This window comes from Grus americana, chromosome 5 (genome assembly GCF_028858705.1).
Source record: "Grus americana isolate bGruAme1 chromosome 5, bGruAme1.mat, whole genome shotgun sequence".
Lineage (NCBI taxonomy): Eukaryota > Metazoa > Chordata > Aves > Gruiformes > Gruidae > Grus > Grus americana.
The window spans coordinates 18986204-19130382 of NC_072856.1; the positions used below are offsets into that span (position 1 = coordinate 18986204).

General features: G+C 40.9%; 3 protein-coding genes across 5 annotated transcripts in view; 1 reads left to right on the plus strand and 2 right to left on the minus strand.

Moving 5' to 3' along the window:
- The first annotated feature begins 5394 nt into the window (after nt 1-5394).
- Nucleotides 5395-36182, plus strand: TOLLIP (toll interacting protein). Of its 3 annotated transcripts, none has more exons than XM_054825947.1 (7): nt 5395-5563; nt 16242-16391; nt 20251-20433; nt 21370-21522; nt 22845-22935; nt 26866-26886; nt 32717-36182. In XM_054825947.1, exons 1-7 carry the CDS (start codon nt 5531-5533, stop codon nt 32929-32931), a joined length of 846 nt encoding a protein of 281 aa, XP_054681922.1. In that variant the 5' UTR covers nt 5395-5530; the 3' UTR covers nt 32932-36182. The 3 variants fall into 3 exon arrangements, with proteins under 3 accessions (XP_054681922.1, XP_054681923.1, XP_054681924.1); XM_054825949.1 differs by having other exon boundaries at nt 5429-5576; XM_054825948.1 differs by lacking the exon at nt 26866-26886 and having other exon boundaries at nt 5399-5563.
- An 11069-nt stretch (nt 36183-47251) lies between these two features.
- Nucleotides 47252-94783, minus strand: LOC129206728 (mucin-5B-like). The gene is made up of 41 exons (XM_054826474.1): nt 94711-94783; nt 90785-90853; nt 89794-89859; nt 89133-89394; nt 88599-88713; nt 87919-88009; nt 86977-87086; nt 86547-86763; nt 85451-85576; nt 84875-84992; nt 83925-84063; nt 82614-82724; nt 81968-82037; nt 81041-81178; nt 80792-80956; nt 80214-80308; nt 79293-79419; nt 78311-78566; nt 75428-75480; nt 74936-75036; nt 73946-74097; nt 73376-73514; nt 73175-73288; nt 72463-72642; nt 70925-71164; nt 70074-70230; nt 69661-69789; nt 69186-69312; nt 68446-68489; nt 68160-68354; nt 64023-66861; nt 55451-63966; nt 54821-54985; nt 54346-54614; nt 53729-53945; nt 52530-52573; nt 51586-51708; nt 50849-50971; nt 50464-50509; nt 49931-50042; nt 47252-48136 (listed from the first exon to the last, which is right to left on the minus strand). Exons 1-41 carry the CDS (start codon nt 94781-94783, stop codon nt 47893-47895), a joined length of 16677 nt encoding a protein of 5558 aa, XP_054682449.1. The 3' UTR covers nt 47252-47892.
- Nucleotides 94784-124538: 29755 nt separating this feature from the next.
- The window catches only part of LOC129206729 (mucin-5AC-like), a 53040-nt gene continuing 33399 nt past the window's right edge, over nt 124539-144179 (minus strand). The window contains exons 31-49 of the mRNA XM_054826475.1: nt 137836-144179; nt 137409-137632; nt 136408-136582; nt 135978-136228; nt 134397-134580; nt 133831-134029; nt 132685-132863; nt 132394-132463; nt 131987-132087; nt 131581-131612; nt 130552-130729; nt 129778-129882; nt 129545-129579; nt 129047-129169; nt 128837-128935; nt 127958-128086; nt 127109-127166; nt 126423-126528; nt 124539-125862 (exon numbers count right to left, since the gene is read on the minus strand). The exon at nt 137836-144179 is cut by the window's right edge and continues 7942 nt beyond it. Coding sequence (XP_054682450.1) covers nt 125637-125862; nt 126423-126528; nt 127109-127166; nt 127958-128086; nt 128837-128935; nt 129047-129169; nt 129545-129579; nt 129778-129882; nt 130552-130729; nt 131581-131612; nt 131987-132087; nt 132394-132463; nt 132685-132863; nt 133831-134029; nt 134397-134580; nt 135978-136228; nt 136408-136582; nt 137409-137632; nt 137836-144179 — 8818 coding nt within the window. The 3' untranslated portion in view covers nt 124539-125636. The remainder of the gene's footprint in view (nt 125863-126422; nt 126529-127108; nt 127167-127957; nt 128087-128836; nt 128936-129046; nt 129170-129544; nt 129580-129777; nt 129883-130551; nt 130730-131580; nt 131613-131986; nt 132088-132393; nt 132464-132684; nt 132864-133830; nt 134030-134396; nt 134581-135977; nt 136229-136407; nt 136583-137408; nt 137633-137835) is intronic.

Sequence of the window (144179 nt, forward strand, 5' to 3'; positions counted from 1 at the left end):
TAAGTTTAGACTCTCTGAACTTCAGAGAAAAGAAAACTAAGAGGTAAAACAATAGCCGTTTTCAAATACATCAAATGTAATTTCAGTGAGAGAAACAAGATGTTTTCTGTGTCTATTATGGACAGGACAGAGACATTTTGCTCTCATAACTGCTCATCTATTTTGAAGTGCGGTCTGAAAATCGACATGTTACCCAAATAACACTAAATACAGTCTTTGCACTGCTACAATTTTCCTGATGCATTAAAAATACACTTAAGAAATACAATTTGGGAAAAGCATGGTGGAACTGGAGAAAAGGGAAAAAATCTTCCTATGATTGTAGATTGCTCTCCTCCTTTGAAGCAGCTGCTGTCTGAAATTGTTTTCAAAGAATGTTCTCCTCACCTCGGTGCTGAATGAGCTTACAGAAAAACCTGGCACAAGCTTGATTTGAAATGAAATAACTCCCATTTTGGAGTGGACTGTGTTATGAAGATGTAGTTAGAAAATAAATAATGATTCAGCTCTAACTTTCAATTTTGTCCTTATTAAGTTGCTCAACCAGGTGTTGAAGCCAATACAATTTGCTTTTCCTCTGTTGGAAAGCTATTTTGAGTGCAGCGTGACTGAAGACCAGCCACTTATTAGCTGCTCGGCAGTGCTCTCGGCTTTTCTGCTAGAATCCCCTGCAATTGCTCAAACAACACTTTTGCCAATAGTCATCTAGCTCAATCAGTAGCTGTAACGCTGAGGTACGGAATTATGTGGTGGTTGCAATGGTGGTAAGTTGCCTGCTGTTTAACATCTCTGTTTCATGGCCTGTGTCAGGAGGGATGCAATGCTGATTTTGAGCTTCCGTTTGTATTGTATTCTTTCTCTCTTCAGTGTATCCAAATGAATTCCCTTGTAGTTTCAGTGCAGTATGTACCCTGGCTGACATTCCTGGGTAATGCTGTTGTGTGCTGTTACAGAGCTGCCATGTTTCATGCTGGAGCTGTCTTTCCTTTGTGATGAGGGATGTAATCCTTCTGCATCCCAACTGGACTGCAAGGATTAATTAAAGCTTGCAGTGCACTGCGAGTACCTTGCATCCTATTGAAGTGGAAATTACTGTGTTACAGCCAGTCTGAATGCCATCTGGGATTTCCATGTTATCGTTCAGCTCTGTTGTACATCACGCAGCTTGAGCTGGTACCATGAACAAAAGATTAGCATTGCACCATGTTGTTGTGTGTCTGGTGCTGTGTCCAGCACCTATACAAGGCCACATACATCCTGAGGAGCTGTGCTCGGCACACTGGGATTCCAAGGGCTTTTCTGTAGCTTGAAGCCTGCAATGTCCATTTCCTTTTTCTGCACTTCCACTCTGGCATGGGCTGGATCCACAGAGCAGTGGACCCCTTTGGTCTTCTCCGCTGTCACCCTTGCCTGCTATGAACTTCAAGTCAGCTTTGGGAGACTGCACAAGAAATGACGGTGAACTGGGTTCTGCATTTTGCAAAAGATGGTTTTCCCCATGGAACAGAATTTACCTTTGTGTGGCATCTGAAGTCCTATGGGGACATGGCGAAAAGGGCTGATCTTGCCTGAGACCCAAGCCAGTGATGTAAGTGATTCACAGCCATTCCACAATATTCTTGTATGCTTGTAACACCTACAAAACTTAACCCAAAACCTGTTTTGCTAGTTCACTGTGAGATCCTTCTTCAATCTCTGCAGGGCCAGCTGAGTATCTCTGAACTAAACAGATCAAATTTATACACCAGCTTTAGCTCAGCTAAGAGGGCGTTTTAAAACACATTCCTGTGACTTCACTGTATGAGTAAGCCACAATAAACAAACAGGGTTTAAATGACTGTGGTAACTCTCCCAATATCATGACAGATAATCATTATTGACAGAAAAAAATGGCATAAAATGTAACCACCCAATTCACTTGTGAGCTTTCCCTGGGAAACAGATCAGCTAACAAACAGTTTGAAGTTCACTTCCTAACTGAAGGATTCTATTATTTGTCTTACCTAAATAAACTGGGAGGCCTGACCTTCCTAAAAGGACACTATTAAAGAGGTACAAATGTAGTCCTCTTACCACACTAATTACTGCTGTTTACATTTTTACAGATCTGACAGGTTTCAGTTTTAGAGTTGGACCCCAATGCTGAGTGCTAAATAAATATCTACCAAAAGTTAGACACTATCCCACTGAGCTTTGTGTTCCCTCACTCCCCTTATAGCATCAGACTCTCTTCAACCTTTGAGGTGTCCCTTCTGCTTTTGTGAACAAGCACAAAATTAATTTGGGCAGGACTTGTGCTGTAACTGTTCTTAAGTGAGGACAGCATCATGTGCATTACTCTCCTTCTCCCCATGAGACATTAGTTTCTGTTTTTATGAAGAAAAGCATAGGTGGTATCTGTACTTTCAGATTCTGGAGCCAGCAAAGGGAGCAATGCCTGTTTGATAATCTTCAATCAATCAACCACATTATGTGGACGTATATTTGTTTGTCTCCACACATCTCCAACCTCCTGTCCAATTTTAATCAATTTTTACTTATGTCTTCAGAGATGTCAAGCTTTTAGAAATTTCATAAAAATAGGCAACTGGTTACAGAAAATACACCGAATTAGTGACCCCATCAGGCAAAGGTTTCAGCAAAGGTAATGGTTACCATTGGCATTTGGCCTGGTATTGGGGAAGCAGCACAGAGAGCTCAGAAACATGTGTTGCCTCTTACCCAGCCAGTAGCTGGGAGCAAGGAGATAAGGTTATAAAAAAAGTGAGCAGAAAGGTCCAGGTGAAATTTCAAAGAATAGGGGGCTTATGACAAATCCGTAGGAAGCAGAGTTAAATAGAAAAATGTAAGAGATAAAACAGAGTGTCAAAGCAAAAGAAAGGCTGGAGAGGAGATGCAAAAGGGGTAGAAGTGTTTAGGAAAGAACAGATGGGGCAATGGAAAAAAGGGGCAGATTTGGGTAGGGGAAATTCTGGGAGGGACAGATGAAGAACTGGGAGGAACAGAGAAGAGACTGGGAATCAGAATGAAAGAATGATACAGGAGAAACTGACATCTAAATTTTTATTACAAGATAAATGCAATTTATTGTCATTATAGCTTCTTTAATTGCCTTTCAGCCTTTTTTTAATGATGCCCATATGTTGCTAATAACAGGGGTTTATGACTTTTGTTCTCTCACCTTTCCCATGGCTTACATTCCCACTTTAATTACCACATTGACATCAGATGCCTCGCCTAATGTTTTTGCACCAGTGCTCCCTATTTGTGGTGATATTGCACTTGGGGAAACAAAACCACCTGTCTCTCCTGGTCGAAGGCTACTTGCTGTTCTTGTGGATGTCCACCAGATGGCAAAGCCGGTATTTTTGTGGAGTTTCCAGGCGACCTTCAGATACTGATTTATCCTAAGGAGAGTGGGGGCTTGCTTAACAACAGATCCTTTACTGCATAGATTAAAAATAAGTGATTAGATTCTGTGTGGATTTCCTAGGAATAATAATAAAACACAAAAATAAAAGATGCGGTTAGAAAATGGTGGTGCTGTCAGGAAGGCACAATGTTCACACTGCATGCGTATCTCCGTATGAGGAAAACAAATCTCAAGAATCTGAGTTAATATTACTACTTTGTTCTGTTGATATAAACTTTATAGAAACAGTAATGTTTTCTCATCTCTGTTGTCTTTGGAGTTGTTGTGACTAGACCACATCTTAGAATGACATCTACGGTGAGTAAAACTGTAATTGCCCATGACTTACCTGAAACTAATTTCCTAGCTTGTGTGGCTATACACATAAGAATAGCAATGAGGCTTGTTAATACTCTTTTCCCTCCAACCTCCCCTCATGATGTCAAGATTGTAATTATGGAGATAGCACTGATCTTCTTCCGTTACTGTTAGGGGTTTACTTACTGTTTTAACCATGGTGGCTCAAGAAACTTCTATGATTTAATCATTGAAATTCCATTGTACAAATATACAGTACAAAGAAATGGAGTTTCCTAAAAGAGGCTACATCTTTTTAGCATTTATTATAATGTAACTGTATCAGTACACAAGCTTTGTACAGACAGGGCGCATATCTGACGTTGTAAGAGCTGAATGTTCTTAATCACTGAGCTTAATTTTACATTGCATTGCCCCTTCATATAGTGCACCATCTCTGCTGCAAGGCCTATACAAGAGGCAATGAAAAAAATCTAGTCCCTTTAGCTTCCTCCAAGAAATTTAACCCTTTCTCCCTGCAAACTCCCCCCCCCGACGTCAAGAGACTGTTTTAGATACTTTAAGGAAAAGAGAAGCGGGTGAATTTACCCTCCCTTTCAAAGAAAAATCCATGCCTTTTGGGGTTTAGTTTCTTTTCTAATGGTAGGAACAAGGGAAGGATGATTTGCTTCTTTAATGGTTTTGTAGGTTGACCTGAATTCTGCTTCCAGCAGAGGAACCATATTCAGGGGTAAGAGAGAACGTTACAGCCTTTCTCTTCAGCTGGCTGGTTGACTTTCAGCTGGCATCAACTGTATTCATTCAATGGCTCCCAATCAGTTACATCCTGTAGTACTCATTTTTCAGAGTATCAAGACACAAGTAAAAAGATGAGGCCATTCCCACTCCATGATGCTAGGGTAGCGTGGAAAAAAAAGCTGGTGCTATATCTGGAGCATTCCTAATTGCACTGTTCTATTTCCAGCTGCCAAAATCTGCACTAGAATTTTAATTAAGGGCTAAATTCATGCAGCACATCCTAACAACAGGAAGGAGTTATGTTATTTAAATAGGCTTTGAAATGATCAGATTTTATCTCCCAAAGCAGCACTCAGATGAATATTAAAGCTGCTTTTGTTCTTTTGGAAAGGGCTGCTATTCCTCAGCAAGCTGAAGGAGGTCACAATCTCTGCTTTGGAAAACCACTAACACCGGGCCAGTTGTCCAGAGAACAAGTCGGGCAAGGCAAAAAGTCGTTTCCTTACACACCTCGCACCTACTGGCAGAAAGCCCACGCAAAACCCCTGCCCGCTTCGTCTCCGGGTGGGAGGGGGCAGTTTACCTCAGGCCGGCGGAGGAAACCGCCTCCCGCCCCAAGATGTCGGCCCCGAGCTCTCGTACCCGCCCCGGCTCCTCCCTAGCGCCGCGGCGCCCCCTAGCGACTGCGGCACTCCCCGCAGCGCTCCGCTCCGTTGCGGCGGCCGCAAAGCAGAAGAGCGCATGCTCCAGAGTGGCTCCGGTCTTCCATCTCCCTCCCCTCCCGGTAGGTCGATAGGCGCATGCGCAAGGAGGGGTCGCTGCGTTTCCTTCCTCCTTCCTTTGGCGCATGCGCACGGCGCGGCTTTGGAAACCGCCAGAAGGGGCGGGGGAGGAATGCGTTGCTGCAGGCACGTCTGACGCTAGGGGGCGGGGCCGGGGTCAGCTGACTCGGGAGCTTCTTGCTGAGTGACGGTTAGCGGTGGCCGTTGGAGCAGTAACGGTAGCGACGGCGGCGGTGGTCTGGAGGGGCGGAAGGAAGGGTCTCGGCCCCGGGGAGGTGCTATGGCGACCACCGTCACTACTCAGCGGGGTCCGGTGAGTGCTGCCGGTGAGGATCAGCCGCAGGGGCCTCTGAAGGTTGTCTCCTGTTAATTCTTGCGACTGCCCCGCGTTGGGCTGGTGAGGCCTAGCTTGGACCCTTCTGGGCTTCGGCTTCTGTCTCTCTTTCCCTCGGCTCGGCTCGGCTCTTAAGTGGGCCTCCGTGGAAGGGTGACTCACCGTTCTTGTCTCCCTCCCTTCCCCCGCTCGCGGCCCGTGGCAGAGAGGAGAGAAAAGACCTCTCTTCTTCTCCAGACTACCGTGATACGGGGAGAGGGGGCGGGGGGAAGGAAAGTCTGCCTTTTCTCATGATTCTCCGCCTTGTGAAGAGGCTTTGGGAAACGGGAGGGGAAACTCCCCCCTATCTGCGTGTAGGGCTTGAAGAGGCTATTCTGCCCGTTCTTTGTCTAAGGGCCTTCCAAAGGAGGGAAAGGTTTTAACTAAACCAAAGTTAAACCTCTTTCGCTTTGAAGCAGAGTAGAGCTTTCTGTTTTCATGGTTGGGCAGGGCACATTCAGGTAGCTGTCTCTGAAATTGCCACCTGAAAGCTGGAACGTGAGACATGCTGAAAGATGCATTCAGTAGTAGTATGTACGCATTTGTGTTGGGGAGGAGGAACTGAGCAGTCCTAAAACCAATTTAACGGTCTTCTGGGAGTTAGTGTTGATAGCTTATTGGGAACGTGTTACTGTCTAGTTTTGCCCTGGAATATCTTGTCCCACACTGGGGTGTTCTACTGTGTCATGTATAACTCTGTGGTATAACATCAGGTCTTGATTGATGCGCTGTTACTGTCTGTTCCTCCTGTCTGGAAAGATCTGGTAGTAATTGACAGTATGATGTTCCTCTGCAGTTGAAGTAAGATTTTCTTAAACAATCAATTTAAACAGCTGTATTTTATTTCCTTGAAACAGGTACTTTTTTGTGTGTCTGTGCAGCCTTGATGAAAGACCAGAGGAGTGAATTATTAAACTGCTAATCTTGAAAAACTGCATCGCTGTCTGTTGTTATCTCATGACAGTAATAATATATGATCATCAATTTAATTCCTTAAAATTACTTATTTGTCTGGTCTTCCAGAATAGATTCCTTCTACAACAGATTGTGATGATGGTTCTGTTGTTGGAATAAAAGTTTTAAGTGGAGAATTAAGGTAAAAAAGTTAATTACATTTTTTGTTGTCTCTTGGTGGTATCATGAGATGACGACTGCTGTTGTGTTTGATCTCTGGTGAATTAGGTAGTTGTTATCCCCAAAGGCTTGGTGTTTGAGAGTTGATGGTGTGATTGCACCCAGATAGAATTCTGTCAATATGTAACAGATTTTACTGAAAATAATGTAAATAACTGAAAAATATAGTCACAGTTTGTTTAAAAGTAACTTCACTTCTAGTTATCCTTTAGTTTATGTTTGGAGAAGGTGGGGAAGGTTGAGGGGATTGATGTGGGAGTAGGAATAGAAGGAAATGGTAACGAACTAAGTGGTTTGGCTGAAGCTGAACAGTAGGCCTGATTGTAGTCCTGATTTGTGGAGAGAAGAAATTGTGTAGATATTTCTATCTCTGAAATGGAGTGGCATTTCTTTTTGAGAGAAGTTTTACTTGTCTGTGGTGCTAAACACCTTGTTGGTATTGAGTGCAGTACTTTCAATATCTGCTTGTTTTAGTTTGGTGAAATCCTCTTCCTGGGTTGAGATAATACTTTAGAGAGAACTTTCTTGGACATGTCTATAATCCTGCGGATGTTTGAATAACATAACTGCCTGGTCTTTCTTAAATGTTTTAAAGGAACTGCATCTCAACGCTTAGAATGTTATTCTTCTAGATTCTTATTCTTCTAGATACCTTATTTTAGAATTACCTAGATACTCCTGTATAATCTCTTGGCAATCTTTTGTTACTTAAAATTGATTTAAGCCTGACAAATGGAAAGGTGTATGATGATTTATCTTGTACAACTTTGATTTTCTGTTTTTTTTTTTTCTTGAATGTTCCTAACTTTGTTGTGCATGCTTTTCTTCCTTCTCTTAACCACTTCAGAGATTTGAATGTTTTCATATGAATGAATAAATTATGGAATATTAAGCTGCTGTTAACAGGTGAGGATGTTGATACAGTACATGCCAGCCTTTCTTAATTCTCTCTAGAGCGGAAGATAGAATTCTACTTGTTTCTATATATACAACTGCATTACAAATGAATAGCCACTAAATGGTGCTAAAGGATTGGGAAATATTTTCTCTTTAGTGCTGCAGAGAACAGTTCTGTCTCTCTCTGAACAGGCAAGAAACTTTTCAAGGTTGTTTCATACAGGTAAGAGAATAAAATATGCTACTGTACTCTTGCCAGTCTTATTCTTACACCTGTGCTTTCTAGTTTGTGATGTTGCTTATTTTGTAATTAAAATTTCTGATTGCTGTTTAGTTTTTCAGGTGAAACAGAACTGGAATTCATCCTGTCTGTTACTGGCAAATATTCTGCTAGCATATAGATTTCTCTGGCTGTTTTCAGCATGTTATGGAATTAGTGTGTTTTTGTATTTTGTGATCTTTTGAGACCAAACCGCTTTTGAAATCTAAATTATAGCTGAATATATAAGGACTGCTAAATGATACTTTTTCCAAGTGAGAGATATTAATAAACAGTTTGATCAGGCTTCAGGTTTAGTCTGAGACACCAAAACCTTACATTTGTGATTCCTTAGCTAGCCAAGCATACCCAAAATTAATCTCCGTGTTTATTCACCATGCTGGCAAATATGTCAGGTCCTCCAAAACTAGTTCAACTACCAAGCTAGGACTACTTAGATTTCTGCTCATAATTTCCCTAGTAATTGCTACTCTGATGACTGAAAATCTTCTAATGGGCAGGCTATATTTATGATTACTTCTCTTTTCTTGTCCTAATACTGTCATTTAACTACGTAAGTCTTGTCTCTGATTTTACTTGGAAGTTTTTTCTTGAGATTCTTCAAAGCTTTGATATCTTTTTCTGAACAAATGTGACAAAGAAGCAATGTCCACTATCGATATATGTTATGTTGTCACACAAGCAATTTTGAATACAAAGTCCCATCACCAAAATAATTGCATTGATAATTCTGGGCATAATTGAATGTTTTATTAGCTATTTTGTTTCTTATTACAATGTGGATATATGTAGTATTAAAATCCTGGTCTGCAAGTGGACATTTCATAAAGACACATTGTTGCAATCAATTTGGGTTTCAGAAGTTGTTTAAAAAGTTGTGGGTGTAAGATGTCATTGTTTCTAAGCAAAATGTGAATTAATTTTTAAGTGCTGTGATCTGATGTCTGGAGCATGTTTCTTTGACAGAAAATGTTGAGGGCAGCATTAGTAATACTTTGAAGTTCTTGCTCTCTAACAGGTAAGAGAAGTGCCTTAAGGCACTAAGTAACTTATTTTCTGTTGCGTCCAATGGCATTTTCTTTTAACCAAGACTTGAAGGAAAAAAAGATCTGTATTGGTATGTCTAGTGGTAGAGTAGAAAAACAATCAGAAGTCTGTTCCTGAAATTGATGGCAATTATCCTTCTCCTTAATGCTAATCCCAATGTGAATTCATGGGTTTCCTTATTTTGAGCTGTTTATATGGCTTTTCCCAATGTTATTTCTCTGTTACGTTGAGTGCAGACCAAATCCCTGTAGCTCAGATATGCTATAAATGCTTCTTGAATTTGACATGCCTATGGACATTCATTCTATCCTTAATTTTTAACTCATGTTTGTATACAATAGTTCTTGCCATAATTAGCAGGAGTTCAAATTATTGTTTTAGTGAAGAAGGGAATCTTTTTTGATTGTAATCAAATGGTTCATATTAAGGTGGTGACTAGAATCATAAAGCCTTTACAGGTAGACATATGGAGGCAATAGAATTGACAAAGTAGATGGGAAATTTCTGGTAACAGGAAAAAGTCATAAGAATGAGTGAAGAAATGTCTGGTACCTTGCAGTCCATGACACTTTTTTTGGTGACATTTTAAAAAAACAATACAAAAAACCCCCCAAAACAGAAAACCAAACAGCAAAAATATGTAAATGTAATAAACTTAATAATTGTTATACTTTTCTTTGTCCATTTCTAAATTGAAATTCTGAAGTAGAGCCTTTGACTACAATTCTACAGGAGTTTAGCTGGGGATGTGTCATGCTATAATGTGAGTTCTATAGAATCATAGAACAGGTCAGGTTAGAAGGGATGTCAGGAAGCCATGTAGTCCAATCTTTTGCTGAAAACATGGCCAATTTTTAATTCAGACCAGGTTGCTCAGTACTTTGTCCAGCAGGATCTTCAAAACCTCTAAGGTGAGAGGTTTTGCAATCTTCCTGGGCAACTTATTCCTATCTGTGGTTGTCCCTATGGTGATATTCCCCCTCCCCCCCCCGCCCATCTCATGTCAAACCTCCCCTGTTTCAGTTCCACAATTGACGTCTCCTTTCTTCTTGCCTTGGCTCTCAGAAGAGAACCTGTCTCTCTTTTCGTAATGATCTCCTCATAGATACTGGAAAGCTGCTACAAGGTGCATCATAACTTCAGCTCTAAACAAATCTTCAGCCTGTCCTCACGAGTCTTGTCTTACAGCCTTTTTCATGGGCCATCTTGATGGATTTTTGCTGGGCTCACTGAAGTTTATCATTTTTCATGTACTGTTGGGCCCCAAACTGGGTGCAATATTCCAGATGTCTAGTAAGTGCCGAGTAAAGGGAAACAATTGCTTTCCTCAGCCTTCTGGCTAGGCTTTTGTTGATACAGTGTAGTATGCTGTTAGGCTTCATTGTTTCAAGAGTGCTCTGCTCATTCAGGTTTAGTTTGCTCTCCACCAGGACCTGCATGTTTTTCTTTGTAGAGCTGCAGCCCTGCCAGTTGTTCTCTGGTCTGTACTAGTGCCAGGGATTTTTCTGTCCAAAGTACAGGACTTTGCACTTGTTGAATTTCGTTAGATTCCTGCCAGTGAATTCTTCTGTGTCTCTGGTTGTTGGTCTCGTCATTCCCCCCTCCCTCCCCCAAATTTGGTCTCATTCTCAAAACTGATAAGGATACATTCTCTCTTCACCTCTGGTTATTGATAAGGAAAAATATTAGACACATAAGTTAGTCTCAGCTCAGACCTCTGAGGAACTTTGCTTTTAACCAATCTCCAGTGTCATTAGCCACTGAACTTCAACTTCTGAGCTCAGTGACCCAGTTTTTCATCCATCTGGTGGTCCATTTGGATTGTAATGACCCAGTTTTAATACTTAACTGCTCTCTCCTTATTCACAGATTTTAAGAAATTTATTGTAGAAGGCAGTTGGTCTCATTAGCCCTTTTTTTTTCTTTTAAAGCCTTGGTAAAGATTGGCTAACCCTATTCCCATTTTTTTTTCTCCTTCATATGCCTAGAAATGGCTTCCAGAAGGACTTGGTCTATTAATTTCTTAGCAACCAAAGTGAAGGTGACCTGCCTGTGGTTCCTCAGATCATCCTTCTTGCCCTTTTGAAAGCTGGGTGTGAGATTTGCCTTTCTCCACTTATAGGGAACTTCCTCTAATTTACATGACCTTTCAAAGGTGATAGAGTGTAGCCTTGGAAAAACATCAACTAGCTCTTTCAGGACCTCTGGATGCATCCTATCTGGTCCCGATTTTTTCTTTAGCATGCAAAACATAGAATGATAGTTCAAAATTCTCTCTCACTCACTTTTTCTTTCTTAAAAACAGTAAAACCATTTAAAGGAGAATGGTTAGAACTTTTTTCAGTAGCTAGCTGTTTAAAGCTCTTTATCATGAAACCTAGTATCAGAGTTTCTTGGTAACTGCTAGCGTGGAAACCTTAGTTAGGGTTCTGTGTTGGGTTTGCGTGGCAGGGTTTTGGTGGCGGGGGGGCTACAGGGGTGGCTTCTGTGAGAAGCTGCTAGAAGCTCCCCCTGTGTCTGATAGAGCCAATGCCAGCCGGCTCTAAGACGGGCCCGCCGCTGGCCAAGGCCAAGCCAATCAGCGCCTCTGTGATAACATATTTAAGAAGAAGAAAAACACTTAGAGAGAGCGAGCTTTTGCAGCCGGAGAGAGGAGTGAGAAGATGTAAGGAACTCTGCAGACACCAAGGTCAGTGCAGATGGAGGGGGAGGAGGAGCTCCAGGCGCCGGAGCAGAGATCCCCCTGCAGCCCGTGGTGAAGACCATGGTGAGGCAGGCTGTCCCCCTGCAGCCCATGGAGGAAGGATGAGGGGGTGTAGAGATTCCACCTGCAGCCCGTCGAGGACCCCACGTTCGGAGCAGGTGGAGGCACCTGAAGGAGGCTGTGGCCCATGGGAAGCCCATGCTGGAGCAAGTTCCTGGCCGGACCGGTGGACCCGTGAAGAGGGGAGCCCACGCCAGGGCAGGTTTGCTGGCAGGACTTGTGACCCCGTGGGGGACCCCACGCTGGAGCAGTTTGCTCCTGAAGGTCTGCACCCCGTGAGAGGGACTCCATGCTGGAGCAGGGGAACGATGAGAGGAGTCCTCCCCCTGAGGATGAAGAAGCGGCAGAAATACCGTGAGATGAACTGACCGTAACCCCCGTTCCCCGTCCCCCTGTGCCGCTGAGGGGGGGAAGGTTGAAGCCGGGAGTGAAGTTGAGCCCGGGGAAGATGGGAGGGGTGGGGGGAAGTGTTTTAAGAGTGGATTTTATTTTCTCATTCCTCTACTCTGTTTTGCCTAGTAATAAATTAGATGAATTCCCTCTCTAAGTTCAGTCTGTTTTGCTCGTGATGATAATTAGTGAGTGATCTCTCCCTGTCCTTATCTCGACCCACAAGCATTTCGTTATGCCTTTTCTCCCCTGTTTAGTGAATGAGGGGAGTGAGAGAGCGGCTCTGGTGGGCACCTGGCCCCCAGCCAGGGTCAACCCACCACAGGTTCCCTGAATGTCTCAGCATATGGTTCTGTAAGCCAGGGCATTTGTGGTTGTCCTTGGCTCTGCGTTCCCTTTCCCTCCCTTATGTAGGTACCAGTATTCACGTGATCAGGTAGTGAGGTAAAGGTCCTGACGACTTCCCTTCCTTTTCCCTTTACCTCCAACTGTTGTTTCATTTTCTTCTCGTGAGCCCTCTGCACTAGCATACTTTACAATTGCCTTGGCACCATTTAATGTTGCACAAGAAGTGAGGGTGAAAAGAAACAGGAAGGGTGAGACTGAGACAGCCTGGTCCTAAATTAGCTTGAATAGCTGTAGAACATCACACCTCCTTGAATTTGAAGAAATTGAGATGTAATTTTTATACCTGCAGCATTTCATTTTGAAGTTCCTCAAAACTAGCTCTGAAGTGGTTTTAGCAGATAGGAAGGGCAGTATTATTCTGTTTCTAGACAAGCTGCATGTTTGCTATGCAATGATGTCAAAGTTTATTAGGAAGTAATTACAAGGCAGGCTTATTTTTTATGAATGCTTGCTCAACATTTGTCTTCTGAATTGTAGTTCTATCATTACACTGTCATATTGCTATCTTGCTTGAAAAGAGAGTTCTAGTAAAATTCAAATGTTAAATGGAATTAATTTTTTGCTCTACAGTTAATAGCAGAGGAGGTTTGAATTTCACATTCTTCCTTAAATGTTGTTCCAGTAGAGGGAAGTGCATTCATTTTAAAGTGGGTGTTGAGTAGGATCATTGATACAAGCTTGTCACTTACATTCTCCTTGCTTTAAAAACAAATTGTGGTTGAACCCTGGTTATGTAAGTTTATATTTTTGATTCAGGTTTGGAGGTGGCAGTTATGTGCCTGCTTTTAGGTGCTTTGAGGAAGACATAAATTAGCCTGTTTTCTTTACAGATAAAAAGACTGCACACTACTGATTTGTCTCCATCAATATGGAATTGAGTGATAATTAGCATAAGAACTTACTGAGTAGTGTATTTTCCTCAATAAGCATCTCTCCTAGATATTTTACTGAATATATCACCAGGACTTGTGTACCAGATCTCAGTCAGAGCTGAACATTTCAGATGAGAGCACATGCATCTCCTGTTCTCCACCCCTCCTTTTGGAGGGGTTTGGCACTTGGATCTTTTGAGAATTCAGTTACGCTAGCTGTTTTCATTTTCTGTATATGTCTGTTCTGCAACTCCAGGATAAGAATGTGGCTTTGTGTAAGATAACTGAATGACCTAAAATCAGCTTAGATGTTGTAAGAAAACTTTGGTCTCCCTTACAGATTTTGTTTGTCCCTTTTGGACCTCAATACAAAGACTATTTTATATATTTTATTTTGGAGCAGTATTTGGGTGACTTAAAATTTAGAAAGTGAAAGATAGCATTAGACTTCTTGTTGTGAATGAATTAACCTTTCCAATGTCCGTATTAAGATGGTGGAGACAAAATATGCTATCCTGTTTTCTAAGAAGTTGACAGAGGGAGCTTGCACGTATAGGAATGTAATTTCAGGGCTGCACCCACCACTTCTGATGATGGGAAATCTTTATGATATCTATTCTTAGAGATGCTAATAATACCAGATTTGACACTTCCCAGAGGTCAAGGGTTGGAGGGGACCTGCTGTGTGGTAAATGCCACTGCCTTGCTAATTCTGGTGCCATTTCAAATCTTTGCTAAATGGATTATGTTTTAAAATAAAACTAACTCCTTTTTTTATAACACGTATTCTAATGAGAGGGCTGTTACAAGACCCTGTCTAATTTCCAGCCTAACTGAAATAAATAAGCTTTCTTTTAATATTAACACTATCTTTTAGCTTAGTCTTCTCCCTCTTTGCCCCCATTTTCCCCCCACTTTTTAAAATTTAAGCTACTTAGGATCTTAATTGTAAAATTTTAAGATGCTTGTAAGCAAAACTGATTCCTTCTCCCTCTCTCCTAATAGCCTAGCGACGGGCATTCAGTACTTTCTCCTTAGCTTTTTTGATAAACTTCCTTTCTGATATGTAACACCTACTGTTGCCAGGATCCTGAGGCTTTCAGATAGCAATAGTCATACAAAATGTGATTTGGCAAGAGCTGCAATTTCTAGCTCCAAGATGCAATCTTGACATGCTGTCTACTCTTCCAAAGCTATGTCCTAGAGGCCTGTTCACTTCTTAAATTATGTTCTGTAGGCATGCATCTGCCAGATATACAATTGAGTAATCTTGCCTGGGATTGCAACATAAGAAATTGCACTGTCTTTTGTCTTGATTATATATTGTTCTGTATTAAACATGTAAGCAGTTCTATAGACAACAAAAATGAGTATAGCTTAATTATGAATATTCTGTGCCTCTTTATTTGCCTTTTTATTATAGTATACTTGTTATTTTAATGTGATGATCTCTCTAAATGTGTTATTGATAATTTTCACTGAGCATTTAAAACCTAGAAACAACCTGAGCTGTTGAATTGACAGTAATAGAATTAACAATTAATAGGTAGAAACTTTCCCTTCTTTTACCGTCAAGCTAACAGAAAATACATGGTGACTGCTGATTCATATTGGCACATGTGATGGAGTTCCTCTAGTATTTTTCTACTTTGAATTTTTCTTTATGGTTCTTTCTTGTCATAGACCACACTTTGAATTCTTCCATTTTTGTTTTGAGTATGATGGGATTTTGTCTCCAAATTGTCCCCAAGGTTAGTTGCAGGCTGGAACTGGTTTCAGCAGGGATAGAGTTAATTTTCTTCCTAGTAGCTGGTATAGTGCTGTGTTTTTGATTTAGGATGAGAGTAATGTTGATAACACATTGATGTTTTTAGTTGTTGCCAAACAGTCAAGGACTTCTCAGCTTCTCATACTGACCTGCCAAAGAGAAGGTGGGGGGTCCCCAAGAAGCTGGGAGGGGACACAGACAGAACAGATGACCCAAACTGGCCAAACGGACATGCCATATGACATCACGCTCAGTATATAACTGAGAGGTGGGCTGGGAGGCAGCTTGGCTCAAAATAGCTGAGCATTGGCTTTGGTTGGTGAGCAATTGTGCTGTGTATCACTTGTTTTGTATATGCTACTATTATTATTATTTATTGTCTTCTGTCCTATTAAATTGTCTTTATCTCAACCCACAAGTTTTTTCCCTTTTTTTCCTCTTCAATTCTCTCCCTTGTTCCACTGGGGGAGCAGGGAGGGAATGAACGAATGGCTGTGTGGTTGTTTTAGCTGCCTCCTGGGATATACTATGATGATTATGTGTAAGGATTCTTAGTTATGTTGAAGGATTTGGTTGTTAGGAAGCATTGTGTTTATGATCTGTCTTGATGGTGACTGTGAAAGTGACCCTTTCAAATGAAAGCAGTGTGCTATGTCTTGTCACAGGAATGATTGGATGTAACATGAGTGATGAATAAGTGAAAGAGCTGGGTGCCATCAGATGTCATATGTGAATGGGATGTAAAACTTGGTAGCTCTGACTTTTGTATGGACTACTTAAATGTTTAGGTGCAGAGCTGCCTTAGTTCTCTACATCCTAATTTTTTTCCAGAGGCTTAAGTTGGAAATCAGTGTTTTTGAAAGTAAATATGAGAACATTGTCTACATGACTTTGCGGTTTTGTCATTTAATTAGTTCTTTGTTCACGCTGTCAAAACTAAACTAAATTCTGCTAAATGTTTTTGCTAAGCTTTTGTTTGATTTATAGTCTTCTCTCTCTTTTTCATTATGAAGGTGGAAGACTTAAGTTTGAAGGGTTTTTTTCTTTTCTTTTTTAAGGTATTTGTTGGTGAGCTTCCTCAAGATTTTCTTCGCATTACCCCAACCCAGCAGCAACAGCAAATCCAGCTGGATGCCCAGGCAGCTCAGCAGCTACAGTATGGAGGACCAATGGGTACAGTAGGCAGACTCAGCATTACTGTAGTACAGGTATACATTGCACCATCTTTGTACAATTAAGTAATTGTAATTAATACAATTAATCTGTTTTGATCGGTGGCCACAAGAAGATCGTGTTGGAATCTGAGTTAGTAAAGTACTTGTATGTAAGGAGCGAGTAGTTTTTAATGTTTTTTTAGCTTCATGTTTCTGTCCAGTTTCATAGCTGCATGGTGCAGCAATTTCCTGTAAACCTTGCTATTATAGCACATAATCAAATAAACTTATGGGGTTTTTTTACAGTGAGCAGATTTCTCTGAAAACTTCTCTTAAGGCTTCCTGTAGAAACAGTTAATATTGGAATACATTAGTAATTTTGAGAATATTGTAGGGAACTGTAGTTGCCTTGTGTATTTTTCCATAAGTGACTGGTCTGTTTCATCCTCATTTCCTCCAATGCATTTGCTGTTTTTCCTAGTGCTGTCTGCTGCTTTTTTTATTAATCACAGGGGCATAGTCCTAGCTTTTTATTTTCTACTTCCTCTTTTCCCTTATTATCCTTTATCTCTTGGTGTTACTGTATTACTGCATTCATTATGCATAAGATTTCAGGTTTTAAAACTTGTCTGTCTTAACACAGTTCTCTTTATCCACATCAGCATACCAGGTGTCCTTCATATTCACTTAACACACCTCATCTATTTACAAGTGCTGTTTCCAAGTCATTCTCTAAAAACATACCAAAGAATTTGCCTCAAATTTAGCACCAGGCCTGGAATAGTACCCATATGGTTACAGCTCCCATGGTGAGGTCTTTATTGGGAAGTAAACCTATATGGGGTCTCTCAGGAAAAGAGGCACTGATCCTTCCTGTCTATGTCTTTCACTGGTCAGTTTGCTCCTTCACAGCCAATATTCTTCCTTCGAAAACTGGGGGTGATGCTTTTTCAAAGCTTATTACTTCTAAGGTCTAGACATTTGAACTAGTTCATTGCATTCAGTTGCAGCCCTCTTTCTAGTTCCGATGAGTTTCCTGATCTGTGTTCAGAGAGTGTAAGATCGGAAGCTTCTTCTGCAACTTTGAATGGCAGAAAAATGTTACCACCTTTAGAACATAATGGAAGAAGCTTTAGTATAATTTTTTTTTCCAGAGCTAGGAATAGATGATTCAGGTTAAGCCTCAGGCCTATAAGGAAACAAAACATTTATCAAACATGCCATATGTCTTTTAACTCTCTAGCAGTTTCTAGCAACTTGTATGCTACTCCATAGTTATTCATCTTTGGCTGTTTGCTTGGACAGCTTAGAGTGCTTTTTGTCACAGGATGTTGATCCAATCAGTATTGATGGTAGAAGTTCCTGGAGCAGATAAGGGGGCAGACAGTACAGTATTCAAGAAAGCGTTTTGCATCTTGCTTTGAGTGGCTATCTACAGAAGCATCCAGGTTCCTGTTTGAATGGGTGAACTGATGGAGTGGATACTGGTCCTTTATTAGGTTCAATCCTCATTTATTTTTAGGTGCTTGTGCAGACAAGAAAAATACATTTATCTTGCTTGAAGAATAAAACCTAATGGCTGTTCTTGAATGCCATGTCTGTAAGTAACCTCTTGTTATAGAATCACAGGATAGTTGAGGTTAGAGGGGACCTCTGGAGTTTTAGTCCAAACCTCATGTCATAGGTTTGTCCCTTAAAGATTAGAGAGGATGTTACATACAAGGAAAGGCTGATAGAGCTGGGGAACGGTCTTCGGGGGAATCTTATCAATGAGTGATCTCTGCTGTCAGATATTTATGAAGGTGACAACTAGGCTGTCTTCAGTGCTACCTAGAGGAAAGACAGGAGGCTCGATGAGCACAAATTGAAATACAGCAAACTATTTAAATATATGAAAACCTTTTTTACTATGAGAGCTGACAAACTTCAGGTTGCCCAAAGCGATTGTGGAGCTTCCATCCATGGAGACACTCAGAACGTGCCTGAGCATTTGACCCTGCTTTGAGTGGGGAGCTTGGATTATGCAATCTCTAGAGGTCCCATCCAACCTCAGCCATCCTATGGTACTGTGAAACCCTTAATTGTGTGTAGTGGCCTTTTGCTGGACTCGTATGACCATGTCTTCTATTGGGTAGTCCAGAACTAAAGAAGAAAGTATTCCAGATATGGCCTCCCCAATGCTGAGTAGAAGGGATCCTCTTCCTTGACCAGCTAGCTGTGCTTTTCCTAATGCAGCCCTGGATGCTGTCTGTCATCTTTGCCGCAAGGGTGCATTGCTGGCTTATCTCCAACTTCGTGTCCACCAAGACCCCCAGGGGCCCATGGCCTATAGTTGTGCATGTGGTTATTCCTCCTCAGGGGCAGAACGTTGCATTTTCATGTGTTGAATTTTGAGATTTCTGTCTGTGTACTTCTCTAGCCTGTCAAGGTCCTTCTGAATGGCAGTACAACCTTGTGGTGTCCCAAGAGATAGCGTTCTGTACCTGTCTGGGAGTTTATGCAAGAATGCTGTGGGAATCTTGGCTGCTGATTGAGGCATGTGACGTTTTGGATAGCAGACTTACCACAGCATAGTTAACCTGTGGAACGTGAAAAGCTTGTTGAAGTCTTCTGTGTTTAAATATGTGTTGATGAAGTATATAGAGCAGCATGCCTTAATTCTGTTACTAATAAACTGGTGGAAGATCAGAAACTGGTTTTGGGAAGGTAATTTACTACTGTTTGTTTTTCTTGCAGATATATAGGAAAGGTGGCGAGTTTGTCTAAGCACCATTGATTGTGTTTTCTTAAAGTATTAGACAGACAATTTACATGCTCTTTTTTCTTTTGGTGAAGTTTTATGATAAACTACTTTGTCTCAGGACTTCAGAGTCTAGAGAGTGCCTAATTTAGGTGCCAGCTTACCTGCTTTAATTGTTGAGCCCACATTTACAAGAAACCATTCAAGACCTTTCTCACCAGCTCTAATATATGAATTACTGAACCAGCATGTGCCTTGGAGAAAAGGGCTTTCCAGGCCAGAGCTGCAGCAGCCATTGTGGCTAAATCTTATGCAAGTCTCAACTGTTCCAGTTCTTTAAATGTCCTGTAGATGGGAGGTGTCCTAGGCACCATATTTTGTCACTTGTCTTACTATTAAAAGAACTATAGGCTGCTTAGTACACATCAGAGAAACAGCATGTCCAAAAAGTCTGATTTCTACTTTGGCATAGCTATGCAACAGTACTCAGTGTTGTGTTTGGGACTGTCATCAACTTGTTTTGTTCTATTCCTCAGCAAAAAGTATGTTGGATATCTTCTGATTCTATAGAGCATCTGTTTTTATAATAATGTAGAACTTAAGATGACCACTGAATTAAATAATATCAAATGCACACACTGAATTAAGTTTTTTTAATCACTTTGAAAAGTATGATCTACTAGTTTTTACCTCAATTGAACTGCTTTTGCAGTTTGTGTTTTTGTATTGCACGATGCTTTTGAAGCTACTGGATTTCTGTATTTCATCCCTTAAAAGTGCTTTGGTGAAAAAGGATGGGCTACCTATCACATTAAGTTTATGATTGCATATTGGAGAGCAGATACCAAGGCAAAAATTGAACTCGTTACTATTTTCTTGTAATCATGTCTCTTTGGGTTTGGTATGAAGTAAATTTAGTGATAATGAAGATGTTTTTCTACAACAGATGGGATAAAAAGAGATTCCAAGGTCTCCCAGACATTTAATGGTGTCATGGGCTTATGTTCTCATCTGCTGTTTTTGATTGTTTGTTTTTTTTTTTTCCCTTCCTATGTGCCTTATAATTGAATCTAGTCCTTTGTTCAGTATTTGATTCTCTTTGGGAACTAATAGTAATTCACTTCTCAAGTTAATGTAAATATTATACACTTACAGACTTTCTTTTCTTTCCAGGCAAAATTGGCGAAGAACTATGGAATGACCCGCATGGATCCATATTGTCGAATACGTCTGGGATATGCTGTGTATGAAACTCCAACAGCACATAATGGAGCCAAGAACCCCCGCTGGAACAAAGTTATTCAGTGCACTGTTCCCCCGGGTGTGGACTCTTTTTATCTAGAGATATTTGATGAGGTCAGAACTGCTATATGATTCCCCCCACCTTCTGTTTGAACTGAAGTTTGGATGAAATCTTGCAAAAAAGGATTGACTTACCAAAGGCTGTTTCTTAGCTGCACAATCTGGGAGATGATGAAACTTTTCAGAATCCCAAGAGCAGCAATGCATAAGGCTTCACTCTTTCCCAAGAATGTCAGAGTTGTTACTTTTCCTTTGGTAGCTGATAAGGGGCATTAGCAGGGTTCCCTGCAAAGGAAGAGAAGCAAAAATGTCTGAGTGGTGTTTAAGCTCCTCTTTGCTATCAGAATACCCTGCAGCCTTATGTCCTGTATTGTCCCTGTTTGTATAACACTGTTTTACTCAGAAATTCTTCTGAGTGTTATTCTAACCCAGGAGGAGCTTGGAAGCTTTCCCAAGCTCAGAAATGCTGAGAATAAAACAGTCAGATATAGACTGTGTGTAGTCACTAGGATTTATTAGCAGAAACTAAGAGGCTACAACTGAGGTTAAAGTCCCTTGTTTGCCCCCCCCCCCCCCCTTTTTTTTTTTCTTTCTGCCTCTCTTACTGTGTGTGGTAAAACTTCATGCTGCAGCAGCTGTGTGGTCATCGTATAAGTGAGGCTTTTGGATGCTATTTTGTGGGCTTAGTTGATTGGTTGAAGTGTCTGTTTCTAGAAGTGTTCTGCTTCAGGTTTTTGATTTCTTATTATTAAATATCTGCAATCAGTCTATATTCCCACTTAAAGCATCATTCATCCTTGTTGGAAAGGAGATGGCTAAAATATTTACCAACAATTTAGTAGTTTCAAAAGGAATAACTTAAAAATAAAATTGGCAAAATGAAATAGTATAAAACTGAAGGAAGTGTTAGTCAAGAATAATTTTAAGTTTGGGTTTTTTTTGTTTTAGCGGACAATTAACTTGATAAAATATTTTTAAATTATATTCCAGCGGGCCTTTTCAATGGATGACCGCATCGCTTGGACACACATTACAATTCCTGAGTCTCTGAAACAAGGAAATGTGGAGGATGAATGGTATAGCCTGAGTGGAAGGCAGGGTGATGACAAGGAAGGAATGATTAATCTGGTTATGTCGTACACGGTAAGCCAAGTTTGGGGTGGGAAAAGGAAGGGAGAAAAGCTTCTTGGGTAGTGGGAGGGAGACGTTTTAGATTAAAGTAGAAGTATTTCCATTGCACCTTACTGGGAGTTTGTATGTGTCAGTATTTAAAATAATTATACTTAACTTCAGGAATAGCAGTCAAAAATGTTAGGTAAGGCAGTAAATACTTTTTGGTGAGGTGGTAAATGTGTATTTATCTGGTTTTGCAATTAAAAAATTCAACTTATTCTTGTGCTAATAAAAGTATAAAAAAGAAATCTTCAGTCAAATGGTCCATTGTTATTTCTAATTTAAAAATTTGAAAAAGCTTCATGGGATCTTACAATTATTTTTTCCCCTAAATCTTTAGAATTTCATGTCAATTTAAAAGCAAAAATAATGGAAACTCTGCCTTAGGTCTTGCTTGGATAGTTTGAATGCTCTTTGTGATAACTTTGTTTTTTAACTTCCATTCTTGTTCATTTGGTGCTCCTGGTTGTGAACTGCTGACTTACACTGGTCCATTTAGCAACTCATGGAATATTTACTCATCTGTCACCTTTGTCTTAAGTAGCTGTTGGATAGCAATATTCAGCCTTGAATGCTTCCTGTTGCGCTTGTACATCATCAAAAGTTCCAAGTTTTTGTTGAGTGCGCAACTGGGAAAAGATGTTCCCTGCTGTTTGAAATTCACATTCTGATCCACATCTGAACCCCTAGGAGAAATGAGTTTGTAATTAACCTTTAAAACTGTCTCCCCGTGAATGTACTGTACATAGAATCTGACCTTTTAATATTTTCCAGGATCCACAGGAATTGCGGTAGTAAAAGGGAATGAAGTTAAATCGCTATTTTGTTTAAAGTGCTGGTTTACCTCAAAAATAATTGATTTGAACTAAAATTTGCTTCTAGGAGCAGTATATTGCTTTTAATAAAATTCAAGTTTGCTCTAAGATTTAATTTACGATGAATATCTTGCATATTAATTTCAGAATAATAAGGCATGAAAGCTGATTCAATCCATATTTTAAAATAATTTGCTTCAGTGACAAAATTAATCAAACTGTTCCAAAAGGCTAGTTGACATGATGTGTTTATATTGATTTTCAGGCACATTAATTGCCTTTTAAAAGGATGGTAGTTCAGTTAATTTGCCAGAGGTTTTGTTTAATATACATTAGCACTTATATAGTCATATTGAACATGGATTTGCAATGTGAAAATTTATTTGCAAATACTGTTTTAATTGTTACTTGTTTAGGGATTTTCTTCTGTTTCTTGAGTAGTTCTAATCTGTTCTAATCCATGCTTTTTGTGTCAAGTCTTTGCCGGCTGCCATGATGATGCAGCCCCAGCCAGTGGTCCTGATGCCCACTGTATATCAGCAAGGAGTTGGATATGTGCCTATAGCAGGTATGTTTTCTGTCCTTGAAGACTCTTAAAACTTTCAGATGAAGGGTTTTGCAGAAATAATTACCAAATTTCTCCTGTTTTTTGGATGGAAGCTGTAAATGACTTTGTCCTTAACCACTTTTCCCATGATAGATTTTTGGGAGGAGAAGAGTGAGCGAATTAAGTGTAGGTCTGCTTTCAGACCCCCTGTGTGGGTTTGATTAAATGGATTAAAATGACTATCAAGTTGGAACAAGTAGCTTGAAGGCTTCTCTTTTTGAATTTTAGACTTACACTTAGTTATTCAGTAACCTGATGTAACTAGCAGACTGCAGTCTAATGTGTACTTATTTAAATGGTGGCAATCCACGTGTGAAACTGTTCAGACTGTTCAGTGCACCAAATGACTTGTGCTGTCAGAACTGCAACCTAAGTAGACCGTAAAGAGGTTGACTCTTCTGTGGTCTTTGAAGATGCTTTGTTGGAAACTTGCTATGCAGCACGTGAACTGTGTAGCACAGTGAATGAAAAATGTGAGGGAGCTCCGAGACAGTTATGTAAATACATCAAGAAGAGCTAAAGCATGTATTGTCAGTTCTCTTGGCCTGTGTAACGCAAGTTTTGGACTGGTATAGAAAGATGTGTTAACTTAGGTATTATAATTTTTCTGTCAAAGATGAAAAAATTAAAGTATGTAAATGAGCTTGAGTTTGCCCTACTTAGATAACTGATAAGTAAAGTTCAGTTGGGTTTTTTCGTGTGTTTCACTTACAGCTCTTAAAAGCTCCAGTTTGTTGTATGAACACATTCAGTAATATGTGTACTTTCTAGGGAAAGTAAGGTATAAATTTACGTATTTTGAATTTCTTTGCATACAAGTGTATGAATGAGTGATAGAGTGCGTGAGACATAATTGCAGTACTAAGGACTGACAAAACAGATTTATTTATTTTTTTTAAAGACTCAATTCCTGATTGAATTTAAAATTTCATTCTCTGTAAAAACAAACCTCCTCAACAGAAGACAGGATATGTAACTTAAAGAATCATACCTCCTGTTTCATTTTTATAGAGTTCAGTTAGAGCGAAACATGGAAAAGTTTGGTTACATACTTGATTCCCAGACAAAAACATGCCATTTGCTTCATTTAAAGTGCTTTTATCTCTATAGCTTAATTCTCAGGATTTAAGTCTTGCTTGCTTTGCCAATGAACTAGTTTCAACTTGTGTGTGCATCCTGAAGTGTGATTCCATTGTGGTAAGCCAGACTTCTGTGTAGCTTTTCTGTATTTGAATTAGATGCCATATCTTTTTCGCTTGTAGGTTTATCATATCCCTATGTACTGAAGCAGTTAGTGAACCTCATACATAGTTACCTTGTGTATGGTTAAAAGAAAAACAATACCTGGGGTAGTACATAGCAATGTAGTAGAAGGTGCTATAGAATTTCTCGAACAGATCAAAATGAGAATATTCATATTGCAAAATTACTGCGCTAGCCAGAGTACAAATGTAGAAATGAGAAGAGGCTAGTTTCAGGTATAATTGAAACTAGATATAGAACTGAACAGATAAAACTGATACTAGACCTTCAAAGTTGAAAAACAAGTACAGTGGTGTTTATCTTTTGTGTTCTGTAGATTTTGTATTTATCTTGAGAATATTTTTCAGTAGTACTTATTAAATCTACTAGGGCAAGTGAAGAAATAACTAATATTTAGCAAATGATAGTAATGCCTTCTGTTTTAGCATATAAGAATTTGCCTTTATGTAACAATTTTATTGATCTGTATGTTGGAGCATTGCCCTTCTGCAAAGATCCAGTGTGTTTGTTTTAATTGTTGCTATGATAATGTTCTGTATTAAAAATTCTTCCTGATTCTATGACTCGTATTTTTAAAACATTGCAAAGTCCCACCCCTCAATTCAAACTTTTGTTCTGGGAAAGCTTGAATGTATTTCCTTGACTTTATTAATGTCAAACTTCTTACAAGACACCTTTAACTTATTTTTTATATTTTTGATATTTTTTTAACATTACTGTGCTTTGTGTTTGCTGTTCTAGAATTTCTGTGGGCACCATCAAAATTTCTCAAAACACTGAGTTTTATAGCTTTTGCCTATTCACTAATCAATGACCCACTCACAATAATTAGATGGATGGTTAGGTTTTGACTTTGAAACTGACTTGACTTCAGAATACTTTTACTGTTTCATACATTTAATTGCGTGGCTTAATAAAAGTAATTTCAAATTATAAAAGGAAACAATAGTGCATCTTGGAAGACATGGAGTATTGTCAGAATGTTTCCTCTATATTGAACTAGATGCACCTCCTGGATTCTGTAAACTCATTCAGAAACGTGCATGCAAACTACTGTCCTTCCCTGCCTAGCTGAATTGATTGTATCTTCTGGGGAAACTCTGGTACACTTTCTTTGGAATACAGTACAGGGTTTCCTCTCTTCTTGAGGCTGCTTCATGAAGGGCAATGATAGGACATCAGTATGCTCCACAGGAATATGTCTACCTTCTTCCTGTCTTCTTAGATCAATTTTTTTACTTATCCAGTTAAATGAGCATAGTCAACAAGCAAATTTTGTTTCCTTCAGAAGGGTGGAAGAGCAGCATTGAATAGTTTATTACATCTGAAATAGAAGAGATTCTGCTGCTGAGTAAAACTGTTAGAAAACTGTAAAACTGTCTTATCTGTGATGGAAATACAGTGGGTGAACTAAAATGCTTATCCATACAGTTTAACAGTTATTCGTTAACTGTCCAAAATAGTTGTGCTTTAAAGAGAGATTCTGTTAAGTCAAATTTAGCTGTGTCACAAAGGCCAAACTGTTTTTTCTGTAACAGAAAATTTCTGTTCAAAACTTCGTATACATAACTAACCTTCTAATTAAGGTTGAAGCAACTAATTCCTCTCACACTTACTCTGTTGTACAAGCTGAGGTAAATAGCAGTAGCAAGCAGTTAGTCACTGTGGTAGGCAAACGAAGCTTGAAATCCTAACACAAGTAAGCCCTTTTCCCCACATTTGATGGTGATGTTACAGAGCAGAAATGGCCTTAGAATATTCTTACACCATGTTAATTAATTTCAGAAGTTTTTAAAACTTCTGACAATAGTGCTAGTTGCTACAAACTGTAGTTGCCATAGATGATATATCTATGGATTGAGTTTGGGAAAATTTGAACTTGTCAATCCTATTGCTCTTCTAAAAGTTGAGTTTAACATATCTCTCTTCCTGTTTCTTTTTCAAAAGATTACTTAATTTAGGCTGTAGAATATTGTGGTATACTAGTTGCTTACAGTCCAAGCTGATGATCTTGATAGTGTGTCAAAGCCAGTAAGCTAAAGAAGTTAGTTCTGTAAGCAAGCTATATTTCTTATCAGGTAACTGTTTGTGGGATAAATAGGAAATCTATTTGTACTTATAAACACCTGTGTAAAAACTAGGTTAAAACCCCATGTGTTTGAGCCCTGTCAGAATCCAGAATATAATTTTTCACTGAGGCAAAGTTGTGTGTATATGTACATTACTCCTTTAGGTGTATGTGTTGACTTTCATGGGTTAGCTTGTGATGTTATTGGCATTTGTTCAGAAAACCATGTATGTATGTTGTCCTTTGTGGGCTATAAAATATAATTCTTGCTGCAAACACCTGGTGACTTATTTTGAAAATATTTCCTCTAACTGTTACTTCTGTAAAAACAGCACATTTAGGAAACTTGTTCAGAGTGCTGAAGCAAATTAGTTGGGAGACTGAATCCTTATCAGCATTTGTTTTTTTATATAGGCAGTTAAGGTTTTACCCAATTGCCTCAGTTTATCCAACTTTCACCTGTGGAAGCTAAATGATCTGTTTCCTTTTAAAATAGATTAATATTTCTTTCCCATGTCTTATTCCTTTCCCCTTGCCCCTTCATTTTCACCTGTCTTTAGGGCTTGAGTACTTTGCTCTGGGTAAGTTTCCAAGCTCTTTTCTCACTCCCATCCTCAAGACTCAAGAGTCTTTGCATGAACTCATGTAAACAGCTTTATTTGTTACAGCAGACTGTATCACAAGGTATTGCCACTTGGATGTCACAATAGAACAATTTAATGCATCTCCTGGAAATTGTTGAACCCCCTCTAACTTCTTGGAAAGTCTTTAAAGGCATCTGCTCAGCTTCAAGCTATAGTGATTAAACTAATTGGTGATAATGGTGTTGATGGATAAAACGTGATGTTAATATTCTTCTGAAACTGTTGTGTGTCAGTGAGCTATTCTAGGTGATAGTACTGGTTTCCTAGAAGAGAAACTTTAATCTTGGAGTTGTTCTGCTACTGCAGGGTTTGGGGAAAAGCAGGTAATGTCATGACATTTTGTAAACTTGAAAGTGAAGAACTCAGTTCTGCAATGACGACAGCCTGCCAATTGCTTTCTGTAAAGATGGTAAGATGACATAGAAATGTCATCTTCAAATAACCCTTTTTTCCATCAGTGTATATCTTTCATGCATATCTGCTTTAGATCCATGTCAAGTTAAGCATCTGACTAGAACTCTAAAGGCAAATTATGTTACAGGAAATAAATTTTCCTTCAATTTAGACTTACTTTAGTATGACACCTTTGATTTTTGAACTGTGCAAAGATATTGTGACTTCCTTAATTTTGGTAAAAGTATTGGTCTTCAATCAAGGATGTTCAGAAAATTCTAGAACTACTCCTTGTGAGAAAATGTCACTCCTTGATGCTCTCAGTTTCAGAAAGATGCTGTAAATAAAACTGATGTGGTTGTCACAATGCATTTGGTTTATTCAGAGCAGTGGAATTGTAGAATTTTTCTGTGGGTCCATACCCACAACTTTTCTAGTAGTTTGCAAAGAAGCAACATTTAAAAAAAAAAATGAAATGATGGCATGCATATTTTAGCACTGATTTTTCTTCTGAAGCAAATATCATTAAGACCCATTTGTGTTTTTTTTTTTTTTAAAATTGATACTGATTTCTTCCTTTAAATGAAAGCATTTGTGCTGAGAAGGTTCCTAAGTTTACTCCGAAAGGGTCAATGGGACAATAATAATGAGTTAAGAAATTAAACATAAGGGCACTTGACTGAACAAGAAAATAAAAAGTGTGTAATGCCTTGTGTGCAGTTAAAAAAGTTTACCCTGTTAATTCTGCTTTGATGCTTCCATTGCTGCTTGTAACAATTGACTTGTTATTGTACATACTTGTTTCATGTATTGGAATGTCACTGCTTATGCCAGCATGTTTGCCACTGCAATTTCACTGAACTGGAAAACAGTGCTCCATTCTTCTGATTTATAACACTTACCTAATATCTGAGAGCAACACAGGAGTGTGCAATTCCATTGATAGTGGATTCTTAAGTGGTTTAGTTTCAATTTTCACCTGTTAGTGAAATGAGTTGCTTAACATGTAAAGCAGCTTTTTGCTGAACATTGATAATTTTGAAGTTTATTATAACTCTCTCTAATGACTGCATATATATATGTATATTTGCCAAGTTTTAGTGCATAGTTCTTTAAGTTTATGCTTAAGTCTTCCTTACTCTTTCATAAATCAGAAATTATGAATGCTTTTAGCCTGAGTGCAGAGCAAAGCAAAAAAACAAGGAACTATTTAAATTGGTATTCGTATAGCTCGAATGTTGAGTTTTGTGAAAAGCAAGCATTTATCATGGAGGTATTTATTAAAAATCACTGTGATGCTAACTTCCACTTGTATACAGTGTAGTTGTAGACAGCATAAGCTAATTCTAGAACTGTAAGAGCTGAGAAAATGGATTTTGAAAATTACTAGTGAAAAACAATACTATAAAGAAATTTCTTGTCTCTAAAATTGAATATATAGATTGAAATGGCTTCTTGAATATTGCCTGTGCAGATGTCTGGCTTCATAATTATCTTGTTTTTATGAAAACAGTAAGAAAAACTGTGCGCTAGTCTTGATTTATTTATTTATTTATACACTGACAAGGCACTGAAACTCTTTTGGTAAGCTGTAGGATGCTGTGGTACTTGAAGTGAGCCTTGTGTTTGATTTGGTTTAATGTTTTAAACTGACCTCTTGTATGGATAGTTCCTACACAACTTAGTTGGATAATCTTAGAATGTTGATGACATACTTCTAACACAAGCTTCCTAATATTTTTCAGTAAAACGTAATTTCTATTGCTCTGTTCTTTCAAGTACTTTGCAACTTTTATTTTTTGAGGCCATACATCTTTGTTCACCTCTTGTAAATGCCTAGAATGTTTGTAGGAAGCATGAGGAATGAGTTGAGGCTTGTTGAAGCTATGGAAGAGGCAGTCTGAAATGCTGCTGGATATGATTATTGGGTAAAGTGTATTTGTAGTGTTGGTGAGGACTTCACAGTGGTCTGCCTCTAGGGTGCACATATGGTCTGATTTGTCATATATTCAAACACATAGTGTCAGACAGGATTCCAGGGACTATGGTCCAAATGGCATAGGAAGCTCTAGAGCTAAAATTTAAGTCATTGAGGAAGAGGTGATATCCGTGGTAGTGGTGTGATGCAGATGGCTGTGCAGAGACATGGTTCCAGTGTGTAGGTAATAAATTTATGGTGAGAGGGACATTTCTTTAGTTGCCAGCATGAACCATTTCAAATAGATGCAACCTGTACATTAGACTTAGAGCATCTAGGTTCCTTTTTCCTTCTAATAAAACTTCAGATGATTACAAGGGGAATTGTAAAATCAAAATTGGAGAACATTGATCAATATGGAAGTGCTTACCATTCAGTAATGTATACCTTCCGATAGGACAGAAGTCCAACTTGAGGAAAGAAATAGCAAAGAGTACACTACGTAAAATCACAGTTGTAATGCACACAGTCAAACTATATTCAATTATGGTACCTTGTCAGCCACAGTTGATGTAAGTTAAGATGGGTTTAGCTGATCCAACCTTGAATGTGAATTTTAGTATAGCATTTTTAATGCTGATAGAAGAAAGATAATCACAGAGATGCTAAAATATCAAGTACAAGTTAGCGAGCATAGACATTTCTGATTAAATAGTTACAGGTTAAAGAAAATTTTGAAGAGACAAGGTAAGTATTGAAATTGCTCCTTGCTATTTTTTTTTTAGATGTTAAGTCTGAATAGAAGTAGTATGATATAGTTGCAATATATTTGATCACTTATGTACTTTAGTTATTATGCTAAGACAGATGAGGTTGCAGAGAGGCACACTTGAAAACTGTGTTGGTTGTAGATCTTGATGTTGTTACACTTTTGAGCAGTTAGAATTCAGTAGGAGACAAGCAGCTTTTGATCTGCTCCTGAGTAATACATGAAACCTGGTTCAAAAAGTTTCTTATTTTGAAGATGCCTAATAGTGCTGATGCAAATAGTTCATCCTTTGTTTAACTTAAGGTAAAAAAAAAAAAAGCTGTTAGCTGCTCAAAGTAAATGTATGCCCAAAAAACCTCACCACCCCTGTAAAAAAACCCCACAAAAACCACCACCACCAAAAACAACCTCCCAAAGAAACTCCCACTCTTGGAGAATCCTAAAAAAAATCTCTGCTGTAGAGTAGGTTTCTGCCAAAAAATAATTGGTAATAAGGTTGGGTAACAAATCAAATGTGTAAGGAGTTGAGAAATATTTATTTTAAAGAAGCAGAGAACCTAGAATCATTTAGGAGATTAACTGACTATAATGATATCAGTATGTAAGGGAGTGCAAAAAACCCAGTTGGAACGTGAAACCATAACAGGGGGAAGAAGAAAGTGTTTGATTTTGTCCTTAGGAAGGAGTGCTTTTTTATGGAGAAGGAGCCTCGGATTATAATTTTAGAGTTTAACACTAGTTGTTAAGATGATTGGTAAGAAAATGCAGGTAAGATAACATTTATTCCCAGTTTTGTATTTTGGATTTTTTTTACCAAATGCAGTTTGTAACCTATTGCCTAATTAGCTCTGCTTTCAGAGGACTGGAGGATAGCGAACTGATTTTTTTTTTTTTTTGAAAAAAACAGTTCTGAAATAACTTTTCCCTATTGCATAAACTGATTAAAACCTATGGAGATTAGAATGAGCTGATTTAAAACAACTAACTAGGTAAACTTTAGGAGGAGGTGACATGTTTATGTAGGGAAAGCTTATACTTTAGAAATTCTAGGTGTATAAGTATGTGGGTAAGAATGATGTGGTCTATGTGTATCACCTTGCCAGCTGCATTTTGAAAATGTTATTTGCTAACTACTCTTCCTGTCATATGATATTCTGATACAATAAAAGTCCTCTTGTGATTAAATAGCTATTTTGAAAAGCTGATGAACACATAGAAGTGGGAATGGTGGGAAGCCTTTGGTGGGGTGCATCATATTTTTAAAAAACTAATGAAGGGAAGGGGACTAATAGACAATTTGTCAAAACAAAACCTCTTAGCAATTTTTTAAGTGTCTCTGCTACAGGTTGCAGAAGGATCCCATTATAGTAAATGGGAAATAAAATTACATATTAAGGCTGGTGTTAAAGTATTATCTGTAAAGAAAAATCTTAACTAATACATATTTGGTCTCTACAACACGTAGAGATATTGGAATTACTGTAGACTGTTCTATGAAGATACCAGGTGAATAGTGTTTGAAACTGGATAAAATGCTTGAAAGCAAATAGGGAACAAATACAAAAACTTTTATCATGCCGCTGTATGAAGCGGTGCCATGTTTGCATCTAGATGCAGGTAGTTCTCCTCAGCCTACCTTAGAAACAGTACATCAGAACTGGAAAAGTAACACACAAAGGTGTGGGACCAAGATAATCAGGGGTCTGACACTGCTTAAAAAGTTAAATATGCCATTTTCAGAAGTGATAACAAAAGGCTCTAGATGTATACTATACCTGGTTTCAGTTTTATAAAAACAAATGGTAGCTTTTTCAGCGATGGATCTATGTTTAATGGTAAAAGTTGTTAAGGGACAAGGATGACAAGGGACTTTTGACTAGTAATTCCTCTTAGCAGGAATTAGAAAACTAATTTTCTAAAACAGTCTTTATAAACTGACAGTACTTTAATTTTACACAGACCTACAAGAAGTTCATGCAAAATGTCAGATTAATTTTGTTCTCTGACAGAGGAACAGGGAAAAGCAGTCTATACTCCTATAGGCAAAAGGGGAATTGCTCTTTTGCCACTTTGTGCCTTTGCAGGCTGAACTGGATGGAACTTTAACCAGGGAAAAATATCTGTGTAAAATTTGCTTATGAGTATGGTCCAATCTCCTAGTGGATCTAAGTACTTTTGCTTTCCTTTGAATGCAATGGAGATTGCATTCATTGAATTTCTAAATACCAGCTATGTATATTGCTGATGTAAAACCATCTTTTTCATCACAACATAAATACACTAGTAATTGAAATATAATGGGAGCGGGGGGAAAACACCCCACACCTCTCTGTGGTGCACTTAATGTTGACTGGTGATTCGTGTGTAAACCTAGTTAATGCAAGTTGTACCTAGATTTGAGCTGTACCTGTTGCCATACTGTAGTTTACTGCTTCTGAAACATAACTTGGGCAGAGAACCTGTTCCAGACAAATGTATTTTCATTGCAGAGATTATACCTAGACTGTTGCAATTTTTTGTTTTTTCTGGACTACGTGTTAAAGTAAAATAAAACGCAGAAGTTGGTGGGTTGGGGCTATTCATGACCTGCTGCTTTCTTCAAAATTTTTTTTTATTTTTTTCCCCACTCATGTATGCTTTGATTTTTTTTATTTTTTTTTTCTTCTTCTTCTGTTTTTTGCCTGCAGGGATGCCTGCTGTCTGTAATCCAGGCATGGTACCAGTGGCAATACCACCTCCTGCAGTCAACCCTCAGCACCTGTGTAATGAAGAGGACCTGAAATCTATCCAGGACATGTTTCCCAACATGGACAGGGAAGTAATCCGTTCAGTGCTAGAAGCGCAGAGGGGGAACAAAGATGCAGCTATCAACTCCTTGCTTCAGATGGCTGAAGAATCATAGATCCCTGCTTCCTGCTTAGTCCCCATCCTTGATGCCACTTATTTTTACTTGCCAAGCCAGGGATTTAGCTAGAGGAAGAATTTCCCAGCAGCTTTCTGTTAGCGCATCCTGTGTGAAAGATTATACCCCTTTTCTCCATGGACATTTGAATCTTTTTCACTTTCTTTCTCAATCTGTACATACTCAGTTTAGCTTATGTCCTACAATATAGCATTGAAGCAACTTTACTATCAGCTGGGCCCTGTGTGGCTATATTCTGATGGGGTGGGAAGTAATGCTTCTTATTTTCCTTCCTCTCTCCCTTTTCATAAACTTGTTCTTACTAAGTAACTCTATGCAGTAGAATATTTACTACTGTTTGTTAGATTGAAAAAGAAATTTCTGTGGAGGGTTTACTCTTTAAACATAACTGATTTGTTAAAGTATTTAGGTTTCATCAAGCAGCCTATTTCTGCCAGAAATTAAAAGAAAACCCTTTCCTTGTCCTGTGGTGTTTAGTTATTGCTGTGATATATTCAACTGTTTCTGATTGAAGATTTTTAATTTAATAAGATAAATTTCTTAGGTTGCGCTGTTGGTATTTGTAATCTTCTATTCAATCTAGTCATTGGGCATCAAAGCAATATATTATCTGGTGTGCATTTAGGGCTTTATCCTCTCATATAATATAGTTGTATATCTGTAAAATCTTAACAGGTAACTTTTAACTCGTACAGTATGTATTGCTGTAGCAGAGAAAAGGACTGAAGCCTAATGTACTCTCACAGTTAATTACACTCTAACTACTATTTCTGCATTCCCATGGCTATTTCAAAGGATAAGTGCAGAGGGAAAGATTTTTATACCTAGAAAATTACAGAAGCCATAAACAATTATTTAAAGTGTTGTCTTACATTAAAAAGCAAAAATCTATGATCTTGTTACAAGGCTTTGTTCCTTACACCTATATTTCAGCAAAATTATTGTTTTATTTTACTGGAAAAACTATTTTGTATTTTTTCCTGTAATCTGAAATAAGCAGTGCAAAAAGTAGCTTCAGAATCTTTGAATGGCATTATCTGATGCTCAGTGACTTGTTAGACTACGGTTGCTGGAGTCAATTTATTATTTGATGCAGATGGAAATAAATTCTTTGTGAGAGAAAATTTAACATATCTGAGTTATAGTCTGATCCTCAGATGAGGTTGGGGGTTGCTTGTATTTATTGTTAGTGTTATTTTTTTCAGATTCATTTTGAAGCTGCAGAATCTTACAGTATGCACGTTACACTTGGATAAATTTCTGCAGTGTCTGTTTTTGTAGATGGTAAAGTAATGCACTTTAAATAGTATGCACCAGTTTATTTTTCCAGTGATGTGCAATGTTGCTGTTTTATCTTTTTAATATTTGATTTCAAATACTTTCTACAATAGCCATAGATCTTTGTATTTTCAAGAGCTGGAATGAATGTGCACTTGAAATCTAGGCTCTTGAGTGATTTGTGAGAACATTAAAGCCAGGTTTGGAATAAGGAAAAGGGACCCGTATTCTCTTGTTCCCTGTACTTTGTTTCATGTCCCACGCTTAATATATGTTCTTCATTATCTGCTGAAAAGCTGATTTTTTAAAATTTTTTTTTCCTCCCTACCTATGTTCAAGAAGCCTTTAGGTAGCACTGGCAGTAGAGCATGAATATTTGGGTTTTTATGATTAAAAGCGATAGTGAAACTTTTAAAATACAGCACCAAAAATCATACCAGTTTCTGACCTTTTAAAGCTGTCTTTTCATAATATATGATTTTAAGTTTTTTTAATGATTCCCTTACCATCTGAAATTTACCATTGAAAGCATAAGTGTCTTTATACATCCTCCAATTCGCTTTTCAATAATGAGATTCAAGGCTGTAGATTCTGTATGCTTTAGTTGTAGAGTCACCACATTTTTATTTTCTAAAATAAAACGGGTGTTCTTCAAGAAACTAGTCTTGCCCCTTCCCTACAATCATGGTAAATTTTGTGATTGAGTAGGCATAGAGGCGTTTAGTCTTTATAGCACAGTGATTTGTGACATGGTAAATCTTGGTAAGGATTTAATGCTTAGATATCTCCAGGAGGAGTCCCTTGCTCTAACTTTTACACGGATAGCATGAATTGCTAGGGATGGAACAATTCAGGGAAAAATGTATATATTTAAATTTTTATATTAAAACGTTGGGATCCATAATACAGCTTTTTATAAAAGCAAGTGGTCATGGTTCAACTTAATGGCTGGTAAATTGTACTGCATCCTATTACAGCTCAATTCAAGCACAGAATAAACACCTTTCAATCCCAACCACCAGGAGGGGTAAGTGCGAATGTTAGATTATCCAGGTTTATTCATAAACTAGCCTCTGTGCCTCTGAGGGAGGCTCCTGTTCTTAGAAATTTTTTGTTTGTTTTATTCTAGGCAAATGTTATGCAAAACAGAGTAGATGTATGAGTTGAAGGTGGGATACGTAGGAGCAGTATAGCCAGTAGATGGATTTCAGCATGTTATGCTAAAATACTGCTCTGGGGATTTTTTTTGTCTTGATTTAATTAAGTATTATAGCTGAAACTCTTATGTCAAGATGTGCTACTTGATCTTGTTAAAAAGAACAAAAGAGTCATCACGCTTTTCAGCATACATATCCTCTCAGTCAAACTATTCATTATCAGGTTTGAATTGGAGAGAGATGAAAAAAGGCAGGGAGTGTTTAGTTATTCTAGGGTCTGTGAAATTAAGGTATTGGAACTGAAAGTCTATTTCTTTATTTAAAACAAATAAATTGTCACTCATGATTGTAGCTTTTGACAAAATGCTAATGGGATAATACTGTGTTTGCTGCTGCTCATCTGCTCAACAGCTTCAAGCAGCTTGGAGCCAAAGCCAACTGTATAAGACTGGCATCTGCTGAAAGTTAGTGCTCTTAGTACTGGTTTGAGTCCTGCCAAGAGCCTAAACTTGCTAAAGGTAGGAACATTTTTTGTCTAGCTAGATCCTTGCTACTTTCTTCTCTACTGCTCTTTGCATCTGCTGATGGTACTGAATGTTTGGGGGTTTTTTCCCCTTACAAATGTTATTTCTTGTTTGGTTGATATGTAATACCGTACAGAGGATGTTTTTTGCTGTAATAATTCTGAAGACATTGTTTCTCTGTATTGGGGTCCAGTGTCCAAATGTGTTTCTTGCACTCTAAAGTACATTAACTTTTTCATTCTAATTTAATAAATGTATCATCTAAATGAAAGTGTATTACGTCTCTGTTGGAGGGTACCACAGTTTGAATCTTTGTCTATAGACTGATCTAGAACTCAAGTATCAGTTACTGTCTTTTATTCAGCCTCATGCTTTAGTTAAGTTACAGTGGTTCTTCATGTGATCATCTGGTGGGACTGGTACAGTAAACACTCAAAACTATTGTAAGCATTCATCTCTAGGTAGATGCCTGCTTCTAACTCTTCCACCTTCTAGGTAGATGCCTGCTACTTTCTCAAGAAAATCTTACAGTATTGCAGGTCTAGAAGACAGAATGAGGCAGAAGGGAGGTTGCATTGTTTGAAGGACAACGTTGGAGGGTAAGGGAGGAGGGAAGAACAGTGTTGGTATGGAGGAAAAGCTCTGGAGTGTGAAGGGATTGAGAACTCTCTAGATGAGTGGTGTCCAAGAGTTCTGAAATTGACCTTGTAATGTGCTGTTTTAGCTACAATAAGAGCTGGCTTTATCTGCTAGTATGTAATTAATGAACTTTGAACATTTAGTTTCAATAGCACTCTTTTTAATTCTATGATTGACTACAAAGCTATCTGAGGTCCTCTTTCTCATTGAACAGCATTGCTATGCTCAGTGATTATTAATCAACTGCTAGTCTGTAGTATTAGTACTATTATCAAGCTAACATTTTGGCTTTTACTGTCCAGTTTATAGTGTGTTTTTTATTGGGAGTTAATTTTTTTCAACAAATGATAGTTGAGAGGAATCTTTCACAACTGAATTTCCTTTGACTTATTTCCTTGATGTCCTTAGTACCTACTATGAAATGAAATTGTGTTCAAATTGTGCTTTCTTCTAGCCCTTGAGTGTCAGTTTCTATCCCAATTTATGTTCTAAAGCTTACAGTTTGCTTTCACATTTCTCCAGTGTACTGAGAGAGATACGAAGTGAGAATGAATTTACTTAAACAAATGTTGGCGTTCTTCTGGCTGCTAAAGCATCTATTTTGCATTTTAATATTTATTAGCTCTTTTCATTTCACTGGTAATCAACCAGTGATTATGTGTGGGAATGTAATCAGTGTACTTTGAATTATTAAAACATTTAAGTACATCAATGAGAGCAGGGCCTCTAGGAAGAAATGCAAGTATGTATTTTCTTAAAATAAGTAAGGAAAATGAAAACCATATTAATAATCTTCTCTGCGGTTTTAAGTTGTAGCTTATTGAAGACTTCAACTTTCTCTGCTAGATCTTCAGGAAGCTTGTTTAGAAACACAAGTTGATCTATTTTCATACTGCAGAATATTTTAGAAGGACTTTACTATCTTGGAAAAAATATAATTAATTTTGTAAGAACAAATAGACTATACTTATGGTATACAATAACTTTTGAAGTAAAATCTGCATATAGATGGGAAAAGTAAATTTGTGGAAAGCAAGTAGATAGTTCTCCCAAATGTGGAAATACAATGGAAGTACTGCTGTTTGGAGTATTCAAAGAATTCACTTTAAACATGTTTTTAAAACATTAAGTGTGCTAATCTGGAATGTGAAGCAGACTACATTCAAATGGACAACCTTTATAATTTTAATGCACTTATCATTGGAAGAGAATGAAGGATGATTCAATTTATTTTAAAATTATCTCCAATTATAAAATAACTACAGTGAGTGAAAAATTATACTGAACTGATCTTCCATGTCTGTGCTGTCTGTGTTTCTTTACGGATTATATTCAGGAGCTTGGCACTGTATCACAAGACAATGTTTTTCCACCTTAAATGCCCAATTCCTGTAATAGTAATCAGCTTAATGTGGAGCATTCAGGTTGATTTGAAATGCTTATTGGTATTTTAAAAATGAATCACTAAGTAATTATAAAAGTGCGCATGGTGGGGGGAATGGCAACAAGTTCCTGCCTGGCGCAGCAGATGAGTCTCCTCTATGACTACCTGACTTTCCCAGATGCCCTTGCATAATAGATATGAGGCTCTGCAAGTGGAACCCAGCAATGATGAGGACAGTCGTTCATCTAGGTTGGAGGTGTTACTGAGATTAAGTTGGTCTAGGCCCTGCGTCAAAACCACTTCCGTAAAAGAAGATGGGTCATTGTCACAGGAGACTCTCTTCTAAGGGGAAGAGAAGGCCCAGTTTGCTGACCTGACCCACTTCTTAGGGAAGTCTGCTGCCTCCCTGGGGCCTGGGTTGAAGATCTGATGAGGAAACTTCCTACCCTGGTACAGCCCTTGGATTATTATACATTATTGATTTTTCATGTAGGCAGCAATGAAGTTGCAACAAGAAGTCCAGGGGTGATCAAGAGAGACTTCGTGGCCTTGGGATGACTGGTTAAAGGATCCAAGAGCACAGGTAGTGTTCTCCTCTATCCTTCCAGTTGCAGGGAGTGATGAGGGAATAAACAAGAAGACCCAGCAGATAGTAGCTGGCTGCAAGACTGGTGTCACCAGGAGGTTTTGATTACACGTTGGTCTACACAACACCAGGCCTGTGGGCGACAGTTGGGGTACACCTGTCTCAAAGGGGGAAAGGATCTTTGTGCAGGAGTTGGCAGGGCTCATTGAAAGAGCTTTAAACTAGATTTGAAGGGGGAAAGGGATAAAAGCAGGCTCACCAGGGATAAGCATCACATCAATGTCTGAGAGACAGCGTGCTAGCCAGGTCCTTTGGTCTGCTCCATGATGTGCTGAGTACACTGGAGCACGTTTAAATGTCTTTATACTAATGCACACAGCATGAGGACTAAACCAGAGAAGCTAGAAGCTTTGGCCCAGTCCCAGAGCTACAATGTCATTGCCTTAAGTGAAACATGGTGGGATGTATCCTGAGTCTGGTGTGCCATGATGGATGGTTACAGGCTCCTCAGGAGGGATAGACAGGGCAGGTGAGGCATGGGGGTGTAGCTGTATGGAAGGGAGGGGTTAGATTGTACAGCACTTACCATTGGGGATGATGTGGTTGACAGCCTCTGGGTAAGGATGAAGGGGGAAAGCAAATAAAGCAGATGATGTTGTGGGAGCCTACTATTGACTGCCCATCCAGGACACCACAGCAATTATTCTACATGAATTAAGGGGTATCTAGACCAGCTGCCCTTGTCCTTATGGGTGATTTTAACTTCCCAGATGTCGACTGGGAATATCATATAGTGGACATAAACATGTCCAGGAAATTCCTGAAGCATGTCGAAGATAATTTCTTGGTGTAGGTACTAAGGGAGCTGACTACGAAAGGTGCCCTCCTAGATTTGTTGTTTATAATCAGAGGGGGGCTCATGGGCAAAGTAGTGATTGGTGGCTGCCTTGGTCACAGTGACCATGAAGTAGTTGAGTTTAAAATCATTGGCAATAGGAGAAAAACTGCCAGCAAGACTTTGACCCTGAATATGGGAAAAGCAGATTTCAGGCTGCTGAAGGAGCCACTTAGTAAGGTCCCCTGGGAATCTGCTTTTGAAGGTATTGGGGTCCATGAATGCTGGTCACTTTTTAAGAGCCATCTCTTAAGACCACAGGAGCAGGCAATTCCAAAGTGTCGGAAGACAAGTAAGCAGGGCAGAAGGCGGGCTTGGCTGAGCAGGGATCTTCTAGAACTTGGGCAGAAAAGGAAAGTATACAGACATTGGAAGCAAGGACAGCTGACGTGGGAGGACTACAGAGATGCTGTTTGCATTGTAGGGAGAAAATTAATGCAGCCAAAGCTTGATTAGAGTTCAAGATAACCAGAACTGTGAAGGACCACAAAAAGGGCTTTATTAAATATGTTAACAGCAAAAGGAGGAGGATCAGAGATTATAAGATTGGTCCGTTGCTTGGTGAGGTTGGTCACCTCACAAACAGGGTTGTAGGCAAAGTGGAGATGTTTAATGCTGCCTTTGCCTCTGTCTTGAACACAGATGAATGGCCCTGCGATGCCCAGGGCCCTGTGTTGGAAGACTGCGACTAGAGGGGATGATAAGCTCCCACCCGACTCTGAAGTTGTTCGAGACTTGCTGCTTCAGCTGGTTCTGCATAAATCTATGGGGCCTAATGGCATTCAGCCCACAGTACTGACGGATCTGTCTGATGTTATTGCGGAATCTCTCTCCATTATTTTTCAATGGTCTTGGGTGTCTGGAGAAGTCTCAGTTGACCTGAAGCTAGCAAATGTTGTCCCAGTTTTCAAAAAGGGAAAGAAGGAAAACACTAGTAATTACAGGTCTGTCAGTCTCACTGGTAAAACCATGGAGAAGCTTATTCTGGGAGATATTAAAAAACAGCTGAGACGATGCAGTCATTGGTCACAGTCAATACATGTTTATGAGGGGAAACTTTGCCTTGTTGAACCTCATGCAACTGGTCTCGGCCCATCATTCCAACCTGTCCAGATCCCTCTGTAGAGCCTTCCTACCCTCAAGCAGATCAAGGCTCCTGCCCACCTTGGAGTCATCTGCAAACTTACTGAGGGTACACTCGATCCCCTCGTCCAGATCATTGATAAAGATTTTAAAGAGAACTGGCCCCAGTACTGAGCCCTGGGCAACACCGCTTGTGACCGGCTGCCAACTGGATTTCACTCCATTCACCACAACTCTTTGGACCTGGCCACCCAGACAAGTTTTTTACCCAGCAAAGAGTATGCCGGTCCAAGCCATGAGGAGCCAGTTTCTCCAGCACAATGCTGTGGGAAACAGTGTCAAAGGCTTTATTGAAGTCCAGGTAAACAACATCCACAGCCTTTCCCTCATCCACTATGTGGGTCATCTTGTCATCGAAGGAGACCAGGTTGGTCAAGCAGGACCTGCCTTTCATGAACCCATGCTGACTGGGCCTGATCACCTTGTTGTCCTGTATGTGCCGTGTGATGGCACTCAGGATGATCTGCTCCATAACCTTCCCCAGCACCGAGGTCAGACTGACAGGCTTGTAGTTCCCTGCATCCTCCTTCTGGCCCTTCTTGTAGATGGGTGTCACACTGGCTAACCTCCAGTCACCTGGGACCTTCCTGGTTAGCTAGGACTGCTGATAAATGATGGAAAGTGCCTTGGTGAGCACTGGTGCCAGCTCCCTTGGTACCCTTGGGTGGCTCCCATCTGGCCCTATAGACTTGTGCATGTCTAAGTGGTGTAGCAGGTCACTAACCATTTCCCCTTTGATTAAGGGGGCTTCATTCTGCTCCCTGTCCCTGTCTTCCAGCTCAAGGGGCTGCTTACCCAGAGAACAACTGGTCTACTATTAAGGACTGGAGCAAAGAAGGCATTAAGTATCTCAGCATTTTCCTTACCCTTTGTCACTATGTTTCCTCACGCATCTGATAAAGGATGGAGATTATCCTTAGCCCTCCTTTTGTTTTTAATGTATTTGTAGAAACGTCTTTTGTTGTCTTTTCAGGCATTACCCAGGTTAAATTATAGCTGGGCTTTGGCCTTTCTAATTTTCTCCCTGCATAGCCTGACAACATCCTTGTTGTCCTCCTAAGTTGCCTGCCCCTTCTTCCAGAGGCCATAAACTCTCTTTTTCTTCCTGAGTTCCAGTCAAAGATCTCTGCTCAGCCAGGCCGGTGGTCTTCCCTGCTGGCTTGTCTTTCAGCATATGGGGACGGCCTGCTCCTGCACCTTTAAGGTTTCCTTTTTGAAGAATGTCCAGCCTTCCTGGACTCCTTTGCCGTTCAGGATTGCCTACCAAGGGACTCTGTCAACCAGGCTCCTAAACAGTCCAAAGTCTGCCCTCTGGAAGTTCAAGGTAGCAGTTCTGCTGATCCCCCTCCTTACCTCCATGAGAATCAAAAAGTCTATCTAATTTCATGATTGCTGTGCCCAAGACAGCCTTCAGCCATCACATCACCCACAAGTCCTTCTCTGTTCATGAACAACAGGTCCAGCAGGAGCCTTCCCTAGTTGGCTCACTCACCAGCTCTTTCTTCCACAAACGTTTCTAAAGAATTTAACATGATCTGTGTCTTAACTATTGAAATATAGCAGAAGTGCTAAAATGTACTTCAGAAATGGCTCAGCCCATTGAACTAATCTGAATATTTTAATATTGAAAGTCATCCATTACTGCTGTCTTCAGTGGGGGGGAACAAAGTAAACACTGAAAGCAGCTGGGAAAATCAAGGGAGCTTAATTAGTGTTGTGGTATAGTCAGCTGCCAACAAACAGCATGACCGTAAGGACTATGTTGTGACTATCTCTGTATAAACAATCACAAAGTTGCTGTGATACTAAATGTTAGACCACAACTTTTTTTTTTTCTTTGATTGTCACTTTTATGTCACTGGGGGCCAGGTGCCCACCAGAGCCGCTCTATCACTCCCCTCTTCCGTAAGGCAGGGAGGGGAGAAAGGAGGATGGAAAAAAACAACCCCAAACTCATTGGTAGAGATAAAGGCAGTTTAATGTAGCTAAAGCAAAAAGCAAAAGATTATTCTCTACTTCCCATCAGCAGGCGATGTCTGGCCACTTCCTGGGAAGCAGGGCTTCAGTATGCGTACCCCCTACTCCGGAAGACAAACATTGTAAAAAAAAAAAAAAAACAAAACAAAACAAACAAACAAACAAAAAACCAAAAACAAACAAACAAAAACAAACAAACAACAAAACCAAAAAACAACGGATGCCCCCGCCCTGTTCCTCCCCCTATTCTCAGTTTCTTATTGCTGAGCAGATGTCATATGGTATGGAATATCCCTTTGGTCAGTTTGGGTCAGCTGTCCTAGCTGTGTCCCCTCCCAAGATCTTGCCCACCCCCAGCCTGCTGCTGGGGGGAAAAGAAATGTTGGAAAGACAGCCTTGATGTGTGCTGGCACTGCTCAGTAGTAGCCAAAACACTGGTGTGTTACCAACAGTTTGCTAGCTACCAATACACAGCACAGCACCGTGAGGGCTGCTGTGGGGAGAATTAACTCCATCTCAGCCAGACCCAATACAGTTTTAAATAAAAATGCTTGGTTTTGCTATTATGTGAGTTGTGTTGGATAAGGTGAAGGAAGCTTATGCAAAAGAAATTCTCAATGTTTTTCTACTGGAGGCAAAATCCAATTAAGAATCTCTTACTCCTCCAGAGAGGAAAAGGCAGAGACTTTAGAAAGAGGAGTAAGTAAAAATGGATTCAAGGTCTGCAATACCTTAATTTTTAGCTTCGAAGCTAGTGTATCTATGTTTTTGTAACAAAAATAAATGGAGTATGACTGGTCATTTAAAGAAGATCAGCATACTATGTTAATGGTCCCTTCTGACACTGTGTAGAAAGGAGGTATTCTGTAGTTTGTGGCCAAGTCCTTTATAAAGTTTTAGATTCCCCCAAATCATGAAAATGTCAGGGCTCTCTATGATACTCATACATCAGGCAAGCACACACTTCCCTATTTTCAGGATTACAGTAAGTGAACTTTTATATACTTCTGTTAGCTACTGGTGCAGTATTTGGGGAGCCTAATAAGCCAAAGCAGTCACTTATCCTCCTATTGGCAACATAATCTTGACGCTCAGGAAATGAAAGTATGAAAACAGGAGATATAAAAGTAACGGTATCCATAAGGATGTTCTGGTATAACTTGTTGCCAGGAAGCATGTTGCCTCTTAGAGAATAGAATCTCTGCTCTCTTAACAGATGGAACTGTGTTACATGTAGTGGCAAAATTAACAATGCAGAAATTCCATGTGTTGGGAGACAAGTAGGTGACATGAATGAACACATCAAATTCCTTAGACATAAATTTATTATACTAAAAACATGGGAAGCGCTATCAAAATTCACTAGAAGTAGGGAGGTAAGAGAGGTGAATGAAAGTCAGAAGCCAAAATCAATGAAATAGCTCCTTAAATCACTGCCTGGAGGTGCTGTTTCAAAACAAGAGGAAACAGGAAAAGTTACACTGAAAGGTGAGGAGGAAAGATAAATGTTGGTGTAAAGGGAGAAGTATTTATCTTGTTGTTTAGTATTTCTGTATCACGCAAATTTTTCAAAATATGCTTAAGACTTAGGGGAAGTTTGATAAATAGGGACCCACTGTTCTTTATTAACCAATATAATTTGGAGCTATTGTTTCCCAGTTAACAAGGTAATTGTTTTCATCTAATCTTTCAAATTACTTTCAGTCTATTTGGCTACTTTCCAGTATTCCATCCGATTGAATGTTGTTGGTATTTTCTGTTTTGGAAAGCCTAGAGCAAGCATAGGTCATTAATTTGGATTGGGAGGTAAAGGACCCCGCATGTGAATTTTGTACAGATATCTTACCCAGTTTAGTATGTTCAGTGATATTAAACTCTGTCCAACTAATGAACCCAGGGTATGTATTATAGATATTAATTTAAAACTTAACAAATGTTTTTTATGTGGTTAAGTATTAACAGTTCCACAAATGCACTGACTTCTACAGAACAGCAGCATAACCTTCATATTTGCCCAGTTTAGATCATCAGACAATAAACCCTGTAAATGGATTTACAATGGGACATTTTATTCAAAGAGCTGTGTAAGATTCTCAGTATGGTCAAGAGATTTGTTTTATGTCGACGCATCAATAAAATGCACTAACCTGGGTAGTTTCACCGGATATATACATATTACTACATAACATCCCCTAATGCAATAGTGCCTGTAACTGACTAGTTAGTGGAATAGAAAAATGAGCGTTCTATATCCTGATTTTCTATAGTAATTTTTAGTGAAGCATTAGTATATTTGATTATTGTAAATATCATAGGATGAAAAGTCAGCACTTTCTCATTAATTTGATACCCCATGGAAATGACAGGAAAGAGCTCAGGATTCATTTTATATTATACTCTGTTTCTTGTTTTAAATATTTTTTTATTAATCTGTAGTTCTGTGACTGAGACTATTTTGCTGCTCTGACTGTACATTTAATATATTTGGAAATTTTGCTATAAAATTAAGGCATACATGCATTTTATCATTTCAAGTTTTAAGAAGCTTGTTATAGTACACAATAGATAGATATATTTTAACATAAATGGTAACTTGTGTATCAAACAAATGTATGTCTTCATGATTTCCTATTTAGCTAATTTCTCTGCTTTAAAGTAATTACTAGAGGTTCCTTTGACTTGTAATTGTAGTACGGTATTTGCTTCAAAGAGAAATGATAAATCTACAGTCTTATCTCGTTCTGAATTCAGTTTACTTAAAGTGCAAATCCCCTGGGTTTTCTTCTGTGTAGGCTTGAGCGAAAAAAGGTACAAAAATAGATTTCCCTTAAAAAAATAAAAAATGGAAGCTGTATTTTAAGGAGAATGGAGAAAACTAAGTGGTTTCTAGCATTTTGCAGTGGACTGGTTTTCAAAGAAAATAAAACAAAATAACCCAAGCCCCAAAAAACCCACTGATCAAGATTCTCTTCTAAACAGTGAATTATGGTGCTGATTTTTATTCTTTTTTCATGAATGCAGTACATGATCACTGCGGATTGCAATGGCATGTTCAAATTAAACTCATAGGTAACTGATCAGCTACCTGGAAATAATGTGGTGATCAGCTTTGAGAAATAGCCCCTACATTTTCCATAATTAGGGAATTTAAAATAAAAAAATAACTTTACATGCTAATATAATTGATCTCTGATGGCTGAACGTGCTCTGCAAGGCTTAACGTTTCCAAAGTAATTAAGGGAATAGTTCCCGATTTAGTTTTCTTCAGAGAAGTGAATAACGACCGTTAGAGGGCAGTTTAAGACTTAAAGTGGAACGTACTGGTAACAAGTTAATACAGTGCTTAAAACACTTGAGGAAAACCTGCAGACCAGAAAATGTTAGGGAAGCTTTGTAACTGGTGAACGTGGTATTAAATACTCAGAGTATAGGGGCTTGGGAGGAAGGGGGAAACGCACGCAGATTTCATTGGCTTCAGTCTGAACTCAAAGCCAACTTTAGAAGTGTTTACAGATGTATGTTTGTTACACAGTACGTAAGTGCCACTGGGTTTTTGCACTCTGCACCCTGACCTATCAGCTCTGCAGGCATCAGTTTGTCTAGCTTGGAGTAACACTGTTAGCTTTGCGTTATAACGCCAGGCCTAATGTGGCTGCCATACGTGAATGCCTCTTGCTCAGGAAGCCCTCCTACAGCCAGCAGTGCTGGTTTTTCACTGCAGTGCAGTTCTAGATCCCATCAGGCTCTCACTGTTTTTGCGCTGCTATGCTGAAAGTGCCAAACCCTCTGGAAACCAGAGACATGGGAAAGCTGTGCTGAAGCTGTCAAACTGCTTGACCCACTGGTCACTCTGTTCAGGACTGTTTGGATGTCTCCTCATAGCGATACCCGGTGTTTAGGGTCTGAGGATGCAGCGGTGAAATTGTAAAACTGGTGTTGTGCAGCAGGTCTGGCTTCAGCCCAGGTGAACTCCCCATGAAAAGTGACTTACTACTGGGTCAGAGAACGTGCAGGGAGTGGTCCAGCTGTCTGCTCCACTGTCATAGCCAGTAACCCTGCCTGGAGCCTGTGTTCCTGCTGTGGGACAGGCAAACTGTGGCTAGTCCAGAGATGAATGGTGTTCAGCAATAAAACACGAAGCTTACAAACCTTCCTACTTCTCCCCACTGGTTAATCTTAATATGATATCAGGTCATGCCTGTGAAGACCAATAGATAGGGCTCTACGGCTTCCTTTCAAGGACTGAGTTTCACTTCTAAATAAGCATATATAAAATGTGCAATTATTTGATCAAACAGTTCCTCCTTTATTTTTCAGCCAAGCCTTCAGGGCAGATTTTAGGCTTTGTATTATAACAGCTACTGATAAGGTAAATGCTCCAAACAGTTCAGGTAAACATGATGAACTACTGTGGGAAAAGGCAGCCAAATTTCTCACTAGTGTAAGTCCATTCAAAGTCTCTTACATAGCACAGGAAACAAATGCACAGTTTAAAAACATATCTTAAACTTATTTGCAAATATTGTTAAAATTATGGGCAGGACAATTTTCTGATTTTACCAAGTTCATTGACTTTACCTGCAACTAATTAGAGCATTCATATATAGACCACCTTGGCAACTAGAATTCAATGAGCAAAAGAGAGGTTTTTTTTTTTATCTCTGTACCTTTTATGGCAATGAGCAGAGCTGTTTAGACATGGTTGAGGGAATTTAACCTCACCTGGGAAAAGGGGTTTGAGAATGTTTTCGTTCCCAAAGGCTCCTAGAGAATATACGCATCTGAGTTAGAAAACTCCCTGATGCCAATGGACTCTTTGTCATTGAGATAATGAAGATGGGTATTGAAAGGTCACCAGCCACCGAAATGGAAAAAAGCGGAAAGTTTTATTGATCAACTAAGAGACAAAATGAACAAGAAAACAGTCTTCTCCCTGTCACTGTGATGTCCGTTAGGATTGTTGCATCCATAAAAGTGATATCCAATAAAGCTTTCTCTAGGCACAAGAGTTAAGTGCAATGCAGCTATAATGTTTTCTGGTTTTGTTTTTTAGAGACCGCTTAAGACTTTTTTTCCAAAATGTCAGTTTTGTGATTGAATTTGTGATATTTGCTTATTTCTATAATTTACACAAAGGTATTTTACGCAGTCATCTGTTTTTACCCTTGAATATTGTATCACTTAAACCACACCAAAATTTAATTATTTGACTTTTATTTTATTTTTTTTTACAAGTAAGAAAAGAGAAAAGGTGGTAAAAGAAACTGATGTAAGATCTGTTGCAGAAGGAACACAAGTTATTCTGGGGAAAACATGATTCCAGCTTCCCTAGGGTCTCTGCTTTCTTTTTCCAATGATCATCTCTTTCTTCTGCTGATTTTCCATTGGGAACTATATGCTAGAGATTGTTTCAATTGGGAGTCATATGATGCAGGGGTTTTTGAAGTGCATGCATTCATACACTGGCATTGTTCCACGTAGACATAGTTATAATTTATGCTTGTTCCATTCTGGCAAGTCAGGGTCACTTCTCTTGTTTGGCTGCTGGAATCCTGGCAGCAACTACAATCGTGTTGCATCTGGTTTGCTTCAAGAGAATACCTGTGTTCCCCCAGGAAAATAAAATACATCTCATTAAAAACTGACCCACAGAAACCCCTCAGTAACTTTTGTTTTGGAGTTTATTGAGGTTTTTTTTTTTTTTTTACATACTCTTTTCTTCCTCCCACACTCACTTATGAATGTGATTTTAATTACCCGTCTCTTCGACATTGAAACTGTTCTTGCTTCCATTGAGTCTGATTCCACTCAATGGCGTCATATAAATACATTAACTTTGTTGCTATTCTGTGATCATAGAATCATGTAGGTTGGAAAGGACCTTTAAGATCATCAAGTCTGCCATGGCCACCAGTAAACCATATCCCTAAGCACCACATCTACACAGCTTTTAAATACCTCCAGGGATGGTGACTCAACCACTTCCCTGGGCAGGGAAGAAATTTTTCCTAATATCCAATCTAAATTTCCCTCGGTACAACTTGAGGTCACTTCCTCTTGTCCTATCGCTTGTTACCTGGGAGAAGAGACCAACAGCCACCTCACTACAACCTCCTTTCAGGTAGTTGTAGACAGCAATAAAGTCTCCCCTCAGCCTCCTTTTCTCCAGACTAACCAACCCCAGTTCCCTCAGTTGCTCCTCATAGAACTTGTGCTCTAGACCCTTCACTGGGTTCCTTGCCCTTCTTTGGACACACTCCAGCACCTCAATATCTTTCTTGTAGTGAGGGGCCCAAAACTGAACACGGTATTCAAGGTGCGGCCTCACCAGTGCTGAATACAGGGGGACAATCACTTCCCTAGTCCTGCTGGCCACAGTATTTCTGATACAAGCCAGGATGCCGTTGGCCGCCTTGGCCACCTGGGCACACTGCTGGCTCATAGTCAGCCGGATGTTGACCAACACCCCCAGGTCTTTTTCTGCCTGCCAGCTTTCCAGCCACTCTTCCCCAAGCCTGTAGCATTGCCTGGGGTTGTCGTGACCAAAGTGCAGGACCCAGCACTGAGCCTTGTTGAACCTCATACAATTGGTCTCGGCCCATCATTCCAGCCTGTCCAGATCCCTCTCTAGAATCTTCCTACCCTCAAGCAGATCAAGGCTCCTGCCCACCTTGGTGTCATCTGCAAACTTACTGAGGGTACACTCGATCCCCTCGTCCAGATCATTGATAAAGATTTTAAAGAGAACTGGCCCCAGTACTGAGCCCTGGGCAACACCGCTTGTGACCGGCTGCCAACTGGATTTCACTCCATTCACCACAACTCTTTGGACCTGGCCACCCAGACAAGTTTTTTACCCAGCAAAGAGTATGCCGGTCCAAGCCATGAGAAGCCAGTTTCTCCAGCACAATGCTGTGGGAAACAGTGTCAAAGGCTTTATTGAAGTCCAGGTAAACAACATCCACAGCCTTTCCCTCATCCACTATGTGGGTCATCTTGTCATCGAAGGAGACCAGGTTGGTCAAGCAGGACCTGCCTTTCATGAACCCATGCTGACTGGGCCTGATCACCTTGTTGTCCTGTATGTGCCGTGTGATGGCACTCAGGATGATCTGCTCCATAACCTTCCCCAGCACCGAGGTCAGACTGACAGGCTTGTAGTTCCCTGCATCCTCCTTCTGGCCCTTCTTGTAGATGGGTGTCACACTGGCTAACCTCCAGTCACCTGGGACCTTCCTGGTTAGCTAGGACTGCTGATAAATGATGGAAAGTGCCTTGGTGAGCACCGGGGCCAGCTCCCTTGGTACCCTTGGGTGATTGATTAGCTTGAGAGACCAGTGTAAATGGAGTATAAATGAAGTCATAGAGATGCTAAATTAAGTTTTTGGAACTTACACTGAGGAGCCAGGACAAGTTCCTTCACAATATGCCAGCTCAACAGCTTCAGAAGATTCACAGTCACCACGGCGGATCACAGTTTTTTTGCTGTAAGGTTTGCAGTTTGTAGCTTCATAAAAAGAGGAGGAAAAAAATGTTTATTTCAAATGTCTAGTTCAGAACTAAATGAATGCTAAAACAATTTCAAAGCGCATGAGGTCTGATTATTGAGAATCTGCAGTATGTGACAGTGTGGGGGGGGCAGATACTGTGTAATATATCTGAAGTTTTCAGATTATTCTTTGATCTCAGCTGTACAGTGTCTTTGGAAGATAATACAAAGGCTTGAGCACTGGTGGTTTGAATTGTGGTATTCAGTATCAGGAAAATAAATTTGCTTTTTTCTTTTGAATAAATAGTGAAACACACAGTCTTGATAAATAGAATAAGTGAAAAGTGAGGGATTGAAGAATCCTTCCAGGCACTCAAAGATAGATAGAAGTTGAACACAGCGCTGTTCAAGCAGAAAACATGAACACAGCATTACTTACGTTTGCATATTTTGCAGCAGCCATCGGGAGTAGTCTCTGCTTCATCCTTTGCAAAAGTAAAGGAGGAGGATTTGTATTAATGCACAGATGAGAATAATGAGTATGAATATGAGTTAGCATTAGTGGTATTGGGCAGAAGGCTCCTCTGTGATGAAGACTGAATGAAACCGTGGATGACTTACTGTCCCCACCATAGAAGTCTTGAATCCTTGTAGCCTCCTGTAAAAATACTAGGCTTTTCTTCTTACTAATGTTACAGCAAGATTAATTTAATTCTTAAGACATTCCTGCAACTTTAGTGAAAGTGATTTGTCGTATTCTTCCTTGCCCACCCCCTTGTTCTTTTAAACTGCATTCATTCGATGAAGAATTGATTAAAACTTACAGGATCACACTCTCCTGGGTTGTATTCAGGGCATATTTTTTTAGTTTGGACTGCAACAAATTGATCTTCAATTTTTTCACATTTGTAATGGCTGCAGTGATCTAGTGGCAGGATCTCATCAACCTAAGATTTTATAAGAAAAGAAAATTTTTTTTTTTCATTGTGATCAGGTATAGTATGATTACTTCAAAAATGTCTAAGCTAATTAAGTTCTCACACCTCAAAGATTCTCAGGTGCTTCTGAACTTCTTTCAAGTGGCAAAAAGTGAAATTTTGCAAACTGTGGCTAGCTTGAAAGATTAAATCCTGGCTCTGAGCACTCAGACCACAAATTAGAAACCATTGCTCAGTTAACCACACCTATCAAGTATTTGTTATTTCAAGAATTGTTCAATTCAGAAAACTGGTGTGGTGTTTTTAAAGTAATTTCAGTGTTCATTAATTTTTTACTAGTAAGGGACATGAGTTGACTCTTAGCTGTTCTAACCTGTATTGGCGAACAGAGAGATCTGAAAATGAAAGGAATACTTACATCGAGCACGTGAACAGTGTTATTACTTAGTTTTATTATGCAAGCTACTTCAATACACTTCCCACAGCACTCTCCATCCTTATTCATATATTGATGACCCTATTCGCAAGGAGATGAAAGAGAAAGCATATTGAGTTTGTGATGGAGAATTCTAGTCTTCCTATAATTGAGGGTTGACTGGGCAGCCTAAAGAATCTGAACTCACCAGTGGGCAAGATGTTTCACATTGAACTTTTTCACAATGCACAATATTTGCCTTAGTCATTGGGTCTTTCTCAGAACTGCAGGTACATTTCTTACATGAATTGATTACTGTTGACATTCCAACCTGGAAGACAGAAAAAAAAAATTCAAATGGCAACATTTTCTATATAAAGTATAGGCAGAATTGAAAGCATTACTGAGAACCATTAAGGTTGCTGAAATGCAAGTGCGACTGAGTCGTTCAGCTCTCTTTGAACATAAAGTTGTTTTGCTTTATGCCTTGCAAGAAAGCACACATTAGGAGGAAATTAAATGAAGCAATAGAAAAAAGTAAATTAATAAAATGCAGGTAAGACTGGTTTGTACTGCCTCATTATTTTACCACCTTTTCAATACTCCGTTTAAGAATGTTTTATTCTCTGTAAGTCATGTTCAGTGGTTATAAAACAATTATAATTTATGAATTGAGATTAAAATAATTGGACACATATGCAGATACATAAGCAAAGATACAAGTTTACATATGGATTTTAGTTTAAATTTTGACTAAATGACCTAAGTACCAATTTTAGCAAAAGATTTAGCTATCAATTAAAACAAAAATCCTAGCTGTATTTTTGAAGGCTCTCTGGGCTTATTTCAAAGAGTGGTTGAGTTTGGGGTATTCATCAGCTCATTTGGAAAATTCATTCATTCTAGAAGTGGGAGAGAGATTAAAAAGAAAGTACATCACTAAAATGGTACACTCTTGTTTTATGCTACATGTTGAGGAACTCTTTGGTGACAATTTTGGTTTTGACATTAGGAAAAAAAAATAACTTCCAGTTAAGGGCTAGAGATAAAAAAACATGTACTGGGAGAAGAACTTTCTCAAAGGCTTATTTTGGTAGAAAGGGTGTACATTTCACTTCCAACAATATACCACTATAAGCATAACATTCTCACCGTGTAAATTGTACCATTAATCACACAGATGTCACGTAGTGGTTCTGAAAAACAAAACAAAAAAATACTTCCAGAGTAAACTCAAATTGTGAGACTTCCTGAGAAGTCAAGATTTTATTGAGTTTTGTTAGTAACACAGAGATTATAGAAAACTTCAATTCAATCCCCTCTGCAGGCTTAGACCTCATATTTAGTATAGCTGGATGCTTAAGTAAAGTTTTGTCTTTGAAATTAGCTAGAAGTGTTGAGGAGGAACGGCTTCAAACTCAAGCTATGCATGTAAAATCCCCTTTATGCCCTTCTGATATCAGGTTCACTTCAAATTAAATTAGTTGTTTCCTCTTTGAACACTAAAAGTTTAGTAACCTTCAAAGATGCTTTTGTCATTGATTCTTTATGACCTCTCAGAACATGGCTTGGATGGAAGATTGACTCTGAGTGCAAAAGAGGTATTCTTACCGTGGTAATATAAATAATATGACAACACGTCAGAGCTCATTCATGTCTTTCTCAGAACTACTTCAAATTTGTCTGTTCCTTTGTTTTGACATTCCTGTTTGGGCTTTATTTATGGCTCCCTTTTTCTTTTCATTCTTTTGTATAAATATATATGTATATAAAAAATTGTGTATATACATAAATATAGAACTGTTGGATTTTTAAATTTTCATGAGCATTCAACAACAGTATAATTATTATTTTTCATACATTGACAATTCAGTTACTGCTTACAATTAATTTTGTATTATTGCTTCATGTTACTTGCTTTTGTAGTTAACTGTTAAGCTTTCTGCTGGCTTATTCTTATGTTTATGCATCTTAGTTTAGCTACAGTTAGGCTAATGTTAATGTGCTCCAATGTAACATTAATAATATTAAATAAAATACATTAATAACCTTTATGATTACAGAGATAGTTGAGCTATATAGACCACTTGAAGATTCGAAGTATTATCCTGCTCTCCCACCCATTCCAATTCTCTTAGTAAACTTCATTGAAAATAACATTTTGTTCTTAAATAAATTTCTAATGCATATTTAGCCAAAAATTGATGTATGTTCACTGAGCCAGAAGAATTTAAGGAAGGTTTTGCTGTTATTGTGATATGTGAAGAACCTGCTTAGACATTAACAGAAGTGCAAATGTAATTTACCAGAGTGTGTAGCCTGGTATTTATACATGTATTTTTAATACTTACGGCATTCAAATGTAGGACAGCATGGGTCTTTTGGTGGTACTACAGGCATGGAAACAAATCCTAGGTCACAAATTGGTGTCTGAACTGTTTGGCATAGGAGTGGCTGGCATTGTACGGTAGCAGTGAGGGGGTCACAGACACACTTCTGGCATTCACTTATCCAATTCTCTCCAGGCTGAAAATATGCAAATGATTTGTTCTTAAGTACTCTGTCACCCTAGTTGTTCTGTTTCAACTCAAGATAGACTCTCAAAATTGATAGGGAGCTCAGATTAGAGTTTTCTTAGCATATGATTTCAGGCCTTACGAGCAGGCAAGCTGAGAACAATCACAGAATTTTCTTCTGTGCAGAAATAATGAGATTTTAACACTTTCATAGCTGTTCTACTTATTTCTATTACATTTAAATGTCTTTTATGAAAAAAAAAAAGTGGTATTAGTGAGCATTTCCATCTCCAGCTTACTTTAAAACCCTGGTAATGCCAGGTTGAAGAACTGTGTGCTATCAGGTGATTTGTAACATGACCGACTTTGTTATTGAAATACATACAAGTTGATTTGAATTGGCTATTACAGGACAGAAATTGGGCTGGTTTTGCAATGGTGATATATTAGAAAATAATGAGGGGAACCACCTTTCGTGGAGGATTGACATCAGTACAGTTTCTTTCTACTGAAGTTGTGAGGGATGTTGCTGTCGTTGGTAAGACAGAAGAAAATACACGTTCTGTGGATGAGGCAGCTTGTGTTGTAGTTTCTGAGGTGACTGAAGTGAAAGGAGTTGTCGAAGGACATGGCCCTTGGAATGGGTCAATTTCGCATTCCTTACTGCAAAGTGCATAAAAATTACAGCCAGCCCTATCTGTTCTGTTGTATACCACTTCACCTGTAGAGGAAAATTGGAGGAGAAATTAAAAGACCAATGAAAAAACTTAGGGGAAAAAAACCAAGAAAATATTGTGAAAATATAAAGTGTATTCATGTATAAAAAGTTCTATGTTTAGATGATTTTGAGTAGTTATCTTTAATTAAATAGAGTATTAAGAGTTTATATTGCTTCTGAAAATGTTAATAATAAAATAAGACACTTACCAGGAGAAAAAAAGTTGCCAAACACATGACAAAAGCATGGAGTTACTCTGCTTGATGTAACATAGGTACTTGCTTCTGTTGTGACAAGTGTGCTGGGGGAAGAGTTGAAGATTGCAGAAGTGCTTGTTGTAACATGACTTGACTGTGATGTACCAGTTGTAGCTACTGTTGAGCACAAGACATACTTTAGTTAGCAGCACAGGATTTTGTTCTCAGAATTTTAACATATTGGAGAGGACTGTTCAACATTATGGCAAATCAAGCCAACATTATTGTTGCATTCAACTACTTGACCTACTGCTAAGCGGAGATTGTGGAAATCTTTTACCTCTACTTTGAATATTGTCAGGGATTTGGCAAATCTTATGACATTTAGCTCTAAAGTTTTCGAAGTTTCAAAGTCACCACTGTCTCCCTCGAGCTCAGAATAACTAATATAAAACTATGGGGTCCACTCACACACTTGTCTAACACAGATACTAGTAGAAGAGGTACAGATAGATGGAAAAGTGGTTTATGCGTTGGAAGAAATAGGGATGACAGTGGAAGAAGTCACAGAAAACAACGATACCAATGTTTTTCTATTGAAATAGTTCTTTGTAATATTTCCGGAGGTTGATAATGACATACCCGGGCTGCTTGTGGTGCTGAAACTTCTGGGAATAACAGTGGTGGCAGTACTTTGTCCAGTAAAAGAAACAGATGTTGGAAGAGTATCCGTACGGCCTATGGTGGTTGTAATTCCTGAGAGGGGGAGAGTGGACACAGTAATGGATGATGTTGGTGGCTGTGTTGCCACAGTGGAGGTTTCTGCTGGAAGAGACATGGCTGCAGATGTTGTGGTGCTTCCTGCGGTGGTCCTGGAGGTGCTGGCAGTGCTACTGGCTGAGGTGGGCCCTGTTGGTGTGGGTGGGATGATGGTTGTTCCTTCTGTTGGTGGAGGAGAGGTCCTGGAGGTGCTGGCTCTGCTGGTGGTACTGATGACGGTTGTGCCTTGTGTTGGTGGTGCAGTGGTACTGGGGACAACCGTGGTGCCAACGGTGGTTCTTATTTTTGGTTCGATGACAGTGGAGGCGGTTGTGGGTGATGTTGGCGGCTGTGTTGCCACAGTGGAGGTTTCTGCTGGAGGAGACGTGGCTGCAGATGTTGTGGTGCTTCCTGCGGTGGTCCTGGAGGTGCTGGCAGTGCTACTGGCTGAGGTGGGCCCTGTTGGTGTGGGTGGGATGATGGTTGTTCCTTCTGTTGGTGGAGGAGAGGTCCTGGAGGTGCTGGCTCTGCTGGTGGTACTGATGACGGTTGTGCCTTGTGTTGGTGGTGCAGTGGTACTGGGGACAACCGTGGTGCCAACGGTGGTTCTTATTTTTGGTTCGATGACAGTGGAGGCGGTTGTGGGTGATGTTGGCGGCTGTGTTGCCACAGTGGAGGTTTCTGCTGGAGGAGACGTGGCTGCAGATGTTGTGGTGCTTCCTGCGGTGGTCCTGGAGGTGCTGGCAGTGCTACTGGCTGAGGTGGGCCCTGTTGGTGTGGGTGGGATGATGGTTGTTCCTTCTGTTGGTGGAGGAGAGGTCCTGGAGGTGCTGGCTCTGCTGGTGGTACTGATGACGGTTGTGCCTTGTGTTGGTGGTGCAGTGGTACTGGGGACAACCGTGGTGCCAACGGTGGTTCTTATTTTTGGTTCGATGGCAGTGGAGGCGGTTGTGGGTGATGTTGGCGGCTGTGTTGCCACAGTGGAGGTTTCTGCTGGAGGAGACGTGGCTGCAGATGTTGTGGTGCTTCCTGCGGTGGTGCTGGAGGTGCTGGCAGTGCTACTGGCTGAGGTGGGCCCTGTTGGTGTGGGTGGGATGATGGTTGTTCCTTCTGTTGGTGGAGGAGAGGTCCTGGAGGTGCTGGCTCTGCTGGTGGTACTGATGACGGTTGTGCCTTGTGTTGGTGGTGCAGTGGTACTGGGGACAACCGTGGTGCCAACGGTGGTTCTTATTTTTGGTTCGATGACAGTGGAGGCGGTTGTGGGTGATGTTGGCGGCTGTGTTGCCACAGTGGAGGTTTCTGCTGGAGGAGACGTGGCTGCAGATGTTGTGGTGCTTCCTGCGGTGGTGCTGGAGGTGCTGGTACTGCTGGCTGCTGAGGCTGGCAGTGGTGGTGTGGATGTGGTGATGATGGTTGTTGATTCTGTCAGTTGGGGAGAGGTCTTGGTGGTGCTGGCCGTGCTGGTGGTAGCGATAATGGTTGTGCCTTGTGTTGGTGGGGCTGTTGTCCTGAGGACAGCTGTGGTGCCAGCAGTGGTTGTTATTGGTGGCTGTGGGAGAGTGGAGGCCGTAGTTGGTGATGTTTGCGTTTTGGTTTCTACTGTGGAGGTTTCTGGAAGAGAGGCTGATGTGGAGGATCCTGCTGTGCTTCCTGGGGGGGCTGATGTTGTCTGGCAGTGTTTACGATCACAGCACAGCACCTTGATCTCATAGTTGAAGCACATAGGGTACTTTTTGATCTGATCTTTATTTCTGCACACAAGCCCAGTTTCAAGGCTGCACTGAAAAATCTGTCCGAGTTTTTCTGGACTCCTTTCAGGGTAATCTTTCGCACGACAATTGATGTCCTGTGGCTTGTCACACAGTGTGTATCCAGCTGCACGGATATTTGCCAATGTCTCAATGTCTCCATTTTCACTACCAGAGCTAGGGGAATGCAGATCGAACCACTGCGTCCAGGCACAGAGCTGCTGGCAGCTGCTTGTGGTCTTGGAGGTGCTAGCAGTGATGGTGGCTGCTGAGGTAGGCACTGTTGGTGTGGGTGGGATGATGGTTGTTCCTTCTGTTGGTGGAGGAGAGGTCCTGGAGGTGCTGGCTCTGCTGGTGGTACTGATGACGGTTGTGCCTTGTGTTGGTGGTGCAGTGGTACTGGGGACAACCGTGGTGCCAACGGTGGTTCTTATTTTTGGTTCGATGGCAGTGGAGGCGGTTGTGGGTGATGTTGGCGGCTGTGTTGCCACAGTGGAGGTTTCTGCTGGAGGAGACGTGGCTGCAGATGTTGTGGTGCTTCCTGCGGTGGTCCTGGAGGTGCTGGCAGTGCTACTGGCTGAGGTGGGCCCTGTTGGTGTGGGTGGGATGATGGTTGTTCCTTCTGTTGGTGGAGGAGAGGTCCTGGAGGTGCTGGCTCTGCTGGTGGTACTGATGACGGTTGTGCCTTGTGTTGGTGGTGCAGTGGTATTGGGGACAACCGTGGTACTGGGGACAACCGTGGTGCCAACGGTGGTTCTTATTTTTGGTTCGATGGCAGTGGAGGCGGTTGTGGGTGATGTTGGCGGCTGTGTTGCCACAGTGGAGGTTTCTGCTGGAGGAGACGTGGCTGCAGATGTTGTGGTGCTTCCTGCGGTGGTCCTGGAGGTGCTGGCAGTGCTACTGGCTGAGGTGGGCCCTGTTGGTGTGGGTGGGATGATGGTTGTTCCTTCTGTTGGTGGAGGAGAGGTCCTGGAGGTGCTGGCTCTGCTGGTGGTACTGATGACGGTTGTGCCTTGTGTTGGTGGTGCAGTGGTACTGGGGACAACCGTGGTGCCAACGGTGGTTCTTATTTTTGGTTCGATGACAGTGGAGGCGGTTGTGGGTGATGTTGGCGGCTGTGTTGCCACAGTGGAGGTTTCTGCTGGAGGAGACGTGGCTGCAGATGTTGTGGTGCTTCCTGCGGTGGTCCTGGAGGTGCTGGCAGTGCTACTGGCTGAGGTGGGCCCTGTTGGTGTGGGTGGGATGATGGTTGTTCCTTCTGTTGGTGGAGGAGAGGTCCTGGAGGTGCTGGCTCTGCTGGTGGTACTGGTGACGGTTGTGCCTTGTGTTGGTGGTGCAGTGGTACTGGGGACAACCGTGGTGCCAACGGTGGTTCTTATTTTTGGTTCGATGGCAGTGGAGGCAGTTGTGGGTGATGTTGGCGGCTGTGTTGCCACAGTGGAGGTTTCTGCTGGAGGAGACGTGGCTGCAGATGTTGTGGTGCTTCCTGCGGTGGTCCTGGAGGTGCTGGCAGTGCTACTGGCTGAGGTGGGCCCTGTTGGTGTGGGTGGGATGATGGTTGTTCCTTCTGTTGGTGGAGGAGAGGTCCTGGAGGTGCTGGCTCTGCTGGTGGTACTGGTGACGGTTGTGCCTTGTGTTGGTGGTGCAGTGGTACTGGGGACAACCGTGGTGCCAACGGTGGTTCTTATTTTTGGTTCGATGACAGTGGAGGCGGTTGTGGGTGATGTTGGCGGCTGTGTTGCCACAGTGGAGGTTTCTGCTGGAGGAGACGTGGCTGCAGATGTTGTGGTGCTTCCTGCGGTGGTCCTGGAGGTGCTGGCAGTGCTACTGGCTGAGGTGGGCCCTGTTGGTGTGGGTGGGATGATGGTTGTTCCTTCTGTTGGTGGAGGAGAGGTCCTGGAGGTGCTGGCTCTGCTGGTGGTACTGATGACGGTTGTGCCTTGTGTTGGTGGTGCAGTGGTACTGGGGACAACCGTGGTGCCAACGGTGGTTCTTATTTTTGGTTCGATGACAGTGGAGGCGGTTGTGGGTGATGTTGGCGGCTGTGTTGCCACAGTGGAGGTTTCTGCTGGAGGAGACGTGGCTGCAGATGTTGTGGTGCTTCCTGCGGTGGTCCTGGAGGTGCTGGCAGTGCTACTGGCTGAGGTGGGCCCTGTTGGTGTGGGTAGGATGATGGTTGTTCCTTCTGTTGGTGGAGGAGAGGTCCTGGAGGTGCTGGCTCTGCTGGTGGTACTGGTGACGGTTGTGCCTTGTGTTGGTGGTGCAGTGGTACTGGGGACAACCGTGGTGCCAACGGTGGTTCTTATTTTTGGTTCGATGGCAGTGGAGGCGGTTGTGGGTGATGTTGGCGGCTGTGTTGCCACAGTGGAGGTTTCTGCTGGAGGAGACGTGGCTGCAGATGTTGTGGTGCTTCCTGCGGTGGTCCTGGAGGTGCTGGCAGTGCTACTGGCTGAGGTGGGCCCTGTTGGTGTGGGTGGGATGATGGTTGTTCCTTCTGTTGGTGGAGGAGAGGTCCTGGAGGTGCTGGCTCTGCTGGTGGTACTGATGACGGTTGTGCCTTGTGTTGGTGGTGCAGTGGTATTGGGGACAACCGTGGTACTGGGGACAACCGTGGTGCCAACGGTGGTTCTTATTTTTGGTTCGATGGCAGTGGAGGCGGTTGTGGGTGATGTTGGCGGCTGTGTTGCCACAGTGGAGGTTTCTGCTGGAGGAGACGTGGCTGCAGATGTTGTGGTGCTTCCTGCGGTGGTCCTGGAGGTGCTGGCAGTGCTACTGGCTGAGGTGGGCCCTGTTGGTGTGGGTGGGATGATGGTTGTTCCTTCTGTTGGTGGAGGAGAGGTCCTGGAGGTGCTGGCTCTGCTGGTGGTACTGATGACGGTTGTGCCTTGTGTTGGTGGTGCAGTGGTACTGGGGACAACCGTGGTGCCAACGGTGGTTCTTATTTTTGGTTCGATGACAGTGGAGGCGGTTGTGGGTGATGTTGGCGGCTGTGTTGCCACAGTGGAGGTTTCTGCTGGAGGAGACGTGGCTGCAGATGTTGTGGTGCTTCCTGCGGTGGTGCTGGAGGTGCTGGTACTGCTGGCTGCTGAGGCTGGCAGTGGTGGTGTGGATGTGGTGATGATGGTTGTTGATTCTGTCAGTTGGGGAGAGGTCTTGGTGGTGCTGGCCGTGCTGGTGGTAGCGATAATGGTTGTGCCTTGTGTTGGTGGGGCTGTTGTCCTGAGGACAGCTGTGGTGCCAGCAGTGGTTGTTATTGGTGGCTGTGGGAGAGTGGAGGCCGTAGTTGGTGATGTTTGCGTTTTGGTTTCTACTGTGGAGGTTTCTGGAAGAGAGGCTGATGTGGAGGATCCTGCTGTGCTTCCTGGGGGGGCTGATGTTGTCTGGCAGTGTTTACGATCACAGCACAGCACCTTGATCTCATAGTTGAAGCACATAGGGTACTTTTTGATCTGATCTTTATTTCTGCACACAAGCCCAGTTTCAAGGCTGCACTGAAAAATCTGTCCGAGTTTTTCTGGACTCCTTTCAGGGTAATCTTTCGCACGACAATTGATGTCCTGTGGCTTGTCACACAGTGTGTATCCAGCTGCACGGATATTTGCCAATGTCTCAATGTCTCCATTTTCACTACCAGAGCTAGGGGAATGCAGATCGAACCACTGCGTCCAGGCACAGAGCTGCTGGCAGCTGCTTGTGGTCTTGGAGGTGCTAGCAGTGATGGTGGCTGCTGAGGTAGGCACTGTTGGTGTGGGTGGGATGATGGTTGTTCCTTCTGTTGGTGGAGGAGAGGTCCTGGAGGTGCTGGCTCTGCTGGTGGTACTGATGACGGTTGTGCCTTGTGTTGGTGGTGCAGTGGTACTGGGGACAACCGTGGTGCCAACGGTGGTTCTTATTTTTGGTTCGATGGCAGTGGAGGCGGTTGTGGGTGATGTTGGCGGCTGTGTTGCCACAGTGGAGGTTTCTGCTGGAGGAGACGTGGCTGCAGATGTTGTGGTGCTTCCTGCGGTGGTCCTGGAGGTGCTGGCAGTGCTACTGGCTGAGGTGGGCCCTGTTGGTGTGGGTGGGATGATGGTTGTTCCTTCTGTTGGTGGAGGAGAGGTCCTGGAGGTGCTGGCTCTGCTGGTGGTACTGATGACGGTTGTGCCTTGTGTTGGTGGTGCAGTGGTATTGGGGACAACCGTGGTACTGGGGACAACCGTGGTGCCAACGGTGGTTCTTATTTTTGGTTCGATGGCAGTGGAGGCGGTTGTGGGTGATGTTGGCGGCTGTGTTGCCACAGTGGAGGTTTCTGCTGGAGGAGACGTGGCTGCAGATGTTGTGGTGCTTCCTGCGGTGGTCCTGGAGGTGCTGGCAGTGCTACTGGCTGAGGTGGGCCCTGTTGGTGTGGGTGGGATGATGGTTGTTCCTTCTGTTGGTGGAGGAGAGGTCCTGGAGGTGCTGGCTCTGCTGGTGGTACTGATGACGGTTGTGCCTTGTGTTGGTGGTGCAGTGGTACTGGGGACAACCGTGGTGCCAACGGTGGTTCTTATTTTTGGTTCGATGACAGTGGAGGCGGTTGTGGGTGATGTTGGCGGCTGTGTTGCCACAGTGGAGGTTTCTGCTGGAGGAGACGTGGCTGCAGATGTTGTGGTGCTTCCTGCGGTGGTGCTGGAGGTGCTGGTACTGCTGGCTGCTGAGGCTGGCAGTGGTGGTGTGGATGTGGTGATGATGGTTGTTGATTCTGTCAGTTGGGGAGAGGTCTTGGTGGTGCTGGCCGTGCTGGTGGTAGCGATAATGGTTGTGCCTTGTGTTGGTGGGGCTGTTGTCCTGAGGACAGCTGTGGTGCCAGCAGTGGTTGTTATTGGTGGCTGTGGGAGAGTGGAGGCCGTAGTTGGTGATGTTTGCGTTTTGGTTTCTACTGTGGAGGTTTCTGGAAGAGAGGCTGATGTGGAGGATCCTGCTGTGCTTCCTGGGGGGGCTGATGTTGTCTGGCAGTGTTTACGATCACAGCACAGCACCTTGATCTCATAGTTGAAGCACATAGGGTACTTTTTGATCTGATCTTTATTTCTGCACACAAGCCCAGTTTCAAGGCTGCACTGAAAAATCTGTCCGAGTTTTTCTGGACTCCTTTCAGGGTAATCTTTCGCACGACAATTGATGTCCTGTGGCTTGTCACACAGTGTGTATCCAGCTGCACGGATATTTGCCAATGTCTCAATGTCTCCATTTTCACTACCAGAGCTAGGGGAATGCAGATCGAACCACTGCGTCCAGGCACAGAGCTGCTGGCAGCTGCTTGTGGTCTTGGAGGTGCTAGCAGTGATGGTGGCTGCTGAGGTAGGCACTGTTGGTGTGGGTGGGATGATGGTTGTTCCTTCTGTTGGTGGAGGAGAGGTCCTGGAGGTGCTGGCTCTGCTGGTGGTACTGATGACGGTTGTGCCTTGTGTTGGTGGTGCAGTGGTACTGGGGACAACCGTGGTGCCAACGGTGGTTCTTATTTTTGGTTCGATGGCAGTGGAGGCGGTTGTGGGTGATGTTGGCGGCTGTGTTGCCACAGTGGAGGTTTCTGCTGGAGGAGACGTGGCTGCAGATGTTGTGGTGCTTCCTGCGGTGGTCCTGGAGGTGCTGGCAGTGCTACTGGCTGAGGTGGGCCCTGTTGGTGTGGGTGGGATGATGGTTGTTCCTTCTGTTGGTGGAGGAGAGGTCCTGGAGGTGCTGGCTCTGCTGGTGGTACTGATGACGGTTGTGCCTTGTGTTGGTGGTGCAGTGGTACTGGGGACAACCGTGGTGCCAACGGTGGTTCTTATTTTTGGTTCGATGGCAGTGGAGGCGGTTGTGGGTGATGTTGGCGGCTGTGTTGCCACAGTGGAGGTTTCTGCTGGAGGAGACGTGGCTGCAGATGTTGTGGTGCTTCCTGCGGTGGTCCTGGAGGTGCTGGCAGTGCTACTGGCTGAGGTGGGCCCTGTTGGTGTGGGTGGGATGATGGTTGTTCCTTCTGTTGGTGGAGGAGAGGTCCTGGAGGTGCTGGCTCTGCTGGTGGTACTGATGACGGTTGTGCCTTGTGTTGGTGGTGCAGTGGTATTGGGGACAACCGTGGTACTGGGGACAACCGTGGTGCCAACGGTGGTTCTTATTTTTGGTTCGATGGCAGTGGAGGCGGTTGTGGGTGATGTTGGCGGCTGTGTTGCCACAGTGGAGGTTTCTGCTGGAGGAGACGTGGCTGCAGATGTTGTGGTGCTTCCTGCGGTGGTCCTGGAGGTGCTGGCAGTGCTACTGGCTGAGGTGGGCCCTGTTGGTGTGGGTGGGATGATGGTTGTTCCTTCTGTTGGTGGAGGAGAGGTCCTGGAGGTGCTGGCTCTGCTGGTGGTACTGATGACGGTTGTGCCTTGTGTTGGTGGTGCAGTGGTACTGGGGACAACCGTGGTGCCAACGGTGGTTCTTATTTTTGGTTCGATGACAGTGGAGGCGGTTGTGGGTGATGTTGGCGGCTGTGTTGCCACAGTGGAGGTTTCTGCTGGAGGAGACGTGGCTGCAGATGTTGTGGTGCTTCCTGCGGTGGTGCTGGAGGTGCTGGTACTGCTGGCTGCTGAGGCTGGCAGTGGTGGTGTGGGTGTGATGATGGTTGTTGATTCTGTCAGTTGGGGAGAGGTCTTGGTGGTGCTGGCCGTGCTGGTGGTAGCGATAATGGTTGTGCCTTGTGTTGGTGGGGCTGTTGTCCTGAGGACAGCTGTGGTGCATGGTTTCTGGAAGAAGAGGCTGATGTGGAGGATCCTGCTGTGCTTCCTGGGGGGGCTGATGTTGTCTGGCAGTGTTTACGATCACAGCACAGCACCTTGATCTCATAGTTGAAGCACATAGGGTACTTTTTGATCTGATCTTTATTTCTGCACACAAGCCCAGTTTCAAGGCTGCACTGAAAAATCTGTCCGAGTTTTTCTGGACTCCTTTCAGGGTAATCTTTCGCACGACAATTGATGTCCTGTGGCTTGTCACACAGTGTGTATCCAGCTGCACGGATATTTGCCAATGTCTCAATGTCTCCATTTTCACTACCAGAGCTAGGGGAATGCAGATCGAACCACTGCGTCCAGGCACAGAGCTGCTGGCAGCTGCTTGTGGTCTTGGAGGTGCTAGCAGTGATGGTGGCTGCTGAGGTAGGCACTGTTGGTGTGGGTGGGATGATGGTTGTTCCTTCTGTTGGTGGAGGAGAGGTCCTGGAGGTGCTGGCTCTGCTGGTGGTACTGATGACGGTTGTGCCTTGTGTTGGTGGTGCAGTGGTACTGGGGACAACCGTGGTGCCAACGGTGGTTCTTATTTTTGGTTCGATGGCAGTGGAGGCGGTTGTGGGTGATGTTGGCGGCTGTGTTGCCACAGTGGAGGTTTCTGCTGGAGGAGACGTGGCTGCAGATGTTGTGGTGCTTCCTGCGGTGGTCCTGGAGGTGCTGGCAGTGCTACTGGCTGAGGTGGGCCCTGTTGGTGTGGGTGGGATGATGGTTGTTCCTTCTGTTGGTGGAGGAGAGGTCCTGGAGGTGCTGGCTCTGCTGGTGGTACTGATGACGGTTGTGCCTTGTGTTGGTGGTGCAGTGGTATTGGGGACAACCGTGGTACTGGGGACAACCGTGGTGCCAACGGTGGTTCTTATTTTTGGTTCGATGACAGTGGAGGCGGTTGTGGGTGATGTTGGCGGCTGTGTTGCCACAGTGGAGGTTTCTGCTGGAGGAGACGTGGCTGCAGATGTTGTGGTGCTTCCTGCGGTGGTCCTGGAGGTGCTGGCAGTGCTACTGGCTGAGGTGGGCCCTGTTGGTGTGGGTGGGATGATGGTTGTTCCTTCTGTTGGTGGAGGAGAGGTCCTGGAGGTGCTGGCTCTGCTGGTGGTACTGATGACGGTTGTGCCTTGTGTTGGTGGTGCAGTGGTACTGGGGACAACCGTGGTGCCAACGGTGGTTCTTATTTTTGGTTCGATGGCAGTGGAGGCGGTTGTGGGTGATGTTGGCGGCTGTGTTGCCACAGTGGAGGTTTCTGCTGGAGGAGACGTGGCTGCAGATGTTGTGGTGCTTCCTGCGGTGGTCCTGGAGGTGCTGGCAGTGCTACTGGCTGAGGTGGGCCCTGTTGGTGTGGGTGGGATGATGGTTGTTCCTTCTGTTGGTGGAGGAGAGGTCCTGGAGGTGCTGGCTCTGCTGGTGGTACTGATGACGGTTGTGCCTTGTGTTGGTGGTGCAGTGGTATTGGGGACAACCGTGGTACTGGGGACAACCGTGGTGCCAACGGTGGTTCTTATTTTTGGTTCGATGACAGTGGAGGCGGTTGTGGGTGATGTTGGCGGCTGTGTTGCCACAGTGGAGGTTTCTGCTGGAGGAGACGTGGCTGCAGATGTTGTGGTGCTTCCTGCGGTGGTCCTGGAGGTGCTGGCAGTGCTACTGGCTGAGGTGGGCCCTGTTGGTGTGGGTGGGATGATGGTTGTTCCTTCTGTTGGTGGAGGAGAGGTCCTGGAGGTGCTGGCTCTGCTGGTGGTACTGATGACGGTTGTGCCTTGTGTTGGTGGTGCAGTGGTATTGGGGACAACCGTGGTACTGGGGACAACCGTGGTGCCAACGGTGGTTCTTATTTTTGGTTCGATGACAGTGGAGGCGGTTGTGGGTGATGTTGGCGGCTGTGTTGCCACAGTGGAGGTTTCTGCTGGAGGAGACGTGGCTGCAGATGTTGTGGTGCTTCCTGCGGTGGTCCTGGAGGTGCTGGCAGTGCTACTGGCTGAGGTGGGCCCTGTTGGTGTGGGTGGGATGATGGTTGTTCCTTCTGTTGGTGGAGGAGAGGTCCTGGAGGTGCTGGCCGTGCTGGTGGTAGTGATAATGGTTGTGCCTTGTGTTGGTGGGGCTGTTGTCCTGAGGACAGCTGTAGTGCCAGCAGCAGTTGTCATTGCTGGCTGTGGGGGGGTGGAGGTAGTAGTGGGTGAAGCTAGTGTGTTGGTTGCCATGTTTGTGTTTTCTGCTGGAAGGGACGTGCTCTGGTAACCTGTTGTTGAGACTTGTCGTGTCTTTGCTGTAACTGAAGTTTCAGTTAGAGGAGTTGTGCTTTCTCTAACTTTTGTTGATATTGTAGGTACTTCAGTTTTTTGCGCTTCAGTTTCTTTTTTTTGTGTTGTTGGTTTTATTTTCGTCTGTAATGTAACTGGTGTTGATTTTACAGCAGTAGTTGTGAATTCTGTGGTTCTTGGTGTTGTCGTTTGAATTTCTGAACATGGCATGTAGCTGCAGCAGGATATTCTGATTTCATAATTATAGCAATGCTTGGATTGTTGGTCTTTGTTTTTGCATATTAGTCCTTCACTTTGACTACATTGTACTGTTTGGTTAAGATTGTTTATTTCTGTATCTGGGTGTTCTTTGGCTCTGCACTGAACACTGTTTGGATTTTTACACACACTGTATCCTTTACCTCTGAGGTTTTCAAATGTTTCATAATCTCCACTGTCCTCTTTGTTTTCAGGCTGTGTGCCATCATACCATTCTGACCATACACATACATTCTTCACACATACCGTTGTCACTGGTGTTGCAGTTGACATTTCTATAATTAAAAGGAGGAAATTAAGTCTTGCATGTTCATTTTAAAGAAAGTGTCAGGAAAAACTTATTAATCTTTCATACATTTTAATGTTGTAAGTAATATAATATATGTTAATGTACTATTTTAATTTTAATGAACTTGTTCTGACTGTCTTGAATATAATTTCTAAGGTAGATTTTGATCTCATGTCTGTATTATGGTACTTTATGTGACATTTATTAAAAAAATTGTAGTTAAATATAGCTGATATTATAACCTTTGTGTGGAATGTCAATACATAGGATAATGAGAACTCATGATTACTATGGTATAAGAGGAAATTTTATTCTCCTTGGTATTACATCTGTACTTATTTACACTTAACTGCATAACCACACAGGCTTTAAAATATTTTTACAGGCTAATGACTTTTCTACTTATTTTAATATCATATTTAGAACTAGAAAATATACAATTAACACATCTGATTTATATAAAATATAGAATATATTATAGATTATTATATAATTATATTGTAATATAGAATATGCATATAAAATATATATTAAATATATAATATAATAAGTATTTTCTACTTATTTTCATAAGATTTATTTTCTTATTCTTAGCATTATGAAGATAACCATGTGGAATATATACCACTTTCTTCATATGAATGTTACCTAATAGAAGACCTAAAGCTGAATATTTAGTTCTTGCTGTAGTATTGTATGATTTTGTGGAAATATTTCTCACATATTCTCAGAATTACATGGTTACTATAATGAGTTAACTGCAAGAATAATGTAGAAGTGAACTGCAGGACTAGAAGGAAATTGTTGATTTGGTTATTAAATATAATTAGGAAAGTTTCCAAAGAATGATTTTAAATAATTGAGCATTCCCTCAAACTAGATTTTTTATCTTCAGTTTGCACTGATGCGGTCAGTAATTTTAAAAATGGCATCAATTATCTTTTGTGTTTTCAGAAGTTTGTCTAGTACTGCTGGTTTTTGTGTGCAAGGAAGTGAGGACATTCCCCAGGATGCAATGATTAACAAGGTCTATTAATTTTCCCCTGGAAAAAACATGGTGAAACAGTGGAGACTGAATTTGTAAGAAATGCTGCACTCATTTTTACCATTGATTATGGTTGTCTTTAGCAACTGAAGCTGCCAGATGAATTGGTGGCTCCAGCAGAAGCCAACAATTTCAAGTAAAATTATATGCCATTAACTAATGTAAAGGTCCTCCCTTTCAGACAATTTTCTGTCCCTTCCAGAGATTTTTTAGTTATTTTAAAGAGTATTCACGCATACCTGAGGCAGTAGTTATGGACTGACTTGTAGAAAATGTAAATGGGGGTGTTGTAAAGATGCCACATTTAAAGATATTTCTGTTTATTGTTCCATTGACGTCACATGTTGCACTGAAACACCATCCAGTTCCATCTGTGGTGTCGTAGATGAGTTCACCGTATTTATAGCTGTTCCCTTCATAAATGCAATGGCATGCTGTAATTCAGAAGAAGTTTATTATCAGGCATCTATGAAAAGATAATAACCAATATTTCATTTTCTTAATAATTCTTCTTAGCTCTCTTACCTTTATCATCAAACTTGCACTGTAAACCTTCTGATGTGCATTCACTGAAATAAAAAACATAAAAAACCACATATTTTTTGATTATGAGGTAATTTTATTATTCATCTTTCTCCCAGATAGTAGCATCAAAAGACAGAACAGTTTATTTGTATTTTTTTCCTTGTGTGTCCAGTTCATGTTGCCTTCTTTTTTGCCATTTTCCAAAATCTTTCTTTATATTAAATCCAAACATAAATATAAGTGAAGATAAATATGCAAAGCTACAGATAGAAGTGTTAAGGAAGACTTTCCTTCTTTCCTCATCACTTTCCTTGCGTTGGCAATGTTTTTGTATTAAAAAGTAGGCTAAAAAGGGAAAGAATCTAAATACTACAAGCAGTATAAGAATATAATAAAATCCTTGGAAGAAGACCCCTATTAGATATCTATACTCCTGGAACAATATTTTTCCTGCCATAAGAATGGGAAATAGAGAAAGCCTGGTTATAAAAGACTTACTGTTCTTGTATCTTTATGCTGAGGATTTACAACATAATCAGGAACAAATTCAACAGAACATAAAATCACATAAGAATTTCTTATTACTAATGTAGTAAGAAAACTAGCATTAGATAGTAAGGCACTATTTTTACAAAGGCAGCATAAACTAGTCCTGTTACGTAACAGGAACATGCAATTTCCCACTGCTGTTTTGATCATTTTTTCCCTGTACACAGTTAGGCTGGTATGTTACATCTTACCATAAAAGACATTCATCCCGTCTATATATCTTTCCATCTTCATTATCATAACAGTCACAGAGACTGACGCACTTCATCTGATCCTCATGAAAATATGGCTTGTCTAGTGGGCAGTTAGGGTAGCAGCCTGAAAGAAAAGGGCATATAGAAGGTAGAAAAGGTGAGAATAAGATTCAGTCAGCAAAAGTTTTATTTGTGCAGAACATGGTTTTAGTAGTCATAATTTTTACTAGTAATTTTTTTCCAATAATTTTAGGAAGTAATGCAGAGTACTAGCATCAGCAGAGCCCACCCACAAGGACTAGAGACGTTTTTAACTCCAGTTTCCATACCCTGCCTCCATTCATGTGGATGCAATGATGTTGAAGAGAATTGAATGGTGCAAATGCAGCTGATGGGGGGAAATACACTCCATTAAAGACCATTAAAATATATTAAAATGTACCCACTTAAAGGTACTTGCAGCTCTTTTTACCTTCTAAACCTGGCAAGTTATGGAGGCATTTTCCACTTGGGTTCCTACAGGTCTTCATACAGGAGGCTCCACAAGGCTTATAGTGCCATTCACATTCCCCTTGTTGATTGTAGTAATCACAAAACAGTGCTAAGGAGAAACAGAAATTTTGATATATTCAGAAAAAGAAAAAAAGAGGGTTTTTTGACTCATGACTGTTCATCATATCCCTGCAATGCTGCTTGAACAGTCTTGAAAACCATGATTGAATAGGTGAAATTGTGTGACCATCAAAACAGCTTAGTGTGAAAAGTCTACACAGTGAGATTATAATGCACATATCTAAGATACCCAGAGTGTGTGTTCAAGACATCACCAACACACTGTACATTTAACTACACTCTCAGAAGAAGTGTTTATGACATAAAACTCACGACAGATTGATGGGGTTCTCCAGGCTATGCAGACACCAACTTCACTACATGCTTGAGCATAGGCAGCAACTGCTGTACAAAAGCAATCACAGTCTCCTCCAGTGTCACATGCACAAGCATCTGTCACACATGCTTGGTAATATTTTGCTGGTTCAACCTGTTATTAAAAAGAGCTATAATACTATGCATCCTGCATTCTAAATTCTTTCTTAGCTTTGCTAGGGTAATTTTCTTAAAATTGTAATATCTCAGAAGAAAGGCCTACATCAGTAATTAATTTTTCTTTTTTTATATACACTGTTATATAACACCACAATTGATGCCAGATGATACATCCAAATCACTTTTTGACAGATTTTAGACACCCAGACTTGTATCCTAGTGGAAGATTAGATTCATGTTCCCAAGCAATATTAGGCAACTGCACTTGAAGGTCTCTGCCAGTGGAAAGAACTAAGGTAATGGGAAGACTTACTCTGCATTGTTCATGTCTGATAAAGTCTATGCTGATACTTCATTATTATGTTATTATTTCATTAGGCTTGTGTTCTGTACATGGTATATGAGAACTTTTATTCAATTCACACTACAAGAAACTATATAGTAATCATGAAATTATTATTCTTTTGTAATAGGTCAATATTTCCTATGAACTAAATGTCCTTTTATTTCTCACAGGTAGGGACTATAAATCTGTTCCTTTGAGTAGGATTCAGATTGAAGTTTTCCTGACACAATTCAAAGTGAAACATGCTAATGAATTAGGCATGCATGTTAAAATGTATGAGGATAGCAGCTTCAATAATACACAGACCTACTCTTCACACAGTAAACTTCTGTCCTGGTAATACCTGAGAGTGACAGGCAGCAAAGACGTTGCTGTTGATGATGCTACACTGCTTCTCTGACCAGGACTTTCGATAAGGGTTGGTAGAACATGGGTCCTTTATGCTATAAGCATCAGGACATGTAGAGGATACTTTCCAGCTGTTTCCAAACTCTAGGACATTCTCTACCACAGACTGACTCCTTGTAGTAAAGTCATTGATGCCATTGCCATCATAATTTCCACAGAGACCACAGATCTGACTCTGCAAAAGGAAATAAATAAATAAATAAATAAATAAATAAATAAATAAAGGATGCGAGAAAACTTGAAACCACATCTAAGACCAAAAGAATACTTGAAATTCAGCTCTTAGAATCATGCCATTCCATTCTAACATTCCTGAACATCTTCATCCTTTGTTTCCTCAGCAACAGAACACGACCACTAAGGCTAGAAGGATACTTCTGTTGACTTTTCTTCTTTTAAATCTGAACAATAAAACCATATTTGCCATTGTAACTTTCTGTCTTTCAGGTACGTCTTTAACAAGGAAATGAGGACTCACAGTTAGCCAATTAAGGTTTTCATTGTATATTTTATACAATAGATGTACATATAAAAAACAGCCTTACGAAGCTGTCATGAATGCTACCAGTACAGCCACATATAGTCTACTCATCGAGTCTTTACTGTTATGACTGCTCACAGGTATCAAAAGAAATGATATTTTCCTTGCACATCCAGAGATATCCCTCATTCTAAATTTATGGATCTGTAAAACTGTGATAGGCTACAATAACAGATGCTATGCTTTCTCTATGAATCTAAGGTGCATACTTTCCATATTACTACTATTTTTGTAAAGTGCCAGTGGGTGAGGCAGCAAAAGAAGCTATGATACTGAAATAAATTTGTATATCTAGTTCTAAATTACACTTAATTTATATACCTGATTGAAATGTTACTGTGGTATACAATAAGATAGCAAATTCCTCATTTACTACAGTTTTTAGTACTTATATGTCATAAGCTAGGAGAAGGACTATGACATCAGGAATACATTTTCCTTATCACCTGTGTAGATATATGCTTGAAAAATACATGGTAGCACTTTACAAAAGGCTTTCACTTATTGTATTTCACTTCCTTGTTCTTCAAGTATGATAATTTGACTTGAGTATCAATGAGAACTGGAAATGACGGATTACTTTCAAGATCAAGACTACTCAATTGATTTCTACAGATGTAGATATGTAATTTTAATAAGGTCTGATAACCTTTACCAAGGGTCAGTGGGTAATTTTAAAGTCAAGTCCAAAAAAGCAGTTTGCCAACTCAAGCTCTGTCAGGCCAAATAGGCACTGAAAGCTGCCTTTAGAGCTCAGAACAGCAACAGGATGATGACATGGCTTCCTGAGGCACCAGAGGAATGAAAAACAACATGGGATGTCCTGCAGGAATGCTAGAGACATCACCTGTTTAGGATCTTGGCAGGGTTTCAACAAAATTCACACCCAGTCCGAATCTGGACTAATTGCCCTTTAACTGCCAGTTTCGCACCTTAAAATCAGGGCTGAGCTTGATGAAGATGCTGGTTTTCTTGTCCCACATGAGGATCAGTCCGCTTGTGGTCTCAATTACCAAGTACATACCCATATAGCGGACTGTGTATGGCACCTCATCATTTTGTCCTCTCTTTACAACACTGAAATGCTCCTCATAAAGTATCAGTTCATAGCTCTGAAACAGGAGGAAAAGGTGATTAGAAATTAACTCAATAGCTGCAGCTGTGCTCTTAAACATGTTTTTCTGCTTTTAATACTACTACAAATAATTTATATAATGAAAACAAATAATCCAAATGCAATAAATCAAAACTACATAGTTCAAATCTTAGGTTCCTGGAGCTGTGGTAAAAAGGTATTTCAAATGGTGTAAGTCAAAAAAGGGTGTTTGGGTAGTCATGGAAAAACTACAATGCACAGAATAAAATAATCTGCTGACATGATAGGCTAAATTTCTGCTAAAGACAATTTTCCTTTAGATCTGTAGTTTGCCCAAGAGTGGTATAAGTTAGGGTGGGAAATGGAAAAGACAGAAAGCTGAGAAGCACTACCAAATATTTCACTTGAATCTTATTTAAGCTTAATTTACAAGTTGATTAGCTTTTTAAAATATTTTTCCAACTTCCTTGAAGCAATGGATACCTAGGCTTCTCCTAAGCCCTAAACAGACACATAAAAAAACTGGTCTGTTTGCAAAACCTTCTTACCTCTAAGAAAACTTTGATAGATTTTGAGCAAGTTGTCCCAGTGTTGCCACAGGGAATATTTTCAGTGATAACCCTGAAGGTCCCATTGGCTGTGCCACTCTTCCCACAGTGGTCCTGGGTAGAGAATAACATTTAAAAATACATTATTTTTGTAGACACGATCTAGGTTACATCTCATTTACTATTGCTAATTATCAGTACCTGGACTAGTGTGTATTCACAGTTTCCATTAAAGCTGAATCTTTTGTCATCAAAGGTATTGTAATGACCATCTCCATAAACAGTACAAGTGCCCAGACATTGATCTTTGGTGCATTCCCACTTCCTATTCTTGCATACACTAGGAATGAGAATAAAACATTTCAGTAGTAAAACAACTCACTGTTTTGTGTAGACATATCCCAACAACTCAGTATTTGTTTGGCAACTCATCTCTGGTAAATGTTATACTGATTCTGGAGTTAAAATAGTCTTTTACATTTTTCATGTAAAGAATGAAAGCAAAGTTCTGTTCTGCTCCTCTGAGTGCATTAACTGCAAGACAGGATAATGCTTAATGAACACTGTAGTCCCAAAGATTTCCTCAAATTCAGTGCTTTGGCCATCTGCCTACATCAGAAGGAAACCTGCTCGTACTGTTTAATCCAAAACTAAAAGATCCATCAAGTGATGAAATGTGCAAACCAAATCTTTCCTCACTGCTGTACTATTTAAGATCTTTGGAATGGCAAAGGATGGAACCAGGAATGCTACTTCCAAAGAAATATTTACCAGGTGTTACAGTCAACGTTGATCTTTTCCCCAGGCTGATACATAGCTTCATTGTGAATACACGGACATTCGTCTTCAAGAATACAGCCACCATTCCCATCTAACACAAGCCCAGCTGGGCACACGCAGCCAGATACACATTGCGTGCTATACTGGAAAAGTCAAGAGGAAGATATAATTTCAGAATGGAATAATCACAATAGAAAAAGGAAGAATAAATTCTCATAAAGTGTCTTTATATGGTCTTATTGCTGCTCAGCTCAAATGAGAGAGGACTATGAAGTACTTATAGGACAATGGAACAAAAAGGTAGTCATTAGGCATTGATTTAATAGAATATAAATATGTTAAAGATAAAGGTTTTATGTATGCCAATCCTGATTGCTCTGCTGGAGTCTGTGAAATTTGAAATACCTTAATCTTAAGTCTTACTCTGTGTTAGCTGAAGAAGCCTTGCATTTTGTAGTGTGTGATTTGTGATTGAATGGAGCTTTAAAAAGAAAATAAGAAATATTTTTTTCTGTTTGGTTGAGTTACATTGAAATCTCTTTATCTCATATGGTACTTATTTGAGAAATGTACCTACCATGTACCTAAGTGGAGTAATATAATTAGATGTGCAAGAAGTTCACAACTGCATCATGGTATGAGAAAGAATGATTTCTCCTAGCCAGTTTATAGCCAGTAATATTCTCCTAAAGAAGTAAAATGTGGGCAGAGCCCTAGATATTTTCACTACTAATTACTGTTACCTGCAGTAGCTGAAGAAAGATAGACACTAATCTTATTAATTAAATTGGATGTTATTTTATTATATTTTGGTCTAAGGGTCCCATTGTTAATGCTTCATTACATGGTTTTAGGCTTTTGCTACAAGAACAAACTATCTGTGTTGCAGATTTGGAGTAGATCAGATAGATCAATTACTTCAGCACCAGGATCACAGACAAAACCTGGAAGCACAGTTTCATCCAGCCATGTCACACTTACACACTGCAAATCCAGAGTCTGGCAACTTTTTTGACATTCTGCTCCAATTGTTCCTGCAGAGATGTTTCTACAGTCAAAGTAGACCATGGGAGGTTCACAGACTAGAGGAAGGAAAGAAGTGAGAGCAGTAAGACATGGCACAGTGTTTATGCCACAGCTGTAGCTATTAAAACTATCTAGAAATTCTTTGGAAATTGCTTACTTCAGTTAGTCGGGATTGCTGTCCCTATTCAATCTGCTAAATAGATTCACTTCAGACCACTGAATTCCCAGAAAAAGACCCCTACAGTATTTCAGAAAAAAATCTCTACGAAAAAGAGGTCGTATCATTAATCTAGGTTCACTCCTACCTTTTATGATCACTGTTGCACTATAACTAAATGAGAAATATTTCTATTATTTAAAAATCCATTAAGAAAAATCAGTTCTATCAACTATTTCTGTCCAAAACCTGGCACAGAGAAAAAGATAAGTGGAAGTATTTTTTTTTACCTGGAGTTGGATTGGGTGCTCCAATGCAATTTAGTCTTCCCTGAATGCAAGTGCTGTAAGAGAGGAAAAATATTTCTTTTTTTCCTCTCAAACCACGTATTGAGATTGAGAGCTACTTCCCTTTTATCAAGTTTCAAAATTTTTGAAGGAATTCCAGAATGCTGCTTTGCAGTCTCAGGAAAGAATTTCCCTCAATACCACTACCAGTGCTGCTTTCATATGATATCCATTATTGCTTAACAGGAAAAATCATAGGTTAAAATGAGTATATGTCTCTGCTTCTAACTTTCTCATAAGATCTCTCCTTGCTGGCGTTGTCATAATTTTATGCTTGAAAAATCACGGCATTATATAGAAAATGCACCTAAATACAATTGCTCTATCAATCTGGAAATATCAGAGAATCATAGAATAATGTAGGTTGGAAAAGGCCCTGAAGGTCATCGAGTCCAAGTGTTAACACTACCAAGTCCACCACTAAACCATGTCCCTAAGCACCACATGTACACAGCTTTTAAATACCTCCAGGGATGGTGACTCAACCACTTCCCTGGGCAGCCTGTTCCCATGCTTGACAACTCTTTTTGTGAAGAAATTTTTCCTAATATCCAATCTAAACCTCCCCTGCTGCAACTTGAGGTCACTTCCTCTTGTCCTATCGCTTGTTACCTGGGAGAAGAGACCAACAGCCACCTCACTACAACCTCCTTTCAGGTAGTTGTAGACAGCAATAAAGTCTCCCCTCAGCCTCCTTTTCTCCAGACTAACCAACCCCAGTTCCCTCAGTTGCTCCTCATAGAACTTGTGCTCTAGACCCTTCACTGGGTTCCTTGCCCTTCTTTGGACACACTCCAGCACCTCAATATCTTTCTTGTAGTGAGGGGCCCAAAACTGAACACGGTATTCAAGGTGCGGCCTCACCAGTGCTGAATACAGGGGGACAATCACTTCCCTAGTCCTGCTGGCCACAGTATTTCTGATACAAGCCAGGATGCCGTTGGCCGCCTTGGCCACCTGGGCACACTGCTGGCTCATAGTCAGCCGGATGTTGACCAACACCCCCAGGTCTTTTTCTGCCTGCCAGCTTTCCAGCCACTCTTCCCCAAGCCTGTAGCATTGCCTGGGGTTGTCGTGACCAAAGTGCAGGACCCAGCACTGAGCCTTGTTGAACCTCATACAATTGGTCTCGGCCCATCATTCCAGCCTGTCCAGATCCCTCTCTAGAATCTTCCTACCCTCAAGCAGATCAAGGCTCCTGCCCACCTTGGTGTCATCTGCAAACTTACTGAGGGTACACTCGATCCCCTCGTCCAGATCATTGATAAAGATTTTAAAGAGAACTGGCCCCAGTACTGAGCCCTGGGCAACACCGCTTGTGACCGGCTGCCAACTGGATTTCACTCCATTCACCACAACTCTTTGGACCTGGCCACCCAGACAAGTTTTTTACCCAGCAAAGAGTATGCCGGTCCAAGCCATGAGGAGCCAGTTTCTCCAGCACAATGCTGTGGGAAACAGTGTCAAAGGCTTTATTGAAGTCCAGGTAAACAACATCCACAGCCTTTCCCTCATCCACTATGTGGGTCATCTTGTCATCGAAGGAGACCAGGTTGGTCAAGCAGGACCTGCCTTTCATGAACCCATGCTGACTGGGCCTGATCACCTTGTTGTCCTGTATGTGCCGTGTGATGGCACTCAGGATGATCTGCTCCATAACCTTCCCCAGCACCGAGGTCAGACTGACAGGCTTGTAGTTCCCTGCATCCTCCTTCTGGCCCTTCTTGTAGATGGGTGTCACACTGGCTAACCTCCAGTCACCTGGGACCTTCCTGGTTAGCTAGGACTGCTGATAAATGATGGAAAGTGCCTTGGTGAGCACTGGTGCCAGCTCCCTTGGTACCCTTGGGTGGCTCCCATCTGGCCCTATAGACTTGTGCATGTTTAAGTGGTATAGCAGGTTGCTCACCATTTCCCATTGGATTATGGGGGGTTCATTTTGCTGCCCACCCCTGTCTTCCAGCTCAGGAGAATATGTACCACTCTTAAAAGTTGAAAATAAGAGAGTTGAAAAATAAGAGAGTTGAAAATCCAGACCTGGATGTAGTACTCCAGGTGGGGCCTCACAAAAGTGGAGTAGAGGGGCAGAATCACCTCCCTTGACCTGCTGATCACACTTCTTTGATGCAGCCCAAGATGTGGTTGGCTTTCTGGGCTGCAAGAGCACACTGCTGGGTCACGCTGAGATTTTAATCGATCAATATGCCCAAGTCCTTCTCCTCCTCTGCTTTCAATCCATTCTCCCGCCCAGCCTGTAGTTATGCTTGGGATTGCACCAACCCACATGCAGGACCTTGCACTTGGCCTTATTGAACTTCATGCAGTTTGCATGGGCCCACCTCTCCAGCCTGTCAAGGTCCCTCTGGATGGCATCCCTTCCCTCCAGCATGTCAACCACACTACACAGTTTGGTGGTGTTGGCAAATTTGCTGAGGGTGCACTCAATCCCGCTGTCCGTGTCACCAACAAAGATGTTAAACAGTGCCAGTTCCAGTACCGACCTCTGAGGGATGCCACTCATCACTCCATTTGAACATTGAGCTGTTGACCACAACTCTTTGAGTGCAACCATCCAGCCAATTCCTTATCCATCGAGTGGTCCATCCATCAAATCCATGTCTCTCCAATTTAGAGACAAGGATGTCATGCGGGACAGTGTCAAATGCTTGGCACAAGTCCAGGTCCCTTGTCCACCAACTCTGTAACCCCATCATAGAAGGCCACCAGTCATGATTTGCCCTTAGTGAAGCCATATTGGTTGTCACCAATCACCTCCTATAAAATACATATACTATTGCTTGAGTGTTTTGCAGAAGATTCACTTACCATGCAAGCCCATTTTCATGGACAACTTCTCCAAATGGTATGGGAGATCCTCTGTAGTAGCAGGGGCATTCATTAGCAGGCACACATTTGCCCCTCTCATCCATGTAGGTTCCATTTAAGCAGGTGCAGCCATCAACTGGGACAAACTTAATGTTGCATGTGACATCAGGCTCACTCAGAGACCGACAGGTGGGTTGACAGGAAGTGATGGTATAGCTGTAGCTCAGGGATTTGGGACATGAGATGGTGTATTTTGCTTGAGAGAGGAAAATAGAATAGGTTTGTTAATTCCAGATGGTAATTTCTGGTGGGGAAAAAGAAACTATAGGCAGTAGAAATAACATGTAAACAATACTGTACACCTCTGCCTATGTTGCATCTTTCATGTAAATGTATTTCTGAATACTTCCAGAGTTAGACCTGAAAAGCTACTGTACATGTATGCAAAGAAGAGAATAGTTTTTCAAATGAAATTTCAGAAAGAAACCTCCATTTGGTGCTGCCTTTCATTGTGAAGACTTTTAAACCTTTTGAAGTACAAGCTACAATGTGTCCCTGAATGCCTACTGGTATGCTGCAAGCAAACTACTGGATCAGTGGAACCCGGCGTGCTGCTTCAGAGCCCTTTCATTTGCAAGTGCTCTGGTTAGTATTACTAGTACTGTTATTCTAATATGTCACATTTTCTCTACAATAACTTGTGATACATAAAGCTGAAATTCAAAGTTGCACAGAAACAGGTGGAGGCACTTCCATAAGAGTTTTCCTAAGAAAGCTATGGCTCCCATCTATTCATATTCACCCTTGCTAGCAGTGGATTGATTCTAATGGAACAGCAGAGAATTACTTCCAGGAGTGCACTTAACAAAATCCCTACCTCAACACTTACTATATTTGTCTTAAAATCAGTATAAAATAATCTCTAATCAGCAGTTTTTATTCACGTGTGTTCTTTGGAAAGGGGATAGTTAGGAGTACTTACAGCAGACATCAGTCCTCCATCCACGCAGCTGGATTCCTTTTGCAGCACAAGCTCTCACATAGGAAGACAGGGCTGCACAGAGACAGTCCTCACTATTTTCACAGTTACATGTGTCAAACATGCAGTTCTAAGAATGCAGAGAAAATAAAAGTCTCAGCACTGGTAATATTTTCAGTCTAAGAAAAAAAAAAGAACGCTATCTTTCTGGTTTTACATGCAGATATGCTCACTCATAGACAACACTAACATAGCTTTATCACTTTCCAGTCTTTGCCTAATTTTCCTGGCAGAGGAGAATGAAGGTAATGGAAATTCAGTCAATTTCTGCAGTTATTATTAGGAAATAGTGGTCTTAAAGTCTGTCATACATTTAACGGCTTCATGTTCCCCTGAACCATATTTACAAATATACTGCACAATAGCATACAAAGCTCTATTTACAGTACTCAGTCTAGACACATTATTTCACTAGTGTCCATACCTGGATGATTCATAATGAGAAGAAAGACTGGCAACACATTGATAGCAGAATGATGATAACTAGCTAATGGGCTTTCTGTGCCAAGTAGTTATTAATGACATATGAGGCTGACAAGACAGCATTTCACTGATATTCAAACAATCAGTTGAAATGCATTTACATACACTTCCTATTATATGTATATATCCATTCAGGAGCAAATAGCTGCCCTTTCATTTGCAAGGAAGTCAGAAGCCTGAAGCCAAGACTGACAACTGAAATAAGGTAATGTTACAACACAAACAGAAACACATGTTGAAAGAAGGAAGTGCAGCAGTACAGAAATGAAAATACAGGCATTGCATAAAACGAGACATGTCTGGAACAGTCCTTTTCTAGTAGCTAGTTGTAATGATCCTATTCCTATTGTTTCCAAAGGGGAAAACAGTCTAACAAAGTACCATGTGGTAAACAGAGGGATTCACGGCATAGTGACAATCAGCAAAAGGTCCTTTGCTGTCAGTTAGTAGTCCACACCAATGCTGAGCATATTTTTCTGTGAAGAGAACAAACAATACAAAGGCACATTACTCTTTGTATTTCATTAGTCACAAAACCACACTGCCCTGGTCTATGAAGCCAGTTCTGAAATTACATCAAATCTGTCCTTTTCCTGCCTTTTTTTCATTTAGCTTGTGGGCTAAGGTTCCTAAAACCAAAAAGGAGGACTTGCTGAAGGGGATGAATAAAAGATTTCCAAAGATACTCCTGCAATCCACTTCACTGACACCAAGCTGTCAGCTTAGACATTTTCTGTGTTTTCGATGACCATGCAGTTACCTTCACTTATGTTTCTATGACTCTTTCTTTACTTTGTTACTTATCCCTCGTGCTTTCATTTTGAATATTTGTTTCTGATTTCAGATGTATGTTTTCACCAAATACATAAGTCATTATTCTCTTATCTTTGGTTTCCAATGGATGTATTTTCCTTAAGACTGAGCAAAAAAACCTAGAAAAAATTCTAGGAAGCACGCACCGTTATCAATGCTGAGTGCACAAGGGTTTTCAAATCTCTGCTGGATATTAGGGCATGTAGCTTGAGTTTTCCATGTATTAGCAAATGCTGTTGCTGTTCCTTCAATTATTCCACTTATGACCTGGAAGTCATCAGTTTGGATATTATTGAAATTTCCACAGAGACCTGTTGAAAAGCAGTGAAAAGTTTATACTGCTCATACTAGACCAAAGACCTTAAGCAAGATGTTCTTATATTTCATTCACTTACCACAGGTCTGGTCTTTGAAAATAGGATCCAGTCGCACAAACACTTGCATGATTGGTACGATTTGGATTTCAAGGTGGACACCAAAGTTTGTCTGTATGATGATGAAAAATGATGATGGTCTGAACACGGTGGCATTAGCTACAGATGAAAAACAGAATGATTGCTTTCTGAATGAGGTCGAATGCTGGAAACAGTGCATCATTATACTATTCTTGAATTTCTGTCACTGTTTCTGAGGTGAAATAAAGCCAATCTTTATGAAAATGGATCAGAAATATAGATCAAAATCTACAGTTCAGAATTTGTTGTTAACTTTATTTGCTGTCTCAACATTAAGCAATTGGATATTACTCCTTCCAAGAGAATAAGAAGGAAAAACTTTATGGCACTGAGTGTTAAAAAGAATTTTTTTTTTTTTTTCCCCCATAAGCTTGTACAGCATACATTGGAGCCCTCACTCCACTGGAAAGGGAAACTGAGCAGATCTGGAGGTCAGGGATATCACATAGAATCATTACTTATTGCGACAGTGAGCAAAAATCTAATTTGTCTGACGAAGTGTGAGCACGGTGGTGGTAAGTTAGAAAAAAAAAAAAAGGAAGAGGAAGAAAAGATGAACAGATGTCTTCTGTGTTCAATTTTTGGCAGTGAGAAAGAAGTAAACTTTACAGTGACCAAATCAGGGAAGTGTAAATGCTGTTTGCTGCTGTTTGAACTCTTGCCTGTGCTTGTACTGTCTCCCATTTCTTTATGGCACCAAACTTCCCACTTGACTTCAAAACTTCCTGTGTGGCTCAGGAAATAAGTGTGAACATGCAGGTTATGAACAACTCAGAGTCCTTTTATCTTTCATAGTTCAAGAAAATAAGCAAGGGTGGAGCTGAAGTTCTGAGATTATTGCTCATGGACTGTTAGAGAACAAAATACCTGCTGAGATGGGCAGCTGAGTGTAGATCGAATTCACAAACACACCACCATCAGGTTTGACTTCGATGAGCTGATAAGGAAGAGCAACAAGAGGTAACTGTGTGAAGGACAGCTACAGTCCAAAGAATAATAATGGTGATGACTCCAGTGATATTAATTAAAAAGATATTAAATAAAAAGGGTAGGGTTTTTTTCTATTTCAGGTCCTCCTTCTTTCCACTTTGTACACTTTACTAATTTTCCCTGACATAAAAAAATTATTTTAAAGGTACTTTCTCAACTCCTTAGAGAATTACATCATCTTGGTTTCTTTGACCACATCTTTGTGATTAATTACATCCATTACTGTTGTACTTGTAGTTTCTAACCTAAAAGCTCATGTTTTTTCCATCTAATTGCAGAGAAAATAGCTTTTTTCTGCTTTGTGAGTATAATGTTTTTCTTAAGGAACCTGCACAAAGCCAAATTTATGGCTGACCTGATTTTCATAACAAAATAAATTTCTTTTCATTTGATTAAAAATAACATGTACTTATCACATATGCTGACCATTTGAGAAAGAAATGCAGCTCCCTGACTAAAGCCTAGCTTCTTTGCTTCCCGTATATTTAATAGTTGTTTCCCCATGCTTATTTTGCATTCTTACAGTTTGTCCTTTATTCATGTTGAGGGTCACTGTCTTTAAGCACGTCTCAGTGTCTGTTAGGCCACATTTGCGTAGTTCTACCAGGATGGTGAATGTTTCATGTTTAGAGTCCTGAAAAAAAATGCCAACAGATATTTAATGGAAGGCCAATTACAGAAACTTTCCCTGTAAAATTTTCTCTCAACTCTGGAAAAATATTTCTGTTTCTGGAGAAGATCCAGACTTTCCCAAATCCTAGGCCTTCTTTGGCCTAAGATTCCATTTTGTCTTTTGTAATGATTAGGAACGATGAGACAATTAGAATCTGGTTTTGTATTTTATTGATGATATCCATATTTGGAGTTTTTATTCATGTCCATTTCTAATGCTTGGTTCAATTCTACCTTATCTCTCATCTTTCTGTAGCTGGTATCAATACTAGACAAAAATGTCACATAAAACATTTTTCAGGAGAACAGTAACATACAGCTTTGTTTTTCTTACTGAATTGTGCAGATAGGGAAAAAGGAAAGCAAAGAACAAACAGAAAAAGCCCATAAAAGATCAAAACATTGCACTTGCACATTGCTGGAATTAAATATTTTTATTATAATTAACTTCTAATTTTTCTATTTCTTTTGACTTATTTTTAAATCTGTTTTAAAAATGTTCAAAACCTAAATGAAATGTATCAGTTGACTTGAACTGTTTTTCTGTATTTGAACTTCTCAGAAATGAAATAAAAATATTAGACTTGTAAATTCAAATTATTATTTTGTTTTCAGAACTGTTAGTGTAATTTTTCAGATTTTTACCATTTGGCCTAATACCATATAATACAGTAACATGTCAAAAATTAAGCAACTCTGTAAGAAAGCTGGATTAATCACAGTGAAGAATGTAGACTAAGCAAGTTCTTAAAAAAGGCAATGCTCTTCAGCAATTACTGCATCACTGAACTGGAAATTCCCCAGTAAGCACCATATACTGTTGCATGCCATCCTAATAGTTAACTGATTATTGTCATTTTATAGAATCACAGAATCATAGAACGGTTTGGATTGGAAGGGGCCTCAAAGATCATCTAGTTCCAATCCCCCTGTCACGGGCAGGGACACCCTCCACTAGACCACATTGCCCAAAGCCTCATCCAACCTGGCCTTAAACACTTCCACAATTTGAATGAAAGCATATGTTCTAGTAAACATCTGGCTAAGTGAGAGGCAAGTTAACATCTGTATGTCAAAATAAGTTTCAAAAGTGTTGATTGAGATCATCTTTTCTTTCTATAAAAGTATAAGGCTTTATGACCTAGTCATAACTGATTCCCACCTTAGAAAGGACGTAAGTGCAGTCTCCATGGTGATCATAATGCTTTTTATCATATGTGGAAATGTGTGAACCTCCCTCTACTGAACATATTCCTGGGCATGACATGTCTTGGCAACTCCACTGGCCTCCATTGCAGGTACTGGAAGAGAGAGAATAAAGTTAGCTGAAATCAGCAACAGTGGTCCAGAGTAAAAGAAATTACAGTGACATTAGGTTCAGCTATTTTGCTACTGTTTTTCCCTTCAAGCTGTAGTTTGGCACACGGTAAATCTAGGCTTAAGACTTTCCAAAACATTGTGAATATGTGTTAAAGGAATGACTCTGGTATGCATTTACTTTGTTTATTTAATTGTTTTCCTTCTTTGAACAGGTGAACCCTCCAGCAACAGGTATTGGATGAGTAATTCCTTGTTTTTTTGCAGTTAACACAATGACAAATTAAAATATTTTCTGTTTTTTTATACAAACCTATCAGAAACTAAAAGAAATGGAACTCCACATCTACTGATGCAGAGCGTATCTGTTCTCTAAGGTGAGGTGGTTAGTGCACAGGTACAGGATTAATAATTGTGAAATTGAGGTTGTATTGTGTCATGCTTTGCTTTCTCCAGAGAAAATAAATATTTGCAAATACATAAATGACTGCAACTTCATTCTCCTTAGAGAAATCCAAATGTTTGAACAAAATAAATGAAGATGAAGCATTTTAATTGATTGGTGAGAAATCTAAACATTGTAAATCCTTGCTTTGATCACCTCGAGTTAGAGTGCAAAGCTAGTTAAGGCTGTTGCTAAACAAAACAAAGAATGTTCTTTAGGGATATTTTGGAACTGTAGCAGTCAGTTAAATACACATATCAATTACCAATGATGCAATTGCATATAATAAACCATTAAACTCATTAAATATATGAGAGGAAATAGTAAGTTAGGAAAGTAACAAAAGTTACCAGGAATGGCACTGCTCTGAAAAAGAAGTTCCTGTAGTGTAGGTGTTGCCATTGTAAACACAGGAGCACTGCTGTTGGGGAATGCAGCCAGAATTGTTGATGTCGTCAAATACAGTTCCTAGATTAAAAAAAAAAAAAAAAAGAAAAAACCTTGATCAATTAAATAGGCATTTTCTATACATTATTTTTGTTTGTTACAAATCCTAAATATCATCTTGGAGACAGATCTGCAGCTGTTGTGAATGGACATACCTGGGATGGTAGGCCTATGCCAATTTGCACAGTATTCTTAAATTCCACCTGCTTTGAAAGAGGGGCTTATTTTAGCACAGGTGGCTCGTTGAGAGACTGGTCTCGATCTGTTTGCTGTTCTGCTTTCCTTCTTTCTGAATATTGCACATGTGTTGGCAATTAATTCAGGTATCTTTTCTCAGCTGAGACACGACAAATGATTGTCACATGCAGCTGTGCAAAATGCAAATACGGGAGGCTTAAACTGCATAGAACCTGCCCAAATCCTACAGGGAATCTGTTGTTGTTCCTTGAGATCAGAGATGTGAGTACATAAGAACTTGCCTGGGGGGCAGAAACAACCATCCATACAGTGTTCTTCACAAAACTGAGATCGTTCTGGATTGGTGCATGTGTCAGCACAGGGTGAGCTGCACTCCTGGTACTGCATGTTGTAAGGACACTTCTTGGCTGAAATTTTAAAGGAAGAGATTTTTTTTTTTTATTTTAGTCAAAAGTATTTCTAGTTAACTGTGTATGAAAATACTTATATTCATTTAAGTTTTTCAGCTAGACGTAAAACCACACTAAACTGCAGATCCACCATCAGCTCTCAAAATTTGCAAATTTAGTCACCTAGATCCATATTTTATAGTTGATGTTTTCCAGGACTGTCTGGTGCTGAACTGGCTCAATGACTGGATTTCTGAGGACAGCAAGGTAATGACCCCACAAAATCATCAAGGCCTGTGTTTCTACTGAAGGCATCCTTCTTGTGAACATCTACATTGCTAGTTAAATGTAAGGCTTAAGTTCCTATAGCTTTAGTATATTTGCATTTTTCAGATACCATTGGAAGAGCAAATAGTACCTCATGGGTTTTTGGAGCAAATGCTGGTGACAGTACCAACAGCTACACCCCATAATCTAGTATGTATTTAATTCACTGCAAATCTCTATGAAGTTTACAGTGGTGCAAACTTCTCACTACCAAGCAAGAGGAGATAAATAAGTGCTTAACCAGCCAAATACCTGTGAAGATCCAGTTAATAATTGAGAATAAAAAATGCTGGAGCCACCATGGGAAAACAGGAATACAAGCAAGCAAGTATATGTCATTCTTTCTCCTTCTTTCTCCTTATTTTCTTCCTTTACTTCCAGTTAATTTCTTCCCTTACTTCCTTTATGTCCCACTTAATTAAATAACACTTTGACTCTCAATTAGAGTATTCATGTAAGTATTTGATAGTGTTTAATCCAGTTTGCATTAAAACCCTTAGCTCTTTTGCTGAAGTCTTCAATGCTGGAACTTCTACATCAGAACCCTCTGGAGAATACAGTCTTGAATGGCCTATAATTTCTCATGCATCCTTGGCATCATTTGAGAGCTTGTTTGTTAATACTGAGCACAAAGTGAGGCTATATCTCCAGTGATACTTACGGCACAGTTTTGAGGTTCTCCAGTTCAGAGGATGCCCACCAGCATGAGCACACTGCCGGGAGTATTCAGCAAAGGTGTCACAGATACATGAGGCATTTTTAGACTCTTCAGAGCGGCACAAGTCATCTTGGCAAGCCATAATGTACTCTCTAACATCAACTAGGTCATTACACTCTGCAAATGCAGAGCTGGTCAATGTTTTCTGGCATATGTCATCCTTAGAAGAAAAAAAAAATAGATTAAACAATTTCCAGAAAATAGAAAGGAGCAATTTTTTTTTTATTGTTACTTTGTATAATTATTCTTTGATAGAATCTTATATTCCTCTTTAAGTTGCTGTTGCCTGAGGGATTTTCCTGTTGATCCCTCTGAAGCTGTAGAAAGGTATAGATAAATTTGAAAGAAAAAATAATAGTCAAAAGATCCTTACAAAATTATCAGTGCAATTATCTGGCAGGGTAGAAGTGAAGTCTTCACAGTGTTCTGTTGGCCCATCCATTTTCTGCATATTCCCAAACTGCAAGGCTGTCATCTGAATATCTGTGTAAAATAAGTTTAATAATGAAGGTTGGGGTTTTTTGTTCAATGCAACTGCCTGTTATCTTTTTCTTCTCTCAAGAATTCTACTCAAGACTGGCCAAGGCAGTTAGTTCCCTTAAGTTTTTAAATTTAATCATCATCCCATCCAAAGGAAGCACTACATCTCACTGTCTCAATTTACCTTGCACAGCACCCTGGAAAAAGTAAACATTAGAAAATAATTCTCAGCTTATTATATCTAGACGCAAACTAAGATTTTTTTACCAGAAAAATAACAAACTGTTTTCAGATTGTATTGAGCCCATGCAGGGAAGAGAGAAAAGAATCTAAACAGGGCTTTGGACAATGGAGATGGCTGTGAGACAAGGTTTAGGAAAAAAGCTCTAGCTGGGAATAGATAGAATGATGAAGATAAGATCTTATAAAGATTATGCAATTTAGCAGGCAAATGTGGATATACCAATTTTAAGACAGAACTGAAACAATAAATATACCGACTACAGTTGCCTTTAATTGAATATATTTCTATATTGATTTATGTTATTAGTGAAAATCATTTTTATGGGGTTAGCTGGTTAGGTACATAAAACTAGGGCATACAAGAAATATGCTATCAGTTGTTAGCACCAATACTATATTTATACTTAAAGAATTAAATCACATTATCTGATGTCTGTACTACATATTTATCAATAGAGATTGAATCATATCTTCTGGGTTAATAATTTAATAGGATAGGAAAGAGGAATGCTGATGATGTTAGACTTAAAATAATACAAAAAAAGCATGTTGGAAACTCCAGAAACCAATTTTTATTATTTAAAAAACTTACTGTTTGAATAGAACTCATTGTAAATTGGAAAGCCATTGAAGTCTCCACAAAGTCCACAGGTCTGATTGGCATATTTCTCATTCAATTCCAGCTAAAATGATGGACAGTACATTGACAGAAGTTAGTATAAATATTCTAAAATTTATGCAAGACCACTGAAAGCACCTGTGTAATTTTATTTAGCAATCTAATTCAAACCTGGGAGACAGAATGAAGAGTTGGCCTGGATATTATTTACAATGCAGAGTCCAAGCTATTGATACTATTGATGCAGACTTAAGTTTTTACTGTAATACCTAGATTGCTCTCACCCTTTTTCTCTCTATTCATTTTTCAGAAAGAAAACCATATCCACAGCAACAATGAAGTCCTAAGACAGTGAAATTCTACTAGAAAATGGTATTTGAATGGTTAAGTAGGTCCTATAACAATGCCAATATGTTAATGATATAATGGAAGTGATTTTTCACCCTATTTTAGGGAGACGTCAGCTATCCACTAGAAGTAAATCCATGTAATTTTTTTTTTAGGACTACCTGGATGCAAACCTATTTGTATTAAGAAAGAATTGCTCAACAGTATGAGATGGGAAGGGCAACTGTAACCCCCTAAACAGACAAGGACTGGCCTAATCAAAGATTAACTCTGAAGGTATAGACAGATCCAGGAGCAGTTCTTACCAGAATACTGTCATCTTCATTCCACATTAACACAATACCCATTTTGCTAGCAACTTTCACATAAATGCTACTTTTCTCTATCGTAATTCCAGATTGGCTGTACGGCAGTTGAACTCTGGGAAAAGGCAGAAAGAATGCTAGGTATTTTCTGATCCAGATGTTTGATAAAGAGAAAAAAAAATAGCTTGTGGTATCCAGCATCTATAGGGATACTAAAATAATGCAGCTGTGTGGAAAGAAAAGTGATTAAAAAACATAACGTCACAACATCATCAAATATGGATCTGAATTTGTATCCAATGTCTCAGGATTTTTTATCCAAATTTTAATTTTGAGGTAATCTTTAAGGGAAGGATTGATTTACTATGAAAGCAATTATTAGCAACTTATACATTATTTATATTGGTAAAATTGTCAGATTTATTGAAGAACACACAATTTCCCCACACACACCCACCCCAAATACAACAAAGTATTTGGCAAATTTGAAAATAAGGTCTCTGGTTACCAAACAAGTGTTACAAATAAACTTACGTGTTGCTGTTAATCATAACAACATCCTTTGTTAGTTCAGCAGCTACACCTTCAAGTTTCATGATGATACGGTTGATTGTTGGAGCATTTTCCACCATTACGCGCCTAATCTGGATGTTGAAATCTTCATAGGGAGTATTGCAGTGGGATGCAAAAATGTAATTACAAAGCCCAGGAAAGGAGAATATGTCTCCATCAAAGGTCTTGAAGTGGAAGTTGCCCCATGTGCTGCACACACGGCCATTGTGAGCAGGATTGGAAGCTGTGAATTAAAACTAGCTGTAAAAAAATGACTTAAAATTCCCAACCGTAACATGGTGAAAATCAACTAGTCCAAGGCTTCATTTTATCATTGAATAGTTTTCGTCTGCCTGCCTTCATTTGTTATTTTCTGTCCATCTATCCATTATAAAACTGTATTCATTCTTCACTCATATCTGTTACTCATCTTATATACCCCTATAAATGGTTATAGTTATGTTCAGCTAGAGCTTTATTAGTTGTCCACATTTCAGCTAACAGTTCAATATTATGTTTCTTAACCACCCTCTTTCTCCTCTTAATCCCTGACTTCCTTTACCAGTGCCTTTCCCTTAGATTCCTCTGTCTACATTCCCTAAAATTGAAAACTTATTGAATATATTTCATTTCCTTTACTTACGTGTTATTACTGGATTTGTCAACATTGGCTGGATGATGTTCACCTTAGATAAAACTGTAGCAGAAGCTAGAAAAAAAGTAAGAAAGAAAACAAAAACTAGTGTAACAATACCAAAATTTGCACCTAAAATTGACCTAGAAAGGACTAGAAAGTTAATATTGCAGATCCAACGAAACAATGTTAAGCCTACTCTATTTTACACAGGGCAAGGATCAGGTTAAAAGTGTGTACAGTTATATCATAAGAAATTGCTTTCAACTCTGATGATCTACATTTTCTACCTTTTAATTTTGACCCTTTTATGAAACTCTGTACAGTGTTAGGGGAGGCAGAAATTCACAGCTCTGCATATTAGAGTGCTGCAGACACACTGAACAATACAACGGGTAAGCTGTACTAAATTAGCCTGTTACTACAAAAGCATAGCTGCCTTCTCATTACACCTCCTCTTTCTAAGAAGAAAATAAAAACTTATCCCCTTTGCTCTCTCTTTAGTATTTTTCTGTCAAGGGGCTGAAAACCCTTAGAAATTACCACAAAGCCATTGTACAGGGTGATCACAAATCATTACATGGTAAAGATCAACAAAGTTGCGTTGCCATCCTGATTTCCTAATATCAGCTGCTAATTTTACAGCTTGCCAAAGTGGTCTCATTTCCTTGTTTATAAGGAACCAAACATCCTGCATGTATATTCCACTTTGATTTTATATATACATATTCATGCACATATGCACACGGCCTCTACAAACACACCTCTGTTTTCTTAGTTACCTATTATTATACAAATATAACCATACTGTGTGTGTTTACTAACTGGTATCTAATAAAGATATTACAATTCTTATCTAGAGAGGGACTTATTAATACACATTTATCTTTATTTGACATTACCAGCAATATGCTAAGGAGGTTTTTTAAAGCATTTTTATTATTTAGTAGAGATGTAGCAAATAAATACAAATACAAATACACAGTATAAATTAACATACTGTTTTGTTTCTGTTGAACAACCTCAGTGTATGTGCTTCCTGTTTCCTGTTGGATTTCAATCTGGGCTCCTGTGAAGAAAATATAGAAAACATATTAAGTACAATAACCTGTATATGAACTTTTAAAGCAAAGCATTTAGATAGGATCAAAGGACTCAGATACATCTCTGTAAAACAAAGGGGAGAGTCCTTTATCACATCAGAAAAAATGAAACGGGCCCCCCAAAAAAGTAAAATGTAATTATAGAAAGAGACTTTCTATTACAAATACACAGAGTTTGAAATCCAAATAACATTTCATGTATATCTGCTTTCTTTGTTTCCCTTAAAACTCACTACAAGGGATTCTAATAACTGGATTACAGCCCTTATTTCACTGCTGCACTAAATCTCACTATTATGTGAAACAATTACAGGAAGAATTCACAAAATATAAGAGAGTAATTTATTCAAAATTGCTGTGTAGTAGCTAGGTAATAATAAGAAAAGGCACTGGTTAAAAGAAACAAGAGACTTAGGGCTTGATCCAGTAATGGCTACAGATATTTATATGCCAGTTTCTTTAGTGCCTAAGCATAGGGCCTTCTGGAGCAGATCTAAAACCTCATTCAGGGATCTAGATGTGCTTTACAGCTGGATGCAAGAAGTTACCTCTGAGTGATAAAACAAGGGCCCATAGCCTGAGAAGTAACCAAAAGAACCAGGCTTCCTGTTCTACCCCTCTTCTCACTCTGAGATGGTTCAAATTCACATCTTCTCTGCAGAAAACCTTAAGCATCATACTGTAAGTCTACTTGACCAAGGGTTCTTGCTACCCCACCTGAAGCTGAGACACGGTGCTGACAACAGTGGGACAGTGACAAAGGAAGAAAAAATAGGCCATGATCATGTGACCACATGATTAGGGCACTCAGCTACATCAAAAGTGTCCTATTTTTGTGCTTTGCTTTCAGGATTATTTTTGTACCTCCAGTTAAATGGTTACTGGATCAGCTACATGAATTGTCTTTCAGATGAGTTCTTCTCTCTATCATGACTCCATAAGTTTTTAATTCCTTTTCATGCATGGCCCAGCAATACCATACCAGAGGATGTATTGGCAAAGACTTGAGAGATGACAAATATTGACCTGAACACTCTCATGCCTGGAAAAAGACCGACCCTGAGCTCCTAGGTTGGTGCTCTAAGCTCTTGTCTTTTAAAAGTAAATATGGCAGGCACTTCCTGTGAAAGAAAAATGGCTACAACTTTATTTTGTGAAGGACCAAATCCTGTCAGCATGTGATAACTGTGCTTGGAACATGTTGACTAGCATGTACCTATAACCTGCCAAGTCTAAATCCTCAAAGTGATGAAGGTGATGATCAAGGTTATGAAATTACTAATATCTGAATCCTGATCAGGATTATGTGAATGAGCACTCTAGGTGTCAAGAGAATTTCTCTGTCAAGTCAAGTCAAATTAAGACCCCTTTTTCCTTATACAATAGGTGGGAAGAGTTCGCTGACTCAGAACTGGATCCGTAAGACCCATCTCACTGTAACAGGGAGCCACGTTGGTGGAAGAGGGGGAAATGCTGAAGTCAGGGGTGTGTCATGAACCCCAGTCCCCTTTGGTACTTACGTTCCTTGCTGAGCATTTCCTCCACTTAAGAACCTCAGCCCAGATACCTCCCTGAAAGCTGGACAACTACCTTTGCCTTAAAAATAACTGGATCAGGAGCACCTTTTTAAAAAGTTATTTTTCTGTGTAACTTCTGGCTGTGTCCACCATGTAAACAGATTGAGTACTTGATCCCAGAGCTGAAGGATGCCTGTCTGAAGGGATTCAAGCCCCCACTCCCAAAGAGGTCTTCAAGAGACTGCTGGCTTTGGAGGAGAGGGCTCTGGGCAGCCTCACCATATCTAGAAGTTGCTGCGGTATCTGCGGTTTCTTTCAGCCCTAAGCTTTTAATTCTTTTCTCATTTAATTCTATGCGTGACCACTCGTAATGTACAAAGAAGTAATTTAGGACAGAGTTTAACCATTTTCCATTTCCTGTTAGTCTTTCAGTATCACAGATAATATCATTATATAAATGCATCCATATAGTTATAATTGATACTGACAGGTGAGACAAATGCCTCTGTAAGTCTTAATAATAGGCCAGAATTTGCTCTCACCCAACAGGCATCTCAGCGGGCATAGAATCATAGAGTGTTTGTTTATTCTAGCATGAGAACCTTGCTAACAGAGCAAAATAGTATATACATGTATTTTAGTCTGTTAATTTTTCTCAAGGAAACAGCAGGAGCTTTTTTTTTTATCAAATACATCATTCTGAAGGAAATGATAGCTGCATTGGTTTATTAAGCAATTGCACAATGCCACATTGTTGACCATTATAAAAATAAGCATCTCTCAGTTGTAAAAACAGTCAAGATAATTTACTATTTGATAATTTGGGAACTGACCTAATTATTAATATTTCTGGATGCACCTTGCTAAGTCTATATCCAGCTGCCAATCCACATATGCAATTATTGTTACAATTAATTTATAAAAGTTAGTATTTGACCAAAATATAAAGTCAGGCACAGAATGTTTCTGGAGATGGCATGGGACTGGGCCAAGATTCTTTAGTCATAGAGAACATCTGAAAATATTTTCCGCAGATTGTGATTCAAATAAAGAGGAGTTTGCTGGACACTGTTTAACCACTACTCATTTTCTCAAAGGAATTTATCAGATATTAGCATTGCACAGTACAAATAACTCTTGTTCAATGAATGGCTGAAGACCACGTTGGATGAGGCTTTGGGCAACGTGGTCTAGTGGAGGGTGTCCCTGCCCGCAGCAGGGGAGTTGGAACTAGATGATCTTTAAGGTGCCTTCCAACCCAAACCATTCTATGATTCTATGATTCCATGCTTTTAACTGACATTGTGTAACTCTAAACATAAGCTTCTACTCTAAGTGACTGTTGTATTTTGTGCTTAAATCAACTTGCCGGTATTTTAGTGTTTATTTCACAAACTATAAAGTAGCCTAAAATTATATTTGCACTTGTCAATGTTTTGAAAACGATATGCAAGATAAATTTACATTGGCAATCTGAAGATTTAAAAATGTTAGCTGACAGGACAGTAATTACCGTACATGAATGGGACTGACTTAGCAAGCTTGTAATGCAAGTAATTTCAATTTGAGTGGTCCTATTGACTTAATAGGGCTACTCATATTAATAAAAGCTTCCAAGACCAGGTCTGATGGATATAATATTGACAGGAGAAAAAAAAAAACATACAAAATGATGGATTACATGTGTCAGATAAATCTCCCACTCCTGCTCACACTCAATATCAGTAATTTCTATAAATATTTTGCATAGGGTATTACCAATGCACAGTGAGTTACTGAAAATCATTGCCACATGAATAGTCCCTTCTAGTCTCTTTTGCAAAAGAATTTGCAAGAAATCTTGAGGAATCTGGTATTAGCTCTTGGTAGGTGACAAGATACTGGAAAAGATTGACCAGTGGTCTGATCTAGCAATTAGAAAATGTAGTGTTTTAAATTTCATAAAAACCATAACATTTATAATGAATCCTAATACAAAATGTATCAGGAATAAGGCATAAGTGATACTGACATTTTTAAGATATGAATAATGGTTCTTTTTTATTTGATCGTCAAGGCTACCTTCCAAATGTAGTTATATGCAGTATTTTGTGGTAATATTAAATTAAAACAGTCCAGTTAATAGACAGACATTAAATATTTAAAGAAAATTGAAAAAAAGATATAAAGAAATCTTGTTTAAATGCAACCATCTCTTAAGTGAAACAATAAAATTAGTACAGTTGTTTAAAACATATTACTAAATCTAAACAGAGTATTTTTTCTTTTCCCAATTAAAACAAATGAACAAATAAACAATTTCTTACCTATCTGATGGATACAGCAAACTGCTAACAGGAAAGCCCACTCTGCTACCCATAACCGCCTGCCAAACCCCATCTTGAGTGGAGTCTGGCACAAGGATGTGGGGTCTGAAGTTGGTCAGGAGGAGTAGTTCACCTGTGCTCTGTCAGTCTTATATAGTAGGTGACTTTGGCTTCAGTCCCAGATTGATTCAGATAGTCTAGAAAGGTGGGGTTTGGGGGATTTTAGCAAATGAACAGGTAAACAGAGGATGCTCTTCCTTCCTCAGACACTGGCCAATGGTATTTGCATTTTAGGAGGAGTATATACATATACGTACGTATATTTTGTTAAGGTTCAGTCTAATAAAGAAACATAACATGATTGCAAATAAAACACAAGTCCTCCTCCACAAATAACAGGTCCTGGAACAAATGTAATTTGGTGTTACTTTACAGTTATGCAGATAGCATGCAAGTAACTATTCTAGGTTTTTCAATACTACAACTGATGCCAGGCAGCTCCTTGGCAAAAAAATCCACCCTGCTGATTTCTGAAGTCTGAGGAGGTGTGGAGTAATTCATATGTGGGGACCCAGCAGTAGGAAGTCACTCTGTGCCTCTTGGGGCAGCTAATCTTCTTGTAAAATAACAGACTAATAACCTTGAAGGGTCCTGCACTCTCACATGATCACACTGAGTGTATGCCATGGAGACCCTTCTGTGTGGCGCTGACAAGCATTAGGCACCTATCTGAGGAACATTAAGCCAGCTTCACCTAGACTACATTTATTAGAGATGGACTTAAACCTTAATATCTAATTCTCTGCATAATCTGATTTACCTTCTCATAGAAAATATCAGGAGTAATTTCAGACAGACAGCCTTACACCAGCTTTGTAAGAGAAAAAAATATTAGATTGATTATGGCCTGTGACCATAATCACATTGTTTCAGTATCATTCTGTGTAATTCCATTCACACCCATGGAGTTATGAGGACTACAAATTAGAGAAACAGCAATGAATCAGGCCTATAAGGCTTGCCAGGAAATGTTTACCATTTTTTTTCCTGAACATTGGCTTTTTGCAGTTCTACTGGATTATCATTTCCAAAGCAGGAATGAATGTATACTTCAATAAACACAGACAGCATTGTTACTTCATATCACTTCATCCTTCTTTTTTAGCTTGGCTTCAAAGATAGGTAGGATGAATTGCTCTGGGCAGATTTCTGTCCCTTTCCAAGGACAATAGACCTCAATTTAATATGGTACAAGATGGACAAAAATGTTCACAGTTAGTGAAACCATTCTTTTAAAACTGCTATGTTTGGCAAAAAGATGCACAGTCCAGCACTTGGTATATACATAACATTTGCCCTCAGTTCATCTTCGGCCTCCTGCCAGTTTACAAGAATAGAGTAGCTAATGGCAAGATCTTCATCATAAGAAATGGAATGAGAGCTGCTCCCAGTGGGGGATTTAGCAAGAGGCACCTGGGAGATATAATTGGGGTGGGAGAGCCACAGGAGAAGGGGGAAAAAAAAAAAAAAAATGTATACTAGGATGTGTAGAGATGCAGAATGGACTTTCTTTGTGTGAAATGGGACAGTATTATCTTCTGCATGTCTGGTAAGATTCAGTTCAGCAGTCTCTACTGATGTTTGTCATTTCTGCTGAAGCAGGGGAAGGAGACAAAGCTGGGAAGGTGTCCCACTTGTAAAATATGATCACAGCTGGATGCCTAATTCCCTTGCAGCCTTATCAAAATTCTACCCTGCAATTATATTTTTTAAAATATTTCCATAAAAGAATAGGAGATTATAATACAATATTCTATTCAGGTATTACTGAACTGTGTCTTTTTTTTTAATTTATTTCAGTGCAGCCCTTTTTTCCACTTTTGTTTAGCACTGAATATATTAGATCCTCACTCATTTAGTATTATAGAACAAACAAAAAAGAATTCCTTTACAAAGACGTTTGGACTGACATCAGCGGTAGCTTACTATGGCAAGGTTGGGGTACTTAAGTCAATACACTGGCCGGCTACAGCATGAAACACGTTCCCTGTCAAAATATCCAGGATGTTTAATGAAGTTACATCTTCATAATCAGTAGTTTACACACCCTAGATCTATATCTTCATGCTTCAGCAGACCAGGAGAAAAGACTGGATTTCCTGCCCATAGAGCATTGTTTTATTCTGTGCCATTATTCATAAATTCATCTGTACATAAAGAAGGCAAATGATATCTTGTTTACATGACCAGTTAGCTGTATTAAATAAATATACACTAGTCTCACTTAAGCAATTAAACAAGCCACCCAACAAACTAGGCTTTCAGCAACTAATGAGCATATACCTTTAGCAATGGGCTACATGTGATGGTCAGAATTAGCAGAGTTTACTTCCCTTCTTAGTTACACCCACCTCTGCAAGAGGGGAATAACAGAATGCCAGGATCATTTTGTGTTACTTTAACACATTTGGAGAGAACTTCTAGTTTCCCATTGGGTATAATAGAGCAAGGGACTACTGGTAAAGGGAGGAGCTTTCTGAGGGGGCAATTAGTGCTTTTGATACTTATCTGTTGAAGGTGGGGTGGGTGTCTGTACCTAGGATGACTAGGTGTGTTAGTGGGTTCAAAGCTATTTTTCCCTTTGCCCTGTCTCTTAATGGAGTTTTTGCTAAGCAGAGTGCTAGTATCAAACACTTCTTTCTTCTTGTAAGATAGTTTTTAGTTTTAACTTGTTATAACTCTTTGTGACTAGAACAATGTATGTCAAACTTGAATATGCTACTTCAGTAACCATGTACCAGTACACAGTATTTATATAGCTGTTGTGAAGGTTGTCCCAGTTGTATCTGAAGGTGTTTTTCAAAAGATGTTACTTAAATATTTTCCTCAAAACTTTACATATTCCGGACTTGTTATGATTGTTACTGCTCAGACTGAAATTTTTGATCTCCAGGGAGTAGTGACATTCAAATGATGTTCCAGTTCTCAGCTTTCCAACTATAGAGGCTCTTTCTCTTCCTTTCTCTCCACCACAAGAAGTGGGTGAAATTCATAATGACAAAACAGGTACAGAAGAAATTCAGATCACTCTGTTAGAATGCTTATGAAATTTTGAAAATTACCGGGCTATGAGATTTTACTGATTACCAGGGGAATCACATCTGTAGATGGGAGTATCACAAAAACCAGAAGGGTTTAAGTAAACATGTTCATTGGTCATGTGGGTGGTTGCTCCAAGTGGTTCTGGTAGATTAAAAATAAGTAGTTGGAGGACTTTTGAATTTCCCAGATGGTACACTGAAAAAAAGGAGTAAGATCTCATTTTCAGTTGTATGAGGGGAAAGAAACCCCAGAAGCAAATTTTGAAGTATTTTAGTAACAGAAACTTAAGCAGCTGTCTTTATTGTTAGTGTACACCTGGAATCCACTAAGGGACCACAGTTTTGGTATTGCCTGGCACTAAACCAAAACACTTTTGTTTGCAGGAGGGAATGTTCAGGGAGATGTTGAAGGCATTTTTGTTTCTTTCCTGTGTTTTTGTCTATTTTTCTCAGTTATAATGCTGTGTGAAACCCAGAAGCTTACCTTGGGATCTCAGCATAAAAAAAAACATGATTAAAGATAGATCTGTAGAATTAATATAGACCAACTCATTTTATAAGAGGTTATTGGAAATTAATTACAACAGCCAAGTATCTGGCCAACAAATATTCTTCTGACTCATATTTTGATCTTGCATCTAAAATCTATACCAATGGATTTGTCACTAAAAGTTCCTCTTGTAGCAGTAAATCCAATATATGTGTTATTTGACCCATAATTCTGACAATGGATATAATCTCTCCAATTTTACCTTTATTTCTTGACTTCTTGCATAGAAGTAGGGATAAAATTTGAGACATTGATTATACCAATTTAATATAAAATTTCCAATGCCAGATAAAGTGTGGATATTGTAGATACTATAAATAATTACAACCTGAAAGTAGATCATATAATATGAGGGTGGTAAAGGCAAGTGTTCAGAGGTTAGGAAATGGTAGTATTAAGACTATTAATGAAACCAAAATTCATCTGCCTTCCGTGTTTAAATTACAACTCCACCAGTGTTCAGAACTTCTACCTCCTCACAACGTGATCAAAGAATATTGAGACCTGGGTAAAGCTGCATTGTGCCTCCGATCTGTGAAGTCTTTGCTTGCCATGTGAACTGGGAAAATGAATGAATAATTGGAGTGGTCAGAGAAGAGAATATTTATTGTGGTGTGGAAAGTAATGTAAAGTAATGACAGTCTGCAATTAATGTAAACCAAGTCAGTATTAACTTAAGCAGAGGATCTGGCACACCCTTTCCACCTAGCTCTGTAGAGGTTTAATTGCTCTTATTGGCTTGTCCTGCTCATGCTTTTCTCATCTTTCTCGGATACTCTCCACTGTTCTTTTCTTCCATCCATCTACAAGTGACTCACCAGGGTATTGCTTTCCAGCCCTACGGAGGGATTCACTCTCACTCACCACCCTTTTTTCAATGGCCTGTTAACTTCCCCCTGTTAAATACATGCACTGCCACTGTGGAAGAAAATGGTGGACACACTCTGGCCATAGGCTCCTTCCCCTGGTTTTTGGAATAGATGATGTAGTACGTTTTCTGTTTAGTATAACATGTCACACCACTTGAGAAATCTCAGAGAGGTTTCTCCATGGAAAACAAAGCTGCACGCAGCCTCACGGTGAAAAGAATGTTGAGAGAGTAAAGTCTTACAGTGAATGGCAGAAAAGCTGTGTGTTGTATATGGTGGTTATTGCTTTCTAGTTTGTTACAGTAACTTTAGAACGGGTTATGCAAGGTACTATGGAATGTGGAAGAAAACTCTGGCTATGGAAATTAGATTGTCTAATTGGAAAACATGTGAGAGCTAGGAGTAGTGAAGGTTAGAAGAAATGAAGTAACTTGCCTCATTTGGCAGTGGCATTAGTCATAGTTCCTTAATTACAGAGTGACACCTCAAGCGTACAGTGGTGCTGTCTTCCCTTGTCTTGATTCTGTTTTAAAGGATTTGGAAGAGCATTCTAGAACCAGTATCTTGAACTGTTGGCAGGCAAGGAAGAGCAGAGCTCTTCTTCTGTTCACCTTAACTAAGGGGAATGAAAGATGGAAAAAAAACCAAACCAAACAAACCCTCATGTCTAATACCTTGGCAACAATGACTTTTGCGCATTTCAGATTGAATTATTGAAATGTGATAATTTGTGATTTTCAAATGTAATAGCCCTTCTTAAGTGCATAGCTTGCTTGACTTCTACGTGGTCAGTACACAACCCAGGTGAGCTCCACAACTTCTTTCTCGTTGTGATTCTTGCTCCTGGGTAGTGTGAGTACTCACCTGTACTAGCTGAACCATTTTTTAATCTAATTTATCTAATTTTATCCTTTAAAAATATTTGGAAAAACTTTTAATAGCTTTGCCAAAAAGCTGCCATGCCTTGTCTTATCTCAGTATTTTTGATTGTTAGGTATTATTTTTTTTTAAGCTGGGAAAATGTATATATGTACGAGGTGAATTATTTTTACCAGGTTTAATGCCCTTAGGTTCATCGTGCGCTTAATTCAGCTGAAAGCGTAACTTTTCTATTGTACATGCTATCTGAAAACTCAGCTGGTAGATTTTTCACCTTCAGTATTTGCTTGGTTCTCACAGTGTTATGATGGTGTTTATAGCTCTCATTTGGTTTGTCTCACTGAATTTTAATTTTGTTTTCCTTTTCTGCATAGTGCTGAGTATGTCTTTCTGTACTAATATTACCACTGATGCTTTGTTATCTGTTTGGCATTCACTATTCTATATGTTACTGTGCTTTTGCCTTGCCTGCGCATCTTTTCTTCATTTCATAAATTGCTTATTCTGTGGGATACTAATAACATACATGAGTCAAATCTGGCCTTTTAACTCCTTGGTGGGAGACTTAGATATAGTTCTTTTTTTTTTCCTTTGTTTTTCTTCTCCACAAGCTTGGCATAATTTTTTTCTCCTGCCCCAGTAATTACATGTAGCCCCTCATTCTAACGATCCTTTTTTTCCAAAGCACTCTCAAGTTTTCATTTGCATTTCTCTGCCTACTTCAGAATCTGCTGTTGAACACATTTTGGTGTATTTTTCCTTGTATTGTGAGGCTTTCTCAGTGATACTTGATGAGTCATTTCTGCATCTGTTCCACAAAAAACTGTTCAGATTTGAGTATGCTCACTAGTGCTGCACGTATCCTCAATGCTTGACAGACTAAATTTATGCCCATATTGGTAGGTAACTTTAAGTTCAGTCTGAAGACCCTATGTGGGGACCAGGCTCTAAGTCTAACTTCTGTCTGCAGTGCTGACTGTGTTTAGAGACTGAGCTGAACTTCTGCCTAAGGAGTCAACCTTATAATCCCTTATCTCTTTGCCCTATTCTTCAGATTAATGGAAGTTACCTGGTATCCATCCTGAGTAGACAAACAGCAATGCAACAAATCAGTTTTCAGTTTATGGCTCTTCCGCTCCCTCTTCCCCTCTCTATCCCCAATAGAGAGTATGAGACAAAGCTACAAGTTGAGAAAAGTCTTACACAGACTAAGTCCTGGGATAGCACAATTTGCAAATAAAAGTTCTATGCAGATAGTTTTGTTGTGGGTTACCAAGTGTGCAGCAGATTTTATCTGTTTTGGGATGGCTGATGCTAATGGTCAGTGAAGATGACCACAGTGGTTCATCCTGCTGCTCTCCTCTGTGACATCCTGTTCTACCCCATTAGTTAAGATGCGGTTCCCAAGAAATTCAAACCCACCTGAAGCAGAGCTGCTGCTATCTCCTTTTCCCCTGGACTGGCTACACATGTCCATTTGCTACAGCCTTGGCACTCTTATGAACCACACAGTGAACCAGGTCAGTGAATGACCTGGCTCCAAATTTTCATTGGCTTTTTGTGCAAGATTATCCATCATGAACATAATTATTTTCTAAAATTTTGACAATTATAGAAATAGACCCTTTTTGTGGTTTATGATGTATTGTTTCTCCAAATTCATGAGTACATGAACTGAAAACACACCTTTTATAGAAAACATATTTGTGGCTTGAAATTTTTGGAGGGAGTTGCTAGAACTTCATACAAGCCCTCCTTGACTTCTTGTAGCACATCTAGAGGCTGCAGAAGCACCTGTAAGCCTTATCCCCTTCCTACTAATTCTGTTTCAGTCTTTCTTTTCCTTACTCATTCCTATTTCAATTTCAGAGCTCTTCTTTAATGTTTAAAAATCACCATGAGATTGTTAAATGTGCTTCTGTCTGCACAGAGACAGGGAATCTGTGTTCTAGTTTAATTCCTTTTGATATATATAGTCATCTTTCATCAAATGCTTCCTAAAAGTAGGATTTTCTGAATTCCTAGGCATTGTCCTGTACATAAGATATCACAAGGGCTGGCATACCCATGGAGGAGAGAGGCTGTGAGCTGCGTAGCTGTGGCTATATTACCCTGCTACAATGCTCTCTGTATGTTACCTGTCAAAACACTAGTAAGGACTAGACATTCAAAACACAGTCCAGCCTGGTGGTGAGTACAGCACCTGTTCTCTGAGTATGTTCTTGTGTTGGGTTTGCGTGGCAAGGTTTTGGTAGCGGGGGGGCTACAGGGGTGGCTTCTGTGAGAAGATGCTAGAAGCTTCCCCTGTGTCTGATAGAGACAATGCCAGCCGGCTCCAAGACGGACCCGCCACTGGCCAAAGCCAAGCCGATCAGCGCCTCTGTGATAACATATTTAAGAAGGGAAAAAAAACAAGTTAGAGCTTTTGCAGCCGAAGAGAGGAGTGAGAAGATGTAAGGAACTCTGCAGACACCAAGGTCAGTGCAGATGGAGGGGGAGGAGGTGCTCCAGGCGCCGGAGCAGAGATCCCCCTGCAGCCCATGGTGAAGACCATGGTGAGGCAGGCTGTCCCCCTGCAGCCCATGGAGGAAGGATGAGGGGGTGTAGAGATTCCACCTGCAGCCCGTGGAGAACCCCACGCTGGAGCAGGTGGAGGCACCTGAAGGAGGCTGTGGCCCGTGGGAAGCCCATGCTGGAGCAAGTTCCTGGCCGGACCGGTGGACCCGTGAAGAGGGGAGCCCACGCCAGGGCAGGTTTGCTGGCAGGACTTGTGACCTTGTGGGGGACCCACGCTGGAACAGTCTGTTCCTGAAGGTCTGCACCCCGTGAGAGGGACTCCATGCTGGAGCAGGGGAACGATGAGAGGAATCCTCCCCCTGAGGATGAAGAAGCGGCAGAAACACCGTGTGATGAACTGACCGTAACCCCCATTCCCCGTCCCCCTGTGCCGCTGAGGGGGGAGGAGGTTGAAGCCAGGAGTGAAGTTGAGCCCGGGAAGATGGGAGGGGTGGGGGGAAGTGTTTTAAGAGTTGATTTCATTTCTCATTCCTCTACTCTGTTTTGCCTAGTAATAAATCAGATGAATTCCCTCTCTAAGTTCAGTCTGTTTTGCTCGTGATGATAATTAGTGAGTGATCTCTCCCTGTCCTTATCTCGACCCACAAGCCTTTCATTATACCTTTTCTCCCCGTCTAGTGAACGAGGGGAGTGATAGAGCGGCTCTGGTGGGCACCTGGCCTCTAGCCAGGGTCAACCCACCACAGTTCTACAGTCAGCAAACAGAATAAGAGAGGCAAAGAATGGATGTTAATTTGGTGTTATTTCTCTTGCCCCAGTCTAATCAGACAAAGAAGCTAGGCAGGAATAGGCATAAGCAAGCTTCTGCTTTCCACAGACTGCAGCATCATCCTTTATTTTAAAACCAAGCAAGAATTATGGGATAGCAAAGTGCTGCCTGCGATTGCTGAGGCAGGTAAAGCAGTTGAATTGAGCTTCAAACCTCTTGCAACTCATTCAAAGTACTTAGGAAACAAAAGCTCAGTTTTTTTGCTTTTGTCCGAGTATGAACATGGGTATGATACAACTCACAGTAAGAATCTTGATGTTTCTCTGACTGCACTGTTTGACTGCTTCTAGTTGCAACAAATGGTTTCAGAGTAATAGAGCTGTATTAAATACTGTTATTCTTTTACTGCTGAGGTGAATTTTAATTTTAAGTATTGTTCCTTACGAACAGAAAGAACATGCAAAGCAACTTGCACTTGGTTCAAATTAATTGCCATTTTGCATACGGTATTTAAGGGCCAGTCAAAGCAGAATGTTGATGGATCTCATGCACTCAGGCTTTGCTCTGGGAGAGGCTGCAAGTCACCTTTTCTATTTGTTATTTGCACATCATAACCTTTTGGTGTATGCACATCTATGCATGCTACTCTGCCTTCATGAATGTATTGCAACTGCTGAAGGAGATGATCCTGAAAGCTGTAAGGGGGTTTGTTTCTTCACTTCTAGTTTCATATTCCCAAAGAGAATTTGAAATGAACCACGCTTCATTTCTTCTCATTTCTGTGGCATACATTTGTAAAGAAGAAGGGAGTCTCCACAACTTTAGCAATTTTATTTCATTCAAACTCAACTGTATTTTAGGACCACATTCAATAATGGTGCTGACTGATCTGTAGAAACATTGCAAAGAACAGTAAAAACTATTCTTACAGTTTTCTGAACACAATGAGCAAGATTCTGATCTTATTTACATTCTTGTATGTCATAGCCAAAGATACTCAGGTACCTGCAGATAGTGTGGTATTAAAGTAGCTTAATGAAGGCAGGAGGTTATATAATGCTGAAGAGGTGGTCTGAGATCCTGAAGGTCACCATTCAAATACCTGTCCATCACAGGCTCTTTATGAAACTCATGTCACTGCACATAGGATCTCTTCAAATTTGTGGGTTAAGGTATGAACTGTTTGGATCTTATGTAGGAACAGTAGACTTCAATATGAAAACCAGTCCTCGGGAATAAAAATGTTGCTGCCGTCTCATTGCTGAGCTTGTTGATTCTCTGTCAGAAAACAGCAGGCAATGGGGTACACACTGCTGTGAATTTTCTCCATCACTCTATTTTTTCTTTGCTAATGTGTTTCCTTGTGCCTCAGCTGCGTACTCTACAGCAGCCCTCACTTCTGTCCCTAAATCTTCAATCTCACTATTACCCACAGGCAGCAAATAGCCGCCTCTGCAACTCTAAGCTGTCTGTACTCACCTAAATGTCCTACCAAATGGTCTTCCAACTTCCTTTTAAACTCAACCCGTGCTGCCTGCAAAAACACTGTACTCCAGTATTCACCCTGCTTATTGCTTCATAATAGAGCTGCTTTCTGGCCCTTCATGGAAATAAGATCCTTGGACTTATGCTTGCCATGTACTCCTGAAGCAGCCTCTCTTCTCAATCACTGTTTCTGGTTGCAGAAGCATGTCTTGCACTTCTGAAAAGGAGAAGTGGAGAGGGGTATAATATAGGTATAAAGAAGAAGAAATATCGGGAAAGGAATTGGAGAAGCAGAAGTACAATTGTGTTCCATAAAGATATGTCCTCCAGCTCTGATAATAATTCCCAGTTGCAGCTTATTATAGCTCAAGTAACTACTCCAACCTGTTAACTCTATCTTTTTGATAGCATCTAAGTCATGAGTAAATATCAAAGTAGCTTATTAAATAGCATTGCATATAGAAGTGCTTGAAATTTCCCATCATAATGAAAAAAGGAGGATACAGATGTTTTCATTACATGTTTCTTAGGGTATCCCATACCCATACTATCCTGAAATAGTGTAGCTCACTGTCTATGTAGAACATAATATTTAAATTCATATACCCAGTGCTTAGGACTAAGATGAAATATTTTAACAACCTGTCAAACTCTCCCAACCCATCTGTTGCTGGGATAGGCAAAGCAGTTGAACTGAGTTTCAAACCACTTGCAACTCATTCAAAGTACTTAGGAAACAAAAGCTGGGTATTTTTGCTTTTGTCTGACTATGAACGGGGATAAGACACAATTCACAGTAAGAATCTTGATGTATATTGCCATAAATCTTTTTAGAAAAGATATCAAAATAAATTGGCTCTAATTCAAAATCGAAGTAGCAATGGGATAGTTAACAGGAATCTGGTGGGTCTATGGTCTTTTACAGAAGTGGCTATGGCAGCCTGCTGAGAGTCACAGAATCACAGACTGGTAGGGGTTTGAAGGGACCTCTGGAGATCATCTAGTCCAACCCACCTGCTAAAGCAGGATCACCTACAGCAGGTTGCACAGGATTGCATCCAGACGGCTTTTGAATATCTCCAGAGAAGGAGACTCCACATCTCTCTGGGCAACCTGTTCCAGTGCTCTGTCACCCTCAGGTAAAGAAGTTTTTCCTTATATTGAGATGGAACTTCCTATGTTCCAGTTTGTGACCATTGCCCCTTGTGCTGTTGCTGGGCACCGCTGAAAAGAGTCTGGCCCCATCCTCTATTCATCCACCCTTTAGTTATTTATAAGTATTGATTAAATCCCCTCTCAGTCTTCTCTTCTCCAGACTAAATAGATACAGTGCTCTCAGTCTTTCCTCATATGAGAGATGCTGCAGTCCCCTAATCATCTTCATAGCCCTCCGCTGTCTCCAGTAGTTCCCTGTCTGTCTTGAACTGGGGAGCCTAGAACTGCACACAGTCAGGAGTCCTTGGATTTATTTTCCACTTTATGATTTCCTTGTGGAATGTCAGTGTGCAAAATTCCTCTGTGTGCCTGATTTCCCTTCTATCTTTTGCCTGGATAAAGTAATTTTATTATAAATGTCTCAACAAGGAACTAACAAATTCTACATTTACATACTAGTATGATAGGAATTTGATACTGGTTGCTACTGGAGTAAAAAACCCTAATTATTGAAAATTGCTAATTAAAAATGCTAACCCTTTTTTCTCAGATTTTGGTGTGCAGAGGGTAGGAATGGGCTCTTCCACCTGTAATGACTTTGTTACATCTTGTCACTAGGAGCAAATTAAAGTATCTTTCAGGTTGTCTGAATCTGAGCAAAGGAACTAGTCCTCTCTCATGGCAGTCGTGGAAGCAGTGTTTCACCTTCTGCTTTGACTGTATTGAGTAATGCTCAGATGAAGCCAAACATCAGCTCTGCCATATCCTTCCATACATGGAGGCATATGTAATGCCTTATGTCTATTCTTTCTGGTTCACAGATCGGTATCACAGCAGCCCTGAGTCTGGTACAGTGGTTCTGTGACATTTCAAACAGTAATTTCCAAGCAACATTTAAAGATTCAAGCTACAAACTTGGACAACTCAAGGACTTTCTAGGCACATTTTATACATTTGGGAAATAAATTAACTTCTTTTCTGCTCCCTTTCAAGTTGATAAGGAGTTTTTCCATTGTATTCAGTTTGAACATAACCATGTCAATTGCGAGGGAACCTTTTGAGACTCCTGTATATAATAAAATGTATCGATGGATTAACATCAGGCACACCTTAATTGTGAAGGCTAAGATGGTCTCAACCACAGAGCACACTGTACATACACTCTGGACCATCCAGTGGGTTTTCCCATTTTGTGCTACTTTGCTCCTAACTGAAGCAACATCCTGTATATATCAAGATCAAAGACAAGTAAGACTTTGGGAAAGAATTTCCAGTTTGACAACTTATGAAAGAACTGAATGAGCTCATTCTGTACGTCAGAGACATTAGCTGTACCTAGGAAGACATCTGAGTCTAGAATTATTTGCTAGGATATTTGTGGATCAAAACCATATAAAAGTTCTGAATGGAGCAAAACGTTTGCTATTGTTATATTTTGAAACCAAGGAGAAGAGAAAGAACAGAACGTCAGGAAACTCTCACAGTTGTTCTTTTGGGCGTACCTGCTAATTAGTCACCATTCTAGCTAATATTTGCTCATAAAGAGAAAGGAATGTAAGTATTTTTATGCATGTAATTTAGTCAGTTCTACACCAAAACTTATTTAAAAAATCATTTTCCTCAGACCTTTTTTATTCAATGGTCCTTGAACATTAACGTGGGAAAGTTGTTCCTGTGGGCTTTACAGGCAGGAAGATTATCTGAACTGATTTAGTGAAGAACACCTTGGGAAAAGAACTGTCTTCAGATGTTTTTTTCTGTGGTCCAGAGATCCAGATAATGAAAGTGATGACAAAGATATACGTGAATTAATATTTTTCTTAAATTATACTAATTTGCTAAGAATGTAATAATTTGCACTTGTATTTTAGTGATTAACCTTAGATATCCTGTATTCTTCACAGTTGGGTAAGAATTTAATATATGTAGAACATTATTCACCTCCCAGTGAAATCAATGAAGAAACTTCTATGAAAGCTCATACAAATTTTATTAATCCTTTAATAATATATACTTTGCTAATGATTGCATCCTTTCACATGCTGGCTTATTAAGAGGGCAAAATGCTTTCTATCCCAAGGCAATGAATGTATAATGCAGAATTGTGGAAGCTGAATGACTGCATATTTACTGACATGAATTACTTATCTTGAACCATCAGTTATACATTAGCTAGAACATGACCCAATCTAGTTTTCATGTGTTCGTGAATCTTATCTTACAGCACTGCTAGATGTGATTATACAACATTTTCCATGCTAAGACCCTCTTTCCAATTGCTATGACTTTGTCAAGTTTTTAATCATTTACTTGACATTTTACAGACTTTTGATCTACTTGTGCCAAGTATTTTTGGAAGGAGGAGGTGAAAATATTTCAGTCAGAATGATCCAGCTGTTCAGAATGTGGCAAGAGAATAAATTGCTTGATATATTATTTAACAAATCAATGTGTTGCAACATAAGGGAATTTGGGGGGATCTTGCTTCTGTTTAAAAAGCATGTTTTGACAACTACACTTGAAAAGCAAAACACTATTAGAATTTACTGGAATTCAAGTTGTTCATACAACTGCTGATGCCATCCTAGGGTGTTACATTTAGCTGAGAGACACTGGTGTTACTGTTGTGTGGTAAAGCATTTAACAGATGGCAAATCAAACTCTTAGCCTTTCTGTAACTGAACAGAAAAGTAAACTAGATACTGGGAAACAAAATCAAACCTTTCTGATAAATACGTGTTTTCTTTGTTAATATGTTGGAGGGTTTTTCTCCAACACCAACATAAGACAAGAACAGTAGGTAAGTTGGTGTTGGTTTTACCCATATGAGAACTACTTCCACTCTGTTTGTCTAGTTTAAGAATGACCACAGTAGATGAGAGGAAATGTCTATGCAACCCAATACCCTATCTGTGGCAGTGGCCAACATAGCATGTCAAAGAAACAGTTGAGCAAGCACAAAGTGATAACTCTGAAGAATACCCTCCTATACTCCACAAATATGTGGCTCAGGGAATCCTGATGTGATGCCTTTGGGTTCACTATCCCTATGGCTTTGCTGTTGTTGTTGTTGTTTTTGTTGTTGTTATTAAGTTAAAAGGGCATAATGGATCTTGGTTGCAGTCAGTATGGAGAAGAAGCAAACTTAAAATAGAAGTTAAAAGGCCTTGAAGACTGACCGGTATCATTCTCTTCATGACTTTCTGTTGCAGCTCAGCTGTTGCCAGCAGGTGAGCTTCCTCTTCACTGCCCCTTTTCTTTTTGCCCTTTGCTGTTGCTGCTACTGGACTACGAGTGTGCCAGCTTCCTCTTAGAGAAGCCAAAGGGAGATGGAAAGTGGAGCACTGACTGGGAGAGAGGGGAGAGGAAGAAAGTGGGACTTGGGGATCATACAGAGAGAATATCATAAAGAAAGTGGGGATCATAAAGAAAGAATGAATGAGGAGACAGAATGCAGAGGGGTGTCAGAGGGAAGTGGGTACGTATGGATGACTGAGGAAGCTGAGAATGTGTGTGAGGTAGTAAGTGAAAAAATGAATGGGAAAATATAACTATTTGTACCTCCAGGATCTGAATTAAACACAACTAAAGATACTGGCTGGCCTTTGTGACTGAAAGAGTTAAACAACTTGGTATAAAGAATTCTTTTCTGTACTGTTCTGGGCAAGCCATGGAAAGGACGTCATGCTTCTGAATCTTATTTGTCTTGGAGGTGGTGCGCGGACATCCTTGTATCTCAGTCTCCTTTAAATGACATTGCTTGCTGGAGTTTAAGAAAAGTTTCTGTCCCTAGTCAGTTTTGATCCCTCCCCTTTGTCTGATGACTACTATTCTCTCCATGAACACTGTGAATACTGTTCTAAAACTAGCAGAGCAAGGGCCACACTCTTGCAGAAATAACTAGCAAAATCCCAGTTTCAAGCAGTTGTCTGTTTCCTTTAAGCTTCAGAAATAGCATAGGTAACCTTAGATGCCTATTGCTGTTCTCTCTCTCCTCACTTCCGTGTCTTTATATTACCTTTTATCTCTAAGAATTCTCATGTTTCATGTTTGTACAGCACAGCAGAGAGTAATTCTATGCCTCTCTACTACAAGCACCACGATGGCTCAATAAATATCTAGATAATAATAGGACAATGCAGAGACATGTAACCAAAATGAAACTCTAAGCTAGTTTGGCAAAGCACGTATGTGCATATTGCAAAGAATTGACTCAGACGATAGTATATTATAGTGCCTAGCACAGGAAAATCCTGGTCCATGTGAGTAGGGTTCTTAGCTGTTAGGGTAACATTAATGCCAAAGCAAGCATTTGGTATATTCTGAAATGCATATGCTCTTAAACTACCTTTCTGAATAAGTATATGGAATAGAACTGGGTATTAAGAGGAATCTGACTTTACAGACATAAATAATCCCAGTTGTGCCAACACAGCTATTCATGAGTTTACAGTTTCATAAATTCTCAAGAATGTTGCTGAGTTGACAGCTAAGAAGCAGTACCCTACAACCTCAAAATGGAAATGTTCTTAATGAAATGCAATCAGAAAACTGGAAAAAACCAACAGACAAGGGGCGGGGCGGGGGGAGAAAAATCAGAGGGAGAGACAGTAGACAGACATTTCCTTGCTACTCATTCCCTCCTATAAAGGAACGTTACTCCTGCTGCTGCATGAATTTTAGAGAAATATTTCAACCAAAACTCTCAGTCCTTGTTCTGTGTTCCTGTAGTCTTCACACAGATTCCAAACAGTGTGTCTTGATTACTTATATTGATCTTTTCATCAGAGAGTACATTTTTAATGAGGATTTACTTTATCTACCAGCAATTATTTTACAAGGCTCTGATCTGTCAGCATGTGTATTGTGTTGGGGTAGAGCCAAGACCACGCCTCAAGGACATTTTTAGGCATAATGTTGAAGGTAATACAACTCATCCACAATGGCAGTCTCTGTCTGACTGTTTGCTCTGTATGGATTCAGTTTGTGTGACGCCTGTTAAATATCTAAGCCTTTGTCAAAATGAATAAGAGATTTATTATCAGGGATAAAATGACAACTACTCTCAACCTTTGTAGAACTCAAGGGCAAAGCAGTTTTTCCAGTTAGAAGGAGGACTTTTTCCACTACCAGCAACTAATGGTGTCACATGCATGGGTAGAAGTGGAGGACCTTGAAACAACCTACCATGAAACCAGATTCAGTAAAACAAGCAATCATCACCACCCCAAACACACCAATGTTAATACCAGAGGACCAATCTCTTCTGCTGGGAACAATCCCTCAAGACCTAGAAGCCTTGCTGGGATATGCTTACAGGTAAAATACTGACTGCTTGTCTGGCATTTGTCTACATGATTGTTGCATATGTATGTATCTTACATGCAGTGTGGCAACATGTAAATATAACACTACAGTATGCTCTATTTGAAGTTAAAAACCAATATTGCATCAGTACAGCTAGTGGGAGTGAGTCCTACAAGTCGTTTCTACATCTAGCAACATATATACATTACTGTAGTACTATTACATTCTAATTATTTAGAATGTCTACAGTGGAATAGAAGTACAAGGGGAAAGCAAGCCTTTAAACATATTGCTAAAAAAATGCAGGATTTTTCTTCAAGTGTCAATGATGCAAATGTTTTCCTGAAGCCGATTGTGGGCCAAATTCTGTCCTGACTGTGCAAATCCAGTCCTCCTGGATTCGGCTGAATGGGCTAGGAGAGTACGATTTGGCTGGATTTTACCACTTCCTTAGGTTGACTTATCCAAGAAATAAGTCTCTGATGGCAAAATATTTAGTAACCTTTGTTTGAAGCTGACTGAAGGGCTTCTGTGCCAGAAAGCTTGCTTAATTTTTCTAACTATGCCAGTTCAGCCAATAAAACATTATCTCTACCTACAAACCTTGTATTACCTATATGACCTTCATTTAAGAGAGAAGGCAGCTGGATAGACTTTGGAGAAATAATGGTGCAAGTAGGTCCGGACTGATTACTGAAAATAAGAGGAATAAATTTGATTGAAATAGTAAACAACAATAGACAACAAATCAGGACTTTCCCTGTAGATCCTTTCCCCTTTGGGATCCTTGTGCACTAACCACAGAAAGTATCTTAATGTGAGAGTTCATATATATATATATATATGTATGTATGTATATATATATCAATGCAGATTGCCTAACACAGCTGAAATACCTGAGTCGCATCCAAGATGACACACAGCTTTTTGGGAGAAAGGAATGAAATAACCTCAAGCAAAACACTCTGTTTGCTATTGTATTGCACAAAAGCTTAAGTGTGACAAGATAGACCAATGATCTTCTATGCAACTGCTCACAGGTGAATAAATCAAATGCACAGCTGTGAAACTTCCTGTGTGATTCTGAAAGTAGGTAGCTGTATTTCTTGGAGACTAATAACATAGTTTCTTCAGAAAAGGGAAAGCTTATGGATCTCATTTAAAGTATAAATATACATTATTATTTAGAAAAATAATATGCTTAAAATAAGTATTTTGAAACTTGAAGAAAATATATACGTCAGTAAACAGAATGAAAGTCAGTAGCCTATACCATGTAACAGAAGAAATGCAATATAATCATCAGTACAAATATGCATTAAGTTGCATGATACAATGGATATTAAGAATGAAACAAAGAATAAATAACAAGACAGATATAGCCTTAAGAAATATAAGGAAGGATAGAATTGCTCTTTTTGTAAGGTGGCAAACAGGCTGCCCTTGCATACGTTTTGCTGTTTCTTTGTAAGCAACCTTGACAGTCATTACTTCTGCCATCAGGATACCTGAGTTCATTGGTATGACACATCAGATTCTCAGCAGTGCCAGAAAACAGTTTGGCACACCTTACAGAGAGGAATATGTACAGCTTTGAGTCTTTCCTATGTTGTTCTGACTCAGCCCATTACCTGAAGGCCCTGTGAACAGAGCAGAAATGTACACCAGGCAGAGACAGGGAAGTATCTGCTAAGGCACACAGATGGCTGTAAAATGCAGTACCTATGCTACTTTGTTGTGCCAGACAACCAGGATCAACCATCAAAACTTGCTGATAAAAACAAAGAGGTTGGAAAAAGGACATACTTTCAAAAAACAGCTGGAGACGTTTTTCTCTCTCTTATCTTTTAACCTGTACAGCTCAAACCATATCAAATCCCAGTGACGTTAGAAAGTGGACTTCATGGAGAATGATGGGGTAGCTTGCTTTGTTCACCTGCCATGGTGCATGCTTTGCCACAGAGTATATAAGAGGGAGCCAGGGCCTGGGGCTGCAGCAGGGCCAGGGCAGCCCTACCAGGTCCTGGGGTGTGTTGGGGGGCAGTTTGCCACCAGTGCTTTTCCACCCTGTACACATAATCATGGGTATGACTTAACAGGTTACCTTGCTGAGGCAGATTAGCTTGTGCTCCACCAAGACATTTTGGAGTAGAAAGCCTGATTTTTGTTTGTGGTGCCTGCTTTCACAAGGGGATGGGGTTGTTCTGCCCCAAATTCCTGTCAGAAGAAAAAAAAAGAAAAAAAAAAGAAAAAAAAAGAAAGAAAAAAGAAGGAAAAAAATAAAGGGGAAAAAAAAGTCCCAGGCCTTTCAGGAAAACTTGTCAAGTCCTCTCAGAACAGGTTTTCTGAAGAGGTTAGAGTACCATGCTGCAGGTACATACCTTGCTGCCTTTCTCCTGAAGAAGTGGTGGTGATGGTGAACTGGCATCCCTGGAGCTGCAGGCACCCTGCGTGTGTGGTACAGGGTGCTGCCTGGGTGGTGCCAGTCACCCCTCTGTCCAGGGGCCTGTGCTGAAGAAACTATGCCCGGCAGCCCCCGCGAAGGGCTGCACTTTCTCTGGAAGGCAAGACCTTGCGTTCAGACAGATATCATCAGCCCCGGGGACTTTACCCAGCCTCGATGACAGCCAGGGAGCATGGCATACCTCAGGAGGCCACCTTAGCTGCCAGCTACCCAGGAGCAAGGTGTCTCCCACTGCTGCCACCAGACGTTCTGCGGTGGCCCTGTAAGTTTAAGATGGCATACCTGAAGGCCACCTGGGGAAGGGGGGTCCTCTCTCTGTTGTATTTCTCAATATTTCTCAGGAGGACACTCCTGGATCTCGGTGAATTTTGGGTTAGGCCCTGGGAAGGACACAACTTCCTTCTGCCCAGCTCTTCACAGCTCCTGTACTGCCACCTTTTTGCAGCATTACCTTCAATGCTTTGTGACAGCCATGGTGGTGTTTTGAGTGGGAAAAGCTCTCTGAAGGCAGTCAGTGGTTGTTTTCTTTCCTCCCTTCAGAAATGCTCTTACATCATGGATGACTAGGTTGTGGCACATTCAGATAAATTTGTTTCATCCTGTACTGTTTACTCTGAGCCCTTGTAAAAGGAGTTTTCAAAGAGTCTGTGGGGCACAGTGTGGTTTGATTTTTTTATTATTTAATGGCATTTGTGACTAAATTATGTATGAGAAATTATTTGTAATGCATTGCATTAATTCTATCTTTGATATAAGCTTTTAAAAACCACAGTTTCCAGGACTGAAGGAATTTGCTACCAGGAGGCTTTATTATGGGTAGTTTCCGAATGCCTAGTTTGGCCACGTCACCAGATCAGATTAATCTCAAATCACTTAAAGGGAATTGACAACTTGAAAAAATAAACCTGCTTTCAGAAAGATGGCCCCTTTTTTATCATTGCTATCATAAATGCAAGAAAGATCATAATCCCCATGCTCTGCTTTGTGTTTGATTCCCAGCATACAAAGGCCTGATGCTTCTGTCACATGTGAAGACAAATCATGGAATAACATCAGTGTGACCATACCACAGTGAGTGAACCAAGGTAGGAGAAAGTCTCTGTCTCTCTCTGGTAACTTTTGTCTATTTATTTCTAACCCTTGTGTGTTCCTCACAGGTGCTTCCTCAATTGGGTAAGTGAGGTGTGCTTGCTGAGGCTTTTGAGACATTCGGTAATTTTTTCACTTGGGGTGGATGAACTGTAAAAAAGAGTCTCCAAGCCATTTTCATAGTTTCCTGAAAGTCTCAGAGATTAGTCATAGCGCATATTTGTATTTTCCTGTAAGGTAAATTGAGATCCTGCTAATATCATGTCCACTGTAGTTACATCAGTGTAATGCTGACAGGTTTCTCTTGGGGCACAGGCTAGCTTTGATGGCCTTGTGGCTTAGGATTGCTGTTTTGTGTGAATTTCTGCTTTGGGAGCATAAAAATGGCTCCTTTCATACTAAGACAGAAGAGCTCATGAGTTTTGTGAGGTTCGCAGGAGTTGAGCAGACTTGAGCTATACTTCACCCTGTCCCTGTGGTGTACTCTGAGCCTGGAGAGCTGAGAAGGGGCGGATTAGAGTAGATCATGTAGTCTTTTAATCAATTGAAGTCTTCCTTGTGCCAAATAAGTGGCTGATGATTTAAATCAATTTTATAGTGTAGTTGTGTCACAGGAGAACTTGTAGGAGTTTAAGTATAAGCAAAGGTTTGACCCAGATTTTTGCACAAATAAAACTGGGCATTTAAAATATAAAGGCTATCTGTAAGATCAAGTATTCCCATGAGATACACATTTTTATTGTGTTGCCTCTGCTACCTGGCTTTTTTGGTGATCCCACAGAAGTCTCCTCTCTTTTCCAGGGTGTGAATCAGCAGTGACTGTGCTGATTTTACACAGATACAACTGAGGCCTTGGTCACCCACTGCTATGGAAGGGCTTCCTTTCATGGGTGAGTTCTTGCACTGGTGGAAAGGCACATGTGAACCTGGTCTGATGGCTGACTGAAGTTCGTACACTTTTTGGTGGCATTCTCCCTTTTCCCTCAAGGCCACTGTTCCTCTCGCAAAGATAGTGACATAGAGGAATTCTTCAGGAAAGAATTTAAGACCAGCTCTAATAAATCAGTGATAAGCTAACATGGTAAGGGGCTATTCTTTGTTTATGTAAAAAGCCAGATTTTGTGAATTTTCTGGTAAATGTTTGTATTCTGCTGGAAAGCTTGCTTCAGAGGTGCCTTTTCTTCAGGACCTCCAGCTTGCTAGGTTGAAACAAAATTGCAGGCTACTCTGTTTTTTCTGGTTTTCTCTGCATTAACAGGCTGTGTCTGTGAAGCCTCTGGTGCTAACCATTTCAGACTGAAGATAAATGGGAGGTAGGACTGTTGATGAGTTTGTTCTATACATACCTTTGCTGGCCTTTACACATAAACACACACATGTATATATAAATATAGACTCTATAACAATGTAATATATATTTCCAGTGACTAACAAAATTTTTTTTTGCTTTTATTAAAGCTCAGAGTATATTGGAAATCTGAGAATTGTTTAGGTTGAAAAATTACTTCTGATGGAATCTCAACTGAGATTAGACTGTTTGTTGAAATACTGGATATTAAAATCCTGTCTAGGATTACTGAGGGATGTATTATATTGATCCCATAGCTTCCTTGCTAAAGGTAAAGGTTTTTTACATGTCCTTGTTAGATCAAGTGTATTGTGATAATTTATCTATTATGAATGCCATGCAACTGCAACTTGCCATGAGGTATGTGATTCAGTATTGTTTCGCTTTATCCTCAGTCAGCACAAATATAGTGCAATTATAATGCTCATTTCCTGTAAAATAGCAGATATCTGAATAATGGACCTGAATTTCCATTAAAATTAGGTCATAAAGCATGAAAGCATTAATAGCAGAGCAAGTGATAGAACTGAGTCACATAGAATAATTTCACTCTCCAGAATACAGAGCAACCACCAACTAATGTGAATAGGAAAGTTCTGCTGTGGCATGAGGCCATTCCATGATGGTGTTTATTATGCCTTTTCCGCAGATTGTATGTAACTTACTGTCATATTTTGTCTGCCAGTTCTTATATTGTTCCTGTATTGCAGTTGGCAGTCATGTGCCTCAGGAGGTGTGACACTGAGCAATGTGATAAAGCTCACTTTTGGCCTCAAGCCTCTCCAGAGATCAGCTAAAGTGGAATGAGAGGTTTGACTGGCTCCTTGCTGAATGAGGGAACAGCTGCAGAGTCCACATCTGATATTTTCCAAAACTTAGGCCAGTTCCAACTTTGCCTTGGAATCAGGCTCCCCTCAAATATTTCTGGCATTTATTTTTCTGAAGTCAGGGCAAACCAGTAACAGCCATGGTGATATACTTGCAGTTAGACTGGTGCAAGTGCAGAAGCAATGGTTTAGTTTCAGAATTGGTTACTAGACTCATACAGTTGTCTACAGCATTTTGTGAGACTTAGTGACTGAGATGTCTATATTTGGTCATGTTTAATGGCTTCATTTTTGACTGCCTGGACAGCCTCTCCTTTCTTAAAACAGAGGAAGCCAAAGTGGGATTGTATTTGCATGCATGCATCTCCTGTAACAGCAGGAGAGGAGTTAGCAGACAGAGTAAGTTTCTGTCTATTTAAAAGATTCTAAGTATATGAATAATTGTTAGTAACAACAATTATTGTAACAGTGCAAACTGCTGGTTCCTTATAACCAAACTGTAGTTATAAATAAGAGTTATAATGAATGCCTAAAGAAATCTGAGACTCAAGAAGGACGATAATTTTTGAAATAGTAAGGAGCAAAAGAAAATGTGACAGTCATGAGCACTGCATCATTTGCAAAAATGTACTTTCCGTGCATTTATAATTGTTTTATTATTACATTAATAATGTTCAAATTGAACTAGTCTCCTGTTTGATTATAAAATTCTGTTTTAATTTGGCTGGTTGCAAGAAAGCTGCTCTTTTTTGCAATGAAGAGGAAAAAACCTCCCTCCTTTGAGTTAGGTTTTGCTATTATCAAGTGTGGTTTCCATTTTGAATTGTCTTTTATCAACCCTGCTCCTGGGTTGTGCCTCAAACAATCCTAAGTCTTTCCATAGCTGTTTTCAGAACGTGATGTGGCTTAAAAGCTGTCTGTTATGCTTTAACAATCAAATGAATTACCTGAAGTGGACTCTTAGACAGTAAATCTGAATAGACATACAATTTCAGGCTATATTTTCTATGTTACTCGTAATTACAAAGCATAGTTGAAAAGTGATTATTAGTGATTTGTTATTTAGACTGCAGAGTTTTAAAATGCTGTGTGAAAAGGGGGAAGAAATAAGCTCGTCATGCAGTAGTTAGGCTACTTTACAGGAGTCCTGAGTGGGGAGCAAGTGTACGAATGCCCAAGGAAGGAATTCTGACAGCCAATATTGAAATTAGACCCGAAACCTTTGAATGTTTTTTTGTACAGCTGGAATAAATTCTGACCTAAGTGAATGATTTCTCTGCTGCAATTTATTTGTGTTCCAAAGACGATCATATAAGAAAAGAAAAAAATAATTAAGTGATGTATAAACAAGTCTTGGTATGTTTTGTGGAATGGATACCTGTAGATTCAAGAGTAAGTTAAGAGCAAAGTTTGTCTTAATGATTTGAAAGTAAGGCAGTAGTTATTATGTGGCTTACTTCAAAGTGCCTTGGAAGAAACCTTTTTGACAGAAAACATTTTCATACAGGCTTGTAAACTGGAAGCCTAGAGCCCTCTAGTGTTAGCGTTGGTGTAATATATGTTAATTTACACTAGTATTAATTCAGTGTGACCTGCACAGTATTCTGACCTGTGTCAATAAAGAACTACCAAGCCAATCACTTTCTTCCATCTAATTGTTTATTGACTTTATTATTTATCTACTGTTTAAAAAAAATTGGTGATTTATTTTTGAGATATATAACTGATCTCATTCATCCCAGTTTTTAGAAAGGTTTACTTTGGAGCTATTGCCCAGTCTGTGTCAGCAATAACTCATAGCAAAAATAGGTCCTATGTAAAGGAAAATTTAGGAAGCCTGTAAGGCTGGTCTACTACATCCACTGCAGCTCTCTCAGCTTGGTTTCATCAAAGTTCATTCTTCCTTAATCTGGGTGATTCTTACTGTAATACTGTTGTTATGGCATATAGCAATCATATTAGTGATGACATGCAGTATTATCTAGTAATTAACATCATACAATTTAAATCATTGGCTGTTGTCACCAAAAATCAAATGTCCTTGAGGGATCCCCACAAATCCCCCCATCAGACTTCCCCATCCTTCCTCATTACCCACCAACTGCACCTAGGTCCTTGAACAAAAGTAATCCTATGGATGGGTTTGCCTTTGTTTGAGGCAGGAGTAACCCAGAATGTCTTCCCTAACATATTCTTTATGTGCACTATGGGGAATTGATTCCCTTCTACAGAATGTAAAAGTTTTGACTTGGCAGGGCCAGCTCGATTGGTAGATCCCCTAGTGTTAACTGACTGGGTAGCCTTTGCTAAATGTCTCCCAATGTTTGAGGGTCTCACCACGCGTTGCTCTCAGTGTAGTCTGTAACAATCCATTGTATCATTTGATTTTCCAGGAGGCTGGTACATGGTGGGGGATGTGATACACCCACTCAATGCCATGCTCTTTGGCCCAGATGTCTATGAGGTTGTTTCGGCATTGAGTCCCATTGTCTGACTCAATTTGTCTTCTCATTCTCTTCCCCATCCTGCCGGGGGTGGGGGGTGGGGGGTGTGAGCAAGTTGAGGGGGGTGAGCGAGTGGCTGTGTGGTACTCAGCTGCCAGCTGGGGCTAAACCATGACAATGCCTTTGTAAAAAGTCCCTCTCCAGATTTTCTGTAGGCACTCTAGGTATTGGAAGGCTGCAATAAGGCCTCACTGGAGCCTTCTCTTCTCCCAACCAACTCTCTCAGCCTGTCTTCATAGGAGGGGTGCTGCAGCCCTCTGATCATCTTCATGGCCCTCCTCTGGATTCGCTCCAACAGCTCCATGTCCTTCTTATGCTGGGGGCCCCAGAGCTGGATGCACTACTCCAGGTGGGATCTCACAAGATCAGAGCAGAAGGGAAGAATCACCTCCCTCGACCTGCTGGTCATGCCTCTTTTGATGCAGCCCAGGATGTGGTTGGCTTTCTGGGCTGCACAGATGCATTGCCAGCTCATGTTGACCTTTTCATCAACCAACACCCCCAAGTCTTTCTCCTCAGGGCTGCTCTCAATCCATTCTCCGCCTAGCCTGTAGTTGTGCTTAGGGTTGCCCTGACCCATGTGCAGGACCTTGCACTTGGCCTTGTTGACCTTCATGCGGTTTGCACGGCTCCACCTCTCAAGCCTGTCAAGATCCCTCTGGACGGCATCCCTTCCCTCCACAATGGGGTGCTTTTGCCACTCGTTCATGGTTAGGTTTACTTCAGCCTCCAGTACAGTCAGCTGTTGGAATCCCTCTGTCACTCCAGGAACAGATGGGTTGTGCCCCTTCATAGCTTGATGGTATTAGGGTACACTGTGCACCAGTGTCCACTAGAGCCTTATATTCTTGTGGATCTGATGTGCCAGGCCATTGAATCCACACAGTCCAGTAAAACCAGTTCCTTTCCTCCACCTGGTTGGAGGCAGGACCCCTCTAATCCTGGTCATAGTCTTTGTTACTCAATCCTTGTAAAAATGAATTAGAAGTCCCTTCGAGAGAAGCAGAAGTAAGATCAACTCTTCTAATCTGTCTGGGGAACTGCTCGCTGGAAACTAGATTGGCATTTTTCCTAGAAGAATCCCCTTTTGTGATTGTTTTTTCTTGCAACTCATCTACTTGTGCTTCTAGGGTCGAGGTATGTTTTCCATCCCACTTCCTTATGTCCTCTCACAGGTAAAACCATAGAGTGCCTCTATATCCCCTCTCTCAAGTAGAGGAACACACTCCTAATAGCTGAAATACTAGTCCGTATAGGACCTATCCTCTTTGAGTTGCTGGACCTCCCAGGACGGTTTCTCCACAGCCAAGACAAGGGAGGAAGAGAAACTTTCTTTGTATTGCTGGAGTCAGTCAGCCACTTCATCCACTGGTGGTGCCTCTTTGCCTTCCCAGTCCGTTATTGCCAATGAGTTGGCATATGACAATGGTGCACTCTGTACAAACTTCCACCACATGGGTTGTATGCATTGGACTTCATCTGGATTTGTGGGTAACTACATGTTGTCTGGGTCATAATAAACCATCTCCCAGATGGCTAATTCCCTCAGCTACTGGATACCTCTGTCCACGGTGGTCCACTTGCCTGGATGACATACAACATCTTCCTTGAAGGGATACCTTTCTTTCATGCCTGACAGAAGTTGCCTTCAGAGGCTGAGGGCTTGTGCCTTTTTTCCAATCACTTTGTCAATGTCTCCTTCTTAGACAGGGATCTCAGATGCTTGGCTTCCCTACCCTCTAATTCCAAGCCCCATTATCCCAGCATTGGAGCAGCCAGGTGACAATGTGTGCACCTGGACAACAGCTGAAAGCTTTTCACATACCTCACAGCTCACTTGGGGACAGGGATCAGGTGATTACCTCTGCTTCTGCCTCTTCCTCCTGTTCTCATGATGACCCTGGTTCATCTTCATCCCTCACTAAGTGAGCTGATTTTTTTGTGTATTTCTTCTTCTGTATAGGGGTGACTGATACCAGCACGGGTTGGTTCTTTGGTTCAGGTGCAGTGCCTGTCGCTGGGGTTGGAGTGGCTGTGGTGCCCCTGTTGTAGGGGTTGGAGTAGCCACAATGCCTGCTGCAGGAGTGGCCGTAGCGCCTGTCATTTGATTGTCAGATCCAGAGACCTTCTTTTCCCCTTGAGGGTACTGAATAGTGTTGAGCAGGGCTTGGTAGGCATCAGCCAGGCCCCAGCATGTTGCAGTGTCTTGTGTCTCTCTGGAATTGCCAGGGTGACAGCATACTTTTTCCAAATATTTTAATAATTTTTCAGGATTCTGCAATTGTTCAAGGGTGAAGTTCCAAAACACTGGAGGTGCCCACTGTTCTAGGTATTTGCCTGTACTATCCTACACACCCTGACACTCATAACTATCCAAACTTGGGGCAGATCTCTGGGTGGTATTCTTACATAGTTGTTTGACCCTCAACAAGACCTGAGCCACATTTAGGTCACCTAGCCATAGAAGCATGCTGGTCTGAACATCCCAAGGGTATTCAAAATTCTCAAGAACTGTTGTAACTAGACTGAAGGAGAAAGGGGAGGTGAAGGTGAAAATATTCCCCCCGTCTCCTCCCTAGATTGGTTCTCTGGGGAAAAAAGATAGAGTGTGATTATTAATAATTCCTAGGAGGTAGTGCCTGAGGTACGGAAATGACATCAATGCTGAATATACATTTCAAATCATTCTCATGGCCAATAATATTATTTTATCATAAACATGTAGTACACAGTGCAGCAAAAGGAAGAACCTCATTCCAGAGGTGATAAACAGCACTGTAGGGAATAGATAATGCAAGTAAGGAATTAATTTACACAAATATGCAAACAAATAATAAACCACTGTGACCAGTGACTGTTAAACTAATATAATGAATGCTTACAACAAATTTGTTTTAACATGCTCTGGTCAGATTTGTCATTATCTCAACCCTCTGAGCCCCTTATTGAGTGCCAAAAAGGACTGTCATGGTTTAACCCCAGACAGTAACTAAGCACCATGCAGCTGCTTGCTCACTCCCCCAGTGGGATGAGGAGGAGAATGGAAAAAAAAAACCAAACCCCTCTTGGGTTGAGATAAAGACAGTTTAATAGGATAACAGAGTAACATGATGATGATGATAATAGTAATAGTATATTACATATATATATACAAATGATGCACAAATGCAATTGCTCACCAACTGCAGAGAAAAAAACAACAAACAAAACCCAATGCCTGGCCTGTTTCTGAGCAGCAATCCTGCCTCCCAGCTAGCTTCCACACTTATATACTGAGCATGACGTCATATGGTATGGACTATCCCTTTGGCCAGTCTGTGTCAGCTGTCCCAGCTGTTTCCCCTTCCAACGTCTTATGCACTCCCAGCCAATTTGCTGGTCGGGTGGTGTGAGGAGCAGAAAAGGCCTTGACTCTGTGTAAGCACTGCTCAGCAGTAATGAAAACATCTCTGTATTATCAACACTGTTTTTTTGCACAAACTGAAAACATAGCCCCATACTAGGTACTATGAAGAAAATTAACTCTATCCCAGCCAAAACCAGCACACTGTCCAATCCTTTGCTTCTCTTCTCTCTTTTTTTTTTCCTTCTTATGCCACCAAACTGTAGGCTGGTTTTGGCCTCTGCAGTCCCTGTCATTATCACCTCTCAGTCTTCCCATGTGCCACATATTATGCATCTCTCATTCCCTTCTCCCTCATCATATTAATTTTTCCTCTTTCAGTGAGTTATATGAAGTGGCTGGTAGCACAGAGTTAATACACACAGTTTTCCAGGGAAGAGGGTAGCTGCTGGGGTGCCGAGATACAGGCTTTGCATGGAAAAACAACTAACGATCTTTAATCAAGATACAGGGAATCTGTTATTTCAGTGGGTTAACTGTGGACAAGGTGCTGTTGTGGACCAAAGAAGTACATAGTAATTGATTTTATATTATAGGCAATCTCTTTTCCCTTCTGCGGAATGAGTGGGAGAAGAATAATTTCCTAGCTTGCCTGCGAAGGCCAGAGAATCCGTCGCTCACCAAACCAGTCATGAATTCAGTAGCAGTGCTACATTGGGAAGCCTGGTGGGTTAGGTGGAAAGAAGGGAACAGAGCAATATGCTACCTAGGGCCTTATAGGGAAGCAGAAGAGCCTAAGGACTGGAAAAAACAGACAGTGAAGTAACAATTTGTCAACAGGAAGCTGGGAGGATGTAGGGATTTTTGCCCGCAGGAAGTACGATGTTACTAGTGATCCTTAGGGAGAAGTCAGTGCTCACCTCTGAGTGGGGAAGTATATGGGTTGTTACTGTTCTGTGAAAAAAAAAAAAACAGAGAGAAAGCAGGCTAAGGTGCTGCAGGGCACCTGCACCTATGTTGTTACCCTGTTACTCCCTGTTCTGAGCTGTCCAAACTGTAGGCTGGGAGAAAGATCATCACCTTTAATTTTTTGCTGTTCCCTTTACTAGAGCAGTCATTTGTAAATCGTATAAAACATGCTGCTTGGTGTTATACAATCTACAGTCAGATCTGTGGTGGCTGGTTCAAAGTATAGTGTAACTAAAGTTGCATAGTAACCTGTCAAAACTTGTAGATTTACAACAGTAGAATTTCAGGTTTGATATTTATGTATATTGTAGTGGGCTCTAAAATATGAGACTAACTGATTTGGAATACTTTGGATAGTTTCGGTCTGTCAGGTAAAGATCTTTCAGATCTACAAAATATGTACAGACAAAGGTGTGCTTGCTTACTGGAAGCTCACTAATTGATAGCATCTGAAATGATGTACTTGGAACACTTTCAGTATTTGCTTTCGAGTGCCTTTCATTCAAAGCTCTATAGGAGGTTAGGTACCACAGTCTAGATTGACATTTGACCTGGAGCTATTGAGAAATGGCTGTAGTAGGATGGGAAGGAAATATTTAGCAATTCTCATGTGAAGGATTCAGTGAAAAGTCAAAGAAGACATGCTGTAAAATGCTCAAAATTTATTAATCATCATTACTTTTTTTCATATGGAACAAAAATAAAACAATATTTCAAAACAAAATAGAAGAAGAAAATATACCACACCCAGATAACATGACTAAGACTAAGAAATGGGATGCCATTAATTCTGAAAGGAATGACCCAATAAATCAATTTTCAAAAAACAAAATAAATAGCAATGGTTCAACTTTTAAAAGTTTCCTAGGAAAGAATTTACATTTATTATTATTATTATTATTATTATTATTATTATTATTATCTTTTGTTTACAAAAATCCTTCATATGCCCCTGTTGGCAAAAATATATATATATATATATATACTTCTTCTGTAAACAGTTAACCACAAACAAAAAAAATTCCATATTTTCATACAGTTACTATGCTGATGATGTTATGTAAACAAAGAGTAGTGTGCAGCAGCTTCTCATGATAGGATTTCTTTCTTTTTCTCATGAGAATATATAGGGAAATATGCCCATCATAAATTGTTCAAAATATTGAAGTTTATAGTTTTGAGAAGGTATGGCTTTCTGCAGACCAAGTTTTCCTTAATGCAAAAAGAAAAATAAAGAAACAGAGAGGTACAGTTTTCCTTGGGTTTTATTTATTTGTTTGTTTTCTGGACTTTAGCTTTTCATTTGTCTCAATGAACTGGAATGAAGTTGTTATAAAAAAGGTCAGTCTGCATCAATGGAAATATTAGATATTGTCAAGTGTCTATATTATGCCACCACAGGCAAGCTTCAAGCCAGAAAAGAATGTTGTTCTCATAATAGACTTTGTGCAAGTGTAAATCCAGCTCTCAGTCTTATGGTACAGCACTTCTCAGAAAATAAACAAACAAACAGAAAATGTCAAAATGACCTTATGCTGTACCTCTCAAGATGTAAAAGTAAAGACATGAAAAACAATGGGAGATCTATTGGTAATGAAAACTGAGATAACATAGACAGACATATTGAGTTTGTATGCGGAAAATATCATCTGTTCATCCACAATTTTAGCTGCTTTTGACACTTTTGTATTATTTCAAAGGTTTTTTTAGTCTTATGTTCAACCCTTGTTTGACCTCTCTAGTTCTAATTTCAGACATTCACTTGTTCCTGAGAGGCCTTTTTCTGGTTTATTGTCTGTTGGGTGCTGGCTTGGGGAATGCACTCAGTGCTCACACAGCTGCATTTCTCCACATAGGTGTATGAGTGATCAAGGTAGGTTCCATCACTGCATGTCAGAGTCACCTTTCTCTGGCTGGTCTTGATTTCCTGACAACATGAGCATTTATGTTCCATTGTGTTCGCCTCTAGAGAATATCTGATTGCAAAACCAACAAAAAAGAAAGATTCAGAAATTATGTGAGAAATACCATTGCCCCTCCCACCCATTACGAAATATAACCAGAAGTTGTGTGCTTGCATGTGGGACTATTGCTCAGTATTACCATTCTTACAGTATTGTAGTGAAATATAAGTTGCTCCTCATTGTAAAAATGGATGGATCTAGCTCTTCATTAAGAGTAATTGAAGAATTGAAGAATTGAAGAATTAAAAGTAATTTAATTAATCCAGATCACATATTAAGCCAGTCCAAAATAGGACAATAGTGAGAAACAAATAACCTTCACTTTTACATGGGCAAAATCAAAACTCGGGTCTGTTCACTATGACACTGAACAAGCTGTTAAAACATTGTGAGTCTTGAGGTAATTAAGCTAGTACAACATCATGTCTGTTAAAAATTCTAGTTAGCACAATGGAAACAGCTGATGACTGGGTGGATGTTGGACATACTGGAAAATCACTTGCAATTTGCTTTAAGTAGTGTAAAGAGTAGAAGACAAGAGACAGACCACAATTATCTTTTACACCACTTACCGTGAGTAAGCATCACAGCTGCCTTCACAGTATGTCATCTCAACAGGTGCAGGAGATACACATCCATGATATTTGATGACAGCAGTAGTATTGTGCTTCATACAACCTGAGGTTGTAACAAACCAAGGAAAAATAGGTTAAAGTATATGTACATATAAATAGATATCAGAGTATGATAGTTTGTAGTAGAAAACTGAGATGGATGGAGCTGAAATAGGAAGTTAGGTCACAGTGCATTTCTCTTTTAATTGCTAAGGGCCAAGTTCTTGCTGCTTGTGTTATCAATGAATGAAAAATTCCCTTTTGCTTATGCAACTTTGGTGCAGGATACAGAAATAAAGAGCAGTACTATGGCAATTGCTCAATGCACAGCCACCTCCTACAACTTGCTTCACTTTCTTACTTGAAGAGAATTTATCTATGGAAGTTGGAGAAGAGTCATAGTCCTCTCCCTCCCACCACAAGGCTAACATTTATCAGTAGGGGATGGGAAAGTTCAACATACACATGTTTTCCAAGGCCCTAAAGTGCATGCTGGAATTGTTCTGTTCCTTTCTTTGTCCACCTGTTTCCTTTCTCACCCCAGTGTGAGGCAGTGGTCCCATACCATTCACCTCTTCTGTCTATGCACCTACCATGCAAGATGGACTAATATACCTCATAAGTCACATATTATCATTACTTACTCTTCAATTTTACTGGGCACTCTTTACAGCAGCCATCGTCAGATAGCTTGATGTCATCCTTGAGTGGGAAAACAAAAAAAGATAACTCAGGTTTCATATCTGCATACTAAACCAGAGACTTTCGCTGCTGCCTAAGTTGCTCTGGTACCAGAAAATTCTTTGTATTGACATGGAATCCAATTTCAAGCAAGGCTAAATATTAAGGGCAGATAACTACTTCAATTAAATATTAATAAGAGTTCTTAAAAGCTGACATTAAGGGGGACTGGAACTCATCAGAGTTCAGTAGCAAAATTTCAGAAATAAGCTTGCAGCAAGGATATTTTGAGTGACCAAAGGCAGTACAAGTGAAGCATTATGTCAGACAGGGTAACACAATTAGTGAAATAACTGAATCCCCAGATGTGTGGGGCTGATTCTAATCTACCCTGAGCTGTATTAAGTAGAATGATGTTGTGAACTGAAGTCGCTTATTTTCCTTCACCTTTGGTCTCAATAAGTGAATTCTAAAAAAGCATTTATAATCTTAAATAATTTAGGAATAAAAATCCCATTATTTTTCAATAAGATTCTTGCCTCTTTAGGTCACCTGACACTTTTAGGAATCCAGAACATTATGCTATACCCTTTTCTCTAATCCCCAGTCCTCAGTGAGTATTGATATATCACCCATTTTAATTTTGATTTGCTTTTCTGAAATGAAATGTGACGGGGACCAAATTCAGAGAGGATAAAATGAGAGCTACATCCTATGTGATGCTTCTGCTAGGTATTTTCCTTGGACACCATGATCCTTCTGTCACTGGTGTTAGCCACTGCGACCTTTTCAAACATGAGAAGAATACTTACTGGATCACAGTCATTGGGGTTAAAGGGAGGACAGCTTTTCTGTAAGACAACTTGAATGAACTGGTCATCATATTTTTCACATGTGTGAATTGTACAGTTATCACCAGGTGCACTCCAGAATTCTCCAACCTGAAAGCAGTTAAAATTAAAGTGAATAAAAATCTTCTTACATAAAAATGAAACAAACAAACAAGAAATCCCCGTGTCTTATCATTGCTGCCTACTGCAATTTGATTATTCTGTACAATTTTCTTGAATTTCAGCTGATAGTTACTTGTCATATTATCATACTGCTGTAAGTCTTCTTCATTAAACAAGTGAGGAGGCTGTATTTTTATCTGGATATGAACATGCTTCTGTGCGAAGAGGATAAGTATATCTACTCATTTGGAAAGATTAATTCATGTTTCAATGGTTTTGTAATCAGAATTTATGGCTATGTCCATTCAGATACATGGCAGAATTTCTGCTGGCTTCACTGACTCATCCTGTTGTAAAGCTCTCAGCTAATTTGTGATTGGCTGTTTGGAGCAGAAATCTGCCTCCACAGATAAAATTATCCTTTGAGCAAAATGGGTGCTATATTTTCAGAGCTGAAGGCAAATAATGGTCCATTGCTTTCAGCTATGTATTCTTCTATGTTGATTTCTGAAAGCCATTGTTCAATATTACAATTGCTTCCTGGAGTTTTAGTTAGAACTAGAGTTTCATGGCTCAAGGTACTGTTAAAACTGTGTGAGACATTCCATTCCCTGCCTGAATGAGCATTTGTCTAACATGAGGAAAGATGCAGTAAATAAAAGTTACAAAGTCAAGGAGAGGAAAGAGTGAAAAGACTGGCAGAGTTCACCAAAAATAAACTAAAACAGGGATAGTTACTTGGAGCACGCGTGTAATGTTTTCTCCCACAGTCACTATACAAGCCGCTGCCTTGCATGTGCCACAGCATTGTCCAGGTTCCTTTGTATACTTATAACCCTGTTTTGAAAAAAATAGAGAGGAAATAACATTGAGTTAGGACATTGGCCTTAACTGGTAGATATTTGAGCTGAGTGGGTTAGGAATTACTGACAGCAAAATAGCACTCACCACTGGGCAGTATGTGTCACAGATAACAGGCTCACATTTGATGGTAGCATGGTGAAGTCTTGAGTAAGAGGATTCAGAGCAGGTGCATTCTTCACAGGGACCTGATGGAATGACAGCTCCAGGCTAGGGCAAGTCAGAAAAAAAGTCATTATTAGTCATTAAAAGCAAGTTACTTTGTGTATGTATACCACAGACAATACAAAGCTGAACTATGTATGGGCTAAACTATTCTTAAATACAATTTTGATTGTTTTATTTAAGCAGAGTTTCTATTGTTGGTAATATCCATTTTGAAATTAAATTCTGATAATGCAAAAAGGAGAGAATAAAATGCTTTTGCTTGTAGGGAGGCTTTTGATATGCTGACCTCGATTAAATAATTAATAATGTTTTATCTTGGGCCTTTCTGCAAAATATGGTCTATGATAGGAGTCTCAAAAACATTATGTTGTGAACGTGTAAGGTGTATTTTTATAGTTAGTTACTCTATGTACTTACTGCATAGTAGGTTTCATTGACTACACAGCCATGTCCTGTAAAGAAGGAAGATAGATGGTGTTATAGAGGTGTAAGTTTTAAGAAGCAGAAGTATGTGAAAAAACTGCTGCTTTGTTGGCTTTGTTGTGTGATAACACAGATAATTTTCATCTTTCTCTTTTAAGGTTTTTGTATTCATAAACTTAGAAAAATATAGCTGTGAATAACACATGAAGAAGGTGCATAGTACTTACTGCATTCAAAGGTAGGACAGCATTTTCCAGGCTGCATTACTGTGATTACTTCTTGTCCCTCTAAGCACTGGGGTGTGAGCTCAGGGCAGAGGCTAGTGTTGCAGTCTGTTTAATGTAAGAGAACATAGAAAATAATGAACTCAGAATTTTTAAATGAAAGTAATTTTTGTTTTACATTAACTTCAGAAGTTTTCCCATGGGGCAAATCTGTTGTTTCCACAAGCTAGTTTCATGACTAATTCAGTGTATTTGTTAAGCTATTTTTAAAGTGAACAGGCTTTTCCATAACCTTTGTAAAACAAAGCATTGACTGAGAAGAATAGAGTGGTGATTGCTGGAAAGAGATACTTCCAAAGAGAAATTTGTACCAATTGGGAAATATGCTGGTTCTCAGAGGTTCAGGAACTTTCTTAAGCAATTTTCAAATGTTCAAGACTTGTTTTTAAGTTATTTTTTTATATACTGGTCTTTCAAACAGAAAATGCTTTGAATAGTTTTTGAATATTGTTTCAGGTGGTGACAGCATTGAAGGATAAATTATAGGAGATTTCCAGTTACTTTTCTGTGTCTCACTATGTAAAATCTTTTAATCTTTAAATTTGTTCTCTTCAGGCATCTAGTAAATGCTCTGCTAGAAGGTCCTAAGAAGTGGGATGAGGGAGAAAAGCATTATGAAATCAATGCAAATTATTAAGTAACTGAGGCATTATTGTTGTAGTTCCCCAAAATGAATATAGTATATTCCCCATGATAAAGAACTAAAACAGTACTTACAGCACTCAGTCCTGGTACAGCATGGATCTTCTGGTATCTGTATCTGAACAGGTATGTAACCTGGTTCACCACAGAATACTTGCTGCGTCAGAGAACATTTGTGTTTGCTACAGTGCACTTTAAGAGTATTTTTGTCACAGACACATTCCTGGCAATCTTTTGTCCATTTTTCTCCTGGCTATACAAAAAAGAAAAAGAAAAAAAAGGAATAAAAAAATTATATGTAAATTCAAACCAAAATCATTATATTTGTTTCTAGTTGACTTATTCATGGATACAGTGACACCTGATTACATCAGCCTTTTCATACTTCTAGTATCTTTAGATATTATAAGAAACCCTCAAACTGAAGCTAATTAGGGGAAGATACTGGAGGCCACTAAAGATTCTGAGCGTGTTCAAACCACTATCACTTTCTATTTATTAGTAGTGTAAGTATGAGGGAAACAAGATGTCTAAAGGAGAAGTGAATGAGCATGCATTTTTGAATAGGAAACTGTCATACAACATTTGAATATTAGGTTACAGAGAGAAATTTCTGTAATTTCTGTGCAGCTGAGGAACTAAGAACACAGACTATCAACATCAGCAACAAGTAAACCTTGTTATCCGTCTGTCCCTTCATCTCTAGTAACTTTAGCAAGCCAAATTTGTGGAAATAAAAGAAGCACATATGCCAAAGTTCCATTACTACCATCTATCTCCTTTCTCTTTCTCTTTCTCTCTTTCTCTTTCTCTTTCTCTTTCTCTTTCTCTTTCTCTCTCTCTCTCTCTCTCTCTTTTTTTTTTTTTCCCCAGTGTGTGAGGTGATGGTTATTGAAAAAATATCCCATCACTTACTGTTAAATTTCTTAGAGAGTAATGTGGTTTCTGCTCTGGCACTTATTTTTAAGACTAAAGGGAAACAAACATTTGAAAAAAACCCAGTCTCCCCCCCAATCTAAGCAAAACTTTGTTTTTCTGAAACACTAAATACACTCTTGCTTCACTTGTCTGTGTTTGATAAACCACATTGATTGTGATACTCACCCGTCTGGTTGCTCCATTTGGTTCCCTACAAGCTGGAAAGAAAAAAAAAAACACAAACCACACCCATGAATGGAGATTTACACCACTGAAAACTGACATAAAGGAGTAAATTTGTGCAGTTTCAAATAGAAATATTGTGAAGATAAAACTGACAAGAAAATAAATATGCAGACTAGCTCATCTGAAACATAGAATTCTACCATTTTGGTAGGTCTTATGTAAGGAAGGAAGATGGAAAAAAGGTAATATTGATTATTATTCGATTTTTAGATGGGGAGACTGAAGGAGCTTAAAGAGGCTGATTTGCCCATGATCTGATCATGTAGAACATGGCAGTAGAACACAGGCCTCTTGACTATCAGTCCTGTTCTCTATTTTTTCTCCAAATTAGCTACAAATGACTTACAGCATTCAGAGACACAGATGTTGCTGTCTTCACTCATGAGTGTCTTTCCTTCAGGACAGAAACATCCTTCAGTTACTCCATAACCAGGAAGCTCAACCAAGCTAGAATGGGAGGAATGTATGTATTTGAGTACAACATTTTTGCAGTAAAGCAGGAGAGACAGCAGCATATGTAGAAGGTTGCCATGTCAGATACAAGGGAGACAAAAGAATTTACATTTTCTGAAGTGCAACAGGAAGTGGATATTCATAGAGCTGATTGATATTTATAAATCTTGAATAAATTATCCAAATTCACAAGACATTTCATTATGAAGTAACTAATTTTCTAAGGAAAGTAGATAGGTAAAAATAGAAAAAAAGAAAAATATAAGCAGTTGTTTTAGGGTGGTTTTTTTCTTTCCATACCTTGGGTCACAGGTAGGAGGATTAATGGGCCCACATGGGCTATATATCGTGGTTGCTGGACAGTTGTATGCTGTATGGAAAAAGAAGAAAAAGATCAAAAATTGTCAGTAGATGCATTTTTGCAACAAAAGTGACTACAGCTTTGCCGCCTTTATCTGCAGCTTCTGTGAGTAAGAACATCACTGTATTTTTGTAGATAGTACTCAAGTGTTAGATGTAAGATGTGTTTACTGAATAAAACACTAATTATTACCATTTCTCACACACATTTTTGAGTTCTGCAATACTTACGGCATGTATTGTTGGTCTTTCCTCTCCAGTCAATGCAGACACCTCTAGCAGCACACTCTGTAGCATATATCTCCAAACTGGAACACTGCATGGATTCATTGGCTATGCGACATCCATCAAAAACACAGCCTTTGAAAAATGGTTCTGGTGGTATCACAGCATGGCATTCTGCAAAAATCCTGCAGATAGAAAAGAAACCAAACCCCTTTTATGTTAAGCAGTTATTATATAAAATCCAGCAATTCCCAGTTAATGGCACGTGACTTTCTGCTTCAGGAAAGAATGTATTACAAGAAACAAACCCCTAAGAATGGCCAATAATCTGCATATAGATTCAGGAAAGGAAATGTTAGGAAATTTGAAGCTCCATTTTTTTTTCTAAAGAGGCTAAAGGTCATATTGTTTTTGTATGTGTACACAAGTTTTCATCAGTCTGACACCAGAAATTTAATGAAAAGGCAACCGCATCAGACTGAGGAAAAAGGGACAATAAAAGTAGCTGAGAGATAGAAAAATTGCACAATACAATAGCTCATAACTTATTAGACACTACAGCAAGCACATGTAAGAGGGTCTTTATAAGTGATTCAGCTGAAAAAAAGCTTTTGTCAGAGCTCACATAAGTATAGGAAATACTGCAGGAAACAAGCCTTCGTGCTTTTGGAGCTCCATGTTTTCAATGAAATGTGCAAAGAATGAAGGATGCTTTTTGGCTGAGACGTTTCTGTCTACTCTGTTAACCTGGTTGGTAATCAAGTTCTTTAGGTTTGGTACTGAAGGTCCACTTCAAATTTAGAGTTCAGTCTTTACTTAATAGTGCAACCAAGCGTGAATGAGCATACCCTGGGAGGCAGGGAGGGAGAAAGATAATGTAAATCTGTGTGGTTGCAACGCAGGGAATATGGATATTAGTGCTTGCTGCATCCCTGTTTTTCTGACTTCGCCTCTCCTTGCTCAGTTATCTTTGGCATGCAAGTCATTAAAGAAGAGCTGTTGCTTTTGCGAAGGCCTATTACTGTATATATCCAATCATTAAGCTGACTTTTTCAGGTATTATGACATGCTAGGGCTATAGTTCTTACTCTTCTTGTAAGACACTGAGACAGTTTTGTCTAGAAAGAGTGAATTCATTCAGTTTTTTCTTACTCGCTCCAAATAAGCTTGCAGAGACGAGGTGTTTCACAGTGAGGCTTTGGTGAAGGTGTGGTTACAACTGGTGGTATTGGTACTCCATGGCATGACTCGTTGCTACCAACAATCCAGTGATGAGCCATTTGGGGACAGGAAGAAATGATCTTACCACTTGGTAAACGGCATTCATCTAATTTATTATTTGTACATGTTCCTGGAAGAGACAAGCTATGTAAATGTCAAAAGCCACATCAGAGATGCACAATACATTGTTGTGCTGATATCACATTTAGACGTGGTGTGCTCATAAAACGCATAAGGTACCTTGCTTCATAGGGAGTGCTTTCTTTACAGTTATATGAACTTCAGTTTAGGTTAGGGAAAAACAAACAAACCTAAAACCCCAGCCCCAAAGAAAAAAAACAGGTTGCTGAAATATTGAGCTTCTGATCCTACGGAAGCTGAACAGCAGAACTGTTTTCATTTCCATTTTACTGCTGTTTAAAAATTTCTGTCAATCATGAGACTGCACAGCCAGAGTGAGGAAAGAGTCCCACCTCCAATTAGTGCATCTGTCTTACCGCACTGTCCTTCGGTGTTGTTGCCAAATTTGCTGTATGGGAGTTTCACAGAGAAAATCAGCCCACTGAAGGTGATGGTTGCACCAATCTCTTGTATTTCAACAATCATGTTGATGCCAAGTGTGGAGAAAGAAATGCCATCTTTTTTGAAGCCTGGTTTGACAATCTTTTTGTTGAAGTACATCTGAATGCAGGGTTAAAAAAACCACAACTTCAGAATAAGCACTGCTTCTGCCTGATTGTTTTAAATAATGCATTTTCTAATCTTCATAATTATACATAATTCCATATTGTTGTGCATCATATCCAATGTCCATTGGTATTGCAGTAACAACATATATATGCATTAATATCTCAGCTTGTATTGCTACAGTGTGATAATAATCTAAGTGGCCTCTATGTACCATGTTTGTGCAGATTGTGTGCTAATGCACAGCATTCTAAATCTAAGTATTTTCTTTGTATCCCTCATTGTTTATTGTAAACATTTTCCATATGAAAATGAGTGGTAGTTTTCTGTAACTACCAAAATATTCCTGCCATTATTATGTAATAACTTTGCTGCGAAATCACACTATTCCTGTACTACATATTGCTTGTCATTGGAAGAGTTGTCCAAACTCAAAATGAAGTCAAGTGTCCCTGGTGCCAGTTTTATGTAGCAGTCAGATTTATTCGTTAATCTAAGCTGTTCCATTTGCAGCCTGTATCTTATATGAGCTAATGAAGGTTGACATATGCTTAATAACATTTTGTCAGGAATTATTCTGCAACTTTCTTCCATCGAATTGGGATAAAGTAAGAGTTAAAACTGTCAGTTATTGTTTTCTTTCACAGGGAATCACTAGACTAATTGTTTCAGCATGCCTTTCTGACTGTAGGTAAGGAGAATTTGGCATGGCTCTGTAGGGGGACAATGCGTATTGAGACGAACTTTTCCTCCCACATCTTTGAGTTCTCTAATCAACTAATAAATTCTCCAGTGTAACAGTGGGACTGACTTCATTTTCACTGGCTTGCCAGCACTAGTTTAGGATCATGAAGGTGAAGTAACACCCCCAGTCACCCTTTTCTGTACCTCTCTTCCCAGGAGGAAATTGGAGGGGGAATCACGTCATGGCTCTGTTTGGTGTCTGAAGTTCCCTATGCAGAGGAAGGAGTCCCTAGTCATTCAGCTGATAAGGGATACATACCTATCTTGACCATGAGAGAAGAATCATGCTTGCAATTTGCATCCATGTTTCACATTCATTATGTGTTTGTTTACATAAGTGAATGGCACAGTGTACTAGTTTTCATGAAACATGAATCAAATGTAAGTATTCTGCCTTCTGTATCAGCTGTATAGCGTTATATAGACATACACACACATGCATGTAATATATTCATATCTGCATAGTGCTAGGCTGTTTCTGATATTTTGTTCTTAGAAACTGGTGTAATCTTTTTTTCCTAATGATACCCTCTGCCCTCATCACCTCTGTGATATGATATTCGAACAGACTGTATTTCAAATGAGAATCAGTAAGGCCTATGGACATTATTTCTTTTTTTCAAAAATAAAAAAAATGGGTATTTTACCACATTGGTCATCACACCATTCATGAGTTTACGGGTCAGCACCACTTCTGCAGATTTGTAGAAAATAATAATGGATTTAGGGCAGGAAAGTCCATCTTTTGCATCACAGTAATAATTGTCAATGTACACACGGAAGTTATCATATTTAGGTACAATCTGTTTCACCAGGACGTAAGTGCAATTTTCAAGGAAAGTATAGTAGGTTCCATCAAAAGTAATATAATGAGGATCACCCCATCCACTGCACACACCTGGTAGAGAGAAAATATGTAGAAGATTAACATGATAATTAATGTAGAAGAAAGAATTTAGAAACTGAAGTGAATATACTACAATTTAGAGCAACCATGAGAAAACAAAATGCCCATATAATCTGTACAAAGTTTTGCTTTTTTCAAAAACGGTTATTCCTTAATCTACTGGTACTTACATTGACATTCATAATGGTAACAGCAGCCGTTTTCATCAGGGACCAGTATTGGTGGATATTTGTTCGCACAGGTAATTTCCTTTACGGGTGGGCAATGTGTTGGAACTACTTCTACCTTGTTGTCTCCCTTACAGATGAGTTCTGTACAGTTGGATAATTTGTATCTTTGCCCAGGCTGCAAAATGAACAAAAACTGCTGTCACAGGAGTTTGCAAACAGATATGAACTTTACTCATATTTTCAGTTTAAGAGTATATTGTTTCCAGTAATGGTGGTGTTGGAAAGGAAATTAATGTGTTATTTCTCTTCAATTTCTGACCATGATATGGAGGATCAGAAACTGTTTTGTTTTCCATATCTGAAGCAAAGACTAAAATACAAATCTTCACTGACACTACAAGGTTGCCAATATTCTACACATTTTTTTCTTATGCTACAAGGAGGTAGGAACCTTAATTCCAGCTATTTCTTCTGCATGAGGAGATCATCTGAAGTTTGGGGGGATACTTCTTAGGGCAAGGGAACAGACCTTTGTACTAGCTATATACTCTGTACTTCACTATCAGAACAGATTACCCCTATTAAAAAAAAAAAAAAAAAAAAAAGAATGGCTACAAAAGTACAGGTAAGAGGGCAGGAGAACAGAAAAATGTACAAGCCTCCACAGTAGCTTTAATTTTTCTGTTTGGTGAAGAAAAAAATTCACAAGAAAACTTCCTCTATTATTTCATTAGCAAGGTTTGATATGCAATGCAGTGCATCAGAAAGTGTTTTACTAGCACTAAATTAATTAGAAAAGATTATTGTAGATTGCTATCTCAGTATGAAAAAAAATTATAAAGAAGGCACATAGAAATTTTATGTCATATACACTGCCTATCACTAGCAACAATTATTCTGGCAATCTGCACAAATACGGTTTAAAAACTGCAATCTGTTCCTTTATGGTCTGAACCTCACACTGGTGTTATTTCAACGATCATAACACAGAAACTACATACCTGTAGCGGAGGGTAAGTACCAGAAACACAACCATGAAAAGGAACTCTTCCAGAAGTGATAGGCACAGGAACTGATGATGTTACAGTAGACCATTCAGGGGAAGTAGTGGGTAGAGGAGTAGTAACGTTACAATCGACAGTGTGTCGTTCAACCGTACAAGTTGGACTACAGATGGCATAAAATCTGCACCCATCACTATCCATTTGGTTGTAAATCAAATCACCTGCAGAAAAAATCAAACCCACAAGAAGATACAATGAAAAAAAAGGATTAAAAAAAACTTCAAAAACTTCAACAAGACAATATATAATTTCCAAACTAAAAGTTGTAAATATATTAAACAGAAAATTAAGGGGAATGTGATGAAAAATAAACACAAAAAATTAAACACGAGATATATAGACGGAAGAAATCAGGTAAACTAACCAGGTGAAAAAATAGAATCGCCAATTTTACAGAAGCATGGTGTTGATACAGGGGTAGAAGAAGTGGTGGTGCAGCAAGGTACAGAGGTGGTAGTAGCGGTGGTAAGGCTGGTGGTGGGCAAGGTGGTGCTCCCTGGGCAGTTGTAGTTAGGGCTGCAGCAGAGGACGCGGATCTTGTAGTTGAGGCACATCTTAAATTTGCCCGTCTGGTCTTCGTTCCTGCACACCAGTCCAAAGTGGACGTCGCACTGCACGACCTGTCCGAAGTCTTGGATGGAAATATCAGGGTAGTCTGCCTGGCACTCAATATCCTTAGGGTGTTGACAGATTTCCTTCCCGGCGGCCCGGATGTGCTGGTAGGTTTCAAAGTCTCCCTGGCTGGGCCCTGAGGAGGGGAAGTCGACATCAAACCATTCGCTCCAGGAGCAGACTTCGGGTTCACAGCGGGTAGTGGACTGGGTGGTGGGGGATGTCGTGGTGGGAGTGGGTATGGTCGTTGTTGGCGTGAGAGTGGTGGTGGTGGTAGTGTAGGTTTGCGATGTGGTTTCTGAGGAGGTGGGCAGCGTGGTGGGGGTGTAGGACGTGGAGGTGGAGGTCGTGACCGTGGTGGGCGTCGTGGCGGTGCCGGTTGACGTGGGGGAGGTGATGGTGGTGGGGCTGCTGGTGGGCAAGGTGGTGCTCCCTGGGCAGTTGTAGTTAGGGCTGCAGCAGAGGACGCGGATCTTGTAGTTGAGGCACATCTTAAATTTGCCCGTCTGGTCTTCGTTCTTGCACACCAGTCCAAAGTGGACGTCGCACTGCACGACCTGTCCGACGTATTGGATGGAAACCTCGGGGAAGTCCTCCGCCCGGCACTCGATTTCCTTAGGGTGTTGACAGATTTCCTTCCCGGCGGCCCGGATGTGCTGGTAGGTTTCAAAGTCTCCCTGGCTGGGCCCTGAGGAGGGGAAGTCGACATCAAACCATTCGCTCCAGGAGCAGACTTCGGGTTCACAGCGGGTAGTGGACTGGGTGGTGGGGGATGTCGTGGTGGGAGTGGGTATGGTCGTTGTTGGCGTGAGAGTGGTGGTGGTGGTAGTGTAGGTTTGCGATGTGGTTTCTGAGGAGGTGGGCAGCGTGGTGGGGGTGTAGGACGTGGAGGTGGAGGTCGTGACCGTGGTGGGCGTCGTGGCGGTGCCGGTTGACGTGGGGGAGGTGATGGTGGTGGGGCTGCTGGTGGGCAAGGTGGTGCTCCCTGGGCAGTTGTAGTTAGGGCTGCAGCAGAGGACGCGGATCTTGTAGTTGAGGCACATCTTAAATTTGCCCGTCTGGTCTTCGTTCTTGCACACCAGTCCAAAGTGGACGTCGCACTGCACGACCTGTCCGACGTATTGGATGGAAACCTCGGGGAAGTCCTCCGCCCGGCACTCGATTTCCTTAGGGTGTTGACAGATTTCCTTCCCGGCGGCCCGGATGTGCTGGTAGGTTTCAAAGTCTCCCTGGCTGGGCCCTGAGGAGGGGAAGTCGACATCAAACCATTCGCTCCAGGAGCAGACTTCGGGTTCACAGCGGGTAGTGGACTGGGTGGTGGGGGATGTCGTGGTGGGAGTGGGTATGGTCGTTGTTGGCGTGAGAGTGGTGGTGGTGGTAGTGTAGGTTTGCGATGTGGTTTCTGAGGAGGTGGGCAGCGTGGTGGGGGAGTAGGACGTGGAGGTGGAGGTCGTGACCGTGGTGGGCGTCGTGGCGGTGCCGGTTGACGTGGGGGAGGTGATGGTGGTGGGGCTGCTGGTGGGCAAGGTGGTGCTCCCTGGGCAGTTGTAGTTAGGGCTGCAGCAGAGGACGCGGATCTTGTAGTTGAGGCACATCTTAAATTTGCCCGTCTGGTCTTCGTTCTTGCACACCAGTCCAAAGTGGACGTCGCACTGCACGACCTGTCCAACGTATTGGATGGAAACCTCGGGGAAGTCCTCCGCCCGGCACTCGATTTCCTTAGGGTGTTGACAGATTTCCTTCCCGGCGGCCCGGATGTGCTGGTAGGTTTCAAAGTCTCCCTGGCTGGGCCCTGAGGAGGGGAAGTCGACATCAAACCATTCGCTCCAGGAGCAGACTTCGGGTTCACAGCGGGTAGTGGACTGGGTGGTGGGGGATGTCGTGGTGGGAGTGGGTATGGTCGTTGTTGGCGTGAGAGTGGTGGTGGTGGTAGTGTAGGTTTGCGATGTGGTTTCTGAGGAGGTGGGCAGCGTGGTGGGGGAGTAGGACGTGGAGGTGGAGGTCGTGACCGTGGTGGGCGTCGTGGCGGTGCCGGTTGACGTGGGGGAGGTGATGGTGGTGGGGCTGCTGGTGGGCAAGGTGGTGCTCCCTGGGCAGTTGTAGTTAGGGCTGCAGCAGAGGACGCGGATCTTGTAGTTGAGGCACATCTTAAATTTGCCCGTCTGGTCTTCGTTCTTGCACACCAGTCCAAAGTGGACGTCGCACTGCACGACCTGTCCGACGTATTGGATGGAAACCTCGGGGAAGTCCTCCGCCCGGCACTCGATTTCCTTAGGGTGTTGACAGATTTCCTTCCCGGCGGCCCGGATGTGCTGGTAGGTTTCAAAGTCTCCCTGGCTGGGCCCTGAGGAGGGGAAGTCGACATCAAACCATTCGCTCCAGGAGCAGACTTCGGGTTCACAGCGGGTAGTGGACTGGGTGGTGGGGGATGTCGTGGTGGGAGTGGGTATGGTCGTTGTTGGCGTGAGAGTGGTGGTGGTGGTAGTGTAGGTTTGCGATGTGGTTTCTGAGGAGGTGGGCAGCGTGGTGGGGGTGTAGGACGTGGAGGTGGAGGTCGTGACCGTGGTGGGCGTCGTGGCGGTGCCGGTTGACGTGGGGGAGGTGATGGTGGTGGGGCTGCTGGTGGGCAAGGTGGTGCTCCCTGGGCAGTTGTAGTTAGGGCTGCAGCAGAGGACGCGGATCTTGTAGTTGAGGCACATCTTAAATTTGCCCGTCTGGTCTTCGTTCTTGCACACCAGTCCAAAGTGGACGTCGCACTGCACGACCTGTCCGACGTATTGGATGGAAACCTCGGGGAAGTCCTCCGCCCGGCACTCGATTTCCTTAGGGTGTTGACAGATTTCCTTCCCGGCGGCCCGGATGTGCTGGTAGGTTTCAAAGTCTCCCTGGCTGGGCCCTGAGGAGGGGAAGTCGACATCAAACCATTCGCTCCAGGAGCAGACTTCGGGTTCACAGCGGGTAGTGGACTGGGTGGTGGGGGATGTCGTGGTGGGAGTGGGTATGGTCGTTGTTGGCGTGAGAGTGGTGGTGGTGGTAGTGTAGGTTTGCGATGTGGTTTCTGAGGAGGTGGGCAGCGTGGTGGGGGTGTAGGACGTGGAGGTGGAGGTCGTGACCGTGGTGGGCGTCGTGGCGGTGCCGGTTGACGTGGGGGAGGTGATGGTGGTGGGGCTGCTGGTGGGCGAGGTGGTGCTCCCTGGGCAGTTGTAGTTAGGGCTGCAGCAGAGGACGCGGATCTTGTAGTTGAGGCACATCTTAAATTTGCCCGTCTGGTCTTCGTTCTTGCACACCAGTCCAAAGTGGACGTCGCACTGCACGACCTGTCCGACGTATTGGATGGAAACCTCGGGGAAGTCCTCCGCCCGGCACTCGATTTCCTTAGGGTGTTGACAGATTTCCTTCCCGGCGGCCCGGATGTGCTGGTAGGTTTCAAAGTCTCCCTGGCTGGGCCCTGAGGAGGGGAAGTCGACATCAAACCATTCGCTCCAGGAGCAGACTTCGGGTTCACAGCGGGTAGTGGACTGGGTGGTGGGGGATGTCGTGGTGGGAGTGGGTATGGTCGTTGTTGGCGTGAGAGTGGTGGTGGTGGTAGTGTAGGTTTGCGATGTGGTTTCTGAGGAGGTGGGCAGCGTGGTGGGGGTGTAGGACGTGGAGGTGGAGGTCGTGACCGTGGTGGGCGTCGTGGCGGTGCCGGTTGACGTGGGGGAGGTGATGGTGGTGGGGCTGCTGGTGGGCGAGGTGGTGCTCCCTGGGCAGTTGTAGTTAGGGCTGCAGCAGAGGACGCGGATCTTGTAGTTGAGGCACATCTTAAATTTGCCCGTCTGGTCTTCGTTCTTGCACACCAGTCCAAAGTGGACGTCGCACTGCACGACCTGTCCGACGTATTGGATGGAAACCTCGGGGAAGTCCTCCGCCCGGCACTCGATTTCCTTAGGGTGTTGACAGATTTCCTTCCCGGCGGCCCGGATGTGCTGGTAGGTTTCAAAGTCTCCCTGGCTGGGCCCTGAGGAGGGGAAGTCGACATCAAACCATTCGCTCCAGGAGCAGACTTCGGGTTCACAGCGGGTAGTGGACTGGGTGGTGGGGGATGTCGTGGTGGGAGTGGGTATGGTCGTTGTTGGCGTGAGAGTGGTGGTGGTGGTAGTGTAGGTTTGCGATGTGGTTTCTGAGGAGGTGGGCAGCGTGGTGGGGGTGTAGGACGTGGAGGTGGAGGTCGTGACCGTGGTGGGCGTCGTGGCGGTGCCGGTTGACGTGGGGGAGGTGATGGTGGTGGGGCTGCTGGTGGGCGAGGTGGTGCTCCCTGGGCAGTTGTAGTTAGGGCTGCAGCAGAGGACGCGGATCTTGTAGTTGAGGCACATCTTAAATTTGCCCGTCTGGTCTTCGTTCTTGCACACCAGTCCAAAGTGGACGTCGCACTGCACGACCTGTCCGACGTATTGGATGGAAACCTCGGGGAAGTCCTCCGCCCGGCACTCGATTTCCTTAGGGTGTTGACAGATTTCCTTCCCGGCGGCCCGGATGTGCTGGTAGGTTTCAAAGTCTCCCTGGCTGGGCCCTGAGGAGGGGAAGTCGACATCAAACCATTCGCTCCAGGAGCAGACTTCGGGTTCACAGCGGGTAGTGGACTGGGTGGTGGGGGATGTCGTGGTGGGAGTGGGTATGGTCGTTGTTGGCGTGAGAGTGGTGGTGGTGGTAGTGTAGGTTTGCGATGTGGTTTCTGAGGAGGTGGGCAGCGTGGTGGGGGTGTAGGACGTGGAGGTGGAGGTCGTGACCGTGGTGGGCGTCGTGGCGGTGCCGGTTGACGTGGGGGAGGTGATGGTGGTGGGGCTGCTGGTGGGCAAGGTGGTGCTCCCTGGGCAGTTGTAGTTAGGGCTGCAGCAGAGGACGCGGATCTTGTAGTTGAGGCACATCTTAAATTTGCCCGTCTGGTCTTCGTTCTTGCACACCAGTCCAAAGTGGACGTCGCACTGCACGACCTGTCCGACGTATTGGATGGAAACCTCGGGGAAGTCCTCCGCCCGGCACTCGATTTCCTTAGGGTGTTGACAGATTTCCTTCCCGGCGGCCCGGATGTGCTGGTAGGTTTCAAAGTCTCCCTGGCTGGGCCCTGAGGAGGGGAAGTCGACATCAAACCATTCGCTCCAGGAGCAGACTTCGGGTTCACAGCGGGTAGTGGACTGGGTGGTGGGGGATGTCGTGGTGGGAGTGGGTATGGTCGTTGTTGGCGTGAGAGTGGTGGTGGTGGTAGTGTAGGTTTGCGATGTGGTTTCTGAGGAGGTGGGCAGCGTGGTGGGGGTGTAGGACGTGGAGGTGGAGGTCGTGACCGTGGTGGGCGTCGTGGCGGTGCCGGTTGACGTGGGGGAGGTGATGGTGGTGGGGCTGCTGGTGGGCAAGGTGGTGCTCCCTGGGCAGTTGTAGTTAGGGCTGCAGCAGAGGACGCGGATCTTGTAGTTGAGGCACATCTTAAATTTGCCCGTCTGGTCTTCGTTCTTGCACACCAGTCCAAAGTGGACGTCGCACTGCACGACCTGTCCGACGTATTGGATGGAAACCTCGGGGAAGTCCTCCGCCCGGCACTCGATTTCCTTAGGGTGTTGACAGATTTCCTTCCCGGCGGCCCGGATGTGCTGGTAGGTTTCAAAGTCTCCCTGGCTGGGCCCTGAGGAGGGGAAGTCGACATCAAACCATTCGCTCCAGGAGCAGACTTCGGGTTCACAGCGGGTAGTGGACTGGGTGGTGGGGGATGTCGTGGTGGGAGTGGGTATGGTCGTTGTTGGCGTGAGAGTGGTGGTGGTGGTAGTGTAGGTTTGCGATGTGGTTTCTGAGGAGGTGGGCAGCGTGGTGGGGGTGTAGGACGTGGAGGTGGAGGTCGTGACCGTGGTGGGCGTCGTGGCGGTGCCGGTTGACGTGGGGGAGGTGATGGTGGTGGGGCTGCTGGTGGGCGAGGTGGTGCTCCCTGGGCAGTTGTAGTTAGGGCTGCAGCAGAGGACGCGGATCTTGTAGTTGAGGCACATCTTAAATTTGCCCGTCTGGTCTTCGTTCTTGCACACCAGTCCAAAGTGGACGTCGCACTGCACGACCTGTCCGACGTATTGGATG

What these genes read in the sequence shown, in the direction of transcription:
- TOLLIP (XM_054825947.1), top strand. Translation starts at nt 5,531, where the DNA reads ATGGCGACCACCGTCACTACTCAGCGGGGTCCG. An exon ending in TCACTACTCAGCGGGGTCCG is followed by an intron (nt 5,564 to 16,241) that starts GTGAGTGCTGCC and finishes TTCTTTTTTAAG; the next exon opens with GTATTTGTTGGTGAGCTTCC. An exon ending in TCAGCATTACTGTAGTACAG is followed by an intron (nt 16,392 to 20,250) that starts GTATACATTGCA and finishes TTTTCTTTCCAG; the next exon opens with GCAAAATTGGCGAAGAACTA.
- LOC129206728 (XM_054826474.1), bottom strand. Translation starts at nt 94,783, where the DNA reads ATGGGGTTTGGCAGGCGGTTATGGGTAGCAGAGTGGGCTTTCCTGTTA. An exon ending in GACAAATCCAGTAATAACAC is followed by an intron (nt 89,395 to 89,793) that starts GTAAGTAAAGGA and finishes TTTAATTCACAG; the next exon opens with CTTCCAATCCTGCTCACAAT. An exon ending in AACGTTGACTGTAACACCTG is followed by an intron (nt 73,515 to 73,945) that starts GTAAATATTTCT and finishes TCTCATTCCTAG; the next exon opens with TGTATGCAAGAATAGGAAGT.